The sequence below is a fragment of the Nannobrachium achirus genome (assembly GCF_963921795.1).
Source record: "Nannobrachium achirus genome assembly, chromosome: 19".
Lineage (NCBI taxonomy): Eukaryota > Metazoa > Chordata > Actinopteri > Myctophiformes > Myctophidae > Nannobrachium > Nannobrachium achirus.
This window is the reverse complement of record NC_137826.1, coordinates 16,416,117-16,560,295: the sequence shown is the minus strand read 5'-3', so window position 1 is coordinate 16,560,295 and position 144,179 is coordinate 16,416,117. Positions and strand designations below refer to the sequence as shown.

Sequence of the window (144,179 nt, the reverse complement as noted above, 5' to 3'; positions counted from 1 at the left end):
CTCATACCTACAGTATGTTGCACCGCCGATATGCCTGAGTCACTGTAGGGGCTTTGTCAGAGTACCTGTTGTACTCGTCTGTCTATGTCATGTGTATATGGATATCTCTGCATCTGTCTGTCCCTTTTATGCCCATATATGGAGATCTCTGTATCTGTCAGTCCTTGCCCATTTTTATGGTGATAAGTGGTGACATTTCTGCACGTGCTGGAGGTGGGTGGTGACAATTTGGAGAAACAAACTAAAACCTGCATTGCAGAACCAATGTGAAGGTCTGTAGCTTTCTCACTGTTTGGCTTCGCTGAGTGATCTTAGTGTTGAGTGGAGAAGCTGTACTGTATATACACTGGCTGCTTATGCACATGTCCAAGTGTGAGTGTCTTTATTTCACCATCAACAACAAAAATGAATGAAATCGCAAGAACAATGATAACACAAAATATAATGAAACAAACAAAAACTACAAATGGAGCATTTTTTGTGACCGAAGGTCGCAGTTTACCATGAGAAATGTCACAGCTTGTCTCTGTGTGTGTACACATTTTTACAGTCTATGCCTGGGGTTGTCTCTGACATCATGCTCTGAGATGTCACTGTGATGTCCGGCACATCTTGTCCTCATATCCGTGTATCTCTGAAGGTCACACCGACCTGACACTGTGGTTCCCTTGACACATCACTGTGACATCACAGGTGATATCACAGGTGACATCACCTATGTAAAAGTCCATATGGGTATTCCCCCTGAATCCCTTTTATGCCCATAAAGTTCCCTGATGTCATCGATACACATCACTGGCCAGATGGCCATGGCATGGACCATATCTGTGTGGCCTGGTTCAGATAGGGATCTCCATGTATGGGCATACAATATATTGTATGTTGTGATGTCATGGGAACCACTAATTTAATCCCTTTTATGCCCATATATGGAGATCCCTGATGTCATCAATTAAGCCCATATCTAACAGGACTTCATATTGGAATGCCCATATGGAGGAAGACAGCCCATATCTGTGTGGCTGGTTCAGACAGGGATCTCCATGTATGGGCATAAAAGGGATGTACTATACAGTACATGGATCTCCATATATGGGTAACTGGTCCAATATACATCACTGGCCATATGGCCAAGACATGGCGCGGCGAGGTCGCATGTCGCCCTGAGGCGTCTTACTAGTAACTACGACCCAACTTTCACTTTTACTGTACTTTTGTTACGTCATGCACATATACAGTACTGTATAGTGACATGAGCTGTGACTGGTCTACTTTTTAAAGGACAGACTTACATAGCCACACACGTACATGTGCAGACAAACTGTGTTGTTTCTCATTATGTGATTATTTGAGTATAGAGTTAATTAACTAATTCATGTGTATTAATTAATGTGGATTTTACTGTAGGCTATATAACGGACTGGCATTTCAAATTCTAAAACAGACACCAGCTAATACCAGTATGACTCATTTGTCCTCACTGCCTATGTAAATATGACACCATCCCACTCATGAAATCATCATTGTGAAGGGCCTACAATGTAGCCAAAAAGTTTCAAGGAAATTAAGCAAAATCGAGATTCCATTTTGGCAGTGGAAGAGAAAGATCATCCCTAAAAGAGAGAGGGAGACAAACTATAATAAAAGTGTGACCTTTACATTGTGCAATGTTTGGGTTTTGCTGATGGCCTTCATTACTAGTTTTCAGCATGCCATTGCATTTTTCACTTAACACCCACTACCTCGTGCCCATAACCATCTTCCCCCAATCCATCCGTATCTATTTCTCTCTCACCCCAGCTCTTTACCCTACCAACCCTAATTGTAATTATGTTGATTTAACTTAGACACATGTGGCTCCCCGCTCCGTCATCTGAATGGAAGCTTATTAGTTCGAATATTTCTAAAAAATATATATTTATTTATTCCCATTTCTCGGGGTCCCTGTCGGCATTTCCAATTACTCTTGTCGCGCGGCTGTAATTGCCTCCATGCTAATGGCCGCCAGACAATCGTGCTAAATGAGGTGAGGCCGAGAGGCTAGGAGCCCGACTTCATTAAGGGCTAATGGGATTTTATAGGGAGGACTGAAGACCCAGCTCATCAAAAAGAGGGAGATGGAAGGAAAACAAAACAGATGGAGGGAGGGACTGGAATCACCAGTGTTCTAACTTGGGCTGCTCCTCTTTCTATCACCCCGATAAAAAGATGAACCAGATCACCATTCTCCCACCACCTATAACTATGAAGATGGGGAAAGACGGAGCACTCTTAAAAGACTCCTGATTTATAGTGAGGTGGGAAAAAAGGCATATTCAGAACCATGCATAATTGCCCAGGTTCTGGGTAATGATCACATAGTGAAGCCATTTCAGGCACGGAATATTAGGAAGACATTCCCCTAAGTAACTTCTCGTATAAGAAAGATGTCCTCGAAACAAACTCACAGCAAAAACTTCATCACTGGCGAAGGAACAGAAATCCTCTCACTTTAGGAGAGAGTGGATGTCCAAATCCTCCCACACTTTTCACAGTTTATTTATACAAGAGTGGAACTAAGAGGGGTGCGGAATATAGACAAAAGGACTTCGAAGGCCGGTAAACACAAGTTATCTCGAGTTTGTGCAACCACAGGATCTGTGCATTACTGTAATGTATTACAAGGCAGTGATGTCCTAGACAATGTTTGTATATCTTGATAGATATTAATTATAGATTAAGCTTAGTTATTGTCAACCCCTACAACCCCACCCGTTCACTCAGATCAGCCAACACAGGGATGCTGACAGAACCCTCGCTAAAAACCCCAGGACAAAAATCCACTCGTCCTAGACAATTTGCCCTCCCAGTGGCCCCGAAACTGTGGAATAAACTCCCTGTCGCACTTAGAACTACAGACTCACTCCCTAGCTTCCGCCGTGGACCGAAGACTCACCTCTTCAGACTCCACCTAAACCCATAGCACTACTGTAACACTCCCCTTCTCTCAATGACCATACATGAAGATGGCATTTTTAGGTTTTAGAAAAGTTTTTTTTTTACTGATTAGGTGCGTGGTCTACCTATATTATTGTTTTTTTCTAGATTGATATTCCTATGCCTTGTTATATTGTTGTTGATGTACTGACATATTATCTTGCTTATTATATTGATGTATTACCTCCTTATTGTAAGTCGCTTTGGATTAAAAGCGTCTGCTAAATGCCTAAATTGTCTGTCGCTGAACAAGCGGCATTTGCATTTCTCTGTGTTGTGCTCATGAGTTTGGCTACTGTATTCTTGCAGCTGTCTTTTCAGTGAGTGTGGAGATGCAGTCTTCCCTCTTCAGTCCACTTAACCAGCTCTGCGTGAAAAAATAATGATCCCACAGTGATCTGTCCGCCCTTGAAATGCATGGGGAACCGTACTGTACATCCATCTTGTGAGAAAATTGCTCCGCGTCCTCCCCCCTGGAACACCTACGTTGTGTGCTCTGCAGTTGCAGATCAGTTGACCGTATTTTAATTTGCTGCGCCATCTTAAAGCTGACACGGTTTGTGTGCTTGGGGTTTCAGCTCAATGGCCATTTTGGCTCCTGTAGATGAGAACCCTGCCAAATTCTATTACACGCTGAATAAAGCAACGTGTTCACCTGTGAGCAGCAGCATTTGGAGTCAGAGGGGTAATGGATACTGTAGTGTGAAGTAAGTGCGTTCGATACCATAGTACCAAACTCTGTTCTCTGGCTGTGCACTATATCTGTTGGCTTATTTATAGGGCTGGATAGGGGGGGGGGGGGGGTGACTGGTACAAAGGGCATGACTGGTTGGCATCATTTGGCATCATTAGTTGTTTGTAACGGATACCTTTGTTTGGGTACAGACGATAGGACCCAAGCCATGTAAGCTATCACAGCACATCAACTATAAATAGACGACCAGTCACCATTTTCTTGACCTTCTATGAAGGCTTTTGAACTGACAACACCTTTGTAGGATAATGTTTTATTTTGATAGTTTTTAGGACTACCCTGCACAAAAAAGAGAGAGTGTGTGTGTGTGTGTGTGTGTGTGTGTGTGTGTGTGTGTGTGTGTGTGTGTGTGTGTGTGTGTGTGTGTGTGTGTGTGTGTGTGTGTGTGTGTGTGTGTGTGTGTGTGTGTGTGCGCGCGCGCGCGCTTATAGATAGATAGATAGATAGATAGATAGATATATATACTGTATAGAAAGACAGACAAACAGACAGACAGAGAATAAGAAATGTATAGGTGGTTTGATCATTAAATATTAAACTCTATTGCATTGATTGATTGATTGATTGATTCATAGATTGATTAAATACTTGATTGATTGATTGAATACTTGATTGATTAAATACTGTATTAGCGGTTTGTATAGGAAATGGCATGACAGGACAGTTAAGATACAGGGTCTAACAGGATTTAAACCCTAGAAAGCAAAGCACTATGGCTTGTTTGCATTGGGGTCCTTTCTACTCAGTTCATTGGAAACGAAAGCACCTCAGGTTATGCAATACCTGTTGTACCCGTTGTTGTAGTGTGTCAGAGTTATAATTACTGTACCATAGTTCTCTGATAACATTGATGACATCAGGGATCTTAATACAGTATACTGTATGGGCATAAAAGGGACACACACACACACACACACACACGCGCACACAGATTTGGGGATTTATAGATATTTCTGGACAAGCACCGATTGTTCTGACTTCCCACTCGACACTGCTCTCCCTCAGGTCCTCAGAGATCAAATTTGAGGTCGTTGATACTGTATGTGTGGGGGAGTCAGGATACACAGAGCTTTCGTGCATTTATTGATAGACATTGCAATGACGTCTATAACTTTTATTCATAGCATTGGGCATGACTCATTTTATTTTCTTATGTTTGCGGAGCAATTACAAGAGAATGCATTTGCACCTGGCTTCTTTCTTCTTTAGAATTTCTTTCAAGTTTCACCCGTCTCCTCAACCGCTGTCAGATCAAAGGAGTCCGCGAATATCACATGAAAAGGAAAACAAATCAAATCTTTTACCATCGCGAATACCAAAAATCCAGGCTCTTCGATGTCAACCTTTCCATGGAAGGGCCAAGTGGGAAGTAATTATCTTGTTTGGATGCCACATGCCATCAGAATCACAGAGATGTGGTTTTGTGCAAGAGTCAGAAGCATAAACAACGAGGAAGCAACATGGAGTAAATACAAAGATGAGCTGTCCTTTTGTGTTCCATCTGCATTTTGTTTATATCTATCGATGAACCATTTAGTATTATTCAGTGGTGGAAAAAGTATTTTATAACATTTTATACTTAAAGGGACTACACCATGAATTTCAAATTTGTATTTTGAAATAAAAAAACAAACAACAAAACAAACAAATAAAACAACAACAATTCATTTGTCGATTGACTCGACATGGTTCTCATCGTGGTTCTCCAATATTCTCTGTATCGTTCCAATTTTAGCCCAAAGACAGCGCCCCGTTGCCAACAAAGGGCATTTTGGTATTGCATCTGAAACGGCTTGGAATGAGAGACAGACAGAACATGAAACTTCTATATCCGAGTGGTTGTTTAGGCTAAAACCTGTATAAAACCGTATTATGGACCAATATTTATGTGAAATATATATTTTGAAAAGCATGGTATGGCCCCTTTAAGTAAAAATATCAATACTGCAATGTAGAAATACTGCTTTAGGGCACACCAAAGTACCTACTGTATGAGAGTGGGTCATTCCACCAATGTACTGTATTTCAATGGGAATGGAGCGGTTTCATGCCAGTAGAGGATTTCTGCGTGCCGCACAGACCTTGCGTTTATGCTGGAGCAGATATACATTCTCCACATAGATGCCCCCCTCTGTCCAATCGGGTGAGTCGAAGGCAGATACAGGGAGGGTCCTGGAAGTGAGTGACAGGTGCGTCACTGGCTTTGGGACAGAATGCTCTCTCCGCGTTTTTAGTCTGCCGCGCACAAAGAGTTTATCTGCTGGCAACCATACTTTGGTGTTGCGACCTTTTACACCCCTAGACGTAAGGGTCGTAACATAATTGTTACTGTGCCCGCCAAGTCCAGAATTCAAAATGTACTTGAGTAAAAGTTCAAAAGTAATGCTATAAAAATGTACAAAGTAACTAGTAACTAAAGTGTTCAAATAAACTGTAGTGCAGTAAAAGTACAATATTTGGATCCAAGATGTAGTGGAGTATAAGTAAAAGTATTGGAAATTGGAAATACTCAAGTAAAGTACAAATAGGCCTACCTCAAAATTGTACAGTACTTAACCACATGAACCCCATATGGGTATCCGGAGTCCCTCAGGGCTAGGGTGACCATATTCTGAATCCCCAAAAAGAGGACACTCTACCCGGCATACAGCACACGCGCGCGCGCGCGCACACACACACACACACACACCCCTACACCCTTACGAGCACAAACAGTTGAGGCATTACATTTTGTATAACACGGTTCTATTGAGAAAATAGAAGATCTACATTGGTAGATCGGCTATTTTCACAATTTCTGCCTCTAATATTTGTTTAATTTACCATTTTAGAGGTACTAAAGGTACTCAAAAGACCCTAAATTATCACTTTAGAAATGTGCATATACCTCATACTGTTGAGTGAGAAAACAAAAAGTTAATCATCTGGGGACCCCTCAAAATAATTTGGGGACCCCCCCTGGGTCCCGACCCACAGGTTGAGAACCACTGCCCTATACCACTAATATTATTAGTTATGTATTTATTTTTGAGGGGCTTTCAAATTGACCCTTTACTAATTACAGATCCACTGATTTAAAGTGCTCTTGACTCCTGTATGAACGTTCAGCTTTGTATTACAAAGAAACTAAATAAAATATCTCTATTGGTTTCTTCAAACCACCGTATCTTCAGCTTTACAAGGTTGTACAAAATATTCTGTCAATTTAGTTAGCAGAAGAGCTCTCACCTCGCACAGACTGTCTTGTACTGCAGTGTCTAAATACCTTTAGTTGTGATGGTATGGACACAGAAGTGTCCGCTTTAATGCAGAGTGAACGCTCTGCTTCTCATTTGGTCACCAAGACGAAAACACTGGCACTTTTCGTTTATTTCATCAGTGTAAACGGCATTAATTGTGTTTGCAGTGCTATCGTTCGGCTGAATCGGCTCTGCGCAGCGTGAGCTGCCGAGCTCTGCTCTGAGTCTGATCTGAACAGCGTCGCATCTGAACGAGACTGAGGGAGGGAGGGATCGCAGCGGAGGCAGAGTAGTATGAATAATACAGGTTCCGGGGTTCAGGGGTGGAAATCCGTCTATCACAGTGTGTTTACAAACGAACCACTGAACGTGCATTGTAAATGCCCATGATTTAACGCTGATATGCACGAAACCCCGGACATTTGAAGGAATTTATAAAACCCCCCCGGACAGGCCGGACAGCCCTCTAAAAGAGGACATGTCCGGGCAAAAGAGGACGTATGGTCACCCTACTCAGGGCTCAATGCTAGTGTTGTTTCTGTTTTCTGTTATTGTGTGGAAAGCTTCCACATGTCAATAGCTGATCGACAAGCTCACAATGCGACGCAGCGCGTCGCATTGTGAGCTTGTCGGTCTGCTATTGTCAGTGGAAGCTTTCCTCACAATACCAATGCAGTCTGCAGAGGTTTAAGTGGTTAAGTAAATAGCCTAGTTACTTTCCACCACTGGTATTATATTATTATGTATTTATTTGTTCCTCTCCACTCACAAAACAAAAATTCCGTGGCTAGCGAGAGCGGATGTGTTTAATTATGAGTCTTTTTGTTGTTGTCTTGGTCCTCGCGGCAGTGGCCAGGTCTGATGGGGTGATGGCTTTGAGACACGGGCCTGGTAGTAACAGCTGTCCTACAGCTGCCATGCGTCTCCTGCTGGGGGGGGGAGAAAAACACTCCCAAACCTCCTGGGTCAGAGCCCTGGTATGGCGGTCTCCCTGGCAACTGGAGCAGAGTCTGTGTGGGGAGAACAATCTGGCCAGTGAGAAGCAGAACGCTGGGGCCAAGGGTATAGCAACGATCCCCTCTCTCTCGCTCTCTCTCTCTCTCTCTCTCTCTCTCTCTCTCTCTCTCTCTCCGTCTCTGCCTCTAACTCTCGCTCTCTCACGCTTCTGAGCCCAACACAGGGGAATGTGGAGCTCCCTGCGCAGGGTGAAACACTGAGAGAGGGGGGAAAAGGAAAGGGGGAGGGATTTCGAGACGGTCAGTGAGTGAAAAGAGAAGAAGAAATGGTGGGAAACGAGAGACAGAGAGGGAGAGGGAGAGGGAGAGGGGCAGACAGAGAGAGAGAGAGAGAGAGGCTGGCGGACAGGAGAAAGAGGGGGAAAAAATCTACGGAAAAGATGAATGGGGGGGTGGAAGAGGATATGTGGAGATGCTTGGCTTTGGCCCCATCAAAATAGTGGTTGTCATGCTAACCCAACCCTCCTTCCTCTCTCTGTTTTCTGTTTCTGTCTGACTCTGTCTGTCTGTCTGTCTGTCTGTCTCTCATCCCTATAACCTGGCTTTAACCCTCAAACAATGACTAATCAAGTGCAGTTGAGTACTGTTCCCACTTAATACATTGGATGGAGCACATCCATCACATTTTAACTGGGGACCCCCTACCCTGACGAGCACTAAGAGTTGAGGCATTACATTTTGTGTAACACAGTTCTATTGTGAAAATAGTAGATCTACACTCGCGTTGCGAGGCGTTGTGAGGCGTTGTGAGCATGTAGATCGGCTACATCCAGGAGGCTTTATACAGGAGGCTTTACATCCGCTTTATCGCTTGCTCATGATCAGAGCTTCCGTGCTCCAGACTGTATGACGAAAGCATTTGAAAATTGTGGGAGGCAAACCGTCTGGCCACGTCACTTACATACTGTAGCACGCAAGACTCATGTTGGCATGTTAGATCATAGCTTATCATAGCTTATTTTTTAAGTATCAGAGTATCTCTGCATTATCATTACCTACACAATGAAAATGATGGTCTTTATGGACAAACTTCTCTCACGGTTTTGTTTACATTTCTGGCTAGCAATATGTAAAAAGCAACACTTCTATGCCAAATGTGCAGGCAATTTAAAACCGTCCATTTGAGTTTTTCCCAGTATGTTTTTACTCAAGTCTAACCTACCTTTTGGGTACACTTGCCCAATCATACAGTAGGGCATTCACGAATAGTGATTTTTAGTATTCAAATTATTCGACCTCAAAGTATTCGAATAGTCGAATATTCGACAGGACTGGCCAAACTGTCAAATACTAAGTAAGCAAGAGGCGAACATTGTGAAAATAGCCGATCTACATGCTCACAACGCCTCGCAAATATTTATCTGTGGAACCGAGTCACATTAATACCTACAATTCCAAGTGCTTGTCAGGGTGGGGGTCCCCAGTTCAAATATGTTTATTTTGGGGGTCACAGCCTAAAAAGGTTTGAGAAGCCCTGTTATAGAGCAGAAATTCATCCACCAGAGGCATTGACAACTCATTCTTATGACTTCCTATCTAGCCAAGCTTTATAAACTATATATTTTTTAAAGAGAAAACAATAAAAAAATACAAATAAGCGAATATTCGACTTCGGTGAACAACGCCGAATAGTGACTTTGATATTCGAATATTTGGTGAATGCCCAATCATACAGTGGTTCTTGTTGAGTCGATTCAGTCATCAGCTGCTCCATGTAGTGTAGCCTATTTCCAGGCATGAAGTTGAGAATAAAGCGCCCACCAACATTCTGTACCCGTTTAACAAGAGAGCCTTAGTTTAGTGTTCCGCTGAAGTAGGATAAATATTACGGCGACGCAGTAACAGGTGTTAACTGTGACACATGAGCAAATTTGTTGGCTGAGCTTGGGGTCAGAGGAGTGTATGTGGGTGTGTGTAGTGTAATGTAGGTGTGTGCTCGCGCGTGTTTAACAGCAGACTGAATAAAACACTCCTTTATTAACAAAAAAAACAACAACACTTCACTCAAAAGTTATTGCTGTAGTCCATTTGGCCAACAAATACATAATTTATTATGCATTGGCTGTATATTATTCTTTTTAAATGATGACATTTCTACTGTATAAGGTTACAATATGGTAATCACACCCTGCAGATAAGATGAATACTGTGTCATAATCAAAATAATTAAATAATGTAAGTGAATACCTAGAACATATCAGTTGAACTTTCAATAGCAGTATATCTTTAAAAAAAAAGTATGCATGATTGACTGACTGATTGACTGACTGATGTTGTTTAGTTCCACGGCACAGAATGATCGTACCAATTCAGTACAAACGGAAAAAGTCTTGATAGTCCTCATTTTTCCACTTTCAAGTAAAGGCTACAGAAACATAAAACATAAGCATAAAAGTCCTGCTCAAGTCCTACTTCTTTCCGCTAGTGCCTTAGCCTGAATGTCGTTTGCACATTTTACAGTCAGCCATGTCTTCTCTACTGCTCCCAGGGAATTCATAACGGAACCATAAAATCAGAAGTCAGAGATTGAAGAGTGACTCTTCCTCTTAGACGCGAGTCAACCGTTTTTTTTTTCGGCCTACCGGTGACAAAGACCTGACGAACAAAATGCAGGGGGCTGCACATTGTTTCCATAGTAACAGACCTCATGCGAAAAGGTCACTGTCAGAGGTGTTCTCAGGAAAAAAGGCACATGGATTACAGGCAGGGGGATTCGGAGGAGAGCTAAAAAGCATCCCCCCCCCCCCTCAATCTTCCTAACCCCCGATCCTCCCCCATCCCCCGAATATTCAAACGATGGTGAAAATGTTGGATTTAAATAGCGCAATTACATGGCTCCAAATGGCGAGAGCCCCCCTCTCCTTTTTTTTATTATTATTTCTTTATTCTCTTTTGAAGTCGGAATTGAAAAGGGAAGAGTGGTCGCCGGCGCGCGCGATGCCTCCGCTTTGTGTTGGGTGCAGATACGTTGCCCGCCTGCCCCCTCAATCACTGGCAGCTTCTTCCCTCTCTCTCTCCCCTCCCTCTCAAGTCATTTTAATTAAGTCAGTCTCACTGGCATGGCAGGCAAAGATAATTGGAGTGGGTTTTTTGGATGCCATTTACTCTAAATGACGCCTGTTTTCTTTCTATTCTCCTGCCTTTTTTTTGCCCCCCCCCCCTCCCTTTCCCTCCTAGTCTTCGTCGTCGTCCCCCTTCATCTTCCTCCTTTCCTCATCTCTTGGCGTGATGTTACCTATCTTCCCTTTCCTTATCCCCCCCCCCCCCCCCTTTCCATCTTACATTCAGACGTGAAATATGGATTAACCTCGCCTGTGTGGTTGGGGGTACAACTTCCTGTGAATTGCAAATTTTAGCCGGCACTGCAGTTCATTTGAAATGGCAAGGCAATTTACTCGAAATCTGTCGATTCTTTGAACTTTCCTCTATCTCTCTCTCTCACTCTCTCAAAAAAAGAGAAAGAAAAAAGTTTTATTTTCTCATTGCGTAGTCTGCTTGTGCCGTGAAGTCACAGGACGACAGGCATTTCCATATTGTTGCTATCATAAGAACTAAAGTAGCGAGCAACAAGATGGGCTTTGATTAGCCTTTGTGTGCTCCCTGTTCTGGGAATGTAAGCGGCAATGCTTTGTGCATCTTAAGAGTGTCGATGCATTTCGCTGCGCTTGGTGAACTACAGAGCAGTCCTTTTGTTTCAGTATCACTTCCATATGTCAAGTGGTATAGTCTCTGTTTGCTGGGTAGTAAACAAACAAAGCAAAACAAAACCAAAGAAAAAATGTTCCAGGGTGAACACAGTACGGTAGCACAGAATTGACTGTTTCTAACACCATGAAAGCCTAAAGCTCAAAGTGGGTACCATGAATACTTTGATAATATTTTGAATTGATCAATATCACTTCAGTTTAATCGCTTAGACCGGGGGTCAGCAACCCGCGGCTCTAGAGCCGCATGCAGCTTTTTAGCGGCGCCCTAGTGGCTCCCTGGAACTTTTTCAAAAATGTATGGAAATGGAAAAAGATGGGGGGAAAATATATATTTTTTGTTTTAATATGGTTTCTGTAGGAGGACAGACATGACACAAACATTCTTAACGTTTTCCAATGCTGTAAAAATGGGTAGAATAAATATAAAATGTCAACATTCTCTCCAGGATGTGCTGCAGGGAAAATAAACATTTAATGAATGCTCATTATGTATTTGTAGCCTACTTAGTCATTTTGATAGTAGGCTAATATAGCTAATATAGACACTTTCAGCATGTGTTGCCTTCATTATAAGGCTTATATAAGGCTTTTAATTTTTTGCGGTTCCAGACAGATTTGTTTTTTTGGTCCAATATGGCTCTTTCAACATTTTGGGTTGCCGACCGCTTAGACCAGGGGGCAACCTGCTGCTCTAGAGCCGCATGTGTCTCTTAGGCCCTCTCCTGTGGCTCCCAGTTGCTTGGGCAAAGAAGTATGTAAAGGAATAAGAGGTTTCTTTTGTCTTTTGTATGATTTTAATCATACTTTATTATTGTTGTAGGCATAAAGTTATTATTACATTATCCTAATATAAAGAAAAAAGTGTCGCCTACACACCAGATAAAAATAAGAAACAAATTATTGAAGGAAAATAAAGAATGTATTAATGCTTAACGCCAACGCTGCTGGCTTACTGGTATACTTGATCTGCTTTGAGAAATTAGCAAACAATGAAAAAAGTAATATTGAAAGAACAGAAAAAGCATGAATAAATAAATAAAGCAAACATAATGTGTGGCTCCAGAGAGGTTGTGAATAGATTTTTGGGCCAAAAACTTATCTTTTGATGATTAAGGTTGCCTACCCTGCATAGGACCTGAGTTGCACTGTACACGGTGTGTTCAATTTCTTGTTATTTACACCCACTGTCCAAAAATGACCCCAAAGTAGGGATGCTGTGGTTCAAATTACTTTCAATCTGTCCCAATGGAAACAAATACTCAAGTTTTCCTTATGACATACTGTATCTATAGGGGGATAATCATAATTTGACATAAATGTAAGGTGCTAAGAGTAACAATGTATTCAAGCGTGGATGAAAACGTTATGTACTGGGGTGCCCTGAGAACCACTGGCCTAAAGAGGGATTTATACTTATTTGCGTGAGCTTGAGCTTGCAGATCGGCTACGTTCGATGCGTGACCAAGTATATATCAGGAATACTTTATCCTCCGTTGTACGACCATATAGCTTGATGAAAATGACATGACACGATGCCTCTTGTTTTTGTTTTGAGCTTTTCTACCTTTATTGCAGTGGTTCTCAACCTGCGGGTCGGGACCCCCAGGGGGGTCCCCAAATTATTTTGGGGGGGGTCCCCAGATGATTAGCTTACAAACACTGTTTTCTCACTCAACAGTAAACAAACCAACATAAAGTTGAAGTGTTTAGAGGGTATCTGCACATTTCTAGTGACAATTTAAGGACCTCTAAAATACCAAATTAAACATTGGCCAAATTGTCAAGTATTAGAGGCAAAAATTGTGAAAATAGCCGATCTTCATGCTCACACAACACCTCGCGTTGCGAGGCGTTGTGAGCATGTAGATCAGCTATTTTCACAATAGAATCGTGTTATACAAAATAATTTATAATGCCTCAACTCATAGTGCTCGTCAGGGTGGGTCCCCAGTTAAGGTCACAGCCCGAAAAGGTTGAGAACCACTGCTTTATGGGATAGTACAGTTGAGAATGACAGGAAACTGGGGGAGAGAGAGAGAGAGGGACAGGGAGTTACACACAGCATCGAGCGTGGGGCTCAGGGATCAAACCCACAACTTTCTGTCAGGCTGCATTAGAGCTTACACACGTTATTTATACAGTATGCACCTTAAGCCGTCGACGCCCGACGTCTAGTGTTTTTTTGATTATTTTAAATGTGAGAATCTGGTGAGCAACGTGGTCGATGCTATGACGTATAAATTAGCCACGGCGTGTGAAGTATTAGGTGTGTTGACATGGCAGCCATAATTTATTCACTAAATGATGTGCATATCAAATGTCCGGTGGGTGACTGGTGAGTTTAATCATAGTGTGTTTATGGCAGAGCAACATGTTCATGTTCTCTGGAGTGTAAATAGGTTTTCATATCAACCAATGTTCCATATATTATGTGGTCTATGTTTTGTTTCGACAGTGCTCCAACGTGTGCGGCGCGCGCATGCGTGTGTGTGTGTGTGTGTGTGTGTGTGTGTGTGCAGGGGCGTCACAAGGGGGGGGGGGGGGGGGGGGAGTGGGACTGAGTTACTAGGGCCCAAGGTGGAGGGGCCCTAGTAACTTTAGCTATTGAAAAATAGCAGATATACAAGCTCACAGCACGGCACCGAGTGCCGCGCTGCGAGCTTGTAGATCTGCTGTCTTTGAAAAGTCGTGAAAATGTGTCCATGGAACTAAATATTTTGAGATGGGGGGTCCGTGACCAAATACATATCATCTTGGGGGTCCTTGACGTGAAAAAGTTTGAGCACCACTGACATGGAAACATGGGTTTCTTGCACACATTTTCACATTTTTTCAAAAATAGCAGATCTACAAGCTCGCAGCGCGGTACTCGGTGCCGCGCTGTGAGCTTGTATATCTGCTGTTTTTCAATAGTTAACATTCATGGGGGGCCCGCAGTGAATCCTTGTACCCAGGGCCCAGAATTTGGTGTGACGCCCCTGTGTGTGTGTGTGTGTGTGTGTGTGTGTGTGTGTGTGTGTGTGTGTGTGTGTGTGTGTGTGCGTGCGCGTGCGCGTGCGCGTGCGCGTGCGCGTGTGTGTGTGTGTGTGTGTGTGTGTGTGTGTGCGTGCGCGTGCGCATGCGTGTGTGTGTGTGTGTGTGTGTGTGTGTGTGTGTGTGTGGAGGGAGGGGGGGGGGGGGGGGGGGGGGGGTGCTCCCCTCTCTATCAATCAGGCAGATCCAGGCCTGCTGCTGAAAAGGGGCTACAGTGGGCCACCCATCCTGCCGTCCGCTTTGGGGAGATCCAATGTCCTTAGTGTTGTAATGCGCTCCAGATGTCCTCTGGGCTATAGCGGGGGGAGCGGAGAGGGAGAGAATGTTGCGCTACAGTACAAGCAGACCCAGGACTTTTTGGCCGTTGGTGAAGGTTGACAGGCCGTCCTAAAAAACATACTGTACAGCACATAGTTTGGCAGCGCAGGTGCTGGGGTTGGGGACTGGACTTGTGTGGAGATGTTGATGCACCTGCAGCTCTGGTGTCACAAAACAATAGCGTAACGTTAACGCGTGTCACTAATATCTGTGACACTTGAGTGTCTCTTGTTCCACACAATCGTGCATCCCACCCGTTTTCTTTCTTTCTTTCTTTCTTTCTTTCTTTCTTTCTTTCTTTCTTTCTCCTTACCTTGCGACGTTACCTCGCACCTACTGGTGCATTTAATCCATGTGCAGAATGCTACATTCATCCCTCTAACTCCCATCATTTGTTTCTGTCCTGTCTTTCCCTCCCTTACTCTGTTTATTTTTGCTCTCCTTACACCCCCTTTGCCCCTCCTCTCCATTTCTCCCTCTCTTCTCTCTCTCTCTCTCTCTCTCCAGCCAGTGTGTCTTGTCAGCTTCAACCCCCCTCTCTCTGTACCCTCCCAGTGGCGTCAGTTCAGAAAAAGATAAGGTATGGCAACATGACTGGTGTCTTGCACGTGCGCCTTCGCGTGCGTGCAAGACACCAGTCATGTTGCCATACCTTAGCAACAGGCATGATACATTTATTTTAAGAAGTACATTCTATTTTTCACCCCCTTTCTACGGTTTCTGCACCTGTGCAGCTGACCTGCGGAACCTGGGAATATACCATTTTGTAAAGATGGGGAGAATACAAGTGTGGAGAACATAATTATAATACCTTGTTAAAGTGACCATTTTGTTAGTCTCGCGTGGCCAGACTGTTGCCTTCGCGATTTGGGCAAATGCTCCCGGCATACAGTCTGGCAAACTGGAATAGAAATGATGAGTGCGAGATAAAGCGGATGTGACGCAACCGCTCCCTTGGTGCAGTAGCAATAACATGTCCTACTGGAAGCGTTTGTCTCCTTTCAACATTTCTGGGGCATTATTTCGTCTTTTTCTGGTGTTGTTGGTGTTACTTCCATGTTGTTTTCAAACGTTTTCTAAAACTATACACCCATAAGAAGAATATGCCGCTCGAATGACTTTATCTGAGCTATTGTGTTTCTGTTATGTTTCCAATGGGACTACAGTTCAGTGCAGCAGCGGCTACTTCCGATACTCGCCGTTCGGGAGGTGCCGTTCCAGACTCCATATAGCATTCGGAGATTGTGGAATAGTTGTCTGGCTACGCGAGACTACCATTTTGTTAAATGTTGCATTTGTAGTTATTTTACTGTAATGTAACAACATAATAACCAGAACAGATAGACACAAGAGACATTCATGGATTTATATTTAAAAGTAACTTTTATTTTCCCCCCTGGACCCAAGGTATGGCAGCTGCATACCCCTGCCATACCCAATTGACGCCCGTGTACCCTCCATCTCTCTCTACCATATCTGTCCTTTCTATCATTCTCTATGGTTCTCTGTCAAAGCCCCTCTGCCACCAGCGCGCCCCCCCTCTCTGTCTCTCTCTTGCTCTGTGTGTGTGTGTCTCTCTCTCCACTCTCCTCTCACACACATGTTCAGCTCCTCTCTCTCTCTCTCTCTCTCTCTCTCTCTCTCTCTCTCTCTCTCTCTCTCTCTCTCCATAGTATTTCTGGGGGGAAATTTAATATGGGTTTGTTTGGTGTTTCCAAGAATTCCATTTGGCAGCCGTCTCTCTTTGCTCTGACACTAAAGACAAACAAAGCCATCCAGCCAAGAGCAGCAAACACCAGCGCCGTTGGCCTCATTATTTGGTCTCCTCATTTCACACAGACTCCATGCAGCCTCATGCTCCTTTCAACACTTCCTGTTTTGCGATGGCTTTCAGGTGCACATGTTCGCCCGCATCTGACTCTTGAGAGTGCACAAGGAGAGTGAGAGTTACCAAAGCACGGATCCACAGCGAGGATTTTAATGTGTACAACATCGATACAAAGGTCATATTAGAGGCCATTATTGCGACCGTCAGGTCGCACTTACTATCAAAACCTCCACAAACTGTGAGTCAGTCAGTCAGTCCGTCCGTCCGTCCGTCCGTCCGTCCGTCCGTCCGTCAGTCTGTCTGTCACACCTCACACGTCACACTATTGCCCTGCTCATATCTCCGCAACCGTTGCCCCGATCCATGCCAAATTTTGCACACACGCTCCTTGGCTTCCAAACTACAACCTCCAAGGAGCTCCAGGGACCCCCAGGTCCCTGGGGGACCCCCAGATGTAAAAAAGACCAAATGTGCAAAAATGACCAAATGACCACCCCAACGGGGCTGCTCACGGGGAATTCCCGGGGACCACCGACTCCTGCTGCTCCAGAACGGATGCAAAAGTGGTGGCGCCCCCAGTGGAGGACCCCCTCCACTGCAGCTCACATTAAATGTGAGCATGTAAGTGACCTACGGTCGCTTAACTCCCGATTAGGGAGTCTTACTGGTATAGGCTATATCGTCACTGTCGAACAGAAACCTTGTATCTCCGAGGTTCAAATTTGTACGTTCTTTCGCAAAGTAAAGCCCTGCTTCATCGCACAAGGCCGTCGCACAAAAGTAGCTTGCACACACACACATAATCACATATACATACATATATACAGTATATATATTTTTTTCCCCCATTATGGTTGTATCTTAGCAGTCTGCTGTTGCATTGCATAACATTGCATGAAATAAAATGTGATGGTTTCTGACCGTCGTCATCATAGATTCAAAGATTCAATACTTTATTGCCATGTCAACAGAGTTGATTGGAATTTGTTTCAGTGCAGCTCTTAAAACATACATAAAACATACGTATAAACGGACAAAACACACAGTCAAACACGGGTGGGAATGCATACAAAAATACAAAAGTACAAATATAGATTCAATGCATAAATACAAAATAAATAAGAAGCCAAACCTCAGCTGTTATCCACACAGTAGAGTAGGCCAATTTTGCTGATGGTGTTAATAACAAACTGACAATCTCACTATCTGACAATGTTCATTGAAAAACTGCGACTCGTTGTGCGCTTGTCGATCGTATATTTTCTCCTTGATATTATCGGAATTGGTATATCGGCCATGAAAAATCCATTGCGGCTATTATTCGTCCAAAGAGGGTACATTTTGTTATGCTCAGAGTTAAAAGAACGCTCTGGATTTTAGCTGTGCGTATAACCATTCCCCCAGATGTCACTGGTCTGCACTCAGCGCTTCACACGCTAGACTATACAAGTCTGAGCTGCCACTCACTGCCCTAGCAGGACGCCTCAGCCCAGGCTGCTGATAGCCCTCCACACGCTAACTGGGGTGATCATCATCACCCTGGCTGTGTCCTGGACTCGGGCCGACAGCACCTGTCCTTTTTAAATGGATCCCAGTACGTAAACCCGTGCCCCATTAAGAACTCTCTACCACACTGGTTCTCAACCTGTGGGTCGGGACCCCCCCCAATTTATTTTAGGGGGTCCCCAGATGATTAACTCAATGTGCAACATTGTTTTCTCTCTCAACGGTAAACAAACCAACGTAAAGTTTAAGTGTATAGACTGGGTATCTGCACATGTCTAAAGTGACAATTTAGGGACGTTTTAATACCTCTAAAATGACAAATTCAACAAATTGTGAAATATTAGGGGCAGAAATTGTGAAAATAGCTGATCTACATGCTCACAACGCCTCGCAACATGTAGATCTGCTACTTTCACAATAGAACCGTGTTATACAAAAGGTAATGCCTCAACTCTTAGTGCTTGTAGGGTGGGGGGGGGGGGGGTCCCCAGTTAAAATATGATTATTTTGGGGGTCGCGGCCTGAATAGGTTGAGAACCACTGCTCTACCACACACACACACACACACACACACACACACACACACACACACACACACACACACACACACACACACACACACACACGCACACACACACACGCTCTTTAGGACCCTGTGCGGCTGCTTGCGTCCATTTAACCTCTTAAGCCCTATGTACTTGATCGTACGTTTTGTGTAAAACGAACATCGCCGCTTCTCAGCTGTTTGATGTTCAGCAGCTGTCCTCTGCTTATCAGCCATGATGACCAGCATCGACAATTAACCCTGCCCTCTCTCTCAAAGTCGATAATTGCACACAGGCTCCACATTATGCATCTGTGTGCTTGCCTAAAGGTAGGGGTTGTCAATGTAGCTGCATACATACATACATGCTGCGAGGAATGAATGCACGTGTGGCCCTGTTTCAATTATAACTATACGTATGTTTTGTTTGCTGACAGGGATTAAGGAGCTAATTAAGCAGACTACAGTAGCTTGCTGCTGTACAGAGCTTAGTGGGCATTAGACCATCTGGGAATTGGAAAGTTGGCGGTTCACCCCCACACTGCAGCATGCAGTAGGAATGGGACCATATGAAAATGTCATATCACGGTTATTGTGAGAAAAGAAATCGCTATTTTATCTTGATTTTATCTCGATTTTATCTCGATATTATCGCGATAATCAAAATCCATTATCCTGGGGCGGAACATTTGCTAAAAAATAGCAGATTGTTGTGAGCTTGTAGATCAGCTATTTTCTTTGGCAAAGACATTTGATAGAGAGTGAAAAAAAGACTGTATCAAGTATGTATGTTATTACATTTGACCAATTATAGAGGGTTTAAGTGGTACAGGATATGCAGCTCAGCAAATAAAAGGTGAATTGATCCCAGTGCACGACGGAGGACGATATCACGATATATTAAATCTCCACAATACGATTATCGTGAGTGTTTTTTATCACGATAGACGATAATATCGCTTATCGTCCCATCCCTAGTATAGAGTACATGACGAAGTGTCTTTGAGCCCCAAACTACAGTATAAAATTGGACAGATGACTGAATAGAGATGAGATTGTGTAGAAATCTGCGGGATGTTTGGACAAAATCTGTGGGAGTAATACAGTATATCCAAAAATGTTGTTAGCAAAAATCAGCCTTCTGGTGGCATTATAACAGGACATTGTGAAAAGGGTGTCATTTATTCCTCGGCCTAGTGGGAATTCGAGTGCATAGTTTCACGGCAATATCGGACGCTGCATTCATGATTCAAGGCATTTTGTTCCAGACGAGCCACTCCTGCCAACTTTATTTTAGACAATCTAGTTGGGAATTGTAGTTATAGCGCCTTCCTAGGAAGGTCCTCGATGCACGTCCCACTGGGAGGAGACCCCGTGGCAGACCAAAGACCAGGTGGAAAGATTACATCTCCAAACTGGCTTGGGAACGCCTCGGTATACTCCCTGAGGGAGTGGAGGAAGTTGCTCGGGATAAGGAAATCTGGAAGTCTCAGTTGGAACTGTTACCCCCGCGACCCGATTCCGGATAAGCGGTGGATGGATGGATGGATATGTATTTTGTCTACTGCCACTCCACAGTACAATGTAAACTGTACACAAGACAATTTTATTCTCAGCTCAGCTTGCACTGCAGAGTGCTCCCTCAACATCTGTCCCAGAAGTTGTCATGCTGATGCACTGTATACTGCAGATACAGTACACACTCTCTATTGTGTGTATGAAATATTATCTTTTATTGTATGGTCATTGAGCTGTAAATGTTAAAGAGATTATTTTCCATGAAGCCCCGTAGGCCTAAATCACTATGCGTCTGATTTATACTTCCTTTGCACGACAGCGTCACTCACAGAAGATACTAAGCACACAGTGCTTTGGATCGTGAGCTTGTAGATCAGCAATTTTTTTTGACTAGAGAATAGATATAGCACACGCCACGCCGTGTCCCATCAAGCAGTGGTGTAAAAAGTACTCACATTTTTTACTTGAGTAAAAGTACCAATACTGCAATATAGAAATACGCTGTTACAAGTAAGTCAGAAATTCAAAATGTACTTGAGTAAAAGTACGAAAGTATTGGCATCAAAATGCACTTGAAGTACCAAAAGTAAAAGTACGAAATGTTTGAAAATAGCAGTTAACTTGTAGATCGGCTGCTATTTTCAAATAGCCAAGGTGTAAAATAGGGCTAAAGTGGTTCATGGTGTTTTATAATATTATAATTTATATCTACAAAGTAACTAGTAACTAAAGTTTCCAAATAATTGTAGTGGAGTAAAAAGTACAATATTTGGATCCGAAATGTAGTGGAGTAGAAGTAAAATTACTGGAAATTGGAAATACTCAAGCAAAGTACAAATACCTCAAAATTGTACTTAAATACACTACTTAAGTAAATGTACTTAGTTACTTTACAACACTGCCATCGAGGCATTCACTTTTCAGTCACGTAGCCCCCACCACATGCTGAAGTTGATCTGGAGTGACACAGATGGCACTCACTTGCTCTATGATAAGGGAGGTATCCATTTAAAAGAAGGGCCCCGCAGATGCAATAGCAGATAAAAAAATGCACAATGTGTCGTCTGCAAACATGACAGCGGTGGAGGAACGGGATAGAGAGAGAGGAGCGTCGCAAGACGATTCGCCAGAGAAACTCTTGAAGATTACATTTCCTTCTAGGCGAGCCTCGGCCGTTCCAATTTCAGTGGAATCTTTCTACCTTCAATGTTCTGATGGTTATCAGCTTAAGGAGAGGAAATGCTACTGCTGTGTGTCAACTGCAGGACACAGGCATTCAGCCCTGCGCCAACAACGTAACAACATCGATATCGTCGCCGTCGGTTGGAAACCTTGTATGTCCAAAACCGCTACTTTTCTGAAAAATTACAAATAAGAATGTGTTCGAGTGGCTCCGATGTATCATTTAGTCACAAGCTAAGTTAATACATTTCATTGATACTAGTCCAGTAAAAATAAAGCTGAGGTTGGAAAAAAATGTGTTATTTAGTTTTTCAACTGATTCTGACAGGAAATTAGGTCTACTAGCCAGGATAAAAAATCTACCATAATCTGCTCACTGCAAATACCCACAGTGGCCAAATCAAGTTGGGCTCCCATCGACTTTCTATACAGGAGGAAAATACCCAGAAAAAAAATCTGCTTTAAGTAGGATGTGAGGGGTCTAACTAGGGGTTTGTCATGATGCTGAATCCATTGCAAGCATTTGTTTTGCACAAAAAACATTCATTGGCCCCAGAAAACGCCCACAAAACTGATGAAAAGTGATGACTCATCACTTTTCATCACTAAACCATCATTTTCTGGGGCCATTTTTAGCCCAAGGAATGTTTTTTGTGCAAAACAAATGCTTGCAATGGATTCAGCATCATGACAAACCCCTAGTTAGACCCCTCACATCCTATTTAAAGCAGATTTTTTTCTGGGTATTTTCCTCCTGTATAGAAAGTCGATGGGAGCCCAACTTGATTTGGCCACTGTGGGTATTTGCAGTGAGCAGATTATGGTAGATTTTTTATCCTGGCTAGTAGACCTAATTTCCTGTCAGAATCAGTTGAGAAACTAAATAACACAATTTTTTCCAACCTGAGTGGATTTTTTTCCTAGAATTACTAGACAGTACAGTATAAAACCCACAGACATGACTTTCACTTTCACTAAAAGATGTTTTTTTAAATAGAACTAGAAAGATGCAATTTTGGGAAATTGCAAGTGTGGTTGCCTGTGACGCGAGTCACACTTGCAAATGATTTTCCTTTTATGCCCATATATGGAGATCCATCCCTGATGTCATCAATATTAAGCCCATATCTTGGAATGCCCTTATATGGACATACTGTGTCAGTCTCATGTGGTCTATGAACAGACATCTATGATTTAGTCATCTCCAGATTTGGGAAAAGTTACATTTTAGCATTTCCCCATTCAAGTCAATGGAGAAAATTAAACTATATATATATAACGTATCTCTTAACAATATGCAAGCAGACAAGTCCCGGTGAAGCTGGTCGTTTTGACATATGGCCCAAATGCGTGCCACCAAAACTGGGAGAAAGCCCTCCCATAAGCGAGTATTCTCGCTCCTATTATTGAATGATAACCAGGGTTACGTACGTAACCTAAAGTTATTCTTCAAATAGTCACTCAAATACTCGCTTATGGGATGGCATTCCCCCATAAGCAAGTATTCTCGCTCCTATTATAAATATATATATATAAATAATACTATATACATATATTCCTTTCTACATTATTTTAGAAAAATCACACCTGTGTGAACTTAAGTGAGCGGTGCTCATTTCGCACCATATATAAGTCCTGATATCCTGTGACGTCATGTCATGTGTAGTTACAGTATAACCCCATGGGAAAACCCTTGGAAAGCTTACGTCAAACGTACGTCATCCAATGGGAAGACGTTTAGAAAAACAGACGCAAGGCCACGTACGGAGCGGTTAGCACCGCACAACCTCTTTTCAAAATAATTTCATAAAGTAGTAGTGATAACAGATGATCTACAAGCTCACAACGCATCGACATTTCTCTTTTAGGTCTGGAGCAAAAGAGTCTGGGAACCAGGCTGTGACTTAAAGAGTTTACTTATTTAACTAGCAAGTATGTGCTCGGTTCACCATCACAATGTGACAGCGACACTAAAGTGTGGGAACACCCCTGCCCCTCTCCCCCACGATGCACCCTAAAATAACGTCTAACCGATCTGATTAAAGTTAGTCAAATAAGTTATCTGCGATTTGAATCGCTTTTTCATCTTTGCCTTGTACAGTACATGTAGCCCCTTCAGAAAAGAAAAAAAAAACACCTAATTACAATAAGAGCTTTCAGCTATGCTAATAAGGTTATTTGCATGCAAACCGCCTGCCCTTGGGGAATTAAAAAAGAGAGCGAGAGAGGAAAAAAAAACAACACTACACAGTAGTTTTACCATCACCCATTTTAGTTGAGACTTTAATCTAATTTTAAAAAGCAGGACGGAAAAAAAAAACAATCAAATCCAAATCGGTAATATCCAAACAGGCTATTTGCATAAACACAATGAATACGAGAAGAATTGGAGTCAGATTGGACCGCTGACGCCATTGTCAGGAGGAGGAAAGGAAACAACGTCTCGCACACTGCCGTACCCGCGGGAAATCCTACTGTCTTCATTATATTTGTGGGGCATATTTGAATATATGAAGGACGTTCATTAGGAGGCAGAATGTGAAAGAATATGCTGCCGTGGTTGTAGTTTTAGGTTCAGACTAAAGATGTCATTGAGAGTTGATACTTTTTTTTATTTTATGTTTGGCCTTTTACCCCTTGTTACCCCCAATCAGTGGTGTAAAGTAACTAAGTACATTTACTTAAGTACCGTTCTTAATTACGCTTTTTAGGTATTTGTACTTTACTTTTACTTCTACTCCACTACAGCTCAGATCCAAATATTGTACTTTTACTCCACTACATTTAATTGAAAACTTTAGTTACTAGCTACTTTGTAGATATAAATTATGATATCATAAAACATACCTACATACTGTAAACCACTGTAGCCCTATTTTATACCTTGGCAATTTGAAAATAGCAGATCAACAAGCTCACAACGCGCTGCATCGCGACACGTTGTGAGCTTGTAGATCGGCTATTTTCAAACATATTGTACTTTTACTTTTGGCACTTTAAGTACATTTTGATGCCAACACTTTCGTACTTTTACTCATGTACATTTTGAATTACAGACTTTTACTTGTAACGGAGTACTTTTACATTGCAGTATTGATACTTTTACTCAAGTAAAGAAATTGAGTACCTTTTCCACCACTGCGCCCAATTTAGTCGATATGCCAATTATTGCCTCCCTACTAGGGATGGAGCTCAAAACCCGATAACAATTTTATTGAGTACCTGGTATCAATAAGCTTTGGGCTTATCAAGCTTGTTGTCGAGCATAGCAGCCCATGACATCATGTTTAAACAATCAAGACAAGAGGCAATCAAGAAATGATTACAGTACTATTCATAATATAAAACCATTTAACACTTATTGCACACGAATGATTGTTTTAATGATATTTAACGACAATATTTTTTACTTTTGTCCATTGTCATCTTCATAGATGGTGGTCAGCCACAAACTCACAGTCACAACAACTGGCCAATAAAGAAATATACCAGTTCTGTTCAGTATTTGTCGTTTCATATCTTTCCACAAAATATTAGAACATGCTCAATAGTGGGCTCGATAAAAGCCCGGCTCAATAAGCAGGATCGATAGGGTGCTCATTATCAACCCTAGCCAGGACCACTAGGCCAGCGGGCGCCCAAGTGAATCCTCCTTATGTATCTTCTGATGTTGAAAACAAAAATATTTTTTTTTTCATGGCAGAACACCTTGTTCACCATTTGTGTGAATGTTCTTTTTAGCTGGCCTTCCATTTTTAAACCATGCTCCATGTCCGTCTGTCATTGCACAAGCATCAATGCATACTGTACTCCCAGGGCTTGACAAAGAAGAAACTTCCTTAAACTAATCAGTTCACAATAACACTTTTTGACATGTTTCATTACTCTGACCATGAACTTTGCACAACCATTCTAACAATGTTGAGACTCAAGAGTTCCTTTCCTAGCTGTGCAGCATCAAAACCAACCGTACACAAGGATGAGTTTCATCAACAACAAGAGCTGGTGAATAAATGATAGGCAACTGGTTTGAATTCAAAGTATGCGGAGGTGAGGAGCATGGTGTTGTGTGGACAGGTGGAGAGAGAGAGAGAGAGAGAGAGAGAGAGAGCTGCCGGCTCAGGTTAATGAGGTGGTCTGGGAGAGGAGACTTGGACCCAGCGAGCAACAGTATGTGAGGAGCTCTCATCGTAGCCTGAGGGGCTTTGTAGCCTTAGGACCACTGGTGAGCCTAGTCTTTGCCGTAGGCTGCGATGAACGTATTCGCGCGCATGTGCGTGCGCGCGTGTGTTGCCGTAAGGATGATCCTGGCTAAAGCCCTTTTGTGTCTGTGTATTTGAGCATTAATGCATATCGTCGTTGTCGGGCGAAAACCTTGTATGTCCAAAACCGTTCGTTTTGCATTTATCATTTTAAAAATGATTTAAGCTAGTGAAAACAGCCGATCTACAAGCACACAACGCCTCGCGGGTGCGAGGCGTTGTGTGCTTGTAGATCGGCTGTTTTCACTACTTCTGTGCGACGGCCTTGTACGACGAAGCAGAGCTTTACTTTGCGAAAGAACATACAAATTTGAAACTTGGAGATACGAGGTTTCCACCTGACAACGACGATATGTTTGTTCTTACACCCCCACCCCCCCAACTATGAGTGTGTGTGTGTGTGTGTATAGCACCTTTTCTCACTTGACAACATTGACATTCTAAACGGGTCCTGGTTTATTTCCTGTTGTCGGTGTCTGTCAATATCCAGTAGCTGACAGGAAGTAAACTTGGACCACGAGCTGTTCCCTAGCAACGCAATTCCACCGACAAGGTGTGTACACCGCGCTTGTATGGCTTCTCTCTGATCTGTGTGGTTCGATGTCCGCGCATACAAGCACCCCGACCACACACACACACGCACACACACACACACACACACGCACACGCACACGCACACGCACACGCACACGCACACACACACACACACACGCATGCACACGCGCGCACACACACACGCAACCTCATTACCACTCAGCCCTTCTGTCTACCGGTTTCAGTCAATGCCATCAAGGCCTCCGCGCCGCTTCCCCGGTGTTTGCATTGCAAATCGGCGCTGACAATGAGGCGATGATTAGATCCAGCACATATTCAAAACACCTGATTTATTTATTCATCTTTCCCTAATGCCGGTGACTCGGGGTATTAAGATGCATGATATCTGGTCAAGGTGACAGAAACCCACATCCAAATGTTATTCATTACATTTCCAGGTCAACCTCTTTACCACGTGGCTCAAACAGGAGGGATTAAATGGGATGGGGGGAGGGGGGGGGGCTTGATTTTTGGGGGCTGTTTTGGGCTACTAAACTTGCCACATGTGTGATAGTCTTATATGCCTGGTTTATACGGTATTTGGTTTACAGACCGAAAAAGGACGATCTACAAGCTGACAGTTATTGTGTCGCAGCGTGGCAGCAGTGGTTCTCAACAGTGGTTCTCAACCTGTGGGTCTCAACTTGTGACCCAGGGGGGTCCCCGAATTATTTTGGGGGGTCCCCAGATGATTAACTTAATGTGCAACATTGTTTTCTCACTCAAAAGTAAACAAACCAACATAACGTTTAAGTGTATAGAGGGTATCTGCACATTTCTCAATTTAAGGACTTTTTAATACCTCTAAAATGACAAATTAAACATTGGCCAAATTGTCAAATATTAGAGGCAGAAATTGCGAAAATAGCCGATGTAGATCGGCTTTTTTTTTTCACAATAAAACGGTGTTATAGAAAATGTAATGCCTCAACTCAATTATTTTGGGGGTCCCCAGTTAAAATATGATTATTTTGGGGGTCACGGCCTGAAAAGGTTGAGAACCACTGGTCTACATAAGTGGTTAAAATGGGGATAGCTTCGCTGTTTCTACATGTCATCTTTTCGACACCCAACTCTAACCCTTACCCTAACCTTAACCTCCGTGGGGTGAGTCGCTAACCCTCCGGTCGAAATGATGGTCGTTCGAAAGAGCGAGATTTTACCGGTTAAAATGCCCTGCCTCATCCTTCTACTACTCTCTCATGACTTGGATGCAGTCCACAGGAATTACACTCAGGCGTGGGCCAGTGGTGTATCTGGTAAATATGCAGAACTTGATCAGCATTCGAATTTTACCGACCACCATCTGTGCCAAGCCTCAGAATACCATCATGGTACTGTGGTTGCCACCAAGGTAAAACATTTTTAACGAGTTTTAATTAACAAGCTGCAGACCTGCACAGTGAAACCCAATTAACATCATATTTTATTAATGGAGCCATTGTGGCAAATCCTGTTGACTTGAACTACATTTAGCTTTCTGCTAACACATGCTATAAAAGGACACCATTACAGTTTCGAAAAACACAAAACCCATAGGTGACAGCTATGTGCTAATAAAGGCATTTTAACCACATGAACCCTGCCACCCCTTCTCTGGGCATGTCGAAACAGGCAAACATTCGGCGAATAGCAGGTCTACAAACTCACAACGTGTGACGTTGTGCTGTGTCGTGAGCTTGTAGATCGACTATTTCCCTGAAGAGATTTGAGGTGGAAAAAGGTGGGTGCTTGCCAAGTACTGTAGAGACCCTTGGGCAACGCCAGTCAATGAAATGTATAAGTGGTTAACGTTGCTACCCCAGAGATCTATAGTTTAATATCTTTTCCAGTGTATCGCGAGGTGCTTTGTGAATTGTCAAGACTCATCTGTTTTTATGTCTGGAGAACAGGGGTGCCGCACCAAATTCTGGGCCCTGGGTACAAGGATACAACTGCGGGCCCCCCATTAATGTTCTTCATAGGGGGAGGAGGGTTTAACCCATTTAGACTGGGAGCGCATTATTTTGTGCTTTAACTATTGAAAAATAGCAGATCTACAAGCTCACAGCACGATCCAGCAGGGGTGTCACAAGGAGGGGAAAAGTGGGACTGAGTTACTAGGGGCCCAGAGGTGGAGGGGCCTTAATTATTCTATACTTTAGCTATTGAAAAATAGCAGATCTACAAGCTCACAGATGTGCAAGCTTGTAGATCTGCTATTTCTGAAAAGTCATGAAAATGTGCGCACATTTGTTAAGCGAACATTATGTGACTAAAATTTTGCTTCTGGGGCGTCCCTGGAACTAAATATTTTGAGATGGGGTTCCGTGGCCAAATACATATCATTTTGGGGGTCCTTGACATGAAAAGGTTTGAGAACCACTGACATAGAAACATAGGTTTTTCAAAAAACTTTAGAAGGATTTAGAAGACACTTAGAATATAATCGGGTCAAAAATATATAAGACTTTTCAAGATTTTTCAAAAATAGCAGATCTACAAGCTCGCTGTGAGCTTGTATATCTGCCATTTTTCAATAGTTAAAGCATACAATAATGGTTAAAGTAATAATGCGTCTAAATGGGTTAAACCCCCTCCTCCCCCTATGAAGAACATTCATGGGGGGCCCGCAGTGAATCCTTGTACCCGGGGCCCAGAATTTGGGGCGACACCCCTGTGCGTGCAGGGCTGGAAACGCACACATGACCATTGACCACATTCATCTCACCACATCCCCTTGACTCACAGTCATCACCTGTTTCTGGTTTGGTGAGGAAAGTGATCTGCACCCGACTCTACAGGGCTAAACATCACAACAGTGTACACACATTACTATTGAACTGACGCTGAACACACTAATGACTAACATGTCTATTTATCTGTGCTCAGACAAAGAGACTGAATTCATTATCTGTACACAGTAAAGATCCTCTGTTTTATTTGAACTCAGAGACTGCAAATGGAACCAAATGGACCCTAGCCTACCGTATATATCTGTCGGTGGAAACCTCATTTGTCCAAAACGGTTACTTTTCAGCATTCAAATAAAAGAATCACACCCGTGTGAACTGAGCGGTGGTCGTGGAGGCTGCGCAACAGCAAAACAAATATATATATACCTGTATATATATATATAATAAAAAATATTAAAACAATATTAAACAAAATATTAATAATAAAATGCATGTCACTCAGGCCGCCACTGGTATCCATCCATTGTGTGTGTGTGTGTGTGTGTGTGTGTGTGTGTGTGTGTGTGTGTGTGTGTGTGTGTGTGTGTGTGTCTCTGGTCTGGTCTGGCCTGAACAACAGCGCCCCTCCCTTAACATGTGTGGTCAAAAAAGGTACTGTAGGCTACAGACAGACAGACACGCAGACAGACAGACATACCCACACACACGGCCACGTATAGGAGCGTTGTGACCACCGCTCAAAAACTGCAAGATAGCAGACCTACAAGCTCAAAACGCATCGTGAAGAGGCATGTTTGGAGCTTGTAGATCTGCTATTTTTGCTATTGTTTGTGACACTGTAGAAGACAACGTAGAGCATTGATTTACAAAAAAGAAAAAAAGTTAAAATGTTGAGATACAAGGTTTCTGCGCGACAGACAGCGATGATATTTGTAGTTCTAGGGCTTGGTGTGGAAGGCCTGTTATTGTAACTTTTAGATTGGACAGTTCCCTTCATTGTTTCATTGTTAGATTGTAATATTGGTGAATTGTGAGCACAGCAAAGCGTTTTCCGAGAGAGGCACATCTTCTGAGACTGGAAACATCTGAACCGGGGGTCTTCAACGTTTTCAGGCCAAGGACCCCCTAGTTGAGAGGGAGATGAAGCAGGGACCCCCACAACCTTTTCATAGATTCCATATGGTTGCATTGTTTGACAGCACAATCATCAGTGTATTTTGGATTCATGTCATTTTTTGTTTTCAGATATTTAACCACTTGAACCATCAATACTTAATGAACTTGACCTTTCGCTCTGTATAGTCTGCTCTTTTTCTCCTCTACACCAAACCTCTTTGCCGAAAATAGCCGATCTACAAGCTCACAACGCCTCGCAGCGCGAGGCGTTGTGAGCTTGTAGATCTGCTATTTTTGGCTAAAGTTCTCAGAATATGTGATGGCCTGTTATTGTAATTTTTAGATTGGACAGTTAGTTCCCTTCATTGTTTCATTGTTAGATTGTAATATTGGTGAATTGTGAGCACAGCAAAGCGTTTTCCGAGGGAGGCACATCTTCTGAGACTGGAAACATCTAAACCGGGGGTCTTCAACGTTTTCAGGCCAAGGGCCCCTTAGTTGAGAGGGAGATGAAGCAGGGACCCCCCACAACCTTTTCATAGATTCCATATAGTTAGCATTGTTTGACAGCACAATCATCAGTGTATTTTGGATTCATGTCATTTTTTGTTTTCAGATATTTAACCACTTGAACCATCAATACTTAATGAACTTGACCTTTCACTCTGTATAGTCTGCTCTTTTTCTCCTCTACACCAAACCTCTTTGCCGAAAATAGCCGATCTACAAGCTCACAACGCCTCGCGCTGCGAGGCGTTGTGAGCTTGTAGATCTGCTATTTTTGGCTAAAGTTCTCAGAATATGGACGCGGAGGAAGTGGTTAATATAGAAAAGGAGAAAAAAAGCGTCCATCACACAAAGGTTTGGAGGACCCCCTGTAGTAACTCTGAGGACCCCATAGTGTTTAGATCAGGACCCCTGATCTAAACACTAAACACTAAAGGTTGTTTTAGTGAATTGCTTTGCAGTGACAAGCCACTCTATGGCATATCTGTCCCTGCCTGGTCATGATCTGATATCTGCCAACAGCGTCCAGCAAATGTTCTTAAAATGTGCTGCTTTCCTCAGAGCTTGAAATACAATTACAGACCCTTTTTTTAATCACATGACCACATTCAACTTACATACTGTTGCTAGATAGATAGATAGATAGATAGATAGATGCAGTAGATACTGTAGATAGATACTATAGACGGACGGATGGGTGGATGGATACTTTCCCTGACGAAAATAGCACCTGCGATGTGTTTCAATTTTAATTCCGGTGGTAATCTGGGTGAAAGTGTGACAATGCCACCAACTGACTTTACATCAATATAGTATGCCATGCGACAATTTTATGGCTGAGAATGGTTGGAAAATTGGATTGCGAAAAGAGGTGTTATTCAGAATCAGATTAAAGAGTGGAGCTGCCTCAACTCCAAACTCACACAAAAGCCTTTGATGTTTTTTTTAAGAATAATCTTATGCCTACTTTTCATTTTCCATTTCATGCTTGCTATTGAATTTTGATTGTGACTACAGGCAATTTTCAATTTATATGCATTATGAATCCTGTCATAATTCCAAGTCCTATTGTTAAGGAACAAACATGTCATTTAAAATAGTTATTTTATGATTTATCGTGTAACCGCACACAAGCAGTCATGGGTTCAGTGAGAAGTGATGCGAGATGATTCTGCTCTTTTTAATGGGTAGATTTGTGTCAACAATTGCACTTTATTTTTATGCATTAGGATTCATGTGGCACACTTTATTGGGTGTTGAATTTGACTTTTGAAGGAAGGTCTCGCTTGTATGTGTTATGGGAAAGGTGTTTTTGTGTGTACACAGTTTGTATGTACAGTGTGTGTGTGTGTGTGTGTGTGTGTGTGTGTGTGTGTGTGTGTGTGTGTGTGTGTGTGTGTGTGTGTGTGTGTGTGTGTGTGTGTGTGTGTGTGTGTGTGTGTGTGTGTGGGTGTGTGTGTGGGTGCGTGCGTGTTTGTGCGTGTTTGTGTGCATTTATGCACAAGCCATTGCGTCCTCAAATCTGCCGTTAGGTGGCTCATTCCTCGAGGGATAGCAAAACTTGAGAGGCCGTCTAAAAAATACTGTGCAGTAATTGGAATTGCTTTATCTTTAGTCTCATCAATTAATGTGCAATTTTCCATTTAATCACTAACACGCTTACTGCATTTGCAATTAAAATGAGGCTTGATAACGGGGTAAGATGCCTTTCAGCTGATACCAGTTGGAATGAGACGAGAAACCAGGAGAAGCAGTCAGTATACAAAATGGCTCGCAGACAGACACGGCACACAAACACGTGTGATCTCGCTCGTGCACATGCGGCATGGCACTGGATCCATACAAACCGTGCATGCATGGCAATGTGCAAACATTTGGATATGTTAACAGGAAACATAGCTTAATTAAACAAAAAGGAAAAGAAAATTGGCCTGGCCTCTCAAAACTTGTGTACAGTACTGTATGTGTGTGTATACCACCACAGAACACTAGTCCAAGGTGGAGGGGCCTTAATTATTTGATACTTTAGCTATTGAAAAATAGCAGATCTACAAGCTCGCAGCGCGGCACTCGGTGCCGCGTTGTGAGCTTGTATATCTGCTTGTATATCTGCTATTTTTTTAGTCGTGAAAATGTGTGCAAATCTTTGAATATATGTATTTTTTTAAGCGAACATTTGTAACTCAAATTTTGCTTCTGGGGGGTCCCTGGAACTAAATATTTTGAGATGGAGGTCCGTGGCCAAATACATGTCATTTTGGGGGGTCCTTCACATGAAAAAGTTTGAGCACCACTGACATGGAAATATAGTTTTTTTCAAAAAACCTTAGAAGGATTTGAAATATTCAAAGACTTGCACAAGATGTCCATGATTTTTCAAAAATAGCAGATCTACAAGCTTGTAAATGGCTTACATATACAAGCTCACAGCGCGGCACCGAGTGCCGCGCTGTGAGCTTGAACAACACAAAATGTGAGTGAATCCTTTTACCCGGGGCCCGGAATTTGGTGCGACACCCCTGTGCTCGCCACTCATGTTTGGGAGGACTGGGAAGGGAACTGGCATGTTGACTTTTCCGCTCAGTGGGGCTGCCACAGGTTCTGATTTCAGGGGAGGGATGAGCTCACTGGTGAGGGATGAGCTGCTGACATCACTTCCTGTCTTGTCTGAGTGTCTGGCAGTACAGTGACCTAAACGCCATTCAGAGACGCAGTGGTGGAAAAAGTACTGGCACATTTTACTTAAGTAAAAGTATCAATTCTGCATTGTAGAAATACTCTGTTACAAGTAAAAGTTCAGAATTCAAAATGTACTTGAGTAGAAGTATGAAAGTATTGGCATCAAAATGAACTTAAAGTACCAAAAGTAAAAGTACAAAATGTTTGAAAATAGCAGATCTGCAGGCTCACAGCGCGTTGCGAGTAAAGTACAAATACCTAAAAATTGTACTTAAGTACATTACTTAAGTAAATATACTTATACTTTACACCACTGCAGAGACGGCCCTTTTGTGGATGGTGTGGCACGACACACAGTGGTGCCACTTTGCAGGAGAGTCGCAAGTCATTCTTTTCTTTTTGTTGTTGCTCAAATAGAAAGTGGTGTACAACACAAGAGGTGTTATCATGATTTGACATACTGTACTATCCTTAAACAAAAGGCGGTGCAGTAAAAAAAAACACAATGTTTGGCCTCTGTGGCCTCTGTGGCCTTCTTCAGGTACAGACTCACCTCACCGCTACTCACCAGTTAAGAGTACTGTGTTCTATTCGTCTGTCATTCAATGTTATATGAGATACTTTAATGGTTTCCTGTGGAAATAAGCTTAGTCTTTTCATGGATCTCCTTTTAGTAGACCTTGTACCAGTGAACTGTACCATCATGAAACTGTACCTTTTCCTATGCAAACTTCTAATAAAGTCTTCAATCAATCAATCAATCAATCAATCAATCAATCAATCAATCCATACACTGAATACTGAATGACATACAATCCTCTCTGTTTTTGCGACACATATTAACTGCATTCTGCACATTTGTATGTCTCCAAGCTGATTCATTGCAAATATGCAGTGGCTGTCATATTGTATGGTCACACTTGCACCAGTATACTTTGAGTTCAGACTGAGGTGTTCTCTCAGACATACCCAGGTCATAGCTGTGTGTGTGTGTGTGTGTGTGTGTGTGTGCGTGTGTGCGTGTGTGCGTGTGTGCGTGCGTGCGTGCGTGCGTGTTATACTCTAAAGTCTAAACTATTGAGCAAATGAACAGTGTCCCTGCCAGTGATGAACCTAGAATGAAAGTACCTACAATGCCCACTGCCCGCAGTAAAAGCCATTATAATACATTTGTATTGCACATTTTAACAACACAATTCGCACCGCCTCACACAAACCATTAAGAGCATTAACACTGTGAAATGGAAACATTATTAAATATGAGGCTGAAATAAAATAAAACTATGAGAATAAAGCTACAGAGCAGCACAATAAATGAATGAAATACTCAATAAAAAAAAAAAAAAGGTCTTCAGAACTGAGAGTTGCAGGCAGCAGAGCTGCAGTTTTCTGGATTGTATTTTTTCTCAGTTATTTATGGTGCATAATAAACTGAATGCTGCTTCTCCACATCACGTTTTGACTTTCGGGACAGAAAGCAGACCTGTCTCTGGATGGTTCATAATGTAGCAGAAGGTCAGACATGTGTTTAGGCCCTAAAACCCTTCGGTGCTTTTACAGTAGTATTTTGAAATCAATTATTTGACAGAGAGGAAGCCAGTGTAAAGATCTGAGAACTGGAGTTTGACACCGTCGTTGTCGGGTGGAAACCTCGTATCTCCATGTTTCAAACATTCATTCGCAACGTAAAGCCCTGCTTCATCATGCAAGGCCGTCGCACAAAAGTAGTGAAAACAGCAGATCTACAAGCACGGTGCGAGGCGTTGTGTGCTTGTAGATCGGCTGTTTTCACTAGTTTAAATCCTTTTTAAAATGATAAATGCAAAAGGGAGAGTGTTATATGCAGGTGATTCAGTCCGAGCATATCAAAGGGTGCGTTCGGAAATGCGCACCGGGTGTGGTTAGTGTTAGGGGTTAGGGTTAGGTTTAGGCATAGTTTTACTGAGGTTACGGTTAGGGTTAGGCATAGTTTTACTGAGGTTAGGGTTAGGATTAGGGTTAGGTTTAGGCACTCACTACACTGAGCACACACCCGGTGCGCATTTCCGAACGCACCCTTTGATACGCTCGGACTGAATCACGGATGGATGTTGGGGTTCAAGTGGTTAATCTTTGTGTAATCCGCTGGCTGCTATGAATATAATGTCACGATTATATAATTTGGAAACCTAACATCATGATTTGATGATGTCAAGCTTGATATGTACCACATGTGTACAGTAACTGCTCCTCGTGTGCATTTCAAAGATGGTGGAGTAATATAAAATGACATTAATCTTGATAAAAAGCAAGCAATAACATAGCCATATTATACTAACACACTTATTTTAGGATTTATATGGGGATGTTTATAGAGCTAGAGCAGCATGCAGTTAATGCAGACAAAAAAGAAAATTCAATAAAAACAAACCAATACACATGCAACAAATAGCTACACACATTGTAGGTTGATTATACTGTAGCTCCAGGGTGACGCGCCTGCTGTGTTTGCCTATCATAAGTTGGTATACAGGTAGGGGGCTGCATGTGTGTTTGTGTGCGCGTGAGCGAGTGTGTGCGTGTCTGTGTGTGTGCGAGTGTGCGTGTGTGTGAGCATGTATAGGTGTGTAAGCAACATAACGCTGAACCAATTAGCTCTTGGGTGGTGGTAGTTATGAAGGGTGTGTGGGGGGGGGGGGGTCCACAGGGTACAGCCTTCAGCCCTGTGGGGTCCCGGCCAATGGCAATAAACCCACTGACAAGAGCCCTAATTAGCCCCTTGATTGGATTGGTGGCAGAGACAACGCCGGCAACCAATGCGCTGTCACCAAGGTGACCTCATTACGGCACATGTTGTTTAGAACGAGCTGTAAATTGGTAAACAAGCGTGGCCGCATTTAATTGGTGAACATGTAAACTTGGGTTGTACTTTGTGTACTGTGTGTGTGTGTCCATGTGAAACTGTTTTAATTTATGCTAGGATGGGAAACAAGACTGCTTGCAATGGTTCAGTTTGTAACCACCGTGTTTCTTTTGCAATGTCATCATTCAGGAGAGAGAGAGAGAGAGAGAGAGAGAGAGAGAGAGAGAGAGAGAGAGAGAGAGAGAATAAATGAGGAAATGGTGTTGCGCATGAGAAAATAAGGAGAGTGAAGTGATTTAGACTAAAGGTTTTCCCATTATTTTATCACAGCAGCACCTGGTGGTTGAGGCTGAAATAGAATTGACTGTAAAAAAGCTGCAGATGTGCCGTTTCAATTTACTGATATTTTCCTGAAAATGTCCTGTAAACGCTTTTTTTCCCCCCACCACCGGTTTCTTTCCTTGTTTTGCTTTTCCAATTTTTATGGAGAACAGAGATTCTTTTTGCAGAAACTAGCAAAAATAGTTGATCTACAATCTAAATTTTCTGCAAATCCCCTGAAAATCTGCTGTCTTGCCAATGGCAGGACGTGTGAAGTTTCTAAATGACATCTGTAGCTGCTTCATCTTGCACATCCTAAACTAGGGGTGTAACCAGTGTTGTTTTTGACAGCAAATTTAGTTTTAGTTTTAGTCATAGTCTTTTGAATAAAATCTCATTTAGTTTTAGTCTAATTTTAGTCGACTAAATATCACAAGATTTTTTTGTTGACTAAATCTACAGTTGATTTAGTCAACAAAAATGTATTTTGGCAGGCCTTGATGGCATCATAATGACTGATTTTACACTTGGTTGCGTGCTGAAAATAGCTGATCTACAAGCTCACAACGCGTCGCAGCGCAACGCGTTGTGAGCTTGTAGATCTGCTATTTTCAGCATGCAAAACCTGAGAACAACCAAATATAAAATGACTCTCTTCTCCACTAGTCCCTCCCTAACGTTTTAGTCTAGTTTTTATTTTGTTGACGAAATTGTCAATATATTTAGTCTTAGTTTTAGCCATCACAGCTTAGTTTTTATTTCGTTTTTATTTCGTTTTCGTCAGTGGAAAAAACGTAGTCGACACATTTTTCGTCATAGTTTTAGTCGACGAAATCAACACTGGGTGTAACGATACATTTTAACAGCAATATGATACGCATCGCGATACATGGTTGACAATACGATGCATGGACGATATTGGTTCATTCATGGCGATACGATTCGATTCAATGATTTAAAATCGATATAGTAACTATTTAGCAAAGAAATTAAATCTGTGTAAAACGTGTAAAATATCTATTATTATGGAAGTAAACGCTGCGATTCTCTAGCAAATACATGGACATTATATATCATCACATAAAGACAAACCCACCTTGACATGAACACAGAGATTACACACATTTATCGATAGACCAAGAGTAGCTATATGGAATGGAAAGGTAATTACCCCTCTTTTTAATTTTCCCTCTTAAAATTGCTAAATACAAGGCACAAATACTTACCGTAGTTTCCATACAATCAATTATTTGTATTGCAAAACGATTCGATACCGATTACCGCATTTTAAAACAATACGGTACAATATTTTGATTTTGCAAACGATATAGTAGATCATTGCAAATTAAAATAGATTTTTCGATTCAGTTACTATCGTTACACGCCTATCCTAAACCCTTCCCACGGTGTAGTACTTATGCTCTACTTTAGGAGTAACAGCTTTTAATCACAATTATCTGTACAATTCATATATTCTAACCCTTTTGGGTAGTTTTCCATTTGTACTAATTCATGTTTCTTTGCTGACATTGTGATGATTTATTTCTTCATTTTCTTTCCTATAGTCTCGATGTGAACCAATCCCATGATGCAACATGTGTCCCCAGCACCAGCAGTGACAATGATGGCCACCCAGAGTGTTCCTCCACCAACGTACCAGGAGAGCCAACAGGTCAGAGGTCACAGCCCTTTTTCCAGCTTCAACTTAACATTATATTACCTTGACATCTTAAAACAGGGGCGTCACACCAAATTCTGGGCCCTGGGTACAAGGATTCACTGAGGGGCCCCCCATGAATGTTAACTATTGAAAAATAGCAGATATACAAGCTCACAGCGCGGCACCGAGTGCCGCGCTGTGAGCTTGTAGATCTGCTATTTTTTGAAAAATCGTGAAAATGTGTGCAAGAAACCTATGTCAAGGACCCCCAAGATGATTATGTATTTTGGCCACGGACCCCCCGCCATTAAACGAAACGGGTATTTCTTACATTGATGCTCCTGCGTGTGTGTGCGTGTGTGTGTGTGTGTGTGTGGGTGTGTGTGTGTGTGTGTGTGTGTGTGTGTGTGTGTGTGTGTGTGTGTGTGTGTGTGTGTGTGTGTGTGTGTGGTGGGCGGGGGGGGTGGGGGGGTGTTGGCTGGCCCTCTTTCAGATGTTGTCATGTAGATCGGTACACTGTATCTCTGTAGCCTTTAAACGAAACGGGTATTTCTTACATTGATGCTCCTACATATTATCATGCAAGCACCAGAAAGTTACTTTCCATCCCTCATATACTGTGTGCACAGTGCACACCCCATAACCCACACACTGCACATCATTTCGGAGCACATATCTTTGAACGGGTAAGGACTAGTTATTATTAATAAAGGATAAAATAAAATAAAAAGTCCATATATGGTCAGTCCCAGAAAAAGTAAAAAAAACCTTGGTAACACTTTATATTAAGGATGCCTTTATAATGCATTATAATGCATTATAAGCTCATTTATAATGCATTATAACACGCTTATAAGGCATTATAACACTCGTTATAAATGTTTATAATCATGTATAACAGCTTATAACAGTTTATAATCACGTTTATAACGCATTATTAAGTGCTGGTTATAATGCGTTATAATGCAAAGTGTAACAGCACATTATAACTACCATAACTTACTTAGTTATAAAGGCACATAGTGAAGTGCTATAATGTGTCATAATGCATTATAACCAATGTGTTTATTAAATATAATAATCACCTATAATATGCTATAGCATGACTTTGAGACCTTTAAGTAAAGTGACGACATTTATTAACGGTTATTAGCAATTGTATCATACTATAATACCTTATAGCACAACATAGTGACCTTTAAGTAAAGTGACAACATTAATGAATGGTTATTAGCAATTGTATCCTACTATAATACATTATAGCACAACATAGTGACCTTTAAGTAAAGTGACAACATGAATTAAAGGTTATTAGCAATTGTATCATACTATAATACCTTATAGCACAACATAGTGACCTTTAAGTAAAGTGACAGAATTATTTAATGGTTATTAGCAGTTGTATATAGTATAATACCCTATAGCATTACTTTTACTTTAAGTTAAGTGACAATAAATATTAAGACAAAGAAATTATCAAAGACATCTTTATTTCACGCATTGGCATATCTCAAATATGGCATGTGAGGTAAACAAAACTGTCCAAACTACACAACAAAGTGTGTATACTGGAAATAGAGGTAAACAGTTGCTTTTCCTAGCTTTACTCTGGAAAGTCTGCAACTCTAAAATTACAAAATGACAGAAACTCATGATATACATTATACAACATTAAAATAAAATTAAAATGATATGTTGTATCACTACACAATAACATACAAAAATAGTATGAGGCCTACAAAACATTTAACCAACACAAACATAAGAGGCCTAATTAGCTGTTATATACAAAGTCTAAAACTTCACATAAAAGACCATAAGTGTGACTACATGTCAGCATTACAAACTCTAACTTAAATTAGCTTATGCCTAGTTAGCATGGCTAGTTGGCTACATAGCAGCTAGCATACAGTATTAACCAAACATACTGTACAGTTCACACTTGAGAATTATACACCTATGAACTATGAAACAAATGTACACTTCTATGCTAAAAAGCAGCTTACAGACAATGCCATGTGTAAACAAACCATGTGTAAACCATGAATGACATCATATGAAGGACAACAGCAACATGCAGCAATATCTTGAGAATGAATGAGATCACTTCCTGTTTGCGAGGTTATCAAAATAAGATACAAGTTTGCAAGTACACAGAAAAAAGGGGTGTCAAATATAATTAAAAAAAACAAGTTGGAAGGTTACATTAGACCTTTTCAAGAGCTCAAACATTATGAATACACAAGTTTCATTGAAATGCCAGTTTCAAAATAAATGTGCACAAACTTACAATTAACCTTAAAATGTTGAGACAATAAAAAAAATCTTCAATCTTACAATCTAATAACAATCTAAATAAAAATAATACCACTAAAATGATCATTTAGTATGAAACTTTTGTCAATACATTACGCTTTTATTGACAAAAGCATTCTCCCGAATTGTGTACGGTCAGTTTCATATTAAATGTGCATTTGAGTGGTATTTGTTTATTTAAGGTGTCATTAAATTGTAAGATTTAATTAATGAATACTCATAGATTAGATTTATTGTTTATTGTAACTTCCTGCCCATACAATTTGAAACTGCCATTTAAATTAAACTCGTGTATTCATAATGTTTGAGCACTTGAAAAACCTTCCGACTTGGTTTTAAAGCAGTAAGCATGAGGCGGTTCTAGGCCACATCTGTTTCTACAAGACAGATGAGTGTTAACTCATGTATACCTTAAAATTTGTACTATACTTTTACGTTTGACACCCCCTGGTGGTTGTTCTGTGTATTTGCACACGCATCTTATTTTGATAACCTCGCAAACAGCAAGTGCTTCTCATTCATTCTGAAGATATTGCTAGAGACAGCTGCATGTAGCTACTGTCCTTCATATGCTGTCCTTCATGGTTTACACATGGCATTGTCTGTAAGCTGCTTTTTAGCATAGAAGTGTGCAATTGTTTGATAGTTCATAGGTGCATAATTCTCATGTGTGAACTGTACAGTATGTTTGGTTAATATGCTAACTGCTATGTAGCCATGCTGCTATGTACTGTAGTAGCCATAAGGTATGTTAATTCATTTTACAATTCGTTTTTATTTTAGTTGTTTAGCATTTTTAAAAGCGTTGTAATGCTGACATGTAGACACACTTATGGTCTTTTATGTGAAGTTTTAGACTTTGTATATAACAGCTAATTAGGCCTCTTATGTTTGTGTTGGTTAAATGTTTTGTGGGCCTCATACTATTTTTGTATGTTATTGTGTAGTGATACAACATGCATGGTATAATTTTCATTTGCATATTGTTGTATATCATTCTCATTTCTGAATTTCTGTCATTTTGTAATTTTTGAGTTTCACACTTTCCTGAGTAAAGCTAGTAAAAGCAACTATTTACATCTATTTCTAGTATTCACACTTTGTTGTGTAGTTTAGAAAGTTTTGTTTACCTCACATGCCATATTTGAGATATGCCAATCCATGAAATAAAGATGTCTTTGAGAATTTCTTTGTCTTATTTTAGTGTCAATATATGATAATATGATACAACTGCTAATAACCATTAAATCATGTTGTCACTTTACTTAAAGGTCACTATGTTGTGCTACAAGGTATTATAGTATGATACAATTGCTAATAACCGTTAATAAATGTTGTCACTTTACTTAAAGGTCACTATGTTGTGCTATAAGGTATTATAGTAGGATACAATTGCTAATAACCATTCATTAATGTTGTAACTTTACTTAAAGGTCACTATGTTGTGCTATAAGGTATTATAGTATGATACAATTGCTAATAACCTTTAATTCATGTTGTCACTTTACTTAAAGGTCACTATGTTGTGCTATAAGGTATTATAGTATGATACAATTGCTAATAACCGTTAATAAATGTCGTCACTTTACTTAAAGGTCTCAAAGTCATGCTATAGCATATTATAGGTGATTATTATATTTAATAAACACATTGGTTATAATGCATTATGACACATTATAGCACTTCACTATGTGCATTTATAACTAAGTAAGTTATGGTAGTTATAATGTGCTGTTCCACTTTGCATTATAACGCATTATAACCAGCACTTAATAATGCGTTATAAACGTGGTTATAAACTGTTATAAGCTGTTATACATGATTATAAACATTTATAACGAGTGTTATAATGCCTTATAAGCGTGTTATAATGCATTATAAATGAGCTTATAATGCATTATAATGCATTATAAAGGCATCCTTAATATAAAGTGTTACCCCATACTTGGAGATTTCTGATGTCATAAATCCCAGGCCGAAAATGAGAATGTTAGGGTACCCCCTTATGCCCATTTATGGAGATCCACAGGCATCAAACCAAGGCCCTAACTCACCAAGGCCCTGCTTGGCATTACTTACGTATGTTTTATGCCTATATATGGAGATTCCTATATTGTCAATATTAAGGACATTATTAAGGATATTATGTTATCAATATTAAGGACATATATGGGAATGCCCATATTTGGTAATGTCCATATACAGTATGGGCATGTTTTGACATATCATAACTATCATGAAGGGGTCTCCATATATGAGTAACTGGTCCCATATACATCACTGGCCAGATGGCCAAGAATTGGTGCGACCGCATGTCACCCTGAGGTCGCATGTCACCCTGAGGTGTCTTACTAGTAAGTAGGGATTGAGCTCGAAACAAGGGTCCGCTACAAACCCGATAACACATTTATTGAGTACCTGGTATCAATAAGCTTTGGGCTTATCAAGATTGTTATCGAGCATATATAGCGGCCCATGATGTCATGTTTAAACAATCAAGACAAGAGGCGATCAAGACATTATTACAGTACTATTCATAATATAAAGCCATTTAACACTTAGCACAATAATGAATGATTGTTTTAATGATAATATTTGTTACTTTTATCAAATTGTCATCTTAATAGATGGTGGTCAGCCACAAACTCACAGTCACAACAACTGGCCAATAAAAAAAAGATTCCAGTTCTGTTCAGAATTTGTCTCACGTCTTTCCACAAAATATTAGAAAACGCTCAATAGTGGGCTTGATAAAAGCCCGGCTCAATAAGCATGATCGATAAGGTGCTCATTATCAATACAAATTAACGAGCTCCATCCCTAGTTATAATATAGAGATAATGTTTTTAATACCATTTATTACGTGGGTAGATGTTAGCTAGCGCTGAGCTCTGAATTAGCATGATTTATCCATAAGATTCTTAACGTGGGTACAGATTGTGAGAGGTAATGCAGTTTAAGTATAAAAAGAGAAGGGTTAAAAAAAGAAACAATAAGCCCTGCTCGTAGTGTTTAACACAAGGCGTAATACCTTCACCAGGTTGGTGCAATTAGTGACGGGGAAACTCGGCCTTCACCCCCGGCAAGCGGCATGGGAGAAACCTTTGTTTGTGTAGCCACCCCAATGATGGGAAGTAGAGCAGGTTCATCAGACCACCACGCACCTCTCTACGTCCACACCACATCCGTCTTCCCCTCGCCCGGAGGATTAGTGCCAGGGGAGAGAGCTCCTGAGCCGCGCTCTGCGCTCGGCAAATGCAAATGAGAGCTAGTTAAGTGTGAAGAAGCTAATTTATTTCCCATTTGGAGCCGGGATTAAGACTTGAAGCTTCCTCATGCAACCCCCGCCCGCCCCCAAACACCACCCACCACCACCCGGCCCACCCCCGGCTCAAAAACCGAGGGTGATGGGAAAGAGGAGGCGTGCGGTCGGGTGGGTGGGGTAGTCTCATTTCCTGAGAGTAAAAAGGGGGCTGATAGAGAAGTGGAGGTGAAGGGTGTGTAGACAATGGCCCATGTTCATGAAGCATGTCACCCCCTGGGAAGAGGTTTCCCTCTGTCCCTCTCCAGTGAAGGTGCGGAAGGTGGCCCCGAAATAACTTGGTTACCGTCAGGGGAGTCACAAGGGAGAGGGGGGGGGGGGGGGGGGGAGTGGGACTGAGTTACTAGGGCCCAAGGTGGAAGGGCCTTAATTATTTTATACTTTAGTTATTGAAAAATAGCACATATACAAGCTCACAGTGCGGCACCGAGTGCAAATCTTTGAATATATTTATTTTTTAAGCAAACATTTTTTTTGCTTCTTGGGGCTCCCTGGAACTAAATATTTTGAGATGGGGGTCCGTGGCCAAATACATGTAATTTTGGGGGTCCTTCACATGAAAAAGTTTGAGCACCACTGACATAGAAACATAGGTTTTTCAAAAAACCTTAGAAGGATTTGAAATATTCAAAGATTTTTCAAAAATAGCAGATCTACAAGCTCGCAGCGCAGCACTCGGTGCCGCGCTGTGAGCTTGTATATCTGCTATTTTTCAATAGTTAAATCACAAAATGTGAGCGAATCCTTGTACCCAGGGGCCCAGAATTTGGTGCGACACCCCTGGTTACCGTTGTACACCGTTGAACCTCTACTGGCTCTGCTATGTCCCTCCCAATGGTTCTTCAAAGGTTCCTTCAGAGCTCATAACCCCAGTAAACCCAAAGCAGTGCATTGTGGGGCTGTTATTTGATGTCCAGAGTTTGAACGGAGGAGTTTAAATGATAGCTACTGTAATTGTCAATTAGTATTAAACATGAACAATAATCTATGCTGTAAATAAAACTAGCTTGTCTCATTCAATTAGTGAAGGTGCTGTGTCTTATCTCGTTCATTGTAATTAGCGGCTTTATCACTCTGCCTGTGAATTGTCAGACAATAACAACTCATTGCAGCCTGTTCTTTATTTGTAGTCAGAGTCAGGCTTGTTGATGTAAGGAAATGGCATGTCAACAGCAGCAGAATGTTGCCAAATATCCTCCACCCTGAATATCTTTTTTCCTGCAATGACCACGTTTTAGCAGTGTTAGACAAATGTTTACCTACCATAGCCTATGATTCTGAAACCACATTCACCCCAAACTCAATAGATTCTCATCCAAACCAATGAATCAAATCTAAAATAAAGTTGTGTTATTTAGTTTGCAAATATTTTGCTCACTCCGCTGTTATTTAAATGCTATAAGCCTGTTTGTAATATGAAGCACATGGCAGCAATGCTTGCCTTTATCAGGAATGGTCATGAACATTTTCCAGTTTGTAAGAAGACTATTTTATAGATACAATTTAGTTTACATTTAAATTATCTGTCTAGTCTACCTAGTCTGCCTAGTTCTCAATTATTATTGCTGTGGCCTGTAGGTGTACCTTTGATCTAGTTTTCGGTTGTATCAATATATTCTACAAAAGGACATGGTTAAAATTACAGCATGTGTATCCACTTACCCCACACAATAGTACAGCATGTGTATCCGACCAATTATCAAACAATCTTAAGTATGAACAAAGGAACTCACAACTTTACAATGTTCAAGCCAGTCACATACATACAGTAATATGTCTCAAGCAAACTCATTGTTACCCCCCGGCTTCACCGGGCGCATCGAGCTTCGCGTCAACGCCGATGCTGAGAACGCCCTCGTTTTAATTAATGAAGGGTGCTCCACTGCCGACGTCAACGCCGGACGCTCAAATTCGCCCCGGTTAATTTTTTGACACGGCCCGACGCCGTCTTTTTGGTGGAGCCCTAGCCTTACTGTTCTGTTATGGTTACTTATGTAGTAGTCTCGCGTGGCAAGACTGTTGACTCCACGATTTGGAAATGCTCCCGTCATACAGTCTGGGGCAACGGAAGAAGAATGATGAGTAACCGGTAGAGCGGAAGTGAAGCCCCCTCGTCACTTCCGTTTCCGTCTCACATCACGCACATTTATCATTATATAAATACAAATAATCTAAGCATGTTTAGCTTGCTGCTTAGCAGAAATGAAATTTTAAAATATATTACGGTAATGCCAGTTTCCATTACTCGCCGTTCAGGAGCTGTAGTTCCAGACTCTATATAGCATTCAGAGATTGTGGAATAGTTGTCTGGCTACGCAAGACTGCTTATGTATGTACTGAAATGTGACCAACCCTGGATAGTAAGTGATTCACTGTTGCGATAGTATCTTATAGCGCATTGGATATGTCTATAAAATAATATGGTGTAATGTACAAGATAACCATGTAAGGGACAAGTGGCGCTGAGTAACGGAGAGTTGTCCCTCACTTTGTCACACTGTGTGGGCTCTGTATTTTCTGTTTAAAAGTAACAGGTTTGGTTATTCCCCAGATGACGGGCACCAGCCAGCAGAGCACCAAGACCCCACAGGTCCACATCCCAGCAGCCTCAGCAGCAGGAAACACCCCAGTCAGTGTGACCCTGGACCCCCAGGCCCAGCTGGAGTCAGACAAGAGGGCTGTTTACAGGTAGGATCAGGCCCCACACACACATAGCAGTGTGTGAATCTCATGCTCTGTGATTTTGTCACGTTACAGTAAAGTATACACATCAAATTTGGGCTTGCCGTGTTATACCGGCAACTGCTATGAGACTCAGTGCTAGACAATGGTTAGGTTTAGAGCAGCGGTCTTCAATGTTTTCAGGCCAAGGACCCTTTAGTTAAGAGAGAGAGATGAAGCAGGAACCCCCCACAACCTTTTCATGGATTCCATATAGTTTCATTGTTTGACAGCACAATCATCAGTGTATTTTGGATTCACGTCAATTTGTGTTTATTAGTATTTAACCACTTGAATCGTCAATACATAACTTGACATTTCACTCTGTACTCCCCCCTTTTTTCCCCTCTACACCAAACCTCTTTGCCGAAAATAGCCGATCTACAAGCTCACAACGCCTCGCGCTGCGAGGCGTTGTGAGCTTGTAGATCTGCTATTTTTGGCTAAATTTCTCAAAATATGGACACTAGGGTTCAAATGGTTAATATGAAAAAGGAGAAAAAAAGTTTCTGTCACACAAAGATTTGGAGGCCCCCCTGTAGTAACTCTTGAGTTGAAGACCCCTGGTTTAGACTATGGTTACGACTACGAGTGTGCTACGGTTGTAGGAAATGATATTTCCTTATGTTTTAGATAGATACGTCGTTTGGACATAATAATGTGTTAACTTTGGACATTATAAAATATATTTGTTTGCCTTTAGGCTTTAGGGAAATCTAGAGAAGTAAATCTAAAGTTAGTGTAAGTGAATATTTCTTGTTTCTTGTTTGTTTATTCGTTAAGAAGTAAAAGCTCTATATTCTTGATAGCAATCATTGCTATAGAGTGTTTGTTCAGTAACAGGGGCCTCCGCGTCTCTCCAGCTCTTTAGTAAACAGAAAATGCTATTTTGGGTCAGGATACCAATATTATCCAATCAGGAGAGAGAATCATAAAACATAGAATATATACTGTATCACTTACTGCACCTTTAAAAAGCGCAAACCACTTCATTTTCTGCCTCATTTGCTGCAAGCACTCCTGGGCAGAATAGCTACTGTAGCTGCAAATAATTAGTGATGTTTGTCCTAAACTGCCTGGATGGAATGAAAATACAAATCACCTGTTGTGCACTGTTTGAGTATCCTGAATATAAATCCCACCCCACATCCAAAGCTAAGATCTGACAGCAATAATGGAAAAAAAAGGTTGCACACATTTCAACATTAACATACGTTTTGTCATGTGTCATTTACATTGTCAGTTATTTTCAGTTTATCCTTTTTAACTCAGTTACTGCCAAATTAAATATGCCTTCTAATGGCTATATTGCCATTAAATCTCCATAGACTCTCATGTAATTTATAGTGCACAGATCATGCACCATGTTTGTGCAGGCTGTTCACAGCTTTCAAACAAAAAAAAAACAGATTGGAAATCCGTTCAGGCATTCTTGAGATAATAGCCATTATGTTTTACATGTTATGTAAACAAAGATGGCTTCCCTGTATGAAAGATGGGGTTGTATGGGGGTGGAACATGCAAAATCGCGATTGAAATCATGTTTACTAGATTTAATGGGGTCCAAAAAAAATTAAAAACATTTTTTTTTTCTTTTTTTCTAAGTCAAAGTCGATTTAAGTCGTCTGGCAGGGAAGTCCATAGTAAGAATGTTGATCTGAAAGTCGTTTGGCACTGTATTTTAATCAGAGAAGGTGGTGACTTTCTGTTTGATTTGTTATACCATCACTTATAGGCTACATTTATAAAACTTCCTCCTTTTGAGATTTAGAAATGGAATTATATTGCTCAGGAAACACTCACAAATATTTATTTCATATTTACAAAACATCTCAAATGGTAAAAAAAAAAAAAACAGGACTTGGCTTGTATGTTTAGGAAAAGTCATGAAAGGGCACATTTCTGAGAGTTTCCTGAGCAAACCCAAAACACCTCAAAATCTCCAGTGGCGTCAGTTCAGAAAAAAGCTAAGTTATGGCAACATGACTGGTGTCTTGCACGCGCGCCTTCGCGCGCGTCCAAGACACCAGTCATGTTGCCATAACTTAGCAACAGGCATGATACATTTTATTTATTTTAAGAAGTACATTCTATTTTTCCCCTGTTTCTACGGTTTCTTGGGCTGGATAAGGCAGGCTGGAATGGTTGTTCAAGTGCAGCTAAACTTGGCATGTTAGTAATCGTGCCACAATTAACAATAATGAATTGCACCTGTGCAGCTGACCATTTTGTCAAGATGGGGAGAATGCAAGTGTGAAGAATATAATTAGGCCTATAATACCTTGTTAAACTGACCATTTTGTAAAATTTTGCATAGTTATTTTACTGTAATTTAACAACATAATAACCAGAACAGATAGACAAAGAGACATTCATGTATTTATATTTAAAAGTAACTTTTATTTTCTCCCCTGGACCCTATGGCAGCTGCTGCCATACCCAATTCATGGGTTGCATTTGTAGTCCTAAACCGGCCATATTGAGGACCAACACAGGTGTTCAATTTGTCTGATTGGCATAGAACCAATGTTTTACGTTAATCAAAACACCTGTGAGGTCCTCAAAATGGCTGGTGGAGGACTACAAATGCAACCCTTGAATTGACGCCCCTGAAAATCTCAAAGTCAGGCTCAGTCATGCGAGTGTTAAAAGATTCTCACAGGCAACTGAAAACCCAAACACCTCACCCCTCCTTCAGCTTATCGTTAGAATATTGATGCCCGCTTATAATGAGCCAGTATTATCTATTTATGAAGTAAATTATTCAAAATACAGGCATTCTTAATCGCTCCAGCCGTCTACCAGCACGGGACGCTATAGTTTGTTTCACACAGGCTGCCTTATCCCATTTAGGCCTAGAATTATTGAATGCTTTAACTATTGAAAAATAGCAGATATGTCCAAGCTCCCAGCACGGCACCGAGTGCCGCACTGCGAGCTTGTAGATCTGCTATTTTTGAAAGATTGTGAAAATGTGTGCACATTTTTCAATATATATTTAAGCAAACTTTTGTAACTCAAATCTCTGCTTCTGGGGGGTCCCTGGAACAACATATTTTGAGATGGAGGTCTGCGGCCAAATGAATGTAATTTTGGTGGTCCTTGACATGAAAAAGTTTTGAGAACCACTGATTTAGAGGAAGGATTTAGAAATCGGGTCAAAGATATTCAAAGATTTTCAAGATTTTCTCAAAAACAGCAGATCTACAAGCTCGCAGCGCGGCACTCGGTGCCGCGCTGTGAGCTTGTATATCTGCTGTTTTTCAATAGTTAAAGCTTAAAAGAATGGTTAAAGTGGTTAAAATCTAACGCGACTCGGGGCGCGTTCCGGGTATTTGAGTCTTATACCAACCCACACTCGGGCCCGCAGTGATGACACTGCACTCTGTGCTCGGGCTCTCTGCCCTGGCTTCCTCGGGTTCCCCCTGCGGGCATCCGCCACCGCTGTCTGAGTAGGTGCGAGCCCCTGTGCTCAGCCCTGAGGCGCGCTTGCTGTAAAGTCCTCTCCAAGCCTGCGGCTGAATTTCTGAAATCCTCTGAGATACAAGGCTCCCTTTGATGTGAGCAGCCATCTTTGGATGGGGCTGCGGGTGGTGGTGGTGGTGGATGGGGGTGGGGGTTCCAAATCAGCCGGCGAGATCCACACAGGCTTTTTTGGAACACTCTCTCCCTCCTCCCTCCCTGACACATGCACGCACATACGCACACAACACACACACACACGCTCGCAGGCACACACACCCACACGCACAGTACGCAGTACACTACACACACAGGATGGAGAGGAGAGGCAGAGAAGCTCAGATCCAAACTGAACTCACCTTGCAGTAGGGATGGGACAATAAGCGATATTATCGTTTATCGTGATACAAAACACTCACGATAATCGCATCATGGAGATTTAATTTATGGTGAAATCGTCTTCTGTCATGCACTGGGATCAACTCACCTTTTATTTGCTAGCGCCAGCGCTGCATATCTGGTACCATTTAAACCCCTCTAGTGGGTAAAACGTACTTATAACATACGCACTTGATACTGTCTTTTTCTCACTCTCTATCAAATGTCTTCGCCAAAAAATAGCCGATCTACAAAACGCAACGTGTTGTGAGCTTGTAGATCTGCTATTTTTTGGCAAATGTTCAGCCCCAGGATAATGGATGTTGGGGATATTTTGATAAACGCGATAATATTGTACATCGCGATTTCCATGGACACAATAATCATGATATGAAATGTTCATATCGTCCCATCGGGTACACTGACTGTACAGATGCAGACATCTGCTTTGTTGCACAACGTAGACGTCTATTGGATCAAAACGATGCATTTGGTTGTGGATAGAAGCAAGATTATCGGTTGACAATAAACCTCTTGGTACTATGTGTTTAATAATAGTTACCAAAACATGTTTTGTTTATACTGTAATTGCTGTTTGACCATTTGAGCCCCAGCATCCCTATTCCGAGGGGTATGTTTGCCAAAACTACAAGTTCACAACGCATCCAACTCAGGTCCAGTTTGGAGTTTGAGTGGTTAAGCAGTATGTGATCACTTGGAGACATTGTGCCACAAAACTATGAATCTAATAAGACAGAAAGAAAGGAAAATAAAGCATTGTTTAAAATATAGGTTACAGTAGCAATTTAATTGCTAATTTAACGTAACCACTTAGTTGACCGTGGTCCCCAGGGCTCTATACTAGATACTATATTATTTCAGCTTTACATCAAATCTCTTTGTGATGCGCTGTGAGCTTGTAGATTGGCTATAGGGAGACATACTGTTCAGACTCATTCCAAACCCAGCCTGAAGCTCCTTGCCTTGACACACCATCGTTGCCGTTAACATCTTTCAAAATTTCATATGTTTTTGGGGTAAATGAATGCCCTACTTTGTGGTAAAACTGTGTCACACAAAAGTTGTGAAAACGGCCGATCCACAAGCTCACAACACATCGCATTCCGGCGCTTGATCTACTGTGTGTACTACTTTTTGTAAGTGAAAGTTGTTATGTGTGTCTGTGGGTTTTATAAATAATTGAACCGAAAAGTATTAACAAGAGCTTGTGAATAAATAATAACTGCATTGGATCATTTGGAACACAGGTTCTTTTTTTTTTTTACCATTTCCTGACGAGTAATGATTTTGTACCTACAAGGTTTCCAACAGCCACGATATGGGGGGGACTAATCGTCACTGTCGGGCAGAAACCTCGTATCTCCAAGTTAGAAATGTGTATGTTTTTCATAAAGTAAAGCCCTGCTTCATCATACAAGACTGTCGCACAAAACTAGTGAAAATAGCAGATCTACAAGCACACAACGCCTCGCGGTGCGAGGCGTTGTGTGCTTGTAGATCGGCTATTTTCACTAGTTTAGATCATTTTTAAAACGATAAATACAAAACGAACGGTTTTGAACATGTAAGGTTTTCACCCGTCAACGACGTAATGTTATGAAGTATGCAAGCATGGAGAGAACTGGTACATGCTGTAGTACCTCTGTAGCTTCTCTTGCTAATGAATTCTGTTCTGGACTTTGATGTTTCTCTTCACTAATTACTGGAATGGTAACATTGTATGGAGATCCTAGTTTGCTGTCTGTCTTCAACTCTCTGCCCACTTATTTATTAATAGCGGAATGTAATAAGGTAAATCCTAATGAGTTATGGCATTTGAAGAACTTATTAGGGACCTGGTAAAGGTTTTGTTATTCATGTTGATTATTGTATCCAATACACAGCTAGAAGATGGGCTTGTACATACATGGAATTATACAGCAGGCTACCTCGTTTTAGTCAGCTACATTTTTCATAGTCTTTGTTGAACACGTCCTTGTAATGGTTCTGAAACGGTTTTGCCTAAAGGACAGAGTGTACCAGAACATGCCGTTTTAAAGACCAGGCTTTTAAGAGCACATTTGAGTCAAGTGCTCGTTGCTTTTACAAGATGTAATGATGTTATGAAATCAGATGAAGAAGGAGGCTGACCTTTTTAGGGTCAGTGTCCTCCGGACAGGGAAGCCCTCATTTCAACTGCCTCATTTGGTGGAATATGTTCTGCATTGACTAACAAACTGTCAGGGAAGAAAACAAACCTGGAAAACCCACATTAGCCAAAAATAGCTGGCCTACAGCTTGTAAATCTGCCATTTCTGGCAAGGTGATTTGGTGTAGACGGGGGGAAAAAAGCTGTCCAAGTACAGTTGCAACTCAGGTCTGTTTTGCTAAGATTAGAGGGTTGACGTGGGTAAAGGAGTATAGTATTTCTCCAGTTCTTTGACAGTGGCGAGATCCTTGTCCAAACAGACCAATGTTGTAATGTAAATCTCCCACTGGGACAGATTATCATTCACTCACCACCACAGTACCACAGTAGGGCTCCTGCTGAAAGCCTCTTCTCACGCTGGTCAGCCTGAGCACTTTGCATTGGGACTGGGCTTGAGTGTATATCATTGTTGTCGAGTGAAAACCTTGTATGTCCAAAACCGTTTGTTTTGTATTTATCATTTTAATACATGATACAAGTTTTGTGCGACAGTCTTCTATGATGAAACAGGGCTTTACTTTACGAAAAAACATTAAAATTTGAAACTTGGAGTGAGTAGTTGGAGATATGAGGTTTCTGCCCGACAGTGATGATACGCATGTGTTTGTAAGCAGGTTAACATGCTGACACTGAATCTTTAACATGCATACAGAAATTGAAACTTGTCTGCTTATCATTGCTGTCAGGCAGAAACCTCTTATCTCCTTATTGTATTCATACAACTAGAAAGATGTTAGTACCATCAGGCCGATTTTTTCGAACACATTTTTGGACACTGCTCCTACAGATTTTGCCCTAAAATCACTTAAATCGGTACCTACACAGTATGTCTACACTCATCTCATCAACATGGATCTGTCACATATAGCGCTACCGTCAGGCCGATTTTTTAAAAAACATTTTTGGATGTCTGCTCCTACACATTTTGGCCTAAAATCACGTTGCGACCTTGCGGTCGCTTATCTCCCGATTAGGGAGTCTTACTGGTATAAATTAAACTATAACGTATCTCTTAGCAAAATGCACGCCTGCGCATCCCAATGAAGGCCGTAGATTTGACATATGGCCTAGGTGCGTAAAACCAAAACTGTGGGAGGAGTAGCGCGGCAAAAAAAGGTTTACGTAGGAGACGATGGCAGATAATAAGGTCGAGCAAGTACGATTTGGAGGTACAACTCTGTAAGAGAAAAACTTCACATGCAGTGCAGTATCCTGCACATTGGACCATGTCCACACATACTGTAGGTTGTGCTGTACTTGTACTTCTTATGTGGCGGTGTACAACCCTTCATAAATGGTCAAGGTGTCTGCCTGTGTGTTTTTCGAAGCTAATCTTGCAAACCTGATAAGTGTAGTACTACGCTTTTCAGGATTCAAATAAAAAGAAAATCACACCTGTGCGTGATGGTATCAAACATGACACACGTGCATATCTCCTTGTATGGGCCGTTCTGTCCGTGACATCAGCTGTGGTGATGTACGTCTATGCATACTTTCTATGACGTTAGTCTCGTGTGACATTAGTCTCATACGGACATCTCATTCTCATACGGACACTTATAGTTACGTCAATTATCTCCATACATGGAGTTCCGTGCTCATTCTATCTACATACATGGAGTTACGTGCTCATACTACCTCTATACATGGAGTTCCGTGCTCATGCGGACACTCATAGCTACATCATAGTGACATCATAGATACGTCGTAGACGACTGATGTCACAGGCCCGCCACATGAAGTCTGAGAGCCACAATGTGGACGCAATCATTCAAGAAGATGGCGGCGCTTTTGGGTTTGCGTGCATGTTGCTCTGCTCTCCAGATGTCCTCGCCAAGCCTCCTGCACAGTTCATTCAAACTGTGTGCTGTACCGCTGAGTCGGCGGACGTTTGCTGCAGAGGCTAAGAAGACGTACACCAGAGAAAAACCCCATGTCAACATTGGAACAATCGGGCACGTCGATCATGGCAAGACCACCCTGACCGCTGCCATTACCAAAGTGCTGGCGGAGGCTGGCGGAGCAAAGTTCAAGAAGTATGAGGACATTGACAACGCCCCTGAGGAGAAGGCCAGGGGAATCACCATTAATGCCTCTCATGTGGAGTACAGCACAGACAAGAGGCACTACGCTCACACAGACTGTCCCGGTCACGCCGACTACGTTAAGAACATGATCATGGGCACGTCGCAGTTGGACGGCTGCATCCTGGTGGTGGCCGCCACTGATGGTCAGATGCCGCAGACCCGCGAGCACCTGCTGCTGGCGCGGCAGATCGGCGTGGAGCACGTGGTGGTGTTCATCAACAAGGCCGACGCTGTGGACGACAGGGAGATGCTGGAGCTCGTGGAGCTGGAGACCCGCGAGCTGCTCACCGAGTTCGGCTACGACGGCGAGAACACGCCGGTCGTCGTCGGCTCCGCCCTCTGCGCCCTGGAGAACAGACGCCCTGAAATTGGAGCGAATGCTATACTGAAACTGCTGGAGGTTGTGGACAACTACGTTCCTCTGCCCAAGAGGGAGCTGGAAAAGCCTTTCCTGATGCCCGTTGAAGGGGTCTACTCGATCCCAGGCAGGGGCACTGTTGTTACCGGAACATTGGAGAGGGGAGTTATCAAGAAGGGAGATGATTGTGAGTTTGTGGGGCATAATCACACCCTCAAGTCTGTGGTCACGGGTGTTGAGATGTTCCACAAGTCTCTGGATCGGGCAGAGGCAGGAGACAACCTGGGCGCTCTGGTCCGCGGTCTGAAAAGAGAGGATGTGAGGAGAGGCATGGTGATGAGCAAACCGGGGTCCATCATGCCACACCAGAAGGTCCAGGCACAGGTTTATATTCTGAGTAAGGAAGAAGGAGGCAGGCATAAGCCGTTTGGCAGCAACTTCATGCCCGTTATGTTCTCGCTAACTTGGGACATGACGGCCAGAGTCACCCTGCCAGCTGGTAAGGAGATGGTGATGCCAGGGGAGGACACCTTGTTGAATCTGACACTCCGCCAGCCAATGGTTCTGGAGAGGGGCCAACGGTTCACTCTGCGAGACGGCAACAAGACCATTGGCACCGGCCTGGTCACGGACATCCTGACCATGACAGCCGAAGACAATATCAACTTTGGGGGCTTTGGGGGGCTTTGAAGTGGCTAAAATTGGAACGATACAGGGACGATTAGCATGCCATGCAAAAATTGGAACGATACATTGTATCGTTCCAATTTTATCCCAAAGACAGCGCCCCATTGCCAACAAATTAAAGGGCATTTTAGTATTGCATCCACATCCACAACACAAACGGCTTGGAATTAGAGACAGACAGAACATGACATTTCAATATCCAAGTGGTTGTTTACGCTAAAACCTGTATAAAACCATATTATGGACCAATATTTATATAAAATATATATTTTCAAAAGCCTGGCGTGGCCCCTTTAACAGCTTGGCTTGTGATATAAAGAAGAATGTCTGCAGAAGTGATACGTTTCAGCAGTTGCTTAAAACAAACACACAATGTTCCCATGTGGAACTCAAGATCCACATGATACGACCTCTGACTTCATCAGGTTCCCGAATGGCATCGGGGACACTTGCATGCGCGCCCCTTCTACGGTAACGCACCGTAAAGTCTAGCAGCCACCACAACGTGTTGTTGACCGTTACTGTATGCCGCACTCCCCACAGCCTCGACAGCTCTGTGTTCGACGGGCATAAAAACAGCCCGCACCTCCTGCTTTTTAAGAGGGCGGCATGTGTTGCTGCTCAGCTGTCGCCAAATGCAGGAAACTGTGTCAAAGCTCAAGTGGTTTATTGGTTTGTTTCTTTCAGATATTCGCTTTTATGAGTTTCCTCACTGCTTGACTTTTGGATGAGAAAGGAAGTCCACGTTTTGTGGCCGAGTTAGCAGCCTGTGTCTTTTCGCAGGAGAAATATCACAATGTAGGCCGGGCTTCACGCCACGGTGGAACAACATCCCTTGAGACGACCACAGCATACGTACAATGTTGTCTTCCAAAGCTTGTCAGCCAATGGTGCTGAGAGGAAAACCTCCTAGTTCCTATATACTGTATATAGGCCTGTATATATGTATGTGTATGTATGTATATTATACCAATAGTATAATATACCAATAGTTCTCATAGTGGGGTTCTCCCCAGTGGGGCCTCAGCAAAGTGAGTTAATTTAGCATCTCAATCAGTTTTACCACTAAAATACCGTATTTTATTATTTTGTACATGTTTTGAGCTAATATAACTGCTATTTAAAAAATATTTTCAATGGTGGAAAAAGTAACCAAATATTTTACTTAGTGTAAGTAAAAGTATCAATACAGCAATATAGAAATACTCTACAAGTAAAAGTCTGGAATTCAAAATGTACTTGAGTAAAAGTACAAAAGTATTGGCATCAAAATGTGCTTAAAGTACCAAAAGTAAAAGTACTAAATTCAGTCAAATTGTGAAAAAGTCTTTTTAAAATAGTCGATCTACAAGCTTGTGTGACACGTTGAGCTTGTAGATCGGCTATTTTCCAAAAGCCACGTTTAAACAGGGTCCAAGTGGTAAAGGTATGTTTTGTAATAATACATCTACAAAGTAATTATAGTAACTAAAGTTTTCAAATAAATGTAGTGAAGTAAAAGTACAAAATTTAACTCTGAGATGTAGTGGAGTATAGAAGTAAAAGTATTGGAAATTGGGAATACTCAAGTAAAATACAAATACCTCATCATTGCACTTAAGTACAGTACTTAAAGTTATACTATGTAACTTTTTTTATAAAACATATCTTAAAATTGTCCTAACTGTTAAATCGCTAAAGTTTTAGAACCCCCACTCCGTTAATTTCAGCCCCAAAAGCCTTTTCTTTATATGTTTTCTACTTAGCCGTGACAGGGGCGGGATTTCGCGGCAAAATGACGTCATCTGCATCATCCGTATACGTTGTGTATACGTTGGCCAATCACATTGCAGATCATACACACATGATACACTACCGGCCAATCACGTCTCTTCAGGAAATAGCTTGCTTCAACAGCTTTGTTTACGCTGGTGTAGAAGTCTAGCCTGTAAAACTCCCCAACGCCGGTCCGCAGAGGGACAATAGACACCTCCACGGATGCGTGGCGAGGCGGGCGAGCCGGCGAGGCGGACGCGGTGGTCTGAAGGCCCGGTCCGCGGCGAAAAACGGCCGAAAAAAGCAGACGTGACCGCGGTTTGCTATAACGCTACTGACCACTAGTTGAGCAACTTACACAGTATAACTTTAAGTAAATGTGCTTAGTTACTTTACACCACTGAATATATTGGGGTGTAATAATTGAGAAAGATCTGTAACACACATCTTCTCTTCTGGGAGATTCTGGAACAAAATCTTTTCCAACTGGACATAAAATGTTTGAGAACCACTGTATATTGATACTGTATATTTCAACACAGTGAAAGAAGAGAATAAAGAAAAAGACATCAGGGTCATGTACTGTAGCTCAGCCTGTACAGAGTGTACAGTGTGCGCACCAGGACCATTCATCCTGCATTGCAGGTTATGGATAACCTGGGGGGGGGGGGGCATAGTGAGAGAAATGGAGGCAGAATTTAATAAGATACGCACTGGGGGGTTTGTCTATGTGTGTGTGTGTGTGTGTGTGTGTGTGTGTGTATGTTTGTGTACAGCCATGCATTTAGTTTGTTAGGTTGTAGGGATTGTATATCGTCCCTATTCCGGGTGGAAACCTCCTGTTATATGTCCCAAACCGTTCCTTATTATTATTATTATTTAAGATTAAAATAGCTGATCTAAAAGATAGATGGGTTATTTCCACTCCTTTTGTGTGACAGACACTCTTGTATGATGAAGCATAGGGCATTAAAAATAACATTAAAAAGAAATGTATAAACGTGGAGATACTCGATTTCTGCCCGACGGCAAAGACATCTTTACCTGTATTATGTTGTCGGTGCATGGAAACCTTGTATGTCCAAAACCGTTCGTTTTGCATTCACCGAGGCGTTGTGTGCATGAAGATCTGCTGTTTTCACTACGTTTGTGTGACGGCCTTGTATGACGAAGCAGGGCTTTACTTTGCGAAAGAACGTACACATTTGAAACCTGGGAGATACGAGGTTTCCCACCCGACAACGACGATATTATGTGCGTCTGTGCGTCTGTGTGTTCTGTTGCGCGGGGTGCGCATCAGACATGTAGCCTGGGGGAACGGTGTGTGTGTGTGTGTGTGTGGGGGGGGGGGGGGGAGGCTTGTCAGGAGCAAGCACAGCATGACTTCACCACAAACTGGGTCCTAATATACTGTAGGAGCGTACAGCAGCCGTGATTAGGACGGCAAACAGTGGGGAGCTCGCTGGGAAAGAGACATGCACACACACAGGAAAACAGCGTGTGCGCACACACACACACACACACACACACACACACACACACACACACACACACACACACACACACACACACACACACACACGCATAAACATGTTCCCCATTCAACCCCCTCACACCCCCATCTCCCTCTGCAGCAGCCTCTGGGTGGTCTGCAAGATTATTGCAGAACCGGGGTTACGACACAGTCGGTGGGGCCCGACATGACCGCCTCCACCGAGGACCAACGTGGTGTTTTAGCGTGGGGGACGGGAGATTGTTTTTGATACCGTTGCGTCATCGTGTATCGTGTATTGTGTTCCTGACATGGAAGACTCCACAAAATATCTCATTCTAAAATGTTAGCAGGGACGCGTTTTGAGCTTGGAGGTCGGCTATTTTCGGTGTGTGAAACCAAACTGAACTAAGCATAACCAAGTCAATACTGGAGATGTGTCGTAATGGCATGGATTTCTACACAGAGAGGGCAATTCTTTCAACATTTATGCTGCATTCAAGTTCAGGAGAGTTTTGACAAGGCAGTTCTATTGAATGCTGCCTTCAGGTATAGCAGGGAAAGAGGGCATTTGCATTTCTTTCACCATAGTCAAAATTGCATTCATGGTCTGGAAAGGGCAGTTTTTACAGACAGATAAAAGGGCAGGGGCTCAAGCCCCCTTTGATGTCTATGTATGCAGGTGCCTGCATGTTAGTATTCTTTGTTATCAAGCATGCTTTGCACCACAGCTCTATCCACAATGAAAAACAAGTGCTCTCACATCTCCTCCTCGGGAGTAGAGGATTCACACACAGCCGCTACGTTCCCGTCCTTCATGTTTAAAACCCATTTAGGCCTAGAATTATTGAATGCTTTAACCAGTGAAAAATAGCAGATATACAAGCTCACAGCGCGGCACCGAGTGCCGCGCTGTGAGCTTGTAGATCTGCTTTTTTTTTTTTAAGTCGTGAAAATGTGTGCAAATCTTTGAATATATTTATTTTCAAAGCGAACGTTTGTAAATCAAATTTTGCTTCTGGGGGGTCCCTGGAACTAAATATTTTGAGATGGGGGTCCGTGGCCAAATAATTTGGGGGTCTTTCACATGAAACGGTTTGAGAACCACTGACATAGTAGTCTCTCAAGAACAGACTAACTGGGTTTTTCAAAAAATCTTAGAAGGATTCAAAAGACACTTATAGAATCGGGTCAAAATTAAAATAGCAGATCTACAAGCTTGCAAGCGCGGCACTCGGTGCCGCGCTGTGAGCTTGTATATCTGCTATTTTTCAATAGTTAAAACATAAAATAATGATACACAATAATGTGTTCCCCGTTTTGAATTTAAGTCATCATGTACCCCGCTGGCCTTTTCGCCATGATTCGCCATTTTTTGTACCATTTTGTTGGCGACCCACCGCGGCACAGAGCGACAGGGTGGGTGGTGGCGGCGGCGGCGATTGGTGGTCGGGGGGAGGGCATGTGCTGACTCCCCACTTGCTGGTCGTCCTGTAAATCGCTCTTTTATGGCCCTTGTAATGATCCCCCAGTCGGCAATCTCCACTCCGTCGCACTGCAGATAGAACCTGACGCATTTGGCACCCAACGTCGGGAGGGCTCACAGTACACTGGGCTGCAAGCAGATAGAGAGGCTGAGCAAACATGCACCATGGCACCGTCGCTGTGTTTCAGACGTTCATAAAAATGCATGCCACCACCGCACACTCCATCTACCCTAATCCTGATTTTACTGTATTAAGGTAAAGGTCACGCAAACCACCCTAGGCTTGTGTTTTCACCTTGCCTCATGCCGGTGAAGGCTGGCTGTCCCCCTCTACTTGAAACACCAATTGCATGTATCATTAGATTTAGGCTTGTGCATCCTTTATTCAAACTAAAATCTTAGGTAAAAAAAAACATATATATCGTCATTGTCGGGTGGAAACCTTGCATGTCCAAAACCGTCGGTTTTGTATTCATCGCATATGCCTTGCTGACCATCAACTTTTCCACCTTCAGATGCGTCTCTACTTTTCATAATCACAGAATGTTTAGATTTTTTTCTCAAATTTTGGCCTGTAGGCGGCGCAGGGCCAGACTGGGGCACCACACAGTATAGGCACCGAAGGGCCTGACTGGGCCACCACACAGTAAGGGCCTGACTGGGCCACCACACAGTATAGGCACTGCAGGGCCAGTTTTTATAAAATAAAATGCTGTATAAAATGCTGTAGTGTGTATGTCTCTCCGTGTGTGCATCTGCAACTCCACGTTCAGCAGTTGTTCAATTGTCTAAAAAACAGAATGGAAAAAATGAAAAAACAGAATTGTTTTCCCACCATTAGATCTGCTGACATCCTTTTTATCTAAATAGCCTCTAGAGGCGCGTGCACGCACGTGACGTCAATAAATAAACTATACCGTTAGCATCCGATAATGAACAACTTGATAAAAATGTATTTAAAAAAAGATGGTCTAACACACGTTTGTCCTAAACGGTGATATATCGTTTAAATGGAAGCGTTCAGATGACGGCTACAACTAAACTAGACTATATAGTGAAATTGTCTCTTAAAATTACTTTAGTCCAATATTTGAAAACCAGGTGTGCATATTAAAGCTGTTTTTTTTAATCAACAAGTATGGAATAATGGATTAAATGTAATCAGCTACAATCGGTCTATAGACAGACTGACGATAGGATGGATGTGGATGGATGGATGGATGGATGGATGGATGTGGATGGATGTGGATGGATGGATCGATGGATGGATGGATGGATGGTGGATGGATGTGGATGGATGGATGGATGGATGTGGATGGATGGATGGATGGATGGATGTGGATGTGGATGTGGATGTGGATGTGGATGGATGGATGTGGATGGATGGATGGATGGATGGATGGATGGATGTGGATGGATGGATGGATGGATGGATGGATGTGGATGGATGGATGGATGGATGTGGGTGGATGGATGGATGGATGTGGATGGATGGATGGATGTGGACGGATGTGGATGGATGGATGTGGATGGATGGATGGATGGATGTGGATGGATGGATGGATGGATGTGGATGGATGGATGGATGGATGTGGATGGATGGATGGATTGCCATTTACACTATTTTGCATTTTGGGAAAAACTGCATATTTAATGTTGAGCTATCCTAAATTTGTATTGCTTAGCTGCCCACTGGACTGTATCTATCTCTGGGTACAGGGGACTATCACATAGGAAAGGGGCCAGGCCCCCACAGGGGGCTTTTTTCTAGTCATTTTAAAAATGATTTAAACTAGTGAAAACAGCCGTTCTACAAGCACACAACGCCTCGCATCGCGAGGCGTTGTGTGCTTGTAGATCTGCTGTTTTCACTACTTTTGTGCGACGGCCTTGTATGATGAAGCAGGGCCTTACTTTGCGAAAGAACTTACAAAATTTGAAACTTGGAGATAGGTGGTTTCCACCCGACAACGACGATATATATAAATTAAATCTCGTAATATTATTTCTCATATCAACAGGGTTGATACGATTTTTCTAAAACGTGTTAACCACTTGAATCTATTCTGGGCAGATGGATATTCTGAACTTGTAGATTGGCTATTTTTGGCGAACTAAAATAAAAAAGGTGGGGGCTGAGGATAGACCCCTGGGGGACCCCAGTCAATGAAGGATACGTGGTAATGTTTCACATTTTTTGAAAGTTCTTCTAGATTGAGCTGCTGTGAGAAAGCCCCTCAGCAATAAAACAATTGTTTTCTGTGTAGAATAGTGTTCTTACACTACACACATACATACGCACGCACGCACGCACGCACGCACGCACGCACGCACGCACGCACGCACGCACGCACGCACGCACGCACTCACGCACGCACGCACGCACGCACGCACACACACACACACACACACACACACACACACACACACACACACACACACACACACACACACACTGGTAAGCATCATCTTATCTCAATGTCAAAAGATTCCAAACTAATGAAGTTTCTCAATACCAATAGCAAATTTGAAAATATTTCCTGTTATAATAGTATTACATCATTTTAATTATCATCATTGTATAGTTTTCTTTGTATGGGGTTTGCAGAAAACAATGATAAAGGCCACATCATGTTTGCTATCGCATCCTTCAATAAAAAAAAACCACATGTAATAATTTACAACAACTTCACACATTTCAGAGATGCTTATATGAGGTGTTTCCATTCCATGACATGAATACATAAATTACAGATTACAAATTGGGAAAGTGGAATTTAATATTAATTTATTCAAGACTGATTCAACATATTTTTGCCCCGGTTGTCCTCTTGTTTCCTGCACATTTTCATTTAAATGGAGGTAAATTGAATTCTACTGTGGGGGTGCCTGGTGGCTCAGCTAGTTAGTGCACAAGTTCATTATGCTCCTTTGCAGTGCGAAATCTCAAGTTCAAAACCGACCCCCGTCTTGTTTTGCATTTCTCTCCTCTCTTATGGCCTTGGTTTCCTGTCTCTACAGAAATAGTACGTGGCTAGACTTATGGTTTTGAAAAAGGAAACCAGCACTCACTTCGAAGACTTATGGTTGCCACATACATCAATCAATCAATCAATCAATCAATCAATCAATCAATAATTAATTAATAATAAATGGGTGAAATTGTCTCCCATTTTTCCACTTGTAAAAATACATAACCATTACATTTGTTGCACTCAGACAGGAGCAGCAGCTGATTATTAGTGTTAACATAATAGTAATTATTACATTTGGGGGGTTGAGTCATACTGTATATTGTACTGTATGTTGTACAGTTGCTTTCTTTCTGATCTCCTTTAGAGGATGGTAGGGGCCCGTTACTATATGGAATAACTTTACATATAGTAACTTTAATTCAACGTGAACAGAGCAGGAGAGGCTCCGTTGAGAAGGTCAGACATCATTTTATTTACAGAATGTATACAAGCCAAATGAGTATTGCACATTTTGAAAACCTATATTAACTAAATCGAACGGAGCTGTTGAAAACGCTGATTGACCTTTTTTGTGAATGTATTATGTTTGGGGAGAGAGAGAGAGATAATGTGCTATGAATATTTCTTGGGTGATTTACATTCCCTGAGCAAGTATATCAACGTCATGCTTTATTTTAAAAAATGTATACTGTACAAAGACTATACAGTATACACAATGGAATCCTCAGTGTTAATTACTCATTCTACTGTATCCAACTTTAGAGCAGGGGTCTTCAACAGGGGGTCCAATCCTTTTTATATAACAACTTGAACCCTAGTGTCCATATTCTGATAACCTTTGCTGAAAATATCAGATACAAGGCGTTGTGAGCTTGTAGATCGGCTATTTTCGGCAAAGAGGTTGGGTGTAGAGGGGAAAAAAGAGCAGACTAAGTACAGAGTGAAAGTCAAGTTTATTAGGTAATGACGGCTCAAATGGTAAATAAATATCTGAAAACACAAATTGACATGAATCCAAATTACACTCCTTGGCCTGAAAACGTTGAAGACCCCCTGTTTTAGAGTGTATAAATGTAACCAAAGGAACACTTATGGGTAATTTTGGATAGGTTGTACATAGGGGTGTAACGATATAGTAACTGCATCGACTGTGTGTAATCTCTGGGTTCATGTCAAGGTGCAGGTTTGTCAATATACAATGTCCATGTATTTGGCAGATAATCACTGTGTTTACTTATTTATATCCATAATAATACATGTTTCCCTTAAAAACCTGCACTATCCACACCTTTCACACAGATTTAATTTCTTTGCTAAATAGTTACTATATCGATTTTAAATCATTGAATCGAATCGTATCGTATCACCATGAATGAACCAATATCGTTCATGTATCGTATCGTCAACCATGTATCGTGATATGTATCGAATCGCTATTAAAATGTATCGTTACACCCCTAGTTGTACAGCCATGCTCTGTGGCCTTTGACTGAATTTGTGGTGAGGGTATTAACCAACCAATAAAGGTGTGCCCACTAGCCTTACCCCCAATGCCAAGGCATCTGTGTGTGTGTGTGTGTGTGTGTGTGTGTGTGTGTGTGTGTGTGTGTGTGTGTGTGTGTGTGTGTGTGTGTGTGTGTGTGTGTGTGTGTGTGTGTGTGTGTGTGTGTGTGTGTGTGCGTGCGTGCGTGCGTGCGCGCGCGTGCGTGCGTGTGTTTACTGTACAACTTAAGAACGTCTCAATGAGGTTGGCTAAAACCTGCTGAACAAAACAGTGAATAATGAAAGACAAAAGGTCCCCGGTCTGCTATAGCTGCTTTCTCCACGTAATTAAATCAGATAAAATGTGTAAACATTCAGTACCTCTTTCCCACACTATATAACTCCTTATGTGCTAATGGGGTTGTTTTGGCAGTCACCCTCCTATATACAAACATTCTCTTTCTCTCTCTCTCTCACTCTCTCTCTCTCTCTCTCTCTCTCTCTCTCTCTCTCTCTCTCTACATCCCTCCCTCCCTCCACCTCTCTCCCCCTCTCTCCATGTCTCAATCTCGTTCTTTCCCTCCCCCTCTCTCCGTGTCTCAATCCCATTCTGTCTCCGCAGACACATTTAATGATATTGAAGCCCGCCCACCGCGCACGTGACCTTCCTCTTCAGTATTCCTAGCGCGTGTGGCTGAGGGAGCGACATTAAATTGGGATCAGTCAGATTAGAGTATAATATAGACGACTATTAAAGGCTGCAAATGAGAGCCACGGGTTAGTGCCCCCCCAGCAGCATACACCGCCACATTAAGCCTGCTTTATATTTTGTCGTGCTGCGGTGTTGCCGGCTGAAAATACAGCTGAGCTTGTAGATCAGGTATTTTCAGACCACACATAACAGCGGTGGCACTGCTGGTACAAAGGAACATAGAGAGATGCAGTTTAAGATGACAAAACAAAAACAAAACGCGGCCATATTTATTTAGCATTTTACAAGCATCAATACTTAGATCCACTTTCTCTTCTGAAAGACATTCAAACTAGGCCTGCTCTATTGTGATGTGTTGGAAAATGGGTTATTATAAGTATTTCTGAACATTCGGTATAGGCTAATTACTGTATATCCAAGACTTTTCTAACATAATCGTCACAGCCGGGCAGAAACCTTGTGTCTCCAAGTTTCAAATGTGTATGTTCTTTCGCAAAGTATAGCCCTGCTTCATCATACAAGGCTGTTGCACAAAAGTAGTGAAAACAGCAGATCTACAAGCACACAACGCTTGTAGATCGGCTGTTTTCACTAGTTTAAATCCTTTTTAAAATGATAAATGCAAAACGAACGGTTTTGGACATACAAGGTTTTCAGTCCGACAACGACGATATCACATATCCTCACATGACCATATATACAGTGTATTACCATAATTAATTTTAATTGCTAGATCATTTTTCATTTGACTGATAAGCATTTAAAAGCGGCATGGATGTGGAATACTTAAATAGTATAGGCCAGCACTAAGCAGCTTCAACTACAGTAGTGATATTATTTACTGTGAGGTTGATGTCACAATTTGACGAAAATGCAGAAGGTATGCAACGGAGGATGTGACTTCTGATGTAGTCAATCATTTCTTCATAGAGAGTTCTAACAATCTCATTACTTAAAGTTCTGGTATTAATATCGTCGTTGTCGGGTGGAAACCTCGTATCTCCAAGTTTCAAATGTGTACGTTCTTTCGCAAAGTAAAGCCCTGCTTCATCATACAAGGCCGTCGCACAAAAGTAGTGAAAACAGCAGATCTACAAGCACACAACGCCTCGCCGTGCAAGGCGTTGTGTGCTTGTAGATCGGCTGTTTTCACTAGTTTGAACATTTTTTAAATGATAAATGCAAAACGAACGGTTTTGGACATACAAGGTTTTCACCCGACAACGACGACATGTTCTACCAACCACACCAAGTAGAACCAGGCAGTCACAGGCGTGGACCTCTTTGAAGACCCTGCAGAGCCTCGAGACGTACTTGACAAAAAATGTGGAACCCATAATATATAGCTTGTTATGAAGAAATTCAGCAGGAGCTGTCAACGTGTCGGCATTATAAACCGCTACTGAATGACGTGCCCCCATCGCTGTGTCATATTACACCCACTTAAAGATGTTGTTTTGATCTGTCACTGCAGAACAGTGTCTATATATTCACCATCCTATTAACTGTCATGTTGTTTAAAACCAGAGCAATGGAAGAACTTAAGTAGAAGTAGCAATACTGTACCACAAATACTCAAAGTAAAAGTCCTGTATTCAACATTTTACTTGAGTTAAAGTACAAAGGTATTGGTATCTAATCAAAATATACTGACAGTACCCAAGGAAAAAAGTTTTTCCAAACTTTTTTTAATGAAAATAGCTCTACAAGCTCCAAAAGCTCACGATGCGACTCATCGTAACGTGTTGTGAAGTTGTAGATTGGCTATTTTCAAAAAGCAGTGTAGGGCTTAATTGCTTAATGTGGGTTTTGTTATTGTAATCTAAATCGACAAAGTTACTTGCAATTAAAGTTTTAAAATAATTATAGTGGAGTAGAAGTAAAAAGCACTTGCTGTAATAATAATAATAATAATAATAATCTTCACCTCTCCTCTCCTTTGCCCCTGTGTTTTCCGCAGACATCCGCTGTTCCCTCTCCTGGCTTTGCTTTTTGAGAAATGTGAGCAGGCCACGCAGGGCTCTGAATGCATCACCTCGGCCAGCTTCGACGTGGACATCGAGAACTTTGTGCACCAACAGGAGCAGGACCACAAGCCCTTCTTCAGTGAGGACCCAGAGCTAGACAATCTGGTGAGCTGGTCTCCCCGGGGCGGGTGCACACTGGCTGCTAGAGAATTCTGTTGCAGCTGTGCTGCTCAAAATGAGCTATTAAAAGCTGCAATCCCTAACTTTTATGTCCTACCCCGAGAATTAGAACCCACGGGTCTGCCGTACGGCCCGAATTAATTTCTACTGGCCCAAAAAAATTAAAAAAAATCAGATGGTGTTGTAGCAGTCCTAATCACAGGAAAATGTAATGTTAAAAAATTAATAATGTTTTTGTAAGGTTTTATAGCCATAAATCATAAATCATGCTCTAATTTGCATTTTGGGGATATTTTTCACAATATTAACATATGTAAATGTTCTAGACATTCTAATGATCACGAAAAACAATATTACAGGCATTTTACTTATGTTTTAGTGAGGAATAGCTTCAGTTAAAAAGTGAGATGTTGTTTGTCCAGACGCTGTAATTTCAACTTCTCTGGGAGGTGTGAATGTCAGTCTCTGTGGGGGGTATTTATATGCAAATATCGTGGCCAATGGCATTGTAATACTAAACAACAGGATTTAATTAATGGTGATTTTAATGTGAAAAAAGAACAGGAAAACTAATTATAACATTTTTTTAAAAATGATTTAAAAAACGTTGCCAAAAAGCAACGCTGGGCCTTGCAGGGTTAAATCAGTCTACAAGACGGAATCCATGCTTTGCCAGGCGAGACATTTCGTTTATGAGATTCGGGCAGTACTGTTTGTCAACCAAGTAGGTGTCCTCTTACATGACACCAGGGTTGTCTCAGAGTCTCAATGGAAGAGTAACGTTTTATTCATTAACTCTACTTCATTGACCGGAGGTCAGCACGGATCTATACTTGGCCCCTTCCCTTTTTTCTGTTCATCAAATCTCTTCAGCTAAAAAGCAGATGTACAGTGCAAGCTCATAACACTAGTGAATTTATTGAGATACTATGTTCACTGAATGTTCGATATAGGGAAGCTAGGGTTCATGCGGTTAAAATAAGTTTGCGGATTGCAGCTTTAATACTAAGCACCAGCTAAAGTGTCCCTTTTTCTTCTTGTGCCCGTCGCCTGCATTGCGGTGATCTCGGTAAACCTCCCTAACTTGATTGAATGGGGAGATAAAACATTACAAGCTCATCATAAAATATAGAGCCCTATCTGTTTACAGGGTGTTCTCATTGTTATCGCTGCCAAACAATACCTCCTTTTTCATTTAATCCCCACACATCCTCCCCCACACTGCCCCCTTACACAGCAGCTAGCTGTAATTAAAAACCAGGAGAAGCGGCAGTGGCGTCAGTTCAGAAAAAGCTAAGGTATGGCAACATGACTGGTGTCTTGCACGTGCGCGACACCAGTCATGTTGCCATACCTTAGCAACAGACATGATACATTTATTTACATTCTACATTCTATTTTCCCCCGTTTCGGTTTCTTGGGCTGGATATGGCAGCCTGGAATGGTTGTTCAAGTGCAGCTAAACTTGGCATGTTAGTAAACGTGCCACAATTAACACTAATGAATTGCACCTGTGCAGCTGACCTGCGGAACCTGGGAATATACCATTTTGTCAAGACGTGGAGAATACAAGTGTGGAGAATATAATTATAATACCTTGTTAAAGGGACCATTTTGTTAATGTTGCATTTGCAGTTATCTTACTGTAATTTAACAACATAATAACCAGAACAGACATTCATGGATTTATATTTAAAAGTAACTTTTATGTTCCCCCCTGGAACCAGGGTATGGCAGCTGCATACCCCTGCCATACCCAATTGACGCCCCTGAGAAGCGGTAGGTAGGTGGGCGCCGATCATGTTCACCACGAAGGGAGACGTCGGAGAGAAAGACAAAGACGAGGGGGTAAAGCCGACAAGTGTTGAACAGTCAATTAACTGGGCATCTGCGTGGTTTACGAGCAGCGTGAGTGCAGGCAGCTCTCTCCCGGCGGACACTAAGTCATCCACAGGACAGGAACATCATGGCGGGGGCCTGACTGACTGAGATGGGCACCAGAGTTACTGGTCCCCTGATTAAACGAGTCTGGTTTAATTAGCTGATTTATCTCCTCCTTGGGCCAGCACTTTTCAGCCCATTCGGTTGACCTTGCGTGCTGACTTTGAGGGAGAGCTCTCTCTAAAGTAAGCCATGCAGAGAGGAAGGGGGGAGGGGTGTAATGGTATAATATAGATCATCACTGTAAAGAAAAGCTGACCAGTGTACTGTACACATTGAGGAAAACATTCACTCATAACCATCTGTCTCAGTTTATAATGACAGAGATAGCGACAGTACAATCTTAGTTAACACGCGGTGTAGATCAAGCCTGAAAGATTGCATAAAGGTTCACTATTTACCTGTCATATACTGTGTAGGCTATATAAGGCAGCAATTGTGTATTTTGCTTTTGCAACATTGTAACGTGACGACTGCCTTCAAAGAGTATATTTACGGTAAAAAAAGAATACCTTACCAACGTGCACACATGGATAATGGCAGCCGTCAGCTTACAGAGGTAAACAAAGGATTGATTTACAGATAATCACAATTCACAATTGTGATATTTATGGGAGAGAAGTTTTACTTTTATGCCACACCTTTTAAAACGTTCTGTGGATGTATTATTATTCATAAACAGTTTTCTGGTTTAAATTAATTAATTAGCGTATTAGCTCTGAGTACAATGTTCCTTTAACAACAGACTTGTGGCATTGTGATAATTGTTACAGCCCAATAAGTGGAAGACAATATTTTACCATCTTATTTGATTTTCTTTCTTTTACTGACACTTTAATATCTAATAACACTACATTCTGAATGAACTCACCAAAGCTTGTTATTATAAGTGTGACAATTGGATAAACCAGCTAATCTATCTATAAATGCGAGAAGTCTCTGCGTGTGTGTCTGTCTGTCTGTCTGTGTGTGTGTCTGTAATCCGCGTATCTCGAGAACCGTTCGTCCCACCGGCTTCAGATTCGGCACGCGCGTTCCCCGCCGCGGCACGGAGTGCAGTGCCGGGTCTCGACTCGACCCGACGCGCGGTTTTCCCGAACCGGCGCGAAACGTTCGGAATCTCCTTATGCGGGGTTGATTGTTGACATCAGGCTGTTCCGGAGGAAATCGGCGAAAGCTCTCACTCATTGTGACATCACTTCATAAAAGGCTCTGACATCACGTACGCCACATGAGTCAACAAAAAATCTCTGTGATTGTGTATGTATGTATGTAATCCGCGTATCTCGAGAACCGTTCGTCCCACGGGCACGCGCGTTCTCCATATATGGGCATAAAATGAATGCCCCCATATATGGGCATAAAATGGATTGCAGACAGACAGATACAGATATCTCCATATATGGACATAAATGGACAGAGGCAAACAGATGGTCAAAGATCTCCATATATGGGCATAAAATGGACGCAGACAGACAGATACAGATATCTCCATATATGGGCATAAATGGACACAGGCAAACAGATGTTCAAAACGGGTCCTATGACAACAGGTATAATGAGGTTTGCATTAAAGGGGGAACCGGCACTGTGTCTGCAACACAGTTGGAGGCACAGACAGATACTCCATATATGGGCATAAAATGGACGCAGATAGACAGATATCTCCATATATGGGCATAAAATGGACCCAGAACTATAACTGCAGTGATCTCCATATATGGACATAAAATGGACGCCGACAGACAGACAGACAGATACAGATATCTCCATATATGGGCATAAATGGACACAGGCAGACAGATGGTCAAAACGGGACCTATGAAAACAGGTATAATGGGGTTTGCATTAAAGGGCGGGGCATTCATTCCCTATTTACATTGTTCCGAGTTGGACAGGTCGCCGACTAGACGCTGAACAGCCCAATATAATAAAGTGCCAGGAAAGGTAGGAGGCAAAAATAACAGGGATATCATGCAACAAATGGTGCGAGCTTGGATTAAATTCCAAAATAAGTTTACAACATGCAGTAGACGAGTAGAGTATTTGTCTGAACAGTGAACACAGAACCCAATATTAGATTAATAACATTTTCCAGTGGTTTGGAAAATTGCACGTGGTTAGGATAAGCTTAAATTGTTGCACATATCCTAGAATGTAGATTATACCAAAGGAAAAAAAAGAATCCCCTTAAACAGAATTCATACATAATACACTGGTTATATTGGACAGCTCAGCCTAGACTTTTCATAAACCTGGAGCTGTGCCATGGGTGAATAATGGATGACATGCTTTTTGGAAATATTTACAGTCCAGTTTCCAGGATGATATCAGTGCATGGCGTCAGTTCAGAAAAAGCTAAGTTATGGCAACATGACTGGTGTCTTGCACGCGCGCCTTCGCGCGCGTGCAAGACACCAGTCATGTTGCCATACCTTAGCAACAGGCATGATACATTTATTTACATTAGTACATTTTATTGTTTCCCCCCGTTTCTATGGTTTCTTGGGCTGGATATGGCAGCCTGGAACGGTTGTTCAAGCGCATTGCACCTGTGCAGCTGACCTGCGGAACCTGGTAATAGGCCTACACCCTTTTCTCAAAATGGGGAGAAAAAAAAGTGTGGAGAATATAATTATAATACCTTGTTAAAGTGACCATTTTGTAACATTTTGCAATCGTAGTTATTTTACTGTAATTTAACAACATAATAACCAGCACAGATAGACAAAGAGACATTCATGGATTTATATTTAAAATTAACTTTTATTTCCCCCCCTGGACCCAGGGTATGGCAGCTACATACCCCTGCCACACCCAATTGACGCCCCTGCAGTACAGTATCCAGGATGATATTCCAGGGATATGAGCACATCATTTTTGTCTTGCAGCTGTTACTATGAAAGGGCCTTTGGGGTATGAAAGCTCAACAAAGCTCAGCGAACAGTGTAATCAGCAAAGTCCATAGTGCTAGTCTGCAGAACAAGTTTCCAATTCGTGGACATCGTAGACGCAGAGTGTCCAATTTTTTTTTGTCTCGAAAGTTGTCCGTGTGAAAGTCTGCTAAATGAATCTGGCTGCCAAAATTGATGCGGAAGGTCTAGCATAATTTAGTCATGCTATACTCAAGGTTCAAGGATTAATGTTTCTTCTTTGTTACATCTTGTGTACATACTGTCAGGGGCGTCACAAGGGGGGAGTGGGACTGAGTTGAAAAGTTTTTTAAGCCAACATTTGTAACTAAAATCTTGCATCTGGGGGGTCTCTGGAAGTAAATAATTTGAGATGGGGGGGGGGGGGTCCGAGGCCAAATACAGTACATATCATTTTGGGGGCTCCTTCCTTCACATAAAAAAGTTTGAGCACCACTGACATAGAAACAGAAGGATTTGAAATATTCAAAGTTTTTCACTATTTTTCAAAAATAGCAGATCTACAAGCTTGCAGCGCAGCGCAGCACTCGGTGCCGCGCTGTGAGCTTGTATATCTGCTATTTTTCAATAGTTAAAGCACAAAATAATGCCCTGTGAATCCTTGTAGCCATGGGGCCCAGCATTTGGTGCGACACCCCTGCTTGTGTACACACTGTACTGTACTGTAAGAGTAAAACTATCTCCATGGTTCTTTATCCCGTCAGATGGTGAAGGCCATCCAGGTGTTGAGGATCCACCTGTTGGAGCTGGAGAAGGTCAATGAGCTCTGTAAGGACTTCTGCAACCGCTACATCACCTGCCTCAAGACCAAGATGCACAGCGACAATCTGCTCCGCAATGACCTGGGAGGACCTTACTCTCCCTCACAGACCTCCCTTGGCCTTCAACAGGTCAGCTATGGCAGTGGTTCTCAACCTGTGGGTCGTCGTGACCCCCAGGGGGGGGTCCCCAAATTATTTGGGGGGGGGGGGGGGGTCCCCAGATGATTAACTCAATGTGCAACATTGTTTTCTCACGAAACAGTTAACAGACCAACTTAAGGTTTAAGTGTATAGATAGAGGGTATCTGCACATTTCTAAAGTGACAATTTAACGACTTTTTAATACCTCTAAAATGACAAGTTAAACATTGGTCAAAGTGAGACAGAAAGTGTGAAAATAGCCGTGAGACAGAAAGTGTGAAAATAGCAGATCTGCATGCTCACAACGCCTCGCAACGCGAGCCGTTGTGAGCATGTAGATCTGCTAATTTCACAATAGAACTGTGTTATACAAAATGTAATGCCTCAACTCTTAATGCTCGCCAGGGTGGGGGTCCCCAGTTAAAATATGGTTATTTTGGGGGTCGCGGCCTGAAAAGGTTGAGAACCACTGAGCTATGGATCCTGTGTGTTCAGAGTTTTAGCCTCAAGAAAGAGGGAGATAGAATGAGGAATAAATACGTATTGTACATTCATATATAATTGACCGGGGTCCCCCAGGGTCTATTTACTTGGTTCCCTTCCTTCTTCCTTCTACAAAAATCTCTTAGCCGAATATAGCTGATCTACCCGATCTACAAGCTCACGTTGGTGCGTTGTGACACATTGTGAGTGTGAATGTTTAATCTTTTCTGACATGCCCCGCATAGGGATGCTAGGGTTCATCTGCTCTCACCCACAGAGCTTATTTACCAGATTTCTATAAAACCAACAGGCGAAGCTGACACCAAGGTTATTATACTGTAGATCTCAATTTCAGTACGTTTTTTTTTTTGCTATTTTAGTTCATTTTAGATCATTTTTAGGTTTAGTTTAGTTTTTATTAGTTTTAGCATTGTGGGCTTGTAGATCGGCTATTTTCACTATTTGTGACAATTGACAGCTAAATGACTTACAGTAAGTTTGTGTATGCAACCTGACGGTCGCTTATCTCCCGATTAGGGAGTCTTACTGGTATTAGTTAGTTCAGTTAGTGTTGTAAACAGACAATGATTTTTGTTTCAGCTAACTAAAATGTTCTAGTTTTTGTGATTTCACGAGTTTTAGACGGCTCTAAAATAACCCTGGCCGACACGGCCCTGGATAAATTGGGACTGTAGGGAGTTGATTTCATTCAAATGAGGGAGACGACTTATACTTCACCACAGAGCTCTCTAGGTTTCCTCACTATAGTTCTTCTTTATTATCCCTCAGGAACTAATTCAGACCTCCTCTCCATCCATGACCTCTGTCTCCAGCTCTGTTAACCCCTCAGGGATTGTGGTGGCCGCTGGGGGTCTGCAACAGGGCAATGTGGCCATGGCAACTCTTAACTCCCAGGTGGTATCGGGTGAGTAGACATGTTGTGCCCACTGACACACACACTCAACGCTATTGTGCTCATTAGCAATGGTGGAGAGAGAGAGAGAGAAAAGATTTTGATCATTATTACAAAATCTATAGGCCTAGAATTATTGACTGCTTTAACTATATTGAAAAATAGCAGATATACAAGCTCACAGCGCGGCACCGAGTGCCGCGCTGCGAGCTTGTAGATCTGCTATTTTGGAAAAAGTCGTGAAAATGTGTGCAAATCTTTGAATATATGTATTTTCAAAGCGAACGTTTGTAACTCAAATTTTGCTTCTGCGGGGGTCCCTGGAACGAAATATTTTGAGATGGGTGTCCGTGGCCATACATACAGTATCATTTTGGGGGTCCTTCACATGAAGAAGTTTGGGAACCACTGACATAGTAGTCTCTCAAGAACAGACTTAACTGAGCTCCAGTTGAGTAAAAAGGACCTTTTCTTTGACGATGGCTGGCCAGATTGCTGACGTAGAAACACAGGGTTTTCAAAAAATCTTAGAAGGATTCAAAAGACACTTATAGAATCGAATAATTGTAGTGGAGTAAAAGTACAATATTTGCCTCTGAGATGTAGTGGAGTAGAAGGGAAAGTACAGGAAATTGGAAATGTTCAAGTAAAGTACAAATACCTCAAAATACCTAAAAAACATTACACCACTGCAGCCATCAAACCACAGAGTTAGTTTGAAATCCAAGCATGTGTTCACTACACTGCGTTGTAAATAATTGTTTGTTTGTAATACAGTATGTGAAAGCATTCTCAAATTACTGCTATAATTGCTCAGTGTACAGCTGTTATTAATCAGTCACAACTACAAAAGAATAAGCAGATGACATGCAACCCCATAAATATGCACTTCATTAGAAAACTAGATTCTACAGTGTTATTGTTTAACCATTAAAGCCCTATTTTATACAGTGAACTTAGCTGATCTGCTGCATCAAATTGCTTGCAGATTTATGAAAATTAATGTATGCGATTTTCAGAATGTTTAGCTGTCTGGTTGAAGGTGGTTAATATAAGCAAGTTTCAGAGCTATTTTGTAGTAGATTCTCTGAGACGTTGTTTGAACTCAATGCCATAATAGCCAGTGACAACTTGTCAAATTCCTTTGAGTATCATATCCATCAACCCCTCAACCTAAAAGGTGGACCAAAATTATTATTATTAGTCCAGTCGAATAGTAACCATAATGTAATTGATGTTATTGTGTACATAATGACGGGAAAAGCCAATCATTTTTCCGTTCAATCATTGTCAGTGGTCATCGCCACGTTGGCTTGTGGAGGACATTTTTGTCAAAATTCAACTTTTGCCATAAAGAGTGTCCGGACATTAATATTACCAGATACAACCCTGAATAACAGACAGGAGTGTACAAATGGATACAAATGGACCCTGTCCCTTACAGGTCCATTTGGTTCCATTTGTACACTCTCAGAGAGTCATGGGGTTTCTTGCACTTAAAATGTTTCAGAACCACTAGTATTAGTGCACTACTGTAGTAAATCAGTGTCATACTGTACATATTCTGAAGAAAACCTGGACACTTGACATTCAGTAATTGGGCATTATGATGAAAATAAGAACATTGTAATGTGTGTGAAAACAAAATCAAAAATTCACCACGGACAAGGACAAGTCTTTATACCACGGACACATTTGTCTGTGTACGGACATATTGATGATCCCTGATAAAATGTACTTGCTTTAATTCTAATGTGACATAACGGAGCCATGTTCAATATCCTCATGCAGGGGGGAACGACGTCGAGCCTCTATTGTCTCCTGGAAACACCTTTCAACACAAAGCCAATCAATCTCTTCGCCTTTGATCACTAAACGTCCAGGGCTCTTAACAGGACTGTAATGAAGGGTGTCCTGATCAATACTGCAGCGGAACGTTATCTCTTCTCCGGGTTTAAGAGAAAGCAACACATTCAATTATCTTTTTCCTCTCTTGTTTACATGCTTGGTGTTGTCTGGGCGGTGAGTTAATAAGGCAATCAAGTCGTAGCGGGATCAGACTCAGCCTCTAGCAGGCAGCTCACCGCCGGTAGAGGGAAGAAGCCACTTGATACTCATAACCGCAAATTATCCCCTCAGGTGGGACCTTGTACCAGCCCGTTGCCATGGTGACATCGCAAGGGCAGGTGTTAACTCAGGCTTTGGCCCCGGGAACCATCCACATCCAGAACTCACAGGTGAGCCGCCGAGCGTCGGTGTTTTGTCCAAAGTAATTCCCTCTCTCTCCCACCCACCCGCCGCCACGATTTGTTCTTTTAAAAGGGTCACTTTATGTGATCATGGAGGAGGTCCCGGCAGGCGTCCTCCTTTCGCTGTCTCCCAACCGCCCCGCCCCGCTGACACACAAAATGGAATTTGTTCCCATGCCATTAAGGACAATTTGTGAAGATTATACTGTGAAGTTTGACTGCGGCTCTGCGCATAATCTCTTACGAGGATTAGCGGCAGCACTTGCACGGTGCCAGTTATCATCAGGGGGCAATGCATCATAATCATAATCAACTCTATTGTCGCAACACAGGTTTACTGTGTGAAGTGGATGAAATGTTTTTTTGTGCAAACTCCATCGTTTCTGTTGTGAGAGAAGAGAAAAGAAAATATATTTCATAAAGATTAAATATTTTATACGGATAAAGATATCGTCGTTGTCGGGTGAAAACCTTGTATGTCCAAAACCGGTTTGCATTTATCATTTTAAAAATGATTTCGACTAGTGAAAACAGCCGATCTACAGGCACACAATGCCTCGCACCGCGAGGCGGTGTGTGCTTGTAGATCTGCTGTTTTCACTACTTTTGTGCGACGGCCTTGTGTGATGAAGCAGGGCTTTACTTTGCGAAAGAACGTACACATTTGAAACTTGGAGATACAAGGTTTCCACCCGACAACAACGATATAGTCGTACTGTAGGACATGTAATGTGAATTATACAGACATAACAAAAACCTTGTCAAATGCACATAAAGTAATATGGAGATTTACAACATGCACTGATGCATCTTAATGTATCGTAACTGCCGGGTAGAAATCTCGTATCTCCAAGTTTCAAATTTGTATGACTTTTCATAAAGTAAAGCCCTGCTTCATCATACAAGACTGTGGCACAAGACTAGTGAACATAGCAGATCTACAAGGTTTCCACCCGACAACAACGATATAATTGAAAGTTCACTCATCATACAATGGTGTTGCAATATTGGAAAAATAATGGATGAGACGAAGGTTAAAGAACTCCATGACGTGAGGCAGAGTTTCTATCGCCAAGTTCATTATTTTCCTATTTCTGTAAACCTTGTCGTGCAGTATCATTGTTTATATGTACCATTTCCATATTTGAGAAAAAAACACAAACAAAAGCTATGTTGTTGGTAACCACGTTATAGTAACAATCAGCTGTTACAGTCAGTGTATTACTGTTTTTATGCTTACATGCAACATTCGGCAAACATAGGCGAACATTCACGGTAAATAGCAGATCTACAAAGTAAATAATGGATTGTAGATCAGCTATTGATGTGTATTGTGTACACCTGACAGCCAATCCGAAGCAAGTATTTTCTATGGTTGTGGGTTAAGTCAAATTGATTGACAACATCACGCATTTTAAGATAACGATTTACACTTCTAAACGTGAATTCAACACCCCAGGTGGAAAAAAAAGGTAATGTGTTGTCCTCGCCTGTGGGTGAGAGAACACATTGCATTGTAGATGCATAGAGCATAGCATCAGCTCATTTCACACAAATTGATGGATTGCAGATGTATCCAAACTGGATTTCAACAAAGAATCCAACAGCACGCATAACTGCCATTCAATGAAAGGGGTTTGCTGGGACATGAGATTGAGGTTGCATGGAGTTTTCGTTTGACGCATAATATGACAACTTTATATATTGTATTGATGTAAACAGTGACATTCTTATGAAGCTCTAGGCTGTTATATACTTAGCAGAATACTTTCTTTTCTAAATGTTCTCCATATCTGACTGCTTTGTTAAAGTATGCATACTGTAGACCTGTCCCAATAAATGTGCCACTCTGAAATGGGAAGGCAATGAACAGAAATGGTTCTAGGTCTTTATCCTTTTTATCTGATTTGGCATAAAATAAAATTCCCTCAAAATTGATCTCATACAGTAGGCTACTCTCACCTCATGTTCTGTGTATTTTCACTTCCAAAACAACAAAAGAATGGAGCTCAAATAGCTAACAGTAAAGTCACTGTCAAAACACTTCTATAGCTCCCTGTATATCCTAAAGCAAAAAAAGAGAGAAATTGCAATCCTTGACTATCCATATTATTGCTTTGTTTTCAATAAAATAATATTCTGTATCTTGGCAACCATAACAATAACCACTTGCTGATGAAAAGGATGATATTTGCCTATAAACACCCTAAAGATTGTAATACTTGTCTATCCATATTATTGCTTTGGTTTCAATACAATAATATACTGTACCTTGGTTGCAATAACAATAATACCCTGTGGCTGATGAAAAGGATAGAAGGCTGTACTTCTAAACCAGGGGTTTTCAAAGTGGGTGACGGCAGTCCAGGGGTGCCGCAAGATAATTTGATAACATTTGGAATTTATTTGGACACTTAAAAAAAATATTTAGTATCATTTTAAACTTGAAGTAGCCTACAAAGTTATTTTCAGTCAGTTCTAACCAAAATGGCTATTATCTCAACGTTTTCCTCGCAACATAATCACTGTCGGGCAGAAACCTTGTATCTCCAAGTTTCAAATGTGTACGTCCTTTGGTAAAGCAAGGCCCTGCTTCATCATACAAGACTGTTGCACAAAACTAGTGAAAACAGCCGATCTTCAAGCACACAACGCCTTTTTAGTACATTTTATAGATGATAAATACAAAACGAACGGTTTTGGACATACAAGGTTTCCACCCGACAACAATGATATGCGATAAATATAAGGTGTCCGTGAGCGAGTGTCTTTCTTTTATGATGCACTATGTTAAAGATGACGATAAGAGTGTCCACAGAGATGAAAATCACTGCATGTCAGGCCATATGCTGGCCTGGACTGAGCGTGATTTAAGGGATATATTTCAGGAAACAAGTGTCATTCGCAATGCATTCTGGGAGTGATGTACACAGTCTTGTACCCTGCCCTTTTTTCAGCTTTCTAATTAATCGTTGCATTAAAAAAAAATGAATATTGTCATGATTCCTCACCAGCCAAGGTGGCTTTGTCCGAGGCTTAATAAAAATGTTTAAATAAATACTTTATGAAATGTCTATGGAAGAAATGAATGGGGAAAAGGCTTCCGACACCGGAGTGAGGACGGGGTGGGGCTTCAACTGCGATGCTCTATTTGCAATTATTCATCATTCCAGAGTAGGCCGGTGCCCAACGGGCAGATGCTTGTTGGCATGCCCCTTTTGTTATGCACATTGCACCCGTAATCAGAGTACTTGGTGTAGTACCCTTTATCATACGGTCTACGATGTCAGGACTCAGGAGACAGACAGATACAAAGATTTGCAGATATTTCTAGACAACCACTGGTCTGACCGACTTCCCACTCAACACTTCATCCATCTTCATCCAATTATTGATAGTCTGGGGGTCCTGGTGCCTTTTCCCAGTTGGACGTGGCTGGAAAACCTCCACGGGAGGCAACCAGGAGGCTATTACAGTTGATGCCTGATGCACGTCAACTGGCTCTTCTCTATGCAAAGGAACAGTGACTAGTAATTTAGCTTTTTTGTTTAAAAACATTTTCTTTTTTGTTTAGAGCAACCTAAGCATTAGAAGGGTGGACATAATAAGCTTCGGCTTCAGCCCACACCTTTTCGGTTTACAAATATCTTATTGCCTATATGTAGTCTGTACACATTGTATCTTTTTGCCAGACCCATGAAATGGGTAGGCCTACATAAGCAAATGTCGGTCTGTCTGTCCGGGTTTTCTATATAAAGGGTATATATGATGATGACATGATGATGACATGCCTACAAAAGGCATGATGTCATAAATGATGATGACAGACAGGGGGTCTGGCACAACCAGGTTGACCTGGTCTAGTTTAAATGACAGAGATAAAATAAACTAACTAACTACGTCATAGAGTCTCTCATTGGTGACTGGGCCTCTCAAGCTATCCCAAAGGGAGATGTGTCAGCCACTCTCCGGAGAAAGGTCACTTGCATCTGCAATCTTGTTCGATTGGTTATAACCTACATTTCTTGACCATAGGTGAGAGTAGGAATGACGATTGCCCGGTATATAAAAAGCTTTGCCTTCTGGCTCAGCTCTTTCTTTTTGTCACAATGGTGCGGGACATCAAACGCAATACCACTCCGGCTTCCTCGGGATGGTTTCACGCCATAGAGGCTTGACCAACAGGTGAAGGCTGCTTCAACATTCTACAGTGGTTCTGTGGGCTTGTTTCACACACCATCCTCCCTGGTGAACAAGACCCACTTGAACTCTTTCACTTAGGGTTAGGACTCATTCCCTACCTGGAGTGGACAATTCACCTCCAGAAGCTCCCAGGGCAGAATGTATTAATTAGTACAACGTAACATTCCGACGCACATCAGGTCTGACGAAGAGCTTTAGTGTAAATGTTGTACATTCTGGCCGTGGTCTTAAACAGTGTATTTTTGTCACCACCTGTTGAATGACAGTTTTTCATGCGTGCTTCGCCATGGATTCTACAGTATACACTTAGGACTTTGCTGTTGTTTGTCTGGACTCTCACCTGTGAACCTGTCAGTGGTTTCAACCCCCACGGGGCGGAAACACTCTCAGGGTCATTGAGTCTCTCAAGCCTCTCCACCACGGCAAGGTCACAGCAACAGGAGAGGATGTGGTTCTTAAAAAGAACCTTTCATTCGTATCCACAATTCGTTCTTTCGTTCTTTCTTTTTCTCTTTTTTTTTTCTTCTTTTTTCTCTTTTGGTCATTGTTTAGCTTAGAAGACCATGGAGGACCTACTTTGTCGTACTTCCCTTTCGTACTTTCTTTCATTCTGGTCAATTGTCATCTGTTCTTCTGAGGTTCTTGAGAGGCAGAAATATTTCTGTCGTACTTCCCTTTCGTGCTTCCTTTCATTTTGGATTTGGAAGCTCTACCAGAGCCCTGTTAGTCAGCATTACCTGCTTCTACCTCTCACGACGAGGACGTAGGGTTGGATTTTGAGAGGCAAAAACACGTTTTCGGTTAGGTTTCTCAGTGAGTAATAAATAATTCTATATCCTTCAAACAGCTGAATCTGGCTAATTTCTGACCTAAGTTAAGTCATCGTGGCATGCACTCTTACTCAGTGAGCCTCCCCATCTACCCCTTTTCCTTTTTCAAAAAAAGAAATGTATTTGTCAACACCCACTTGTTGGCCTGAGGAGGGTCTAGAAGACTACCGTGTGAATCCTTAAATTCACATGGACCTATGAATCTCTGGTCCAACTGGCCTAGCCTGGCTTGGCCAGACTATATACTAATGCAGCTAACTAACTGCAGTATATTATCCCCACCTTGTTTTAACATGGGTGGATTGTTTAGCTGTGCTAGCTAGGCTACAGTTGGCCAGCAGTAAATCTAACTTCTGGATGTTGTAGTGAGACAGGATGCGTCCATCTTCCAATTAGGCCTACTTGCCAGCCAAGATCAGCATGTTCTGGTCAGGGGGATGGCCTCCTTGGCCTGGAGCTTGGCTTTGACATTCTCTATGTTATCGCTTGGCTCAACCTCCAGGGTGATGGTCTTGCCAGTGAGGGTCTTGACGAAGATCTGCATTTCTTCCCTCAGACGCAGCACAAGGTGCAGGGTGGATTCTTTCTGGATGTTGTTGTCAGACAGGATGCATCCATCTTCCAGTTTCTTGCTAGTGAAGATTAGCATTTGCTGGTTCAGGGGTAATGCCCTTCTTGTCCTGGACTTTTGACATTCTCATTGGTATTGCTTGGCTCAACCTACAGGGTGATGCGATGGTGCTGTCAAATGGTTTATTTTCAGGATTAGAGCACTTCTTTGCGGTGTCATCCTTCTGCAATTTCTTCACCTCAAGTCAGACATACAACTGTTTGTTTATGTGGACCTGGATTTTGTGCATGACGTTCTCAATGTTTTCACTTGCAGGCTCAACCTCCAAGATTATGGTTCTTCCGGCAAGGGTCTTCTAAGAAATGTACATGTTTGTGCAATTGGAGTCGCTGCTGTGAACAGCTGTAAAACGCATCACAATCCTCTTCTGCAGTCTACCTCTACTCTTTCCTTAAAGTCATTTCAATGATGCATTACGATATCCACATAGCAGTCTGCAAATGAAAATCTTGAACGATCCTTTTTATGTGGGTAGTGATGTCACAGTTTATTCTGACCTCGCAATGTGATTGGCTGAGAGGCATTGTCAATGTCCCCAAATATATTCATATATATTATTTATTTAATTTCAGTGCATTGTATTTACCTTAACTGTATCCTTTGTGTTCTGAGAGAGGGGGAGAGAGAGAGTGAATGAATGAACTGTCTGAATTAAATGAGCACTTAAATGAGAACTTAACAGTGCCCATTGAATATGTGCACCTTGTCATTTGTTCCTTTAAGAAGCAGGTGTCATGGTTGTTTATGCAGAGTCCAATATGCCATGTCTTGGACCTGGGGTGAACAAATGGAATATGAGATATACAGTGGTTTACTATGGTGGAGAGAATCCATTTTGATGTAATGGATATGTAGTGATAATGATACTTGTGTATTTGACGGTGGACATGTAGTATGTGAGTGTAAGTTTGCAGAGGATTGAGGGTAGACTATTGCAGTGTTTTTGAGCGGTGGTAAACCGCTCCATAGAGTGGCTGTGCGTGTGTCTGTAGCCTTTTTCCTCAGCGTTTTGCCATAGCAAAATGTGTGTACGTAGCATCATGTTTGTCTAGTGATGTCATATGTCGTATGTCTGTAGCCTTTTTCCTCAGCGTTTTGCCATACCAAAACGTGTGTGTGTAGCATAGCCTGTACATTCTAGACTCAAATCCTAGTCTGAAGACTTTATGCAAGCACGACCACCGCTCACTTCACATTGAGTGTGATTTTTCAAATGGGGGTACGTGGGGGTACTACAGGGGGTACAGGAGAAAATGGGAATACGTATTTTACTGTTATGGGTAATGACAAAACATTGACAGTCTTTGTGTGAACCTTCCAATTATACCCTGAAAAACCTTGTCGCTTGTCTGTCTGTCTGTCTGTCTGTCTGTCTGTCTGTCTGTCTGTCTGTCTGTCCGTCCGGCTGTACAGGAAGTGATGTCAGCGTGATGTCAGTGAGTCACAGTGATGTGGTACAGAATGACTCATATATGGGCATAAAAAGGATGTCACGTGACATCACTTCCTGTACTGACAGTCAGACAAGCTACGAGATTTCTCAGGGTATAAAAGTCCATATATGGACATTCCCAGAAAAAGAAAAAACCTTTTATGTCCATACATGGAGATTTCTGATGTCATAAATCCCAGGTCGAAAATGAGAATGTTAGGGTACCATATATGGCCCATATATGGAGATCCACAGGCATCAAACCAAGGCCCTAACTCACCAAGGCCCTGCTTGGCATTACTTACGTACGTTTTATGCCCATATATGGAGATTCCTATATTGGCAATATTAAGGACATTATTAAGAATATTATGTTATCAATATTAAGGACATATATGGGCGGCGTGTTCCTCCCTCCGCGTCATCAGCGCCCACACCCTAGGTGGGGTTGGCGATAGGGCCTTTCTGTGTGGAGTTTGCATGTTCTCCCCGTGTCTCCTAGGGTTGATACCCTCACAAAAACATGAACAAACTCCCCCCAGAATGACAACAACTAGAATCGTCAGAGAAACGCTGTGGTTGGCCAGATGGCCAAGAATTGGCGTGACCTGAGGTCGCATGTGACCCTGAGGTCGCAAGTCACCCTGAGGTGTCTTACTAGTAATAAGCAAAATACTGTAGTCAGGGGAAGGGGTACTTGGTTTCAGAAATCAGTATAAGGGGGTACGACAACCAAAAAAGTTTGAGAACCACTGGCCTATTGTGTGTCAGGCAGGCTGATACTGATTCAATTCTCAAGTGCAACACTGTGCAACAGGCTGACGCTGTCAGCCTGCCCATTTTACCACCAGAATGGGCTCGTTTGTCTTGGGCGCATATTCATTTGCACTGTTGCATTTGAAAATGTAATATCAGGGCGCTCAGGTGGCTAGTATATCTGTTCACCATTGAGTCTTGGAGGGAGCCGGGCAGGGAGAATGATGTCTTTGTCGTTGTACTAGTGACTCCTAACAGTCTGTAGTGGTGGGAGGAATAGGACAGCGCTGTGTCCTCCCAGTGGGGTATAGAGTCATTGGCATAATGACTACATTAGGGAGGGATTCATGTCAGAAAATAACATAAAGATATAGACTAGGCTAGAGGTCTTCAACAGGGGGCCCGGGACCCCTAGGGGGCCCCAGAGTTACTACAGGGGGCCCTCTAAATCTGTGTGTGATAGGAATTTTTTTCCTCCTTTTTTATATTAACCACTTGAACCCTAGTGTCAATATTCTAAGAACTTTAGCCAAAAATAGCAGATATACAAGCTCACAATGCCTCACGCTGCGAGGCGTTGTGAGCTTGCAGATCGGCTATTTTCGGCAAAGAGGTTTTGTGTAGAGGGGAAAAACAATAAGTACAGAGTGAAAGGTCAACTGTATTAAGTATTGACGGTTCAAGTGGTTAGATATCCCAAAACATAAACATTTATATGAATCCAAAATACACTGATGATTGTGCTGTCAAACGATTAAACTGTATGGTTATAAGGTTGTGGGGGTCCATGCTTCAGCTCTCTCTCAACTAAGGGGTCCTTGGCAGTGTTACCAGATGGGAAATGTTGAATTATCGTACCGGAGGCTCAGAATTATCGTATTTGACATGAAACTATCGTACACGGCCAAAAAAAGAGAAATCACTCGTGTAAAAACGTAATTTCACCAAAAAATGCGTCTTTAGTGTAAGAAACGACCTCGTTTTAGACTCCTGCGTGACAAAAACGCATCAGATATGCTGTGTGGAGGCAGGCAACTTCTTGGAGCTTACACAAATAAAAGCCTGAAACTGGTCTGGAAAGATGCAACCAGTGTTTTTAATGCCTCCAAGTACAGATCTAGGGTCAGATTGACTGATTTCCTGGCTTATTTTGAGAAGCCAAACCAGATCCCAGATCAGCAGCCAGGGAAAAGCAGCCAGCTCTTTTTGATGATATGCCGAAATTATCGTACATTTGGGCATTTTTGGAATTATTGATCGTACATCGTACAGGGGGTCAAATTATCGTACAAATACGATAATTATCGTACGTCTGGCAACACTGGTCCTTGGCCTGAAAACGTTGAAGACCCCTGGACTAGGCTACAAAAGTGTTCTTGATCCAATACTGTATACACTATACCAGGGTTGGGAATCTTTGATGATGGAGAGGGCCACTATATTTCCACACTCACTCTAGAGGGCCACAATGCACATACAGTACTGTCTCCGTATTTTAGCTTTCTGAGCGGTGCTCCTGTAAGGAGCCAAGCGCTCCTACATCTGGCTTTGTCCGTTTGTTCAGAGAAAAGGGACACATTGGCCAAGCTTTGCGGGACGCTTTAACGAAATTAACTCATAAATAGCACTGCTCACTTCACACAGGGTGTGATTTCTTCATATTAAATTTCCTACTTTGTCATTCTACAGTATGTCAGGCAAAAGTAGTAAAAATACCCAATCTACAAGCTCAAAATTTGTTGCATTGTGACGCATTTTGAGCTTGCAGATCTGCTATTTTTTCATTGGAATCATGAAAAGTACAATTTTGATTTAATTTCAAATGCATTTAGTTATTCTTATGTTATTTTTATGAACTTAAATGCGTTGGACATAAAAAAGACAATACTTTTTAAATACTAGTCATTAAGCTATTAATATAGACTGAAGTAATTAAAGCCGGTCATGTTTGGATGTTTGCAATTGTAACAGTGGAAATCAAGAATATATAATATCACTATTCCGATAATCTATATGGGCTGCATTAAGTGAAGGTGCATGGGCCGCATGTGGCCCCCGGGCCGCCAGCCAGTTGCCCATGATGTATGCACTATACCAGGGGTGGGCAACTTTGATGATGGCGAGGGCCACTATATTTCCAACTTCACTCCAGAGGGCCACAATGCATATTGCTACGTCCTACTTTGTCATTCTAGTATCTCATACAAAAGAAGCAAAAAGAGCAGATCTACAAGCTCAAAACGCATCGCGCTGCGATGCGTTTTGAGCTTGTAGATCGGCTATTTTTGCTTCTTTTGAATTGGAATCCTGAATTATTTTTTGTTATTTTTGAATTGGAATCCTGAAATGTAACATTTTGATTTCATTTCAAACGCATTTAGTTGTATACTGATGTTAACTTTATGAACCTAAATACAAATACATTGGACATAAAAAAAAAAAAAACATTTTAATACTACTATACAAGTCATTAACCCTTTGCAGTCCGAAATAGAATGGTGGTTGGTAGATTAGCCGTGAAATTTCTATTATTATATTATGATCTGAACCGCATTCATTTTACCAGACATCCAGCGCTATATCACGTGGTCTTCATCCCCCATTACCATTCCGCAATCGCTGTTGTTTTACTCACCCAACTGTCCCAGTGAAATTCTCAATCTGCATTGGTTTAGAGTGGGAGATTCGGCTGACGCATCATGTCCCTGTGCATTTCGCGTGCGCGATCCGTTCACGTAAATGTCCCCTCAAATAATCCACGTGTGACTCAAGAGCAGAACTGAAAAGTGTCGCTAGCATAGCCCCTAGCATGGCTGCTGTAGAAGCACCAGGGTACAGACAGTAACCGAATGGGGGAATGTGCCTTGGAAAAGGAAAGGCCAATGACATCACTTCTGCTTCATGTCAGCCCAGCCATGAGCTATCGATGCACGAGTGGTGACTAGGGAAGGTTAGACGATCGCCGATTTTCGGATGAAAATCATTTATTTCGGTAAATACGGGAAAGTACGGGAAAAGACGAGCGGCTGCCCCGCCCCCCCTAGGAAGTCCGATATAGTACGGTTTTAATATTAAGGGGCTCCCCGTGGCTTACAAAGTGTTAAGCTACTAATATACACTGACGGAATTAAAGTAGGTCATTTTTGGAATTTTAACAGCTGTTATCAATAATATATCAGTATTCCGGTATTAACCTGCGGGCCGCATGAAGTGAAGGTGGGGGCCACATGTGGCCCCCAGGCCGCCAGTTGGCCATGTATGCACTATACAGTACCGACAGACCCTGTTAGATTTATTGTGGGTCTTTCTTTTATCAAGCCTTGAAAACCAGCTCACTGGCCTATGGGTATGAATAAAAAACAGCGGTGAGCAGCGAGGGGAGTTAAGCGGCGCTCAATCTGTAAAAGTGGTGTCGGCGTGCGTGTGGGCCAGTGTGTCAGGCAGGTAATTCAGTGTTTGACAGACAGAGGAGACCTGGGTGAATACCCAGGACCCCGCCAAGGCAGAGTGCTACACGTGGGCTGGGAATAGAACACGGCCCCACGGCCACTCGCCCCGACAAGCTCCCTGGTAATCACACCTCCAGCTCGCTGCTGCTGCCGCCAATTAATTCAACCGCCGCCTTCCCCCGGAACACACGTTCCCAGCACTGAGGGGGATTGGAGGAGGACGGGCACACGTGACACCCCAGCCGCAACCGTAATGAGGCTTGTTTGTGTGCGAGCTCTGCAGGGGATTACTATATGTGTAAATCGCCTGCGTGGAGTGAAGTGCGCATGCGGACAGAATACAGTAGGTTCAGGGTCTTTACGCGCGTGTGTGTATGTGTGTGTGTGTGTGTGTGTGTGTGTGTGTGTGCACGCGATCTCCAATTCAGTTGGGATTCTTTCCCTGTGACTTTCCAGAGCCAGTTTGTATTAAATGAATCAGTTTTTTTCCCCCAGACTTATTTATATGTATTCATGGATTTTGTCCTCCCTGTTTATGCATATTATTTAATGTTCATATGTCGGCTTCAGGACTGTTTTAGTCAATACACACAGATCCACGTAACGCTTCATAATTGTAACAAGCACATTATCTCTTGATTGGTCAATGCCATCATGACGTCATCGCATCAGTATGTGACCAGGGCCGTAATGAACGTATCCAGGAAGTAAGAATTATTTGTATCCAGCCTAGACAGAGTTATTGCAGAAAAACTGGTATTTCTCAAAATGCGTAAAAATCTTCACCTTGAGTATCTTTGGTCTGAAAATCTTTTCTTTAATGTTGCTGAGATACAATCTAGATGGTTGTCTGCATGTATCTGTTCTTCATTAGTTTACATCGTTTTAACTTGATATGCATGTTAGTTCTGTTCTGTAGACAACGTTAAAGCAGGGGTGCCAAAACGGTTCAATTGTAACACAATTTAACATGATAATATCATATTGAAATATTTGACATATTGGCCAATATTGTGTTCAGTCAGCTGGCATTCAATTACAGTGTATTTTAAGTCAGATTAGGGATGTATAACATTGCATTAATCAAACTTGCTATTTATTTAGGTAATCAATGTATTTTCCCATGGAATTCACTCAAACTTCAGCTTAAACTGGTACATCTGGTAATATTTAATATTTTCCTAAAGTATGATATAGTATCTTATCACATCATTGGCATGAAAACAATGTAAAAGAGTTGCTTGAATGAAATATAATTGATTTAAACGAAAAATGATTTGTTTAATGCGGTTCTTTAGCTGTGTTACATTTGTAAATCATGCTGTTACCATTAAACCCATGTGGGCTTCAAATGTAACATCGGAACAGCGTCCACTTTCGGTTTAATAACTCATGACCTGTTTTATCAATTGAAAAACTTGAAGTGATTTATGATAGCAGACATGTGTAAGTCCTTTGCCTGAAAATATTACATATGAACAGGGGCGTCACAAGGGGTAGGAAAGTGGGACTGAGTTACTGGGGCCCAAGGTGGAGGGGCCCTAATAACTTTATTATGAAAAATAGCAGACGCGGCACCGAGTGCCGCGCTGCGAGCTTGTAGATCTGCTATTTTTGAAAAGTTGTGAAAATCTTTGAATATATGTATTTTTTAAGCGAACATGTCTAACTCAAATTTTGCTTCTGGGGGTCCCTGGAACTGAATATTTTGAGATCGGGGTCCGTGGCCAAATACATATCATCTTGGGGGTTCTTGACATAGGTTTCTTGCACACATTTTCAAGATTTTTCAAAAATAGCAGCTATACAAGCTCGCAGCGCGGCACTCGGTGCCGCGCTGTGAGCTTGTATATCTGCTATTTTTCAATAGTTAACATTCATGGGGGGCCCGCAGTGAATCCTTGTACCCAGGGCCCAGAATTTGGTGTGACGCCCCTGTGTATTTGTGTTCTGTATGTGTATAGAACACATACAGTACAATGCAGAGGCATGCTCCCACTTACAGTATACACTGTACACACGTGCGCACGCCTTCAGATCTAGTTTTGTGACAGTGACTAACAGCCTTAATTACTTATTAAGCACCTAGAAAATGGAATTTTGCTTGTGTCTAAGTCTAAACTTGTTAATTAAATGATTGTTCTTCAGAGTTTCTTTTCCCCACACAAAGACCTAGATATTATGAGATTTATATTTGTAATTCTTTTTCATGTAATTCTATCTACTATCTACCTCCTTTTTTCCCCTTTTTTATGTTTTAACTAATTACTCAAATTCCGTTGCCATGGTGATGCTTGGGGAGGTGTTTTTTTCCGCCCTTGTCAAAGCAAAGACAGGTAATTGTCTCCACCAGCCGAAGGCTGAGGGAGAGTATGTTTTCCCCTCCGTCCGTCCGTGTGTCCGTGCGTCCGTCCGTCCGTGTGTCCGTCCGTGTGTCCTCGCAGTTTGTGTGCAGCTAATCTCAGTCGCCGTTGGCCCGGTCGCTGCCAAAGTGAGCACACACATTCCCTGGATCCCAATCTAGAACCTCTGCCCTAAATTTTTCAAATGGGCTTTTTCTAGCGCCACCTAGTGGCCGATGTTCGCAAGACACATTTCTGTGCACTACTCTTACAGATTTTGTCCAAAAATCCTACAAATCGGTAGGCAGTATCTCGACAGTCATGTGATCGACACGGATCTGTCCGATTTTGCATATTCCATCCTGATTGGCTAAGATTGGCTTCCAAAGTTTGTGGGATTGAGCCGTTTGGAACAAAATGCCTCAAATCCCAAACGTAAAGTGCAATTATCATGAAATCGCGCACACACGTTCCCACTAGGTCGAAGAAGAAATGCCACTTAAAATTTTTGAAAGCAGCCTCATGGTGGCGCTATAACAGGCCGATTTGAGGTTTTACCTATAACTCCATCGATCAGTTTCAAACTTTGTAAGCGCATTCCCTAGAGGCCAAGGAAAAACCCTTTCCCTGCATTTTTCACATCAGCCTTTTATAGCGCCACCAGGAGGCCGACTTAAGTAAAACACAATTTTTCCTATTATTCCTTGAGATTTTATCCAAAAATCATGCAAATCGGTACACAGTATCTCTATAGTCATGTGATCAAGTACGATCCGTCTGATATTTCATATTCCATCCTGATTGGCTAATATTGGCTTCCAAAGTTTGCAGGATTGCTCAGTTTTTGAACAAAATGCCTCAAATCATCAACGCAGCTTGCGATTACCGTGAAATTTGCCACACATATTCCCACTAGGTCAAGGAACAAATGCTACCTTTTTCACATTGGCCTGTTATAGCGCCACCAGCAGGTAGACTTTAGCAAAACACATTTTTGGAACACAATGCTTCAAATCATGCATGCAGCGTCCGATTGCCATGAAAGATCTAAGGTGAAGAACATATGCCACCCTTTTTACATTGGCCTATTATACAGTAGCACCACCAGGATGCACAGCCTGGTGGAGACCTGTGCTCGGAAGAGCACTGCTTCTAGTTCTCCTTTGTTTCCGTGGTAACGATAACCAATCCCTAATACGTTGGGTGTTGTCTTTTCTCCACTGTACCTTGGTGTCCATCAGGCATGTGCACACATAGAGGCTTGAGCCCCTGCCCTTTTATCCCTCTGTAAAAAGTGCCCTTTCCATGAATGCAGTTTTTACTATGGTGAAAGAAATACATATGCCCTCTTTCCATGCCATACCTGTACCTGAAGGCAGCATTCAAGAGAATCACCTACAGCCACCAGAGGGAGCGCACACAATGATCTAATAACACAAACCCATAAGACAAATATGGGTAAATTCTCCTTCTACAACACTGCCACCCAGGTGTGTAATTCCTTGACTACCTCCCTTAAAACATGTAGCTCGCTGGCATCCTTCTAAACTGCCCTGAAAACTCACCTTTCAGGAGGCCAGAGAAGGAGGTAGTTATCACTTCTCCCGTAGACAGGCGAGAAGTGAGCATCCCCCCTTAACTTAGCCCACCCCCTTGTTTCCCCGATCCTGTACATGTTTTTATAACTGCAATATTATTGAATGTTATTTTTTATTTTTTTTGCTTTTTATTATGTCTATGAATTAAATACAGAGGGCTTTCAACGTAAAAAAAAGACTGTCTTATTTGAGATGTTCCTTTTAGGCAGGTTGTTTAACTGTACTTGTACTGTATAACATGTCAATTGTATTGACTATACTTGTACTGTTCTCCATTTTTGTCTAATAAAATAATCAATCAATCAATCAATCAATCAATCAAGTCTTGTCCAAACTCTCCCCAACTTGAATGCAGCACCTTACATTATGTTGAAAGAATTGCCCTCTCGGTGTAGAAATCCATGCTGTATGCCACATCTCCAGTATTGAATTGATTATGCTTAGTTCACTGTGGTATCAAGCCCTGAAAATAGCCGACCTCCAAGCTCACAACGCGGCGCAGCACGGCACGGCGCGTTGTGAGCTTGGAGTTCTGCTATTTTCAGTATTTTCTCTCCAAAGCCCTTTTAGAAATGTCAGCCCCTGCCTCTCTAACATTCTCTGCACGTCCCCGGTGTCCATTGAAAGGTAAACCTGGACCTGTGCTCCCTATTGGACGCCGATGAGAAGAAGTCCAAGAATAAGAGAGGCGTCCTTCCCAAGCACGCCACCAACATCATGCGCTCCTGGCTTTTTCAACATCTCATGGTGAGAACGAGATAGAATGCATGCTTTGGCACACAGCAGTGCAGTGCTGATTTTGTCTTATTTAGGAGCCATACCTTTGGCTGCTTTGATGCTGACCTTCAAAGCAGCCAAAGGTATGGCTCCTCCATACCTCCAAAACCTGATCAACCCCTACACCCCCACCCGTGCACTTAGATCAACCAACACAGGGATGTTGACAGAACCCTCGCTAAAAACCCCAGGGCAAAAATCCACTCGTCCGAGACAGTTTGCCCTCCTGGCCCCCAAGTTGTGGAATAAACTCCCTGTCGCACTTAGAACAACGGACTCACTCGCTAGCTTTCGCCAAGGACTGAAGACTCACCTTTTCAGACTCCACCTAAACCCTTAGCACTACTGGAAAAATCAATGACCATACATGAAGCTAGTTAGCATTTGTTTTTAGGTTTTTAGAAACCTTTTTTCTTTTTTTCTTTTTTTACGGATTATATAGTTTTTTTCTAGATAGATATTCATTTACATTTGTTATATTGCTGTTGATGTACTGACACTTAATCTTGTTTATTATTGTGATGTTTATTTGCTTATTGTAAGTCGCTTTGGATTAAAAGCGTCTGCTAAATGCCTAAACTGTAAACTGTAAACTGATTTAATTGACTAAAGTAAAGTAAATGGTGCATTTATATAGCGCCTTTATCCATGGCGCTTTACAGAGGTTGTGCATTACATTCACCCATTCACATAACCTTGAAAGGCGCCAACCTGCTCACCGGGAGCAATGAGGGGTTCAGAGTCTTGCTCAAGGACTATTCAACACTAACTCTGGGGGAGCCCGGGATCGAACTGGGAACCCTTTCGGGAACCCTCCGTGTTCTAATGATGGTTTCTCTACCCCTGAGCCACTGCCTCCCCTTAACTTGACTTAAACTATTGATTTAGTTTTAGTCATAGTCTTAAAAACGTCATTCAGTTATATTTCATCATTATCATATATCTAATATGTCATCTGAAATGTTTTAGTTTTAGTCTAGTCGACTAAAAGTTGATCTTTTTTCAACAGAAATGTATTTTGGCTGGTGTTGGTGGCATTGTAATGCCTGATTTTACACCTGGTTGCATGCTGAAAATAGCTGATCTACAAGCTCACAGCTATGAGTACACATAGTTCTACTATAGATCTCTTCTCCATTAGTCCCTCCTTAACATTTTAGTCATATTAGTCATATTTTTTAGTCATATTCTTAGTCATCATAGCTTTGTTTTTATTCAAATCATGTGAATCGGTACACAGTATCACTATTGTCATGTGATCAAGACAGATCTGTCCAATATTTCATATTCCATACTGATTGGCTAACATTGGCTTCCAAAGTTGTCAGGATTGGTCAAAAATGCCTCAAATCATAAACGCAGCGTGCAGTTTCCGTGCACATTCCCACTAGGTCGGGGGTCAGCAACCCGTGGCTCTAGAGCCACATGCGGCTCTTTAGCGCCTCCCTAGTGGCTCCCTGGAGCTTTTTCAAAAATGTATGAAAATGGAAAAAGATCGGGGGGAAAATGTATTTTTTTGTTTTAACGATTTTTTTATCGTCACTGTCGGGCAGAAACCTTGTATCTCCAAGTTTCAAATTTGTATGTTTTTTTTACCCAAAGCAAAGCCCCACATAGTTCTACTATAGATCTCTTCTCCATTAGTCCCTCCTTAACATTTTAGTCATATTAGTCATATTTTTTAGTCATATTCTTAGTCATCATAGCTTTGTTTTTATTCAAATCATGTGAATCGGTACACAGTATCACTATTGTCATGTGATCAAGACAGATCTGTCCAATATTTCATATTCCATACTGATTGGCTAACATTGGCTTCCAAAGTTGTCAGGATTGGTCAAAAATGCCTCAAATCATAAACGCAGCGTGCAGTTTCCGTGCACATTCCCACTAGGTCGGGGGTCAGCAACCCGTGGCTCTAGAGCCACATGCGGCTCTTTAGCGCCTCCCTAGTGGCTCCCTGGAGCTTTTTCAAAAATGTATGAAAATGGAAAAAGATCGGGGGAAAAATGTATTTTTTTGTTTTAACGATTTTTTTATCGTCACTGTCGGGCAGAAACCTTGTATCTCCAAGTTTCAAATTTGTATGTTTTTTTTACCCAAAGCAAAGCCCTGCTTCATCATACAAGACTGATGCACAAAAGTAGTGAAAACAGCCGATCTACAAGCACACAACGCCTCGCGGTGCGAGGCGTTGTGTGCTTGTAGATCTGCTGTTTTCACTAGTTTAGTACATTTTTAAATGATAAATACAAAACGAAGTTTTGGACATACAAGGTTTCTACCCGACAACGACGATATATGAAGCTTTTATAATTTTTTGCGGCTCCAGACATATTTGTTTTGGGATTTTTTTGGTCCAATATGGCTCTTTCAACATTTTGGGTTGCCGACCCCTGCACTAGGTCATGGAGCAAATGCCACCCTTTTCACATTGGCCTGTTATAGCGCCACCAACAGGTCCACTTTTGAAAAACATTTTTTTGGAAAAAATCATACATGCAGCCTCCGATTGCTGTGAAAGGCAGAAGATGACATGGCACCCATTTCACATTGGCCTATTATAGCGCCACCAGGAGCCCACAATAACCTTCCTGACCTGGCAGAGCAGTGCTCTTCCAAGCACTGCTTCTAGTTTAGTTCTTATTTAGTTTTCATCAGTGAAAAAGGTAGTCAACGAACATTTTTTGCCAAAGTTTTAGTCGACGACACTGCCTACAAGCTCACAACGCGTTGTGAGCTTGTAGGTCTAGTATATTCAGCGCGGGACACTGCAGTGCGATGGAGCATTAGGTGTGTGTGTGAGTGAGTGTTCAGTGAGTGTGTAGATGTTCCAATAGTGTTATGGCCAATATGAAGTTCATTCTTAATACTATGAATGAATGATACTATAATGAATATCGAAAACTAAGGTGGTGGTTGTGTTTTTTTCTCTTAGCATCCCTACCCAACAGAAGATGAGAAGAGGCAGATTGCAGGACAAACAAATCTAACTCTGCTACAAGTCAACAACTGGTAAGGCATTGTCCTTTTATGTAAGTCTGTCTTTGTGCCTGTAGCATTGCAAATACTTACCACATAATGGTGCATTTGCTGAATTTTAGCTTAGATGTTGTGGCCTAGTGCATGTACTTTGTCAGTGTTGTGGCTCCATCTTCTGGTCATATATATTAAGTACAACAAGAGACGTCTTTTACATTAAATATAGTGGTTTTCTTTTTTGTGGGGAAATATCTAGCAGCATTATTTAATATATAAAATGTAGGGTACACAATAGTATTTAAATCATTTTGTCTCCTCAAAACATGCTGTACATTTTAATTTACCAATCACAACAAACATTAGTTTCACTAAAAGTGGTTGCAAATAATTTTCAACAAGGATTGGCCGTCTGAACAGTGGTGTAAACTAAAGAAACTAAGTACATTTACTCAAGTACTGTACTTAAGTACAATTTTGAGGTACCTTTACTTTACTGGAGTATTTCCAAATATCAATACTTTTACCTCCACTCAAGAACTCCATTACATCTCAGGGGGAAATATTGTACATTTATTCCACTACAATTATTTGAAACTTTTAGTTACTAGTTACTTTGTAGATTTTATTATTATTACAGATTATTATTATTACAAAACATACATTACCCACTTCAGTCCTGTATACATTTCGGCCATTTGAAAATAGCCGATCTACAAGGTTAACCTATCTACAATGTGACGCATTGTGACATTGTAGATCTGCTATTTTTTTAAGATTTGTATACATTTGAAAACTTGAAATGGGACATTCTGCATAATGAGTACTTTTACTTTTGGTACATTAAGTACATTTTGATGCCAATACTTTTGTACTTTTGTACATTTTGAATTCCGGACTTGTATTGTAACAGAGTATTTCTGCATTACAGTATTGATACTTTTACTTAAGTAAAACACGTGAATAATTTTTCCACCACTGAACAGGTTCATCAACGCTCGTAGACGTATCCTCCAGCCCATGCTAGATGCCAGTAACCCAGATCCAGCCCCCAAGGCCAAGAAGATGAAGTCCCAGCACCGTCCAACACAGCGGTTCTGGCCTGACTCCATCGTGGCTGGAGTTCTACAGACGCACAGATCCCAACTGGGCAACTCAGACAGTACGCCAGCACTCTGTTGTCTCACAACAACACACCGCGCACAACTTCACAAACAGTTTAAAATTTAAATAGTCGCTGTAAAGCGGAAACCTTGTATTTCCCATATCATATCCATGTATTGTTTTTATTCGTAAATTAATGACATACTACAGTATCACACAAACGTATTTTTGCTACCGTATTTAAAAAGTGAAAGTGGTTACTGTAGCCTAAGTGTATATGTTTTTTGTGACTAAATAATAACTACATAGGATCCATGTAACGCTCTTTTTTCCTTTTCGTATACGGTTATCATTTTTGTCATACAAGGTTTCCACCTGAGGGAAATGAAATGTTCATTGTTGTTGTTGTTTTTTAGTTTTTCATTTTTTTAACAGAGAACAGCTAAAATAACACACACAAACACACACACAAACACAAATGTTATGTTCAGTCCCTGGCATAAAATCTTGCCATACGGGGGTTCACTGCCAAATACATTTTCCTTTTTTGCTTTTTACCCGCCTTTCTCCCCAATTTAGTCATCATGTCAATTGATTCCTCCCCATACACATGTATGTGTGTTGTCACTGCTGTTGTATCCTATTGGCTCACCTGCCAGTGACGAGCCCCCACCGGGAGGACGTACTGTAGAACCTTCGTCCTACTCCTCCCGGCTCCCGCCCAACACTCTATGGCAGGGCGGTACCTGGCTGTGTGCAGTGACAAAAATGATTAATATCTGACAAATACACTCGACAAATATCTGTTCATAGACTCTCGACAGAGCCGGATGCACCGCAGTGGATTCTAACCTCCAGACTCCCCAAATACATATTAATTTGGAAGGTCCTTGACATGAAAAGGTTTGAGAAGCACTGAGATTCTTACCATGCAATGGTTTTCAACCAGTGGTCCAGCTAGGGACCACGAGTGGCCCTTGAGGGGGTTCCAGGTGGTCCCCAGCAAAATGATGGAGAGTCTGTAACCAAATGGACCCTTATAGATCTTTAACTCTTGAGAGCGTAGAAAATAAAATCAAAGTTCTCTCCCAACATCAATACAGCGTGAAATCGTATCCAACGACAACAAAATTAAATATTTCTAAGTTTTGGGTCTTTTGATTGATTGAATCATTTATTTAGATAAACATGAGTAACATGACAAGTACAGACAACACAGACGTATGCAGTACAGCACAGGCCGGTTAAACATCCTGCCCACAAAGGAACATCCCAAAAAGACCTTTTACGGCTTCGTTTACGTTGGTCCTTGGCATTCAATTCATCGCAAATAGTAACAAGAACAACACTTAATGCAATTATAAAAGACCATTATGTGTACAGAGTAAAGAACTACATTCAATGCAATTATAAAATATAAATAAAATAAATGGGGGGTGGGTCTTCACTGGGAGGGGTGATGACTACCTTCGCCTCTGGAACCTCCTGAAAGATGGATTTTCAGGGCAGCCTTGAAGGAGCCCAGCGAGCTACATGTCTTAAGGGAAATAGTCAAGGAATTCCACACTCCAAGTTTAAGTAAAGCCCTGCTTCATCATACAAGTCCGTCACACAAAGGTGAAAACAGCAGATCTACAAGCACACAACGCCTCGCTGTGTTTTCACTAGTTTAGATAGTTTTTAAAATGATAAATACAAAAGGAACGGTTTTGGACACACAAGGTTTCCACCCGACAACGACGATTTACTATTTTGAATGTCAACCCTGACCGAGAGGCTGAATCTCATCAAACGGTGGTTCCGTGTCTCAAACGCCGGAAAAATAAGGGACCTTGATGCGAAAAGGGTCGGAAGCCACTGTTATCTAACGTCTTTGCTCTCCACCCAGACCCGTTGGGCATGGACGGCCTGCACCCGCTGTCATCAGACTCTGCCACCCTGGCCATGCAGCAGGCCATGCTGGGGGCAGATGACTCCATGGACGGCACCGAGGAGGAGGAGGAGGAGGAGGAGGAAGAGGAAGAAGAGATGGAGGAGGAGGAGGAGGAGGAAGAAGAGGAGGAGGAGGTGGACGGAGTGGAGGAGAGCGGCGGGGGGAGACAGATGTCTGGCGGAGGTGGAGCGAGGAGAGAGCTGAGTATGGAGCACAGAGAAGAACTGGAGTAGGGAGGGAGAGAGAGAGAGAGAGAGAGAGAGAGAGCGGACGGGGACGACATTGCCTTTGACCTCGGGTTCTACATAATAGGCTGTATGCACGGCAGCCATATTGGAGAGAGGTTGGGTCTCTTCCCGCTTCCTTCAAAGGTGTTACCGAAGATTTCATGCAGCACAGTGGTTCTCAAATGTTTTATTTCAAGGACCCCCATAACTCTGAGAGTGTACAAATGGAACCAAATGGACCCTTACAGGTCCATTTGGTTCCATTCGTACACACTTCAGAGTTACACACCTTTTAAGGGGTCATTGGAACCCCCCAAGGAACCATGATGAGGATCCCTGGACCACACTTTGAGACCACACTGGCGTAGCAGAGTGTTTCCAGCGAGCCAACATGCACAATATCAGCACCGTAACTCTGTTTGACCAGAATGGAACAGAGCCTTCATTAGTATTATTGGTAATACCTGTGACGCAAATGAGAAGAGACTTCTCTCCAAAATGGCTGCTGTGCATATAGCCTATTTGGTGAATATCAAAAAGAAGAAAATAGTAACACTTGAGAGCATTCGAGGGCATATTAGGTTTTCTATGAATTTGTGGAATTTCAAAGGCTCCTAGAGACTTCTCGAGAAGAGCAGACATGGAGTCTAATCAGACTACGACGAGTGTCATTATTATGACGGGGAAAATACGTTGTTTGTTGATGAATATGTGTTGCATCATCGTACGTTTGTACTTGCCCATACAAAGAGCACTATACATGTTTGGATAGTAACATGCTTTTATTTTGGTGCCAAGCCAAACACTTTTTGTTACCACAGTTCCAACGTATCCACCTTACGTCACCTGTAACCTAGCAAAGGATGCCGTCAACTTTTTGTCATGTTTTCTTCACTTTTTTTAATGATAAATCAATAATGAAACTGGAACAATAGCAATAATACACTCGAGGGCATGCTATATTTTAACATTGTTTTCCATGGCACTCCCTCCCTGTATTATTGCTTAAATGACACAAAGGTTAAAGTACAGTGTGTCCGTTTTTATCCCTTTATTTAGGATTTTCTAGAACGACAGGCTACTGTATACAGAATGAATGCCTCTGTTTGGTTCCTGCCTACTTGTTTCATGAAAACAGAAAATAATCATGCCCATGAAGTAATTATTTTACTTCATCTATTTTTATTCCAACAATCTACTTTATATTGTGCAAAAAACGATGGACACCTGATACATATGGACGGCAGACTCATTTAAATAATTTTCACATTCAAATGTTTGTACACAGTACAATGGTGGAAATACAAAAGTACAAAAGAGGCCATATAGTACACTTCTTTTGAACTTTTCATTTGTAATGGCTGAAATACTGAAATTACAACCGACAGTCTGCACTTTAAACTCTTGTGGCATTTTGTGTCCCAAATGATTAAAATCACAGAGCCAAGAAAACAAAACATAGCAAAGAAATGAAATTAAAAAAAAACTAAAGTGAACAAGAATGTTACTCTCCAAACAGTTATGGAGCTCACTGAATATATTTGCTTCCACTGTTTGGACATTCATTCACGCCTTTTAAATGACTCGTAGGTTTTCTCAGGTTAAATAATGCTTCATTCTATGTTCCTTCTTGTGAATGAAAATGCACTCATTGCTGCAGCGAAACTTCTCGAGCATGACTTTTGAAATAATGTACATTTGTTTCTACTTCTCCCATGAGCAAAAACCTGAATCAGTAAACCAGTGTATACTGACTGACTGCACAAAATATGTATATTGAATTTTACATTATGGTGTTTAAGGTTTGCATATTTATTCAGTTTCTCCACCTGATCTGAGAGGGTGACTGAAGAAACAGCTAGTTGCTTATTATGTTTATAGGTATTACAAAGTTTTCTGAATGAGACCTAACTGGCAGCCATGCATATATACTTGACTTCAGCCATTAACCACTTGAACCCTATAGCGTCCCTATTCTGGGGCTAACATTTGCCGAAAATAGCAGATCCACAATTTCACAATGCGTCTCAAATTGACACGTTGTGTGCATGTAGATAGGCTATTTTCAATGAAGCTATAGCTAAAACAGGGGGGAGTCTAGTATAGAGCCCTTGGGAATCTAGTCAACTAAGTATAGGGTTTAAGTAACTGTTTTAAAGATCACTTGTATATTTTTGTGACTTGGAATGATAGTGTCACAAGGGAGAATGGCAAACATGGCCAGTCAGCGTACACTTTATCAAATATCAACGGCATCCAGATGAACATATAGGGAGGAGTACATACTGTATAGGGAGAGGCAGTGACCTTGTGATCCCCATTGTTGACAACCGATGGCATTTACTGACACCCAGCTGCAAGCAAGAAGATGATCTTGAGCTGAAGGAGGAGGAAAACAGTTCCGGCTCCTCAGATGATATCTCTCAATTTTACGTGAAGGATTTGAGAAGAAACTGTGAAACAGTCTCAGCTTCTCTGCTTTGTGCTAAAAAAAAAAGCAAAGCGACACAAAATGGAGATGCTTGTTTCTAATGTGAAGATGTCTAGAAAAGAAAACCATGTTATTGAATGTTCTGACTGTTCATTGTGAAGTATGTTCTACATTAATATTCTTTTTTTCTTTTTTTTTGGACTGCTTTTTTAATGGATCTTCCAGAGCAAGTGACAATAGAAATATTTTAATTTCATTTGTACACTTTGTTGTCATAATCTATTGTGTTTCAATAGACCAACTTTAATAATTAAAACATGTAAAGCTATAAGCATTCTGGTTGAATGATATTAACAAGCCACACATTTACATTACATACTGTAGCCGCAACTGTAAGGGTTTAATGTTATTAAACTAGCACTGGATTGCACTGTACCGTACTGTAGTTGCCACAGTAGGACTTAGTCTGTTTGGCTGTGGGGGATCGGCTGAATAGAAATAATAGAAAAGTGGAATAGAACATTTCTGACACAAGACATGAATGTAAAGTAAGCCTGCTCGCAACGTTTAAGGGTTGGGGAGGGGCTCTGGATCCCGTCTCACTGGGACATATATATCCAGATTACAGAGTTACTGTACTTTAGGCGTCTAAATATTGGCCCGTGGATGCTTCCCCCATTTTCCTGTCACATGTCTAGGAATCCACCCACTGGTTAGCTTACTGCCCGTGCCTATGATTTCAGCCCACTTGGAGGGCACCACCCAAACGCTGTTCCACCTTTTCATGCTGGCAGGGCCAATACGAGAACAACTTGATTCCAAAGTGATTTTTGAAAACATCAACCGAGTCAAATCTGAGAACAGAGTTACTCCAGAGTCCTCCCAAAGTATGTTGACTAGTTTATATATGGGAAGCAGAATTGTGAACTACAGTGAACATAATACAACTCAACGTCCCAAAAAAGAAAAGAAAACAATCATACTGTAGATAGTCATCATTGGTACTCAATCATCATCATTGGTATTCTGTGGTAGAATAGAGTTGCGTGTCCTTTACTGTATGGATAATGTTTGGAGACAACCACACATTATTTTCAATGGAAGATTCATTATTATTGCATTTTGGTGTTTTCAAGCAATCGCCTTTTATTATTCAATACCAGGCTCGCGGAAACGTCCAAAGTAGCCATAGTTGCTGGAACACATTTTTGTTCCAGTAATAAGCTAATTAGTAAGTATGAACAACTGTCACATTGCTGTTTTCTGCCTTTCCTTTCCAGACCTCACAGATGGGGTGCCATGTTGGCATAGCTCCCATCTCCATCATCCAAACCAAGTTCATGTCTACCAGTGCAAATACCAACCTGTTGAATTATTTCTGTGTCGAGAAACTTTCAACTGTGACCTGAGTTGGCTTTCCGTCTATGCCAAATCTCTTTGCCAAAAATAACGGATGGACAAGCTCAGCGCTGTGACACGCTGTGAGCTTGTAGATCTGCTATTTTTGGCTACTGTTCCGCCCGGGAATATGGAATATGTTCAAGCGGTTAATTCAGCGCTGCATTTCACACGATCAAATGTATATTCATGCTTTCTCTGAAACTCTTGACATTCACAACATGACGGAAAAGGTCATATATAATACAGCCTTTTGCCTTTGCACCATCATTGCACACAGGATGCTGCTGCAGCAGCAGCTCTGAGGCTAAAGTGTAGTAAAAATAGGCTGGCGAATGACAGAGGCAGCAAAAGCCACTTGCAGTGGCCAAATCGTTTGAAGCGGACCACAGCCACACAGCCCAACTGAATGCATGCACGCACACACACACACACACACACACACACACACACACACACACGCACACGCACACGCACACGCACGCACGCACACACACGCACACACACACACGCACACGCGCACACGCACACGCACACGCACACACACACACACACACAGCCCAGTGCGCAGTACTGGAGGTCTGCTAACAGTGCCATCTGGGCTCCAACATGTTCCCAGATGTCCTCTCTTTAATTAGAGACAGACCTGGCTCGGCCGGGTCCAACCCAGATTCAACCTCTCATTTTAACAGGGCCCTCCCTAAATACTTAAGGCCCTTTCCAGCAGCATTCTGGTCCTTAGAGGAACCTTACTGTAACTGTAACAAGACTTTTCAATTGGAGTCACTGAATCAAAGCGTGGAGAACATAATAAGGTTAAGGTAAGGTGATTATTTTTCTCATGTTTTCTCAGGCTTTTGAATGATACAGAGCAATGTGATGAGAGAAGGTATCTTTGGAATAATATTAATTTAGCTATTGTGACTGTTGTTGGTTTGGGTCACTTTATAGCAGCAGAAGAAAATAAAAACATGGACAAAATGGCACTTGAAATTAGTTAGCCTACAGTAGGCCTACATGATCTGAAACCGACTGTAACCCCACCACTACTGTGAATTGGTTAACCACTTAGGCCTACTGTATACTTCCTCAATGACAAAAAAATTAAATAGCTGACCGCACGTGAGCTTGCAGATCTGCTTTTTTATTATTTGGAATGTTTTGAAATGTCTTTGAAAAGATCATTTTAGATTTTTGTGTTGGCTATTCAAAAATAACAGATCTGCCAGCTTGTACAGAGCTTGTACATCTACATGCTATTTTTGAACAATTTTGAATTAGGAAAATGTGTAAGAACTACTGATTCAGAAGGCATTCATAGAATCTGCCTCGGGTCTTTAGTGATTGAATGACACGTCTCTCCTTTTGGCCCAGGACCAGGCGTCAACATGTCCATCGCCAGCGCGGCCGCGAGGGCCATGCTATCTGATGCCCTGCTGCAGGAGGGCTCTGGAAACAACCGCCTCACACACCTGGAGCTGGAGCTGCCCCTGGACAAGGTCATAAAGTTTGTGTCGGTCGGCCTGCCACTGCTCCTGGTCTCCATGGCCTTCGCCCGCGAGGTCTCCCTCGGTGAGCAGCCACTTAATACTCAAATACCTGGAACGTACCCGAGTCGTGTTAGATTTGAACCACTTTAACCATTATTTTTATGCTTTAACTATTGAAAAATAGCAGATATACGAGCTTGTAGATCTGCTATTTTTGAAAAATCGTGAAAGTGTGTGCAAGTCTTTGAATATCTTTGACCCGATCTTTGACCCGACTTCTAAATCCTTCCTCTAAATCAGCTGTTCTCAAACTTGTTCATGTCAAGGACCCCCAAAATTACATTTATTCGGCCGCATACCCCTATTTCAAAATATGTTGTTCCAGGGACCCCCCAGAAGCAGTGATTTGAGTTACAAAAGTCTGCTTTGAAAAATATTTATTGAAAAATGTGCACACATTTTCACGATTTTTCAAAAATAGCAGATCTACAAGCTCGCAGCGCGGCACTCGGTGCCGCGCTGTGAGCTTGTATATCTGCTATTTTTCAATAGTTAAAGCATTCAATAATTGTACGCCTAAATGGGTTAATACTCAGCTGTCAAATGTGCTTTTTAACCTTTTTTGATGAATCGGATGATATATCGCCATAGTGCTTTCTTGGTTTTAAATCCTATTAGGTCTAGTCCTTATAATCTTAACTGTACTGTCCTGTGCTTTTTTGTGAACTGCTAATAAGTATTCAATCAATCAATCAATCAATCAATCAATCAATCATAGTTGCTGTCGGGTAGAAACCTTGTATCTCTATGGGGCTGTTAAGTCTGACATCATTTTGTAGGCAGAGGAGAACTTTTGCCCCCAAAAAAAGCAAATCTTTTTACTATTTTTACTATTTACAAATTTTTCTTCTCTTTGTTGTTGAAAGGAAAGTGGTAGAATTATACTTTAGTCGTTATTTAGTCTCGGATCTGTTGAAATAGCGAGGGACAGATATTGACAATAAATCTGCTTGGACGTCTGACTACAAAATGATGTCACGGCTTAAAAGCCCCATATTTCACCCTTTTCCCCCATAATTGAATAACCTACTTTATAGTGTCACATGAAAGTATAGTGAAAATAGACGCTCTAAGCTCACAGCGCATGGCAAATGTGATGCGTGTAGCTTGTAGATCTGCTGTTTGTGCTGCTTTCAATACATTTTGAAAGTTATAAGTGGTTGAGTCTGTCTGTGGGTTTTATAAATATTTAACCAATGAAAACAATTATTAACAAGAGCTTAGTTGTGACTCAATAATAACTGCACTGGATCCAATGCGACACTTTTTTTTCCCAGTTTCCAGAAAAGCAGCAGTTTTGGACAGACAAGGTTTCCACCAGACAGCGATGAATATAGCCTATTTTCTGTTCCATTCATCCCCACTCACTCTTTTTTGCAAACACACACACACACACACCCACACACTTGTGTAGCCTACAGTAGGCATATACTGGCTTTGTGGTCTCTCTGTGCTTCTATTTATATGTGCCATTATATAGTACACTTTCTGCAGTCATGTTGTCCTGTTGCCAACAGTCCTGTTGTTGCCAACAGGACAACATGACTGCAGAAAGTGGAAGTCCAACGTCCAATAAGGCTGTTGGTTCCTTGGACTTCATTCACTTAACTTGCTTCAACTGAACTTATAATAAAGGGAGATATTGAGAACATAAACATGCACACATTATTCATAAGGCCTAATTAATATTTATGCACATCATCTCTTCCAAACTTAAAAGTCAAAGAACCCTACATTCTGTGGTCAAATGTGATGCGCAGTTCTCTATTTGGGAAAGGAAATATAATTATAGAGTCTAATAATAGCGCTTGAGAGTCAACTCAACGCTGACTTCAGCATTGTGAATGTGTCAGGTCCTTGGGAATAATATGCTTTTTAGCTGAGCCACAGAGCATTACAAAACTAGGCTGCTGTGTGTTTATCTATCTGTCAGTCTGACTCTGTCACTCCAAATGTGACTCTACAAATGTGACCACCGGAGGGCGCCGAAGCGGCCCAACTATCCTCAAGGTTGCTTTCTGTTTAGCAAATCCTTACGTGGCCTTGCTTGCCCCATTAAATATTGATATCTCTATCTCTGTTTAATGGCTAAATAATTCATGTGAGACTGAAAATAGCAGATCTATAAGCTAAGTACACGTCACATTTGCAACATGCTGTGATCGGCTTGTCTCTGTTGTACGCAAGAATCGTACAACAAAGTAGCCTATAAATCAGGCTTCATACACCACAATGTCTGCCAAAGTCTACAGCCAAGGAGGCTGACTCCCTTGACTTTGAGTTAACTACACCCCCCCACCTCCCTCACCCCCCGGCACTGGTCCACAATCAGCCTTCGCCTGATGCTAATTGCCATGGGATGATTGAGAGCGGCGTTCACTAACACTGGCGCTCTGTAATTACATGCAAGCTCCTTGTGCGGCAGCTCCCTCTATTTGAGTCAAATGAGAGGATGTGTTGATTAACCAGAGAGCGTGGAACATGACGCGGTGCTGCCGGGGAACGACACGAAAAGCGATGGATCTTGGCTGCCTTAATCTTTGGCGGTGTCAGTTTCACAACAGCCCCTGATTGTGCTGACTGGTGTCTGGCTCGCTCGCACCTGCATCCTCAGCCAAGATTTTTGGTACAAAGCGCAAAATGTGAGGATAAAATGGAAATGTTAATTGGGAGTGGGTGTATGAGACAGGAGAGGTGGCATAGATTAAAGCACATTTGCCTCTGCCAAATCACTCTAAACACAGACTAAATGTTTTTTTTATTTTCTTTTTTTTTATCACATGTTGATGTCAACATAAATGTCACATGTACTCTGCACATGCATGCCTCACTTCTTTCAACTGACAGTGAGGAATTTCACTGTGAAAGCGTGTGGAGGATCATTCACACTATCTCCACACAGGGGCGTCACAAGGAGGGGAAAAGTGGGTCTGCGTTACTTACTGTACTAGGGCCCAAGGTGGAGGGACCTTAATTATTTTATACTTTAGCTATTGAAAAATAGCAGATATACAAGATCACAGCGCGGTACCGAGTCTAGGAGCAAGAGGAGAAGACACCCTGTGACGTGTTGGTGACCACGCCTATCCGCCATGACACTTTGGGTGGCAGAAGTGGCACCGGAGGTTCGGTGAATAACATTAGCGTCTATCTATGAGCTTCGGCTGGGACAGCTCATGAACAAAAAATAATTCTGAACGATAGAGACCTTTGTTGTATAATCGCTCCAGGAATATAAAAGAAGACATATCACAGGTATTTTTTACAATCACTTGCTTTTCGATGTGCACAGTACATAATGTTATTGAGGCACCTAAACAGCGGCAAGTATAGTTTCTGTCTCGGAGCTATCGCAAGATTTGGATTCCAGACAGGGAATGGTGGAGAGTCTCGCGATACTATCTAGTTCAGAAACGTAAATTGTGCTCTTTAGATGCCTCTATAATGTTATACAGTGTACTCACCGAAAAGCAACACAGCACAAAACAATGTGTGATATGTTTTCTTTTATATTCCTGAGCTGAGTGTTTTATAAAGGTCTCTATCGTTCAGAATAATTTTTTGTTCATGAGCTGTCCCAGCCGAAGCTCATAGACGCTAATGTTATTCACCGAACCTCCGGTGCCACTTCCGACACCCAAAGTGTCATGGCGGATGGCCATGGAGCCTAAAATGACGTCGGTGTCCATTCCTTCTTTGATCTTCCTTGTACCGAGTGCCGCGCTGCGAGCTTGGAGATCTGCTATTTTTGAAAAGTCGTGTGAAAATTTGTGAAAATCTTTGAGATGGGGGTCCGTGACCAAATGCATATAATTTTGGGGGTCCTTAACATGAAAATGTTTGAGCACCACTGACATAGAAACATAGGTTTTTCAAAAAACCTTAGAAGGATTTGAAAGACTTTTTCACGATTTTTCAGAAAATAGCAGAGTTTTTGAACTCGTTCCCAAATGGGTTAAACCCCCTCCCCCTATGAAGAACATTCATGGGGGGCCCGTAGTGAATCCTTGTACCCAGGGCCCAGAATTTGGTGCGACACCCCTGGTCTCCACAGCCACTAGGACACAATCCCCTGCTGAGTTTCCATCTGACATGACAATGGAAACAATAAAAACCCAGGCCTCCATGGTGGTTCACAAGCAGGGACGTGCAGAGAATGTTAGAGAGGCAGGGGCTGACATTTCTAAAAGGGCCTTTTGGTGAAAATATTGAAAATAGCAGACCTCCAAGCTAACAACGTGTCGCTCTGCAACGCGTTGGTCGGCTATTCTCAGTACTTGATACCACACTAAATTAAGCATAAAAAAGGCAATGTGTCGTACAGCATGGATTTCTACACAGAGAGGGCAATTATTCAACATAAGATGCTGCATTTAAGTTCAGGAGAGTTTTTGGACAAGGCAGTTAATTATTTGTGAATGCTGCCATGGAAAGGGGGCATTTGCATTTCTTTCACCATAGTAAAAACTGCAATTCATGGTCTGGAGAGGGCACTTTTTACAGATGGGTAAAAGGGCAGGGGCTCAAGCCCCCTTTGATGTCTATGTGTGCACGTGCCTGTTCACAAGTGTTTTACCTCTCTATGCCACCGGATGCCCCCAGAGAACAGACAGTCCACAGTTAAAATGAAGACAAATTGCCTACGATTTGTTTAATGATAAAGGCTCTATGTGGCTGCCAGTAAGGGCTGACAATGAATGGCATCTTGGCGACAATTTGGCCCTCTTCCTTGGCAGATCTTTCATCTGACTGTCCCTCTCCATTAACCTATGTACATAGACCTTGGCTGCCAATAAAATCAGTGGTTGGTGCCTGCCAAGTTGTTAAATGAGCAATTCCCTGTGCCTAAAGTCCCCTACTATGAGAGAAGCCTCTTCAAAGCTATAGATACTGAAGATACACTATAGTGTGGCCTGCACAAGCCCTGGGAATGGCCTGCATACAGTATGGTGACTGTGCAGCTAGTGCTGCAAAAAATATTTTTATCGCGGTATGACCATGCCCAATATCAGTATCGCAAAAGGCAACAATGCAGGTGATATATCTCCCTGGGCGATATATACTTGCCTTTTTGCCCATGTCGTTGCCATTTATTTATTTTGTATTTTGCTACACTTAGAATATCAAATAATAAGTGTGGGAACCCAATAGCACTTACAATCAAGAGTGATATTGACTTATTATGCTGTGAATAAGATATTATGATAACATATTGAATATGAAATTTGTACAGTAATATATTGCATCGAAATAATATTTTGCACAAATACTGAATATTAGAGATATGATTTAGGCTACTACTGGTCTCAATTAGGATCTGCTAGTTTTGTAAATTAGTATTGTTATTAGTTGTTTACAGTCCTTCGACATGAGACAAAGCTAAATAACATGTAAATGTTTATGGCCAACAAACACATACAGTAGATAATTAGAGATGGTTCACGGCAAATCTAAAAACAGACTACATGGTTTGGGCGGACGTTCCGGACAACAAACTGGCAGTGAGACAGCTACATGTTTTAAAACTTGGCCACACCTCTCTGCCACATTTATAATGAAGAACACAGTTCTGATATCCTCATCAACAATAACAACAACAACAGCAACATTAAATATGTTTAACCATTATACCACGGTGTACCCCAGGGCCCTATATCAGGTACCCTCAGTCCTTTTTCCCTCAATAAATCCCAAATCTCATCTTCCCTGAAAAGAGAAAATGTACGAGCTCATACAGTACATGTCGCTTTGTGGTACATTTTGAGCTTGTAGATGTGCTATTATTGCAAGAGGGATGCTAGGGTTCATGTGGTTAAACAAATGCTTGAACCATTGTTAACACAACCACTGGATAAAGAGCGTCTGAAATGCCTAAATTGTAAATGCCAGAACCACAGTTTGACAGTAATGTGTTTCCGATCCATTATGTGATGTGATACAGGCTGTCCTTGCATATCAACATCACACATACTGCAGAACACTCCAACACATGCACACATACAGTAAAGTGTACTTAATACATGTGACCATGTAGTTTCCTGTAATAAGTTGGATGGGCTGGATGAATCATCTGCTGATAGTAGGTTTGTGCTTTTAGAGAGCTGGGTATGGGTACGTGTGGTGGCTGAAGCTCTGAAGTGGAGGGGCCACACCCGAGTGTGTTGCCTCCCTCCCAGCCTCTCAATGTAGTAGCTCCACCCGTGTGAGATGAGAGATGGGTGTGGAACACTGCTTCAAGTGGTTGGACCATATATGTGGCTCAACCAAGGTGAACTAAATACACAGTAGAGAAGCTCAATTTTGGAATCCACGGCCCGCAGCTTTTAAATGCGAGGTTGCCATTTGAGAACATGTGATTTCTCTTGCCGTGTTCTGTAGTAATGAAAAGCAATGGAGATGCACAAGTCCGTATATCATAGGGTAGCTGACATTCAAACAGTGGCACACAGTCGTGGAAAAAGTACTCACATTCTTTACTTACGTAAAAGTATCAATACTGCAATGTAGAAGTACTCTGTTACAAGTAAAAGTCCGGAATTCAAAATGTACTTGAGTAAAAGTACGAAAGTATTGGCATCAAAATGCACTTTTAAAGTACAAGATGTTTGAAAATAGCAGATCTACAAGGTCACAACGCATCGCGATGTGACGCGTTGTGAGCTTGTAGAACGGCTATTTTCAAACAGCCTAGGACTAGGTATATAAAGTGGTTTATGTATGTTTTAAAATATTATAACTTATATCTGAAAAGTAACTAGTAACTAATGTTTTCAAATAAATGTAGTGGAGTAAAAGTACAATATTTCGATCCTAGATGTATTGGAGTATAAGTAAAATAATTGGAAATTGGATACTCAAGTAAAGTACAAATACCTCAAAATTGTACTTAAGTGCAGTACTTAAGTAAATGTACTTTACAACACTGGACTGGCACACAACACTATGCCACAGTGTGTGTGTATACATACAGTAAGTACTGAATGGATGAAGCTTAGTAATTTACATCAATAACAATATCTAATATTTGCACATTTGTTTATTCTCCAGGGCCACAGATTACCTGTTTCCCTCCAAGCAACTTCACAATCAAGCAGGCCAGCTACGTAGACACATACTGTTGGGACTCCCTGATGCATCACGAGTTTGACACTAATGGAAACTTTGAGGAACGTTCTCTCTGGGTGCACAAAGTAAGTAGAGAGATTGCGATCAAGTTCGTTTGACTTTGTTGTTTAGAGAGAATTCTTTGCATTCTCCTCTGCTATATCTAAATCAACAGACAATTGGCACAACGGCTCGAAAGAAAGGTTTCTGGATCGTTGCGTTGAACGGCCGGTGCATAACAACAGCTAATCTTCCTGGGCTCCACACAATACAACCGTAGACTAATTATCAGTTTGAGTTGCTATTTGTCTTGTCAGTGTTCATTATATTTTGTTGTGTTATATTTTTGGTTCAATTAACACTTCAGAATGTACTGTATAGTATGTACAGTGTGTAGGCTGGCCGATGGCGATGGAAGTCACACTTCAAACTAATTGGACTCAGAGCTATAGGTGTGATGTGAATACACACGCATCAGTCATCTCCACATACATTTAGGAGAGCCTCCTAATGACATGACAATTGTGTCTTCTTACTTCCATGCGGCAAACTGTCATACAGTTACTGTACAAGTAAGGCATAGGAAGCAGTGTGTTGATATCCTGGGAAATAGATAACTTTGTTCTAAAAGAAACGTGGCTGTCATCTGGCCTACCGTTGAGCCTGTAGCAGTCACACCAAAGGAAAATGTTTCATCGTGATTTAGCTATACCCTAAAACAGTTTGTAATTGTAGGGTGGCTACACTTCCAAACTGTTCTTCTAGGGTAGCTAAAACATGGTGAAACTTTTTCCTTTACTGTGCGGACAGAGAATGACTACAATTAAAAACACTGAGGTAAGCCTCCAGCAGAAAACCGGACTCTCCCTTCCCTGCCCTTTTGTTGCTGAACTATTCGGTCTGTGAATAATAAACATTCCAGATGTGGTGGTTGAATGTGTAATAAGCAGTTCTACAAAAGTATGTGTGTATGTTGAATAAGAGAATGGTTATTATTAAACCATTGTTTTGTGTAACTCCATTTTTTCACTCCCCTCCTCACTCCGTTTTGTTTTGTCTTTTCTTCTCTCTCTCCCCCATTCTATCCATCCTCCCAGATGTTCCCCTATTCTCTCCTGGCCATGGCAGTTCTGATGTACCTGCCGGCTCTCATCTGGCGCCAGCTCGTCATGCCCACGCTGGGCTCCGACCTGCTCTTCATCATTGACGAGCTTGACAAGTCTTACAACCGCTCAGTCCGAATGGCCCAAAGCATTTTGGACATACGCCAGAACACTAAGAACCCCCTCACTTTTCAGGCTGAGCTGGAGAGGTGAGAGTGCCTCAAGACTTAGAGTGGATAGAAAACGTTTTGTCGTTGCCAGTCACAAAGTTACTTCCCCAGTTCAAACAATGCAAACAAATACATAAATCAGTCTTAATAGAGGCGTAACTTCGCCGGCAGAGAGGGAGTTTGGCATGTGTAAAAAAGATACAGAACTCATCTTTCATTATTTGTTTTTGTTTTTCCAGGGCTAAAAGGAAGCGCTACTTTGAGTACCCCCTGTTGGAGAGATACATGCAGTGCAAACACAACTCCTACTTCTTGGTTAGCATGCTTTTCTTGCGCGGCTTCCTGCTGCTAACCTTCATGACCGCCGCCTGTCTCTATCTGGCCTACTTCCACCTCTCCGCCTTCCTGCAGGACGAGTTCAGCTGCTTCGTTCGCACAGGCATGCTGCGCGACCAGAACTGGATACCGGAGCTGGTCCAGTGCAAAATGACCGGCCAGCTGGTCTTCCAGGTCATAAGTGTCGCCAACGGCGCTGTCTACGTCCTGCTAGGTCCCATTGTTCTGTTTAGCCTGGTGCGACTTTTCGTCTGGGACACCACCTTCCTGTCCGTGTACGAGGTGCTTCCGGCCCTGGGCCTCATCAGTGGCCGCAAGCTGGGATGCCCGCTGAACGACCTCAACGTGCTGCTGCTCTTCCTGCGTGCCAACTGCGTGCATTTGAAGTCCTATGGCCAGGTGAGGGCGCTGTGCTCACTGGCGCCGCCTCAGGTGGGAAACGGTGGCCCGGGGCAGGGCCTGAGCCAGATGCTCACGCAAGAGGAGATGGAGGAGCGCGAGGAGGCCGCGCTGGAGCTGAAGGAGGAAGTGGAAGAGGCCAGGGAAGAGGGGAAGCTCAACCTTGTGGATATCATGACCATCCTGGGGGCAGCGCAGGGAAAAGTGGTCAACTGCTGTGAGCAGAGGCCCCTGGTGGAGGAGAATATGACCCTCGGTACCGTAACTCTTATCTACACTCTCAAACGCATTCTGCTAGTGGCCTGTTTTGTCTACATCGTCTGGGATGTCCAGAAAATTATTAAGTGACTGCCTTTTACAGACTACACTTGCAGGCTATTAAAAAGAGAAAACAAATAGCACAATACATATTATGCTTTGTAAAGCAATTCTTGCCCCGTAACTGAATGAGGTGAAAACCTAAATGGGCTTGAAGAAACAACATCTGTAGGAAGATTAAATGGGTGGTACTCTAAGAGTACAGTAGTGAAACATTTGTAAAATAGAAACACTCTTGCACACAACACTGAGTATTCTTCTCCCGTCAGTTTGAAATCAATATGTAACAGCCTTTATTTCTAAAAGAGTCTTTTGAGACTATGCAGGAAAACAGGTAGACTTTGTGGTACTTCCCAGCCCTAACTGCCCTCTTTGTCTCTTCACAGAGCCAAACCACCAGGGGTACCATGAGTTGAAGGAGACTGCACCATTTAATCATTACTAGGCTGCCTCCTATGGACTGAACAATAAAATGTGATAGCAATCGGGGAGGTGGGGATCTGTATCTACAGTAGGCTACTGTAGTCACTAGTCACAATGACTTTGGAAACCAATGACGGTTTTATCGTGACCTGAAGACCAAAAGCCTCTTTTAGAAGTACAGGTAAATGCTGTGTGGCAGAGGGTGCCAGTGGGTTTCACATACTGTATTCACTTTTTATTTTACTTTATTGATACCTCTGAGTTCATGTACTTGTCAACCACGGCAGATACTGTATAACCACCAAAGATTAAGGCTGATTGGTTCATTGAATACTTTATTAGCAGTTTGAAAACCGTATGGCAGTACAGTGTGTTTCTGTACATTTTCATAAGCAGGTGCACAACTAATTCCTTAACACAAACATTTTATGATTAAATATTCAAAGTCAATATTTTGAACCTTAACCCTACCCTATGATGCAAATACATTTCATTTTGGTACGAAAACAGGTTGGGAATATGTTGTGCAATGATACAGAGATAACTCAGTGTTCAGTTGTCTTAGTGGTTGACTGTGCTTGTACTAATAACAATAATGGTTCTACATTCTATGAAAATGAAATCATCCTTAAAGCCTTGACTCCTTTTAACTATTGTAGTAGAATAAAATAACTAATAATATTGTTTTTGTCTTTTTGTAAATTATAAGAAAATGCATTGTGCATCTGTGGTTATTAATAAATTACGTTTTTACAGTACGCAGTGTCGCCCATCATTGAGAATCAACATGCAGTCGACAACAGTATGTCAAAGTTTAAAGCTGCATTGTGTAATAATTTCTGTAGTCACAGAACCTGAAAATAATGTGTGGTAAGGTTTCATTGGGACAATATCCTACCACTATGAGCATGTGTTACATATTGTGTTATTCAAAAGCTGTCCTAACTCAACGCTCCTCTGAAGACTAAACTGCTCCCAAATCTGTTGAACCACCTTGCCACCTCCCTCACCGTTCACCTCCTCCCATACCCATGCTTCCCACTGTGGTGGATTACACAGTGCACATTGAATTTAGCTAAGTTTGTCTCCCTGTGGCTACATCATTAGCGTAGAACTACATTGTTAAGTCATTAGTAAGGCCACCATAGAGCATTAGCACCCATTAAGACCCGAGGCCAATTTTACAAATGCCTTCTAAATCAGTAGTTCTCAAACATTCTGTTGCCAGGGAACCCCAAAATGATATGTATTTGTCTGCACGGACCACCCACCTGAATGTTTTTTTGCTGACAGGGACCCCCAGAAGAGAAGATTTGTGTTAAAAGAATCAAAGTATATTCAAATTCAATTGAAACTCACTGGACACAATTGATTAATGTTTCTTTCCTAAGAACTTCAACGTAACTTCGAAACCTTCAAAGAAGCCTACTGTACCTTTCTGCCATTCACCCAGGAGCCCAACACTAAAGAAAGAAGTAGGTTTTTACAGTAAATCTACCACACCATATCATCAACTTTCAAATTTGTATGTTTTTTCGTAAGGTAAAGCCTTGCTTCATCATACAAGACTGTCACACAAAACTAGTAGTAGCAAATAGCAGACCTACAGCACACAATGCCTCGCAATGCGAGAAGTTGTGTGCTTGTAGATCAGCTATTTTCACTATTTTAGATCAGTTCTAAAATGAACGGTATTGGACAAGGTTTCCACCCAACAACAAGTACCATATCACTCTTTTCACAGCATCACAAAAGCTCACTCGCGCTGCTGCACAGGAGCATTGAACTACACAAAGTAAATTACTCACACACAGTAGAGCCCACAAAAAGGCCTCCCAGAGTTCAAGACAAGTACTGTAGCAGACACATCTCAACATGAACTGTTCAGAGGAGACTGTGTGAATCAGGCCATCGTGGTCAAATTGCTACAATAAAGCCACTAATGAGGACGGACAAGAATAAGATAATTGCTTGGACCAAGAAACACAAGGAATGGGCATAAGACCACTCAGTGGAAATCTGTACTTTGGTCTGAAAAATTCTTATTATAACTCTATGGAAAAAATCCAAGGCACACTTAACCAGCATGGCTATCAATCACCACAGCATTATGCAGCATTATGCAGCGCCATGCCATCACATTTGGTTTGTGCTTCATTTGTTTTTCAACAGGACAATGATCCTTGATCCCAAACACACCCCCAGGCTAAGGGCTATTTAACCTAAAAGGAGAGTGATGGAGTGCTGCGTTAGATGACCTGCCTCCCACAATCACTTAACCCAAACCCAATGGAGATGGTTTGGGATTAGTTGGAACCAGGGGCGTCACAAGGGGTAGGAAAGTGGGACTGAGTTACTGGGGCCCAAGGTGGAGGGGCCCTAATAACTTTATCCATTGAAAAATAGCAGATATACAAGCTCACAGCGCGGCACCGAGTGCCGCGCTGTGAGCTTGTAGATCTGCTATTTTTGAAAAGTTGTGAAAATGTGTGAAAATCTTTGGATATATTTATTTTTTAAGCGAACATTTCTAACTAAAATTTTGCTTCTGGGGGGTCCCTGGAACTAAATATTTTGAGATCGGGGTCTGTGGCCAAATACATATCATCTTGGGGGTCCTTGACATAGGTTTCTTGCACACATTTTCACGATTTTTCAAAAATAGCAGATATGCAAGCTCGCAGCGCGGCACTCGGTGCCGCGCTGTGAGCTTGTATTTCTGCTATTTTTCAATAGTTAACATTCATGGGGGGCCCGCAGTGAATCCTTGTACCCAGGGCCCAGAATTTGGTGTGACGCCCCTGGTTGGAACACAGAGTGAAGGAAAAGCAGCCAAGAAGTGCTCAGCACCTTTGGGAACTCCTTCAAGACTAAAGCTGATTGAGAGAATGCCAAGCTGTCATCAAAGCAAAAAGTGGCTGTACTTTGAAACGATTTACACTTTTTGTTTTGTTTAGGCTACTACATAAATCCATTGTGTTCTTAGTTTTTATGTCTTCAGTATTAATCTACAATTTATAAAATAATTAAAATAAAAAAGCAAGATGGGTGGGTAATAAGAGTAGCCTATGTCATGTGTGGTATATAACATAAATAAAATAAGTGAAGCATTGTAGATGCCAGCTACAGAGCAATCAAATGCCTCAACTGAATGCAGTTGTGTGATCGTTTGGATTTCATATTTTGAAACTGCAATTAATGGGCCAGTGGGTTCATATTTTACCACCAGATCATTATTCAGCAGAGGCATTTTGATCTATATCAGATATTCTCTCTGTTGAGCTAATACTGGCTGCTTTTCATGGACAGCTCTATCCTTAAATAACTCCTCCAAATCTCTACCATCTTTCATCATGATTTATCATCCCCTTTCAGCTGCACTGAGGAGCAGAAATCTGCTGCTTGGCAGTCTTTTACTTGTCTGCATAATTGCTTGTTTTTTAAAGAAGGGCAGATATAATGCAAAGAGGAAATGAGCTTTATACAGTATCAGACAATGGTTTATGACTAAGTGTTTGTTTGCTTTGACTGCAGCTGCGGTTCTGGCCACTTGAGGGCATCATTGAGTTGTGCTTGAGGGGCAGCTGGTGTTTGTTTTGAAGCTGCAAGCCAACCGGTGCAAGCATATCTCCTATGTCTAACATTGTTAGCGTTTGACATTAGGCCTACACCGACGGTACACCTGAAGTTAGCAGCTCCTCTCGGTATTATATTCGTGCAGTGTGCGCGTCATCAAAACAAATGACAACCCCCGTTGGTTTGGGCTATTATGTTAATAACTTTTGAGCAAACATGAACTATAAACAATCCTTCATTCAACGGGAAGCGGCACAGCACAGGTACAGGTATTGGTATCTTTTTTTTTCTCTCCCCTCGAGTATTTAGCTCCTATAAGCTCGCTACTATAGGCCTATCTGCGTTAAAGGAGTTTATGAAGATACATTACATTTGATGAATTCAGTACAAATTGGACCCCAATGGAAACAAGCCAGCTAGGCTTTTTTGGGTTTGAAATTCTTCTTAGCAGACCTTGTATTGAACTGTAGCTACTTTTTGTGCAGACTGTTAATATAGTATTCAATCAGTCACTCTTGCAGCTCACAAAAGGGATGTTTGTGCCTTCACTCAACAAGCACACAAACACTTCTAATGGGCAGCTGCTACTGTATAGGCATCCAGTTAGGCCTATTTTGTTTTCTTTTGTTGTTAACCCTTTTGTGCAGCAAGGATCTAGGGACCTTTAATGGAGGTTGTGGCCAACCGGTCCAGACCAGCATAATTAAAAATGGATAGGCTATGTTGTGACTGAAACCATGAACACTGTGTTTTCCATGTTGTGGTCTTATTTAGAGGGTTTAGAAAGCAAGCTGCAAGCAAGGCCACATGCTTAAAGTTTATCAATGCAAGGAACAGGTTGCTGTGGTGAAATGTTAGGTGGTGGTGACCTCCTCCTCCAAATCACCATTATCTTATGACTTAATGAGGAATGATCCCTAAAACGATATTAATAATAATAATAATGTGCATGCTACTATGTAAAACTAGACCAGGTCAACCTGGTTGTGCCAGACCCCCTGTCTGTCATCATCATTTATGACATCATGCCTTTTATAGGCATGTCATCATCATGTCATCATCATATATACCCTTTATATAGAAAACCCGGACAGACATTTGCTTATGTAGGCCTACCCATTTCATGGGTCTGGCAACCAGCCGCAAAAAACATGCATTCAGAATCCACAAGTGTCTGTCTCTGTTGACCAGCATGGATTTTTGAGCCATGAAGGCCTGAAACTTAATAACTTCTTTATTATTAGATGCAAGATAATGATATCTTGCTTCTTGCATCTAATATAAATACATTATTTCGTGATTATTACGTTTGGTGAATCACTAGTGGCACTTCAAAGATACTATACAACTCCATCATCCATGACTCGCAGTATTGACATGCTGGAGAGCTGCCTCGGGGTGTCAACTCAAAGTGCAACCGTCCCCAACTATAGGATGGGGAGTGTAAGACAAGGGGTTGACATTGTCACTCAGCGCTTGTCACTTGTGTCACTGATAACACACTGCCCTGAGAGGTGCGGATGCTCTGCTCGCTGGTCTCGGCAGTGGAACATTGTGTTAAAGCACTAGTTCTCAAAGTGGGGCGCAGGGACCCTCAGGGTTTCTCGTGGGGGTTCCAAATGCACCTGAGAGTGAGAGTGTACACTCACAGAGTTACGGGGGCCGTTGTAATGAAAAGGAGTGAACCAGTGTGTGGTAAAGAACAGTGAACTTGGTGCAGTAAGGACGGTATCATTTGTGATCCTTTCTTTGGTTTCTTCTTCCTTTTCTTTTTTTTGTTTCCTTTGCTAAAATTGTCTCTTTAAAGGGGTGGTTCACAAACTTCTCCCCCTAAATGGCTTTTTTCCCCTATCGATTACTCACCCATGGAGACTTGAATTCATGGATATGTTTTAGTTTTTTGTCGCATTCCAAGCCAATAATTTGAAGAGACTCTATTGGAAACAAAGCAGGCTCTTTGTGTTCTTTCATCTTCATAGGGAACCACTGCCTGTCATCAAACTATTGGCTTAGGAATGAATGAAGTCCATAGAAAAGTTATTTTTTTTGGGAACTATCCCTTTCAATTCCTTTTCAGACTGTTGTTGCAGTGTTTAAGAGCTACAGTATACTTACACTTTGTTGTTCATTTTGATGCTGCACAATTCCTTGTTTCAACTTCCATATATGGCGATCCTTATCCACCTAAGAACGTTGCTGCTGCAGTTCTTCACACACTGTAACCTGTGTGCTATCCCAGTCAGGATGACAGATGATGTTTGAACGGGCACATTAGTTACCTCTGAAACACATTTACATGACCGCAATGAGCAGAAACAGTTTGACCTCGCCCTTGTAGCTACAGATTCAATTAGTTGTGGTGTCCGGCGTGTCAGTGAGAAAGACTGTGCTGATTTCTCACCATGAAAACACAGGGATCTCAGTGTGCAATTTGAGAAACTTCTCCAGGCATTTTCTGCTGTTCATCCATCTTGCTTTCCGTCATTTGCAGAGGCAAATTACTTCAAGCACTATCAACAAAGAGCTCGACTCTCTGCATTGCTGTGCTTTTTTATTCATGCTCTGAAATGCACAAAGACTGCAGCATGGCAGCCCACAGTGACATTGCATATTAGAGCAGTGATGGCTGAGTGGTTAGTGTCCATACCTAGGACTCCGGAGACCCCAGAGGTTGCAGGTACGATTCCCCGCTCCAGCTATCACTGCTCCCCCCCTCGCGCTCCTTGTGGGCTGCACTGGGTTCAGCTTAGCCTCGGGAACCTAGGTTCAGCTGGGTTAAGCTGGAAAAAAAAGCAGCTGGGTTGGGCTGCGATACCCGAGGAGTAGGTAACTATCATTATCATATCATATCATATTGCACAAAACCCAATTAGTGTAGTACTGTGCTTATTTCGTTTTTTTTTTTTGTGTGTGTGAGTTCTGTTGTGTTGGAAGTTTGCATTCATTCATGATTGACAAGTGCAAGGAACGCTGTGATGTTGCCGTTGCATTTCCTGAAAAGATAAATTGAACACTTTGATTGACACTCATGGTTTTCCCCTTGTCGACATTTTCTCTGCCACAGTAGTTTGCTTTTCTTTTGCCTGATTTGTAATTGGTTGCCCGGCGGTGTCGCGCATAACAAAAATAGCAGATCTACAAGCTCTCAACGCGTCACGCTGTGATGTGTTGTGAGCTTGTAGATCTGTTATTTTGGGTTGTGTGAAAACAGTGCACAGCTAAGCATTACCCAGGCTATTCTTCTATACTATTGGCTCTGTACTATTGGCTCATATAGAAAGCTCACCTCCTTTTCTCCCCTGTGGTTGAGGATGCTACAGTATGACATGGATTTATATTGCTGCGGCAAGTGCCACACTGCTGGGCCAAATGGAACGGCATTCATTTGTTTGAGGTGACATTGAATGGCGCGGGAGGGCCAGATGTGGCACCAGTTGAATATGACCTCTTCAGAGTAAATAGCACCGGGCACTGCTTGGTGCGGGGAAAGGCTGTGTTGACTGATGACCTGAGTTAAGCCTGGTTCCTTTTAGACTTAACCATACTGTGGTGTTGTGCGCCGCAAATGGCGATGTATAAGCTCACGCTACGTTGCAGATTCAGCGCATTGTGAGCTTGTCGATCTGCTTTTTCCGGTGTGTGACATGGCTGTTCGACAGAGCATAAATTAGGAATTAAAGAGAAGGAAATGGGGAGAGAGGGAGATGGGAGGCGGACATGAATGAGCAGAAGTGCTGTGTGTGTGTGTGTGTGTGTGTGTGTGTGTGTGTGTGTGTGTGTGTGTGTGTGTGTGTGTGTGTGTGTGTGTGTGTGCGTGTGCGTGTACGTGTACTTACCCAGGGCAGGAATTTCAGGGAGGCCATGAAGGCCATGGCCGTCGCTGACCCACAGTTTGGCCTTGTGCCCCTAAAAAAATGGCATGCCCTGAGGCCACAGTGGCCTTAATGCCCCAGCTGACTGTACCACTTTCTCCTCTGTCTCTTTCTTGTCAATATGTAGACACCAGTGTCTCCTTCTTGTCATGTAGACAACGGTGTCTTTTGTTGAGATTCTCAGCTATATTTTTATCCATGCCTTACCCCTTATGGACAATCTTATGATGTCAATGTGACGATTGTCTTTAGTGCTTTGAAAAGTTCAAAGCCATCACCAACCGGTAGGAAAAAGTAGAAAGTGAAAAAAGGTAAGAAAGCAGTTAAAAGTTCAGAGATGGCCATGGAAATAATAACAATAATACACTTGACCTTTAAAGCAATCTTTTTAAATGGGTTATAAATTGCTCCATCTACATCTTCTCTCTCTCAGCTTTCCTACTCCATCACAAGCCCAGGGGTTGATGACCCCTGACCAATGCAGTAAGTTTGATTTGAGCAGGGCTGAGCTTTTTTTCACTGCAGATATTCTAAAATTCAAAATCATCCTTAACCCTAAAATTCAATTAATTATTTAAATGGACTAAACATTGTTTTACTTGATGGCCTTCCTGCCCTAGCATTTGGCCTTTGTGCCCTCAAAAGATTTACAACACCAAAGGCCAATTGGCCGTGCCCCTAAACGATTAAATTCTAGGCCTGTGCATACCTGTATAATGTCTAGAAGGTTACGATAACTTTCCGTACAGTCACAGTCAGTGAGTGAACTTAACGTGACGAAGTGGTAGCACACACATGCTTCACTTTTATTTATTTGTTTTGTTACTTGCATCCAGGGCTAACGTAAACCCGCCCACCACCATGGACACTGGGGTTGATGCCTCCATGGTGCTTCAGTCTGGACGCTCCAAGGAACACTATTTATATAGGCCTAAGTTGTTTATCGAGTGAAGTGACAAGTGTTGACAGTTGTACACGACCATGGCACCAAAATCAGTGACAACAAGATCATCTGTGCTATTCAGTGTTCTCCACTAGCAAAAGACATCACCAATAATCACTGGCATGTGGTTTCCACAGACCCTGTTTTCAAGAGACCCCCGAACCTGAGAAAGATGTTGTCCACGTCTGATTGTCCACCTGATCCCCCACCCACCTCCTGTACCTTTTTGAGCCCTCTGGAACCAGGCATTTTTAATTCTAAATCTAACAACTGTCAACAGTGTCCCTTCACTCGCGAAACAAGGACGTCATCCATAGCCTTGTAGAAGTGCAGGACCTCTGAAATCTGTGTGGCTGAGGTGCCACGGGCCCCCAGCGTAACCATGGCCAGAGCAGAGGAGATGCTGCTAGGAAAATACATTGCCAGTGTCAGCTGTTTGAACGGAGACAGGGAAAAGGTTTTGCAGCCTGCAGCAAAGGGGATTGATGGCATTTAGTAAGGGAAAGTTAGCCTATTGCTAGACCAATCTGGGAACTAAATCTAAATCACTAGCTTTCTTCACAAATGTGTTCATAAAGGTGTCTACTATCACCTCTGAACTTTGTCAAACCCAACTCCCTTGACATACTTTGTGGGAGTCAATCAAAGCTTTTGGGTATCCCGAGGGCCTGGGATTAAAGGGGGGGGGGGGGGGGGGGGAAATAAAAAATTGCCAATATGAACGTATGAGGTGTGCAATTTGGGTATTTATGGGCTGCTGAATCCATTCCAACCATTCGTTTTCAGTTAAAATGACTACCTTTGCAAAAAAAAAGGTTGGAGTAGGGTTTGAATTCATGAAAACTATTCAAGATCAGGTGGCTAAGCGCACATCATGACACACAGGATAACATGATACAATCTGACAAGGAACACTCAAACACAGGGTTTAAAACATAGGATAGGGACTAACAGGACACAGGTGAACTCGAATGACATGATTGGCTAAGCCTTAGCCAATTGGGCCTTTTTCATGGCCAAGGAGTAATTTTTACTGATAACTAATGGTTGGAATGGATTCAGCAGCCCAACAATACCCTAATTACACACCTCATAAGTTCATATTGGCCATTTTTAAATTTTCCCCCTTTAATCCCGCAGGCCCTGGGTATCCCGATATCCCCAACTTTGATTGGCTCCCACAAAGTATGTCAAGGGAGTTGGGTTTGACAAAGTTCAGAGGTGATAGTAGACACCTTTATGAACACATTTGTAAAGAAAGCTAGTGATTTAGATGTAGTTCCCAGATTGGTCTGGCAATAGGCTAACTTTCCCTTACTAATTGTGATCAACTCTGTGAACGATGGGGATCATGGCATTGTGATCAATGTTGTGACCAACGTCCATGACTAATGTCCAAATGATTCAAATCACACACTAAACTTTTTTCTCCCCAATTTAGTAGCACACAACGCCTCGCACCGCGAGGCGTTGTGTGCTTGTAGATCTGCTGTTTTTTGTGCGATGGCCTTGTATGATTTGCGTACAAATTTGGAGATTTCCACCCGACAACGACGATATACTAGTGTTGTTGCTGCTCTTATACCACCATTATTACTGGTGTGGGCCAGACAGTAGCCCCCCGCGGGCCGCAAATGGCCCGCGGGCCGCCTATTGGGGAACCCTGGTATAGACACTCGACAAATCCGGATGCACCACGGTGGATTGAAACCCCAAGCCACTGCAATGGTGGGCAGGCACTACACCACTGCACCAGCCGAGCACCCATTTAACTACTAGTTAAACTACTTTTAACTAGTTTAACTACTAGTTAAACTGGGCACTTTTACTAACTACTATTCAACAGGAAAATCCCAGTTGTCCGACGCCCAGTTGTCCGACGCCCAGAGTGGACTAACAGGGGCAAATGTACAAACGGGCTCTCCTACCGTACTGATGAGCAATACAATGGTTAGATGTCACAGTTATTGTCCACGACATTGCAAGCGGCACGAAGGCCAGCGGACCTTGGTCCTGCTCTCCGTGAAGAGCGGGCCAGGGCCGCGCGAGTTACAAAGCCGTGGTGAATGCAATCGTTATATTTATGCCCATTCATGATAAACGCATGAATGGGATGAAGATCGCTTGCTTTACAGTCTGTTGGAAAGGCTCAGTACCGTAGGAGCAGACAGCCCGAAACACTCCAAGTTAGATGAAGGCTTTTAGGTGCACGGCTCAAAATAGCATATGAGAAAGAAGTAGTTGCCAGCACTCAAGGAATCTCCTTTTTACATGATTTTATTTACCTCAATGGACAGTTTCAGGGATGTCCCGTGATAATATGTAACTATTTTCCTCTGCCCCAGTGCAGACTATTGCAAAGGTGGCATGCACACAGTCAACAACATAATTTATAAGTAAGATTATAAGAAAGTTTGAGTATTGTACATTGTACATTTAATGGTGAAATCTTCTGTTGCAGTGCAGACTCCTGTGAAAAACACATGGCCTTTCTGGAAGCATCTACTGTACCCCAGGCATTAACCACAGGTGGGACCTTCTGGACTCGGCTTTGGCTGACTAGGCGGCAAGAAGGCCTACTTTCTGCTATAGACATTAAAGGTATGACACAGGTACAGCATGTAGACACATTACATGTGTCTGCATTCAAGGTTTCTGTCAGGCAGAAACACTCAATGTGCATATTTAAAAATGAATTTGACTTTTACATTTCTTGAAAAATAACAGTTTTGGACACAAGGACAGCGACTATATATTATGGTTATGTCCTGCACTGGTAGTCTAGGAGGGAAAGGGATGGTATCACTATAGGAATGATAATGAGTTGTGTTTCTTTACATTGTGAGAGTGCAGGTGACTGGTGCTGACAAAGGTACAGTATATAAAAGGTTGAAATAAAACAAAAAAAACAACAACCTGTAAAAGGACTAGTGGTGCCAAATCAAAGTAAGCAATATAACCAAAGACCTACCTACCTACTGTACCTACCTACTAACCAAAGTAAAAGAAAAAAAGCAAAGCATTGGACAACAGGAGTTTAAAGCGCTTTTGTCCTATCCAAACTTTCTTAGGATCGGCAAGTCCGATGAGACAGAAATTGCAGCCCACATAATTTTAATTTAAAGTTCACATGTAGGGCTCAGAGGTGGCCTGTATTCAGTTTTTCCTGTAACTATTGTGCAAGTGGCCAGATCACAAATTACAATGGGTAATCATATTGTATGCCAGGATAATTGCACATATTGATTCATTGCCGTGTTAGGTTGAGAGCTAACATTTGAGCATAATTAAGTTCATGCTGTCACTGCAATAACTGCAAAATACATGACAAAGCAATCCCATATCAGTTACACAGATGCCATACACATGAACTTACTGGATGTTTTTTCTGTAAACTTTATTTGTTTTTTTTTGTATGTATATTATTCTGTGTGGACCCCAGGAAGGGGTCTAATGGGGATCCAAAATGAACTCAATAACTCCCATAGCCGCCTCTACTTGCTATACAACAACTTAATGGCTTAAAAGGACAGAAATGAGCAGTCTGTTACACACAAAACTAAGCTGTGTCTTTCAGCCTCGATATCCTTGCAGACTTTCGTAAAGGCTAAATTGAATTTAGATAGCATTTTATGTAGATAGCAACCTGGCAAAAATAGGGAAGGGACGAATGCAGGTGCACAGGGCTTTTTATTTGTGGTGCCTGGATATATGATTGGTGGACAGGAGATTGTAGGACCAATCGAGGAGTGAGGCGAGTTTGATGGTTGGTGGAATGAGAGATGGGCTGGAGCCGATTTGAGGACAGACGGCAAGACCTGAGTGCATGCCTATAGCCGGGGACCCAGTCACCAAAATGGGAGGGGACCTGTGATTTTCTGCCGTACTTTTTATTTATGTTTTATCTATTAGTTTGGCCATTAAGGTCCACAGAATAAGAGGCCTGCTCTGCTGGAAACATCGCGAAAAAACGTTATGGTCATTTGTATATTCACTGTCCCATTGACTCCACTAGAAATATATATATATATAAAAAAAAAGGTCTGCTTTAATTAGCATGTGAGGTGTCAAACTAGGGGTTCTTCATGATTCTGAATCCATTGCAAGCATTTGTTTTGCATGAAAAACATTCCTTGGGCTAGATTTCGGCCCCTCAAAACTGTGAAAAGTGATGAGTCATCACTTTTTTTCCCACTTTTCACAGTTTTGGGCTGCTGAAAGTTAACCCAAGGAATGTTTTTCATGCTAAACAAATGCTTGGAATGGATTCAGAATCATGAAGAACCCCCCTTAAAGCAGACTTTTTATTTATTTTTTGAATATTTCTAGTGGAGTCAATGGGACAGTGAATATACAAATGACCATAACATTTTTTCGCGATGTTTCCGGCAGAGCAGGCCTCTCATTCTGTGGACCTCTGTATTCCTTGAGCTTTTGGGCTTGTGGGTCCCCGGCTACTAAAAGCATGTAACAATTACTGTAGCTCCAATATTGCTAAATTAAAACGAATTCTTATCCACGCTGTGAGGAGATGTAATGCAGATTGCTTTTTAGAGGCTACACCAATAACATTTGCTGTGCTGTAAAGGTGATTTATGCTTAGTTGTGAGTGAAAAATAGCCGATCTACAAGCCCACAGTGTGTCACACTGGAACGTATTGTGGGTTTGTAAATCAACTATTTGTGGTGCAATACACAGAGCAGCACTGGTGCACAACTCAAATTATGGTGGACAGTAACAAATACATGTAATTGAGTACTCAAGTACCTTTAGTTTTGTGTGTGTGTGTGTGTGTGTGTGTGTGTGTGTGTGTGTGTGTGTGTGTGTGTGTGTGTGTGTGTGTGTGTGTGTGTGTGTGTGTGTGTGTGTGTGTGTGTGTGTGTGTGTGTGTGTGTGTGAGAAATTGGAGACTGGCATGAACAATCCAAGCCCTACATAGTTCATAGGTGGAACATGACGTACATTCTACTGTACGTCAACTCCGCTCACGCTTTGGCAGTTCGTGCAACCCATTGCATGTATTGTTCTGCTGGTTCAGGAGGTTCATGTGCTTTTAAGAAATGAAGAATGTGCATTACACTGAGGAAAACAGGAGAAAAAGGGTAGACAATATGATATCTCTGCAGGAGGCAGACTATGCACATTGTCTTTGAGACTTGACTCTGTTCAATTTCACTATCCTCTCCTACAAGAATATTAACTAGTTTGCCAGTGAACAATGGTCCTCAGAGACATGCATTCTAGCTGAAGTAAAGGACTGATATAGATCTTTCAGATGATCAATTAAACCATGTTTTTATAGCTCACTCCCAAAAGCCTTGGCATTTATATAAATCAATAAATAGCCGTATGAGCATGACTTATCTTAGGGGCTTTAGTTAATATGCTAATTCCTCTCCTTTTTCTTTTCCTTCATTATCTCTCACAGAACAATTAGCTCCCTTCCTAATGTGATTATATTGTGCATAGTGAAAACACTTCATGTTGACATTTCAAAGCGGTTTCTCTAGTCAAATATTTTAATTTGCATCCAAGATAACGCCTTTCAAATAGTCCGACGAGACGGCAATTGCAGCCCACATAATTTAAATTTAAAGTTCACATGTAGGGCTCAGAGGTGGCCTCTATTAACAGTTTTCCCTTTAACTATTGTGCAAGGAGACAGATCACAATGGGTAAACATATTGTATGCCAGGATAATTGCACATATTATTCATTCATTGCCGTGTTAGCTTGAAAACTAAAATTTTAGCATAATTATGTTCATGCTGTCTCTGCACATTTCCAACTGCCAAATACATGACCAAACTTGAATCCCATATCCGTTACACAGATGCCATACACATGAACTTACTGGATAACAGACGTCTTCGGCATACCTTGTTATTATAAACACCATGCTAGCAGTGTGCCAAAGATTATTAGGAGACCTCATAATTACAATATTAGTGTAATGTCTTGTTATACTGTACAGTAGATACTTTTGTAGATCCTCTTTAGGATACTTTTTATATGTCCATATGGTGAAATGAACAGGGGCAAAAGTGTAAGAAATTGGGTATTGGGACTGTCTTTTTGTCTTTTGTTTCCATTTACCTTCCTAAACTATTGTATTACATTTTCTTGAGTGGTTCTAACCACTCCTACATCTGGCTTTGTCTGTGTGTACATACAGTATGTCCTGTGTCTTTATGAACGTATGTCCCCCCATCCCACATTGACCAAAAATAGCATAAATAGCACCGCTCACTTCACACTGGGTGTGATTGTTCTGTCTTTATTTGCACTAGTCACTAAGCTACTAATATAGACAGAAGTAATTAAAGCAGGTCATGTTTGCATGTTTTGAATTGGAATACTATATCACAGAAGTCTCTAGATGGGTGCTACACTAGAATGTTGTGTGCAGTACTTAACATCGGCAAGAGTGCACATATTACCAACAAGAGCCTGTATGAGGGAATACCAAGGGTGAGCGAGAAAATTGCTGCCAGTGAGAAGAATGAGACTAGCAGGACACTGCCAAAGACATCAGGAGCTGCCTGCCAGCAAATTGGTGCTATGGGAACCAACACATGGGCAGTTGGGCACCGGTCACGAGGACGCCCCACAATAACATACGTGGATGTACTCAAGAAAGACACAGGAGTGCAAAGCACCAACGAGCTGGCCAGATGTATGGAGAACCGGGATGACTGGAAGCGACGATGGAAGGCTCGTCTGAGGACGACCTAGAGAGAGAGAGATTTTGATATTAACCTGTGGGCCGCATAAAGTGAAGGTGGGGGCCGGCAGTTTCTCATGTATGATGTACACTCGACAAAGCTGGATGGACCGCAGTGGATTTGAACCCACAACCACGCAGGGACCTCACATATTCTAGAGTGAGTTTCTTTTAGACACCTGTAAACCCAGTGGTGTTTTCTACCGTGTTACGCAATATACATAGCATGATGTGTAGAATGTTTACTACTAACTACTTACTAACCATTTCTTCCACTGAAAAAGCCCTAGGGTATCTCCACGACCGCACGCATGTTATGCAGGGAATGATTATCGTATCCCTCTGGAAAAGAAAACAAACCTAGAACACACCACTTTGTAAACCTGTGATGTTAGACCAGACCAATACTGGGCCCTGATTGGTCAAACAACTCTTCGGGGCGAGGAAATGGATTCACAATTGAGCAGGGCCAGACCCAAATGCACCAAGGGCGCATTCGTCTGATTCCAGGCAAGCAAGTTGGCACCTCGACAGAGTGTTATATTACTAATTTCGGTGCTGTCTGTATCGACAGTACAAGGGCAGGGCCATTAGCCAATGACAAAGCACCTTTCTTGGCGACGTCACCACCAACAAGTGTGACCTGATATAAATGACAAGATGTAAGTTGGCACCTTGACAGAGTGCCAACTTCCCCACCCACATAAATACAGACAGCACCAAACCAAAAAGTAGTACTTGCGCGCTCTGATGGCGCACAAGTAGGCCATATATGACCACAAGTGCACAAGGCACGAGTTGGCACCTTGACAGAGTGCAGTTATTCTAATTACTGGCACCAGTGTAGCGCGCATGTACTACCTTTGGTGCTTTCTGTATCCGATCGACAGTACAAAGAGCGTCTTTCTTGGTGACACCACCACCACCAAGTGTGACCACACACATGCATACAGACAGTACCGAAAGTAGTACTTGCGCGCTTTGCTGGCGCACAAGTAGGCCATATATGGCCACGAGTGCACAATGTGCAAGTTGGCATCTTGACAGAGTACAGTTAGTCTAATTATTATGAACATAAGGAAGACCAAAGAGCTGGTGATAGTTACAAGACGGAGCAAGAAAAGGACCCTTTACTGACCAGGGCGAGGAGGTAGAGATTGTGGACTTACAAATTCTTAATCTTCCACCTGAACAAAGTTCTGATCTGGACTGGAGAGACAACACAGAGGCTGTCTACAAAAAGGGACAGAGCAGACTGTACCTCCTGAGGAGGCTCAAGTATTTTAATGTGTGTAGTAGGCTATTCGGCATTCTGTTTTATGCAGTGGTATATGATGGGGAGGTGGCATCAAGGCCTGGGAGCTGAACAAGCTCAATACAATCACAAAGAATGCCAGCTCTGTTGTTGGCCTCCGAAAAGAAAGGGCTGCAGTTAGTTGCTGAGAGGAGGATGATCAACTCCATCCTGGAGAACCCCTCCCATGCACCACAGTGGACTTGAACCACTATACTCTGCGGTACTACCCGAGACCCTTCCATCAACATGTTTTATTAAATGGAAGATGATGATTCCTACTGAGGCCTCCCAACCACTCCCTGTCCTCAACCTTCTGCTGCCTGGCGGAACAGAGTGGAGATCTGATCAAATGTTTGGCCCTTGGTCTCTGGCATCTTGAAGAAGGTGAAGACGAAGAATATGACCAGCAGCACGGCAAAAATGAGAAACACATATGGGCCAAACAGCTCCTCTACATACGGGAAGGTTAAGCTCACGATGAAATTGGCGGTCCAGTTGAATAAACCAGCCACAGCAATGGCAGAGGGCCTCGGTCCCTGGGAGAATATCTCTGCTGTGATGAACCAGGGGATGGGCCCCGGCCCGATACAAAAGAATGCCACAAAGAACAATACAGCCATGACGCTAACATATGACATGGACTTCAGCTTGTCAAGAAGATTGAGAGCGATGGTAATCAGAATGGCAGAGCCAGCCATTCCCAGCAGCCCGATCATCTGTAAGGATCTACGACCAGCATGCTCCACCAAAAACAACGAGATCACAGTGAAAGCTGCTTTGACCAAACCGACTCCGAGAGTGGCATAAGCAGGCTGCTCCACCTCGGCCTTCTCAAATATACTGGTGGAGTAGTAGATCACACCGTTGATGCCTGACAGCTGCTGGGAGAGCTGCAGGACAATGGCGATGCAGATAGGTTGGCGGTAAAGGGGTGAACTGAACAGCTCTAGCATGGCCACCCTCTTCTCCCTCATCATCTGCCTGTACTCCTCCTTCATCTCCTCCATGTCGTTGCTCACGTCCTTGGTCGCGCGCAGCTTCCTCAGCACAGTCTCTGCCTTGTTCTCGTTGTTGATGAACAGGAAGCGGGGACTCTCAAGAAAGAAGGGCATTAGGGCAAACTGCAGCAACGCAGGGATGGCAGTGAAGCTGAGTAGCAACGGCCACAGGTTGGTGTTGCCCATGAGAGCCTCCAAGCCCAACACCTGTGTGAACACAATGCCTATGGCAATTGCCAGCTCGTGGAGACTTCCCAGAGCTCCTCTGATGGCAGCGGGAGCGACCTCACCAATGTACATGGGCACAAAGCCAGTAGACAGACCAGAGTAGACGCCAACCACAAATCGGCCGATAATCAGCATCTCCCAGGAGTGTGCAAGCTTAGAACAGCCCATGAGAGCAGCAGAGATAAAGACCAGAATGTTGGCTATCAGCATCGAGTTCCTCCTTCCGAAGCGGTTCACAAAGAGTCCCACAGAGAAGGAGCCAATCATGCCACCGACCAAGAATATGGAAACAGCGACAGCCCAGAGGGCTGTGAGGGAGGAATTTGGGATGGGTTCCTGAAAGCGCTCATACCAGGAATCATTTATGAAAGTCTTAATTACCTTCTGAGGGGCATTAAGAACCCCAGAGTTGTAGCCAAACTGGAAAGAACCGATTATGGCTGTTAACACATTCAACATCAGATGGAACGTCAGCTGTTTCCTGGAATCCATCCATGTAGTTGGATCCTGTTAGATCATTTTCTTGAATGAAATAAGCCTTCTCGAATACAGGGCTGACCAGAGCTCTGGTGTGGCGTAACATAACACAAACAATTGCCATGCATGCCTAACCATGCCAGTTTGCACAGGCTCCCTTGTAGTTTGTGAATTTGACATATAAGCTTCGATGTTGGACCTTTTGAGCGGTGCTAAGCGCTCCTACATCTGGCTCTGTTGTCTGTTAATTAGTGTCTGTACGTATGGCCAGGCACACACTGGCCAAGCTTTGCGGGTGCTTAATGAAATTAACTCATAAATATCAACGCTCACTTCACACTGGGTGGGATTTTATTTTATTTTTTCATCTGCACACTGTCAGCGTCTCTGTGCCGACCTCTAGGTTTTCGGCTGTTCTCTTTTCCATTGAAATAAAAGCTGTATGGATTCATTGATACAAGCCTAAGTGGGCCAGAACAACGTGTACAGTAGGTGCATACACAATGTACTCTGTGTGTGTTCTGCAGCAGAGCAGACCTACTTCACATTCTGGAACTAATGGCCTTGAGACAGGTATTGACAACATGATGTTATGTTAAGTACAAACAGCTATGCTCCGAGTAGTTTCGACCAGCAAATGGTCTTCTTCCTCAGGTGAGGAAAACCATTTCCCCCCCTTTTTGTCCTTTGCTTTGGCGAATTATTTGGTTGTGCATAACTATTTATTTTGAATACTGTAATTTCAGATTTGATACAGAATTATTTGTACGAGTGTTTCTACAAACTGAAGTGTCTGTTTTTCTGTAATGTAATTCCTTTAAATGAATAACTAGTTACAAGTTACTGCTCTCGAAAAGTAACTGAGTTACTAAGTTACTGCATTATAAAAGTAATTACTTACAAGGCAAAGTAACGGTGTTCCTTTTTTGCTTCAAAGAATGTGTTGCTGAGACAAGACAACGACACAGTTCTCAACTGTCATCTCTCAGTTTAAGCTACTTTATTATCAGTGTGATGATGAAAAGAAGTTCAACTAGAAGTGTGTATTCAACTACTTTGCAATCAGTCATTTTAGTTCTGCCTGGCTTATTCAGTAGACCGGTGTAACAGCCCAAAGTAAACCCCTGGTCAAATCATACCCAGGGTCAAAGTTGGACTAGCCCAAAATAAATCAGGTTAGCCCTCTTTAAACCTATTGGCAGCATGCACAATTAATTAAACACTGGCGCTGATCAGCCTTACAGTTTGTGAGATTAGCTAGAGACAGACAGACGCACACACACACGCACACGCACACAAACACACAATATTGACAGCAGGGTTTGATCCGACCACTGGCACTTACCAAACATAAATATCCCTGTTTCATCACCTTTGGCTATAAAATGTCACCTTTTCCTCAAGCAACTCCTGGGAGTAACACAATGTGCTTTTTTACAAGAGGCACAGACTGCAGAGACTGCCAGCCATGGTACATTAGGCTCGGCAGCAGGAAGTTGCCACGGACTGCTGGGTGAAAAATCTATTAGCAATGCTGATTTGTGAAGGAACTCTGGCATTAACAAATAGCAGCTTTTCTACTTCATTGTCTTTTTTGCCTTTGTGCTAAGAAAGCATGAAGATGCTGGGCCTCTTTAATTTGCTGAAACATCCAGAATAAACAAATACTGCTCAGTGCTCGCTCTTTTGTCTATTTTAATTGGTTGCTTCTCAACTGTGCTAAGAATGTGTCTGATCAAGTTGGAATTTCTCTGTGGCAATCACACACAGTAGATACCTTTTGTGATTTTACTTTAAAGCAGGCTAAGCTGCACAATGCAATTCAGCACAATGCAATTCTTTTTTTTTTCTTCCAATACTTAATTTCCAACTCAAAATCGCCAAATCTGGAAATCTCAGAGGAAAGAATTAGAGCAATTGAGCTCAGAAATTACATTTGATTTTCTGTCTGGGCCGACACTTTGGTGCAGCCAGTAGACCAAGGAAGTACCGTCCCGTCCTCAACCTCACATTGTTCGCGGGTGCTTCATCAACACCCATTATGAGAATTCTGTGCTTGGAACTGTTTCACAAACAGTGGGTCGGAACCCATTTGTGGATCGCAGACACATTTTGATGGGTTCCTTAATTTTTTTGTTTCTTACAATTTGTTTTTAATTATTATTTGATTATTTCAAAACATTTTCAAAATACATTCCCCAAAGATTTTCACGAATAATAATAATACATTAATAATATTTTCCTAAGTAATGTATTAATAAACTAGAAGCAGTGCTCTTCCGAGCACAGGTCTCCACCAGGTGTTGGCGCTAAATGTGAAAAGGGTGCCATGTCTTATTTGGACTTTAACGGCAATGATTGAGGCATTTTGTTCCAAAAATTTGTTTGGCAAGAGTCAACCTGCTGGTGGCGCTATAATAGGCCAATGTGAAAAGGGTGGCATTTGTTCCTTCACCTAGTGGAAATGTGCGTGCAGAATTTCTCTGTAATCACAAGCTGCGTTCATAATTTAAGTCATTTTGTTCAACAAAATTCCAACTTTGGAAACCAATGTTAGCCAATTAGGATGGAATATGAAATATCGGACAGATCTGTGTTGATCACATGACTATAGAGATACTGTGTACTGATTTGCAAGATTTTTGGATAAAATCTCAAGAAATAATAGGAATACAAAAGTCAGCCTCCTGGTGGCGCTATAAAAGGCAGATATGAAAAATGCAGGGCAAAGGTTTTTCCTTTGCCTCTAGGGAGTGCACATACAACGTTGTACACTGATCAGTGGAGTGATAGGTAAAAACTAAGGCTGGGACTTTAACTGATTAATTGCGATTAATTAATTACAGAAAATGTACGCGATTAAAAAAATTAACGCATTTTAATCGCACTTAATTTTTGCACCACAGAACCTTAAGTTTCGGGCATACCAATCATAGCGATGCTCCAACCAAGAAGAGACAACAAACGCAAAGGGAGAAGTAGCCGATCAGAGCGCTTTGCTTGGCCCAGTGGATGCGAAATTTTGATTTAAAAAACTCACTTGTTGATTCACTCGTACAACAAAATGTGTTTTACTTGAAAAAAATGCTTCTCAGATCAAATATCGATGTGCGATTAAAAATGTGATTAATTGCGGTTAATTAATCACAGAGCCTGTAATTAATTAGTTTAAAATTTGTAATCGCATCCCAGCCCTAGTAAAAACACGAATCGGCCTGTATTACAGTACAGGCCGATTTGTGTGATTTTTTTGTGTGACAAAATCTGTAGGAGTACTAGCAAAAATCGTTCTCCTGGTGTCGCTAGAACAGGCCCATGTGAAAGGTTTGGGGTAGAGGTTCTGAAATGGTATCCAGGGAGTGTGTGTGTACAGTTTAGCAGCGACCGGGCCAACGGCGCCGGAGATTAGCTGGTACAGACGGACGGACGGACGGACGGACGGACACACAGACGAACGGACGGAGGCGAAAACATAAATCTCTCCCCATGCCTTATCGGCTGGTGGAGACAATAAAGGAAAAACATAAGCAATTCCATAATTTAGAAAACAAATGTTTAATAGTGAAAATAGCAGATCTACAAGTGATCTTGTAGATCTGCTGTTTTCACTAGTTTGGGTAGCCTATAGTGCAGCTAGACAATCCACCCATGTTAAAACAAGGGGCAGTTAGTTAGCTTCATTAGTATATAGTGTGCTGGCCAAGCCAGGCTATAGTTTGGGTCCCGGGTAATCGTCTAATTTCTCTTTTAGGTCTCGAGAGTTTGGGAACCTCTGGGCTACAGTAGTTTTTCCCAATGGCATATCCTGAACGTGGAGATTAATGAATGTTTGCTTGATTGAATATTTTATTGACACATCTTTAAAAGTTGTTGTTTCCCTTGGTCACTTAGGGCCTTATGTTGTTTGTTCATGTTTTAAACAAAACCAATTTTAAAACTAACAGAACTGAGTCTTCTTCAAGTGGACCGAGAAGTGAGACAACAGAAAATGTCCTTAGTTCTTTTTGAGTTTATATTCCAATTTGTTTCTGATTTGTGTGGACACAGTGCAAGGGTCAACCAAGGGAGAAAATTAGAAGTAATCAATGAGCAATCAGACACACACACGTTCTCTCTCTCTCTCTCTCTCTCTCTCTCTCTCTCTCTCTCTCTCCAATGTAAACAGTATAAAACAGCATTTTGAGACGTGGAAAATAACAATATAAGAGAATGATCACGATGACAGTGATCAAAGCAATGCATCTTTATGCATTTGACTAGCATGTTGGCAGTTCCTCCCACACCAACTGTTGCTGCCTACCCACAATTTCATATCACTGCTTTGCTTCTTACCATTGTTTTTCCCATCATCTGTCACAATTTGGGAGTGTCAAATGCCAGAGAAATGCAATAATTGTGAGCGCTTGCAGATGTTTCGTATAAATGGGTCATGTCCCAACAGCCATCCCGTAATTAGACAATTGCCGTGCAAGAGGGTACTTGTGTGTATTATTAACAAACCATTACACAGAGGGCCTTTCATCCATCATAAAACCCAACTAATTGGGTTAGCTGGGCCTTTGTTTGATTGGCCAGAAGGATAGTCATTTTAACTCCTTTCAAAGTAAAACAAATATTATTAGTATGTTTTGTCAGTCTATGTTTATCTGTGTGATCTTGTAACAGGATCCAGATTGAATGCTCCTACAGTTGTAAGATGTAGGCTTCAGTCAGGCCCTACAGACAACTTCAATCTGCCGTACCACATTGTTGAGACTTGATGACCAGTCTGTTAGCGTGGTGTATCTGTCTGAATGGGACTTGAAGTAAAAGCCCGACTCGTTTAATTATATAACTCCTGCTGCTGCTTTTCTCCTCCATTCCGCGTCCTGCATAAAGCTTCAGCGCACGCTAAAATAGCTGACCTACAAGTTCACAACGCGCCACGGATGCGGCACTTTGTGAGCTTGTAGGTCGGCTATATCTGGCATGCGACACCATCGTGCGACACAGCATACACTTGAAAACTCTGCAAGACCATGTGGTGTAAACCAGTGGTTCTCAACCTGTGGGTCGGGTCAAAAACATGGATTTCAAGTTGAAAATGTCAATGTAACTTTGCTCCTTTTGTGGTAATATAAAACGTGTGTGTGTGTGTGTGTGTGTGTGTGTGTGTGTGTGTGTGTGTGTGTGTGTGTGTGTGTGTGTGTGTGTGTGTGTGTGTGTGTGTGTGTGTGTGTGTGTGTGTGTGTGTGTGTGTGTGTGTGTGTGTGTGTGTGTGTGTGTGTGTGTGTGTGTGTGTGCGTGCGTGCGCACTTGGGTAAAAGATGTGACTATTGTGAGCTGACTGATTGTCAGATTGTACTAGTTTCTAGGTCGCCACAATGTCTTCTCCCGCTTGCTGAAGTATTAAGGCCAGAGTTCGAGTTACGTGGGTGCCAGTGGGGTCTTAGCTCCCATAGTTAAAGTCTGGGACCCCATAGTCAACAACCCCCTTTGGGGTCTCTTTTTTTCTAAGTGTGTTTTTTTTTTTTCTCGTTTTTTTTTATTTTTTATGTTCCATTGGAAGAATTTATATTATTTATGTTAACTAGATATACTAAATAAACATGTTAGACAGTAAGACTGAACAATGACATCACACCGTTTAATCCTACTATTCATTTTATTATTATAAATCAGGCGCATTTAATGTGGGGTGTGAGTCTTCCTTTACCGTCCGGGTTATAACACACTCGCTGCAATGGTTCCTACCTTTCCCCCAGGGCCGAGGAGGCCCTGGATGCAGACCTACCCAGCTGCGTGGTCTCGCCATGGCCTGGGCATAGGCTAAGCTAGGAACCACAGCATCGAGTCTTTGCACTTCTAGCCACGGCCCGGACGGCAAAGGAAGGCGGACACGCCGGACAGCAACAAAAGACAAAACAACCAAACAAAACAACGCTGTCTTAGCAAGACTGTAGCCTTAGTGTGCCTGTGCCCGTGACACTGTTTTTTTTAGTAAATAAATATGAACCCGACCCGCCTTGTTTTGAGAAAGAAAAATACCCATTTTAGCCGACTTTATGCTACCAGAACGGGAACTTTTGGCTGGATGGCTCAGAGCTCAGATCATCAGATGGAGGAATTGGGAACTGGAGGCTGAGCAATAATGGTGAGTTAATATGAACAGAAAAGACTGCCTGGAGTTGTCAACATAGCCAATGTGAAGCCCGAATTAATATTGTGAAAGGAAAAATATGATTTAATATAGGAAATACCCGTTTTAGCCGACTTTATATCCGCGAAATACCCGATTTAATATGATTTAATATAGGAAAGTACCCGTTTTAGGCGACTTTATATCCGCAATTACCCGCCGATTTTTTTTCGCCGCCGCCAAAGGCGGCGGCGAAAGGCCCCCAGAGCTATGGGAGCCCTATTCTGGCGGCGCCTTCGGCGCCGCCAGAATAGGGCTCCCATAGCTCTGTGGGAATAACTCGATCACTGATTAAGGCATCATTTATTCCCAAATAGACAGAGTTTCTATTTACAGAGCGTATTGCCCTAAAATATGAATAAACACTGCGTACATTCATTGTTGGCATAAGTGGGATAAATAACTCTGAGACGTGCAGTGTTTATGAAAACAAAGCACTCTGCGGAGGCAAGTTAGACAACACATCATGCACTACTTTTTTTGATAAGCCCACAGCTCAATAGTGGTTATCCCTTATATACTGTATTGCTATATATGCTATTGACATTTTAGTTTCACAATGTATGGAGCAACACTTAAGAAAACACAGGCTAAGAAGGTTATACAGCTAAACGTACCGTACCAAAACCACTGCTGGTCATCAAATTATGGATATGACAAAAAATATATATCCATGAATTGAAGTCTCCATGGGTTGCTCCATGGGGTGAGTAATCAATAGGAAAAAAAGGTAGTTTTGGGTGAACTATCCCTTTAAGGGATATTGTGGAGTCTAGCTGAGTGGGTTAAATTCACTTTCCAAGTTCTTTAAACATTCTACTGTCTGTTCAGTGATCCTTTATTGCTCAATTATTCGCTCCATGTGCCTCTTATTCTGTACCTGTAATGTTCTGTAATTTAATAATAAATAGTTGGGGGGGGTTTGTAGATAGATAGATAGATAGATAGAAAACTTTATTTAGGTGTCACTCCTCAGACTGTACATTTTTAAAAGCAGACAACATTTCAATTCATAGTTTGAGGACCACTCACTTGGAGTTGTGAGACACCATAAAATAGACAAAAATTAAAACGTACATTAAAGTACATACATATAAAGAGTTACACATTTAAAACGAGAAATAAAGCGAATCAGGCAGTACAAAACAAAAATAAAATAGAAAAATACAAATGCATAAAGTAAACAAAATACATGGTTGGGGCAGCTTATGAACCTATACTTAGAAAAGCTAATCTTCTTTTTAAAATGAGATGGCAGGCTTTGGCACATTCATTTGTGCAGTATTTACCAGCTAAAATTACATTCAATTTATTATAATCATCAAGACCATTAAAAAGTTCTACCTGTTGAGATAATGAAAGGAATAGTTCTGACCGAATATCCTTGTATAGATCACAGTGTAATAGGACATGGGCCTCAGATTCAACAGAACCGGTGTTACATAGTGTACAGAAGCGACTATCTGCTGGGGTATTTGTGTATCTACCTGTTTCTAGAGCTAAAGGAGCCACTCCACACCTGAACTTTGCAAACGCGCTCCTGTGCTGCCTGGACATAATACTTTGTACATACGATTCAGTTTCAAACCTGTTCTTAAAGAGACAGTAGGTACGCAGTTTATTTCCTTCTGGCTTCTTAATTAGCTGAAGCCACTTCTCCTCATCTGCCACTGCAACAGCCTGATCAAGGCACCTTATGTCATTTCTTGTGAGTACAGTGTCTGTGTTGGCAAGATGAGGTAAGTGCAGCGAGCCAATGAACGTTCTAACAGTATGAGCATAGTTCTTAACACTTCTGCTCAGGTCCACCCACACAAAAACACGTTTACATAATCTGGTGTCCGGCATACTACCCATTCTCTGCCAGTTTTTAAAAATACAAGACCACTGATTTTGCCAAGGGGTTTTCCACCCCATGTCGCCCTGTATAGCGGCGTTAGGAGTATATTTACCCACACCTAGATAGAAACGACATGCCCTATTAAAGACAGCATTGATACATGAGTAGCTCTTATAACCCCATACTGCAGCTGCATACATCAGGATGGGCATAACCATGGATTCAAAAAGTTTAGTAAAGCATTTATAAGGGAACCCACCCAGCACTTTACATTTGGCTATAATTGCACCTAGTGCTCTATTTGCGTGCAGGGCTAAAAGCTTAACTGTTACATTAAAGTCCAAGCACTCGGTCAAGACTAAGCCCAGGTATTTATACTCTTTGGTGACCTCTAGTGGAAGAGGGCCACAGAAAAATGTAAAGCTAGTGATGGGCACAGCTGGGTTTCTGAAGTGCACTACTTTAGTTTTATCTACATTTATGTTTAGTTTCCACTGCTGACACCAACTATGGACCAGGTTTAGCATCTCCTGTAACTCTTCTTCTGTATCTGATATGAGAACTATGTCGTCAGCATATAGAAGTATGGATATTTTCTCATTTGCAATTGAGACACCTTTGCCAAGGGCCTTAATAGCCAGAGTAAGGTCATTTATATACATAGCGAACAAAATTGGAGATAAAATGCAGCCTTGTTTTAGGCCGATGTCAACAGGGAACCAGTCTGTAAGGCTACCGTTTACACGGACACAGCATTTCACATTTTCATACAGAGCAATGAGACAATTTAGTATATTTCCCTGTAGGCCCAGAGCGGCCAGCTTCTCCCATAACATGCTCCTATTTATATGGTCAAACGCTTTGGAAAAATCTATAAATGAACAGAAAGTGGATTTCTTTAACTTTTTCCTTGTGTCTATGATGTTAGTTAGAGTGGCAATATGGTCTAAGCAACTCCTTTTCTTTCTAAAACCGTTTTGCTCATCTGCTATAATACAATTTGACTCCGCCCACTCTGAGACCCTATTCTGTAACACACAACATAACAATTTATAAACAGCAGAGGTTTGTATGTCTATTCACTGGTGGTGAGTAATTATGTGAGGATGCCCTCAAATGCATTTGGCCACAGGTACAGTACAGTATATCTTTCAGCATATAATGTGGAGATGGGTACTGGTGTACTGAGCACGAAAGGTCAATTACATGGTGCAATGCCTGGCGCAGAGTGGTAATAGCTTAACAGTGGCACAGGGTGTTATTTTTTAATGAACGATGTCTGACATTTCTTTCTTGCACCAACCAGTTTGTGAACTATTGTGGAAAACAACTTCACAAGTTGCTCATGGCTTTCTCAGCAGAGACAATATAATTTGAAGCTGATGTAATTACTCAGACCTTTGTTCACTTATTTGCTGTCAGCATCATAGTGCTTCAGTTTAATTTCTAGCTAAGTGAAATGAAATAACAACTGAATCATTATAGAAATGCAGTATAGAGGCACAAAAGAGAACCTGATAACAGGCTTGTCATATTTAGGGCTAGTGCACACTGCACAATATTTTCTCCAATTATGCTCTCGCCGACCATTTTTGGCTCTCACCGACAAAACCGCTCCTGGCTTTAGGCTATGGCTTGTAGAGAATTTGAAGTCATTACACATTAACAACCTTTAACTTAACATAAAAACAATAGCTGCTTTGAAAGAAATCTCGGTCTGACCAAATCTTTTGACATTTCTTTTAAGGAGAACATCAAAGGGCTTTAGTAAAGAATACTTCAACCCCAAAATGATCTTTCTTTGAATTACTCTGTGAAGCCTTGAATCCATGGGGTATTTTTGTTTGTGTTACATTTGCGTTCCTTCATGGTAAATGAAGAATCACAAAAAAAGAATACTTTGATGTATTGAAGAAAATACTCGTCCAAGATTAACAACAAAAACAACTCTCCCAGCACAATCCACGTGTATCCAATCCGTGTCCTCATTACTGCCATAACATGGCAACGTGCATTATTCCTGGGCATGCACGTGTGTGTGAACTCGGGCTCACCCACATGCAATGCACGTAATCCAGCAACATTGTGTATTTATCAATGTATTCGTTTTTGAACACAGAGTTTAACAGTGTGATTACAAAATCCCTGATACGGTATTAACATAAACACATAAAAAAAAACATTTGCTAACACTCCACTTGTGTAGAACAAAGTGGTATTGTACAGGTACGATATACATACACTCTTAACCGCAACCCCTATTGGCTCACTCTCCTGCTGATCAACATTGCTTTGGAGATGTTCCCATTAGGCAGGGTGAATGTGTTACGTGTGAAGTGGTAGGAAAAGGCTAATAGTCGCTCTATGCCACCTTTTCCTCTAAGTTCCCATCTCATCTGCTGTCCTGCTTCCCACTTAGGAGCCAAATGGAGAATGAAGTGCACAGTACCATCTGTGCACTGAGGGCAGAAGAGAGGTAATGGTTTCACACAAGGGATCAAAATCTCATCACTCTTAACCCCATGAGGAAAGCCAAGTAGCAAACAGCCTTCTAAGTCAGACAAACCATTTACTTCTAATGTGTTGCTGGCAGCTTAAGCGGTAGGTGGGTAGCAAAGGGCCAGTCCAGCACACCTACAGCATGTGTAATTATAATGAGATATTTTCTCTCAAGCCTGTAATATTGCAAGGGAAATGAACGGATCTGGCCATTAAATAGCTATTTTCAGGCTCCATTTATCAAAGACTGTTTTCCTTCACAATAGCCATGCAGTTACCATTGTCTGCTTGTCTGTTTATCTGTCTGACTCGTGCTTTAGTTGAATCTGCTTAGCCTTCTTTGCACCACCTCCAGCAGTGCTTCTCTCAAGATGTTGCTGCTGCGTGGAAACTTTTGTCTGTTAAATCGCTACTTTTCAGGAAATGGAAGAACAAAATGAAAAACAAATCCATGTTCTAATGCATGTTATCATTTAGCCACAAGTTATTGTTAACCCATTAAGACCTGAGGCAAATGCCTTTTAAATCAGCAGTTCTTTTAACATTTTCAAAAATATAAGATGTACAAGTATTGTATGTCTGCTATTTTTTAACACATGGGATGCCCAAGACGTCCATCGTCTTAACCTCCCCCCCTGGAGTGCCGCGGCCCTGTTAAGACGTCCCTGCACTTCTTAGCTGGTAACCATTAGCCCCTGCACTCCGCAAGGTGCATTTCGTATTATATTATGGTCGTATTATAATTCTGGTCAAGTATGGCCCCTCT

At 42.0% G+C, this 144,179-nt stretch overlaps 4 protein-coding genes across 7 annotated transcripts; 3 read left to right on the top strand and 1 right to left on the bottom strand.

Moving 5' to 3' along the window:
• Positions 1-38,182: 38,182 nt before the first annotated feature.
• pknox2 (pbx/knotted 1 homeobox 2) lies at positions 38,183-99,554 on the top strand (the record flags this gene model as incomplete). Of its 4 annotated transcripts, none has more annotated exons than XM_080749928.1 (10): positions 38,183-38,289; positions 46,467-46,603; positions 67,680-67,851; positions 73,445-73,630; positions 74,927-75,050; positions 77,178-77,275; positions 93,156-93,275; positions 96,244-96,320; positions 97,271-97,446; positions 99,277-99,554. In XM_080749928.1, the coding sequence occupies 10 exons, from the start codon at positions 38,203-38,205 to the stop codon at positions 99,552-99,554; spliced, it is 1,455 nt and encodes a 484-aa protein (XP_080606054.1). The 4 variants fall into 4 exon arrangements, with proteins under 4 accessions (XP_080606054.1, XP_080606053.1, XP_080606055.1 ...); XM_080749927.1 differs by having other exon boundaries at positions 74,915-75,050; XM_080749926.1 differs by having other exon boundaries at positions 38,203-38,296; positions 46,450-46,603; positions 74,915-75,050.
• On the top strand, positions 54,465-55,820 carry LOC308304057 (elongation factor Tu, mitochondrial-like; the record flags this gene model as incomplete). Its single annotated transcript, XM_080748616.1, has 1 exon — positions 54,465-55,820. The coding sequence occupies one exon, from the start codon at positions 54,465-54,467 to the stop codon at positions 55,818-55,820; it is 1,356 nt and encodes a 451-aa protein (XP_080604742.1).
• Positions 99,555-104,765: 5,211 nt separating the features above from the next.
• On the top strand, positions 104,766-114,802 carry LOC308303984 (pannexin-3-like; the record flags this gene model as incomplete). The annotated part of the gene is made up of 5 exons (XM_080748533.1): positions 104,766-104,949; positions 111,975-112,117; positions 113,129-113,343; positions 113,544-114,295; positions 114,744-114,802. The coding sequence occupies 5 exons, from the start codon at positions 104,766-104,768 to the stop codon at positions 114,800-114,802; spliced, it is 1,353 nt and encodes a 450-aa protein (XP_080604659.1).
• A 16,696-nt stretch (positions 114,803-131,498) lies between these two features.
• LOC308304635 (solute carrier family 2, facilitated glucose transporter member 1-like) lies at positions 131,499-132,911 on the bottom strand (the record flags this gene model as incomplete). The annotated part of the gene is made up of 1 exon (XM_080749259.1): positions 131,499-132,911. The coding sequence occupies one exon, from the start codon at positions 132,909-132,911 to the stop codon at positions 131,499-131,501; it is 1,413 nt and encodes a 470-aa protein (XP_080605385.1).
• Between the last annotated feature and the right edge of the window lie 11,268 nt (positions 132,912-144,179).